This window comes from Leguminivora glycinivorella, chromosome 5 (assembly GCF_023078275.1).
Source record: "Leguminivora glycinivorella isolate SPB_JAAS2020 chromosome 5, LegGlyc_1.1, whole genome shotgun sequence".
Taxonomy (NCBI): Eukaryota; Metazoa; Arthropoda; class Insecta; order Lepidoptera; family Tortricidae; genus Leguminivora; species Leguminivora glycinivorella.
The window spans coordinates 10,196,359-10,327,341 of record NC_062975.1 but is presented as its reverse complement, the minus strand read 5'-3'; the positions used below and the strand labels follow the sequence as shown (position 1 = coordinate 10,327,341).

Here is a 130,983-nt window from a genome sequence, read left to right as displayed (position 1 = left end):
ATTGCCTCCCAGCTTACCAAAACATATGAGCCAGGTCAGTGATTCGGTCAAGTTGTGTTCGAATGTATGGGAAATTAAAAAAAAAATCCAGCAAAATTTTAATGTAGTATGGTACCTTAGGGTAAGGTGCTTTGCGTCCCTTACCGTCCCCTTGACGCAACACCCCCTTTTAGTACGTAATAGTTAGGTTCCTTTTTACGGTTTTTCTTCATTTTTGAGAAAAGTATCAGAGTTAGGAAAAAAGTGCCTATGAAAGAATTAATTCTTTTTAAATTTTAAACAACAAAGGATACATACATTTTTTTGTAGCACTACCATATACGTGCATTAGCTTGTTGAAGTTCGATATGCCTCAGTACTTAATGAAATAGTCATATGTTTATTAGTGGTTTAATTTCGGAATTTTGTCAAAGTTTATCAAGCTACTAATTTTTGCCCTTCTGAAGTACCTTTTTACCAAGTTTCAGGCCTGAAGCTTGAAATAAAACCTTTTCCCCATACAAACTTCAGCCAACCTCATTTTAACTCCCTTAAAGGATAAAAATCCAAAAACGCTGAAATTTGTTTCTTTCCATTTTAATTTTACCTTTATAGTCTTTATACAAAGTTTCAAGCTCATATTCTCAAAATAAAGGTAGATCCTCATACGAACTTTGGACACCCATTTTCACCCCCTTAGGGGATGAATTTTGAAAATTCCTTCCTTAGCGGGTTCGTAGACCTTATAAGTAACCTATGTGCCAAATTTGGATTCTCTAGCACCAGCGGTTTGGGCTTTACCTTGATTTAAGTCAGTCGGTCACTCAGGACTTCGCCGTTTATACAATTATATACATATAGATAACATGAAAATAGTGCATGATATAAAAAATATTATATGACCTTTCTTATTGGGAATTTGAGCATTATTTCTTTCATTGACACCTTTTTTCTAAAAAGTACCTATACTTTCCCCAAAAATTAAAAAAAACTGAATTTTGGGACATATTTTAGGGTAAAAGGGGGGGTTGCGTCAGGTGCAGGGGAGGGGACGCTAGTGTGCGCAAAGCCCTTACCCTAAGGTATCAAACCGCATTTGTTTTTATTTGGATTTAAATTTTTTTTTCAAAAAACAGTTTGACCGAATCACAGGGGTAAAGCCTGTACAAAGTTCCAGGGAACCCGGCCAACGTCACAATCGCTTACGCGTATATTGTTATCGCGCCAATACGGAAGAGCGATAGAGAACGATAGCTAACTACGATAACGATATTATTAGCGTAAGCGATTGCAACGTTGCCTATTAGGTACCATGAAATATGGAAACTGATTATATCGAGTAAAATTAATACATTTATATAATTGCGCCCATACAACCATTTCAGTCGCAAAATCTTCAAATCAGTAACTAACTGTCAAATGTGACATAACGCGTGGTAACGGCGTGCAAACAATGCGACCGTATTGATACAATAACAAAATGTAGTCGCCGTGTGCACTCGTTACGGTAACAAAATGTGTACGAATTTGTGGCTGTCAATGTCACTGTCAGAATGACTTTTAACGACACTTTATTAGTCGACGTTTGCACACATAACGGTAACAACATGTGGACGAATTTGTGGCTGTCATTGTCACTGTCAGAACGGTTTCTGACAGTGACATTGACAGAATTTGTACACACATGTGTAGGTCTGATTACCGAACTGCTCCTAAACCACTGTATCCGCAAATGACAATCTGAAATACGAAGGTTTCTCAAACTGTCTTGTGAAGTTGTGGACTGGTTGCTTTGAATCATTTAAATATGAGCGAATTAAATAATAATAAACGACGACGACCATTTAAGCACTCTTCGACATTTTATAGAAATGTGGGAAAGTTAAGAAAAGTGCAGAATGATAATACAAATAGATAAGCACTTTATAGTTACTTAATGTATTAAATATATAATTTTTAATTCTTATTGATAAAAATGAAGTGTAGTGTTGCTTTACACAATAAAAGTAGGAATCAAATGAAATAGAGTATTTACTGTGATATTAATAGAATTTCTGTTGCGCAATGATAGTTTTTTCAGTACAGATGCTGCTTTTTTTAACGCAGTAGTGCGAGCAAATCAAGCAATGATTCATTTCTTGTCTGGTCGAAACTCTTAGCTTAGATTTAGGTACTGAAAATCGTCGTACGATACACGTGCGAAAAGGACATTCACAACTCGTGTCGATTTAAAACACTCCCTTCGTTCGTGTATTAATTTATTGCTACTCGTATCGATTTTCCTCTTTTCCGCACTCGTATCTACAAGTATTTTGTTTGGGTTACAAAAAAAACACATTATTTACTCTACTACGTTTTATTTATGTCTCTTTAACATTACAAATTTGTAGACACTTATCTATACAAAAATCTTGACAAAAGAAGTACAGATCGCTGAAATGAATGTTGATAGTAATATTAAAGAAGACTACTTCAACAAGTGTCAATTGTGAAATGCCGCACAATACTAGTTGCATAATAATATGATCCCCGATCCTTTACAACCCAGCAGCTCGGTACGCACGTTACAATTTTTTTTTAATCTTCTTTAGTGAGGGCAACTGAGTACGACGGCATATTTAATTGTTTATAAAGTTTGAGGATACCTGAAAAAAATGAATACAAGAAGCCATTCTGCTTTCGGTCACGCGTGTACGCTGCGACCATTTTGCGACCGTTTGTTGACCGTTTGGTGACCGTTTGGCGACTGTTTTTTACATGGAATATTACCGTCTTAATCCATATTTTAACAACTTTATTGGTTTTCTAGGCATTATTTTTATTATTTCAGTATAGTATATGCACCAGAGCACTAAAACTTCACCAATCAATATACATAACACGCAAACACCGAGTAGTCAATAATATTATTACTGGTTAAACTGAGGTAAATTGATGGCGCGTTGATAAATTTAGACTTATTTTATGAAATCACTCGAGCAATTTAATTGGCCATGGTAATTAGCCCACATTATATTACAAAAGCAAACAATATTTATCTTTAACAAATTCTTACGCCATTACATTTTAATGTCAAATGATTTTATTTCTTTTTTACTTTGACGTCTCTGACAGTCGCCATTTGAAAAGAATGAAATGAACGAATGATTTTGGGAAAGTAGTCGCCAAACGGTAACAATGTGTGCACGCGTAGTGCACACTTCTGTCACTTCTGTGACCATTTGTGCCTGTTACCAATCGTCCCCATTTGGGTCGCCGCGACTAAACGTCGACCGTACTGCGACTAAGCATTGAGACCCGAAGACCTGTGTGTACACAAAATAGGAGGATTTGCGTAGGAACGGCGACCGATTATGGTTATATGGGTGGGAATAAATTAAAACATTCAACAAAGTATGTAACTTCGTTTCTTCCCGAAGTTGGACAGATGGCAGCACCATCTGTTTTGCTATATCGGAAAATGGTAAGGGTAGTATAATATTTTTCACCTCACTAGCTCAGAAAGGACTTTTTTATTCTTTAAAAACAGATAGCAATCGCATTTTATCCACAAGAGTGCAAAGAATATTTGAAATACGAACGTGTCATTAGTTACTTTTTTAAATATAATTTCTTGTAAAGGCATGTCCCAGACGGGACAATTTTCTCCCTGTGCTTAAATTGTCTTAACAAATCATGTGATGTGAACGTAAAAATAATTTCATATCGAATTGTATCCGACTAAAAACACTAAATTCAAACAATTTTATAACATGATTTTACCATAAAACACTTGAAAACGTACAAAAAATTGTATTTTTGACTTTTCCACTGTACTTATTCAGAACGCACCTTAAGTAACATTGCAATCTCAAAACGCGTGAAACGGAACGCACCCAAATAGATTTTTCTTCTTGATTCTTAATTTGAAACTTTTGTGGTGTCGGTGGGTGCATAGTGGAAATTGTAATAAACGCAAATTGACTTATTTCTGTGCAATTATGTTCCAGTTATTTTTAACCCCCGACGCAAAAACGAAGGGGTGTTATAAGTTTGACGTGTCTGTCTGTGTGTATGTCTGTCTGTATGTCTGTTTGTCTGTCTGTCTGTCTGTGTGTGTGTGTGTGTGTGTGTCTGTCTGTCTGTGGCATTGTAGCTCTCGAACGGATGAACCGATTTTGATTTAGTTTTTTTGTCTGAAAGCTGAGTTAGTCGGGAGTGTTCTTAGCCATGTTTCATTAAAATCGGTCCACTATATCGCGGTCGGGGGTTTTTTCAAAATTTTAATTTTGTGGTTATATTGCGTGTTTCCTCGCTTTAGTGAGGTGGAAAGTTATGTGTTACACACGGGATGCAAAGTTATTTTACCTCGTGTGTATTGCAACACTCTCTAAGCTCAGGATTCTAATTTTGAACTACTCGCTTCGCTCAGGATTCTATTTTCGAACCACTCGCTTCGCTCGGTGTTCAACCGTAGAATCCATTCGCTAGCTCGTAATTCAACCCTAGAATCCATTCGCTAGTTCGTGTTGCAATTCCACACTCGGTTAAAATACAACTTTGCTCCCTTGTATAACAAATAACTATACACCTATACTGAGTTCAGTCAGTTGCACCAAACAGCCTGTCGCCGTTGAAATGTTCACTGAATTTTAGTAGGATTTTAGTGCATCGGAAATCCCATAATTCTCCAAGTGACGTTGGTCATTCAACAGCTTTATGGTCGCCAACTGGCCGTTAATCAGCTTGATGAAGTTTCAATCATTTCCAATTTTAATACAGTTGAATTAGTTTGCGGGTAAAATTCATCAAGCGAAACAAAATCAACTCTAATGTAACGTTGATTTCACAAACCAATTTTTCATTTGTACGGATGTAGGAACACGCACTTCTAAATACCTACTCTTAGTGGGTCAAATAAGTCCAGTTTTCCTAAACTTTTGTTGCATAAATATGACTGTTTCCATACCTTAAGTGACCTAACGCTTCAAGCTTCAAGTGCCCTTTTATCAGAAATTCCGCCCGAATAACGAATAATAGATGAGATTCAATGGCAAAAACCAAATATTGTAATAAACATGCAAAATGATCGATACTAAAAGTTGGCTAACTGGCAGCCGTGAGCTCGAGAGGCGACAATTTCCACATGAACTTTGCCGGCAAGGCTGCTATAATCTGCATAGCTGCAGATGATTATTAGGTTCTTGAGAAACATATAATGTGGCCGTTTACTTGACCGAGTCGCTGCTAAATTCCTATTTTGCATAGGTTAGTTTTGAACCTGTTCAGTTTAGGTATTTATTCATTGCCTATAATGATGTTTAGCATCGTCCTACCTAATAAATACCTACCTACCTAAATTAGGTCAATTTAATCAACTTCTTTAACCTGGAGGAGGAGGTTCTAATATTCGTGTTTCTTTCGATTACTCCAAAACCCGTAGTCCGATTTGAATATTCTTTTATTTTCAGTGTATGGCAAGTTATTAATATTTTTTTTTGTCCAGAAGGCAAATAATAAATAAGTAATGTTCAGAAATTTATACCTTTATATTAATACAGTTACCATATTATGGCAAGGACACTAAATCTTATACTATTAAACGAGCAATTCTTGTATATTTATTTATTTATTTATTTATTTATTTATTTATTTATTTATTTATATATACCGACGATCTCGGAAACCGCTCTAACGATTTCGCTGAAATTTGTTTTGTGGGGGTTTTCGGGGGTGAAAAATCGATCTAGCGTAGCCTTAGATCCCGGAAAACGCGAATTTTCGAGTTTTCATGAGTTTTTCTTTCGCATTTGTAAACGTAAAATATGGTCCTTAATTTCGCCGCGCGCGCATCGATTCCGCGTAGCTCAGTCGCACGAGGTCGGTCTAATGTACGCAGATAGATCGTAGGTGTCAGGGTTTCGAATCCCGGCCAGAAATTAAGTTTTTGTTTTTTGTCTTTTTTTTTGTTTTTGTATTTATAAGAGTTTTTTTTTTTATCTAAAGACGTGATATATTAAAATAGAACCGAGCGAAGCTCGGTCGCCCAGATATTACCTACTTAAATAGGTAGGGGTAAGTAGCAGTGGCGACGCGTGAAAATTTTTGTTGGTAAAGCCGGTTTTTGGGATCTGTTTTGTATGGACTTCTACAGATACTGCAGAATTTTAGGGAACTTACTGAGTAGCTTGAGTGAAACATACTTAAATGCGCCTTTGAATAAAATACGCGCAAAACCATATGACAGCGATGCGATCTCTTGGTAAGTGAACTATGCTGTCGTATTGAAGTCAGTACGTTGGGTGCAACAATAACCCAAGCGCGGATCCAGCTTCGTGCCCGGGGTCACGTGGTAAAGGCCCAGGCCCCCCGGGGGGGGGGGGGGGTCGCGTGGTCTATTTGTATGGCCAGGCTAGGCTCCAGGGGGGTCATGACCCCCCCATGACCCCCCCCCCCCCTGGATCCGCGCATGCAATAACCACAGAATGCACAACTAGGTTTCTAACAGCTGTTTCGGATCCCTTCAGGTGTTTCGGATGTCCACGGGCGGCGGTGATCGCTTACCATCAGGCGATCTGTCTTCTCGTTTGCCTTTATGAGATACCTTTAGAAAATATGTGCAACTTAAATGATTTTATTACTTCCTAATAAACAAATCTACGTGGCAAAGGGTGTATCCTCGCACATCACATTTCTGATGGAAATTGTTCAATATATAATTAGGTAGGTATTTACCATTTATGGTATACTTTGGGTAAAATGGATATTTCATACCGGTAATATTGGTAATTTAGCTTTACGATGCCCCGGGCAATCGTAGAATTAATATAATATTGGTACGTTTTGTGAAACTGATTTAACTTGATTATCTAATATCTTTCAATAAATTATTTAGCTTTAGCCCTATATGGTTCAAGAATTGGTGGAATGGTTGTGAATTGACTGTATGTAGGTACATGATATTGTGGTAGGTAACTACCTACGTCGTCGATAGCGTCATTCTTCGTATCTCTAAGTAATTAATAAAATTAGCGCACATGATACAATAACAAAACAAATAACTAACTACCTCATTTTATTATAAAAACAAGTAAAACCACTTCCCAATTCCATTCTTGGTACGTAAATTCTAATATTGGCTTCGTGCGAAGTGCATGGAGGGGGTAAGCAAAGCGATCGCAGTGCTTGCGGTGGTCAAAATCGACACTGATTGTGGTTGTCATCTATCAAAATTCATAAAATATAATACAATGTGTAATGTTTGATATGGGGCATCAATGTTGTTTCGTTGTTAATTGTAAAAATAATGGCATAAATAGTCGTTGCACGTTCTATGCGTTTCTTAGAGCACACTGGAAATTGGATCAAAGAACTAAATGGATAGCTACGGTGAAAAGAAAACGTAAGTGACATGTCAAAACAAAACATTATAATAAATTATATTTAAGCTTTGTTTACCTAATATTGTTCAATACGCTTAGTATTTTTCCTAGCGTAAAAGATTATGCTTAAAGATTCAGGCCTAGCCTGGGAATAGGCCCGTGTTGGATATTTCTGCGGCCGCGGACATGACTAGGTACTTACGTTTAGATTTGTTTTATATGGCATTAACGGGACGGAGGTTTAGCGAATACCATATCACTAGCTCGAAGAACTTGTACCATTACTCCTATGTTCTTCAAAATTCCTTATATGCCCTGCCAGCACCAATTTATTGACTCTTTCTGTAGTCTGGGGTTGGAAGTTTATACCGTGAGTAATGGCTTTGGAAACTGCTTTTTGGTATTATATCCATGTCTTTATAATTTATCTACCTAAATTATACTTGAAATAGTAGCTCTTGTTATTCAATGTATTTAAAATTAACTAAAAATCGTTAAAATATAATGTTTGTTTACACGTCATTTTTTGACATTTTCCACTTCAACTTCACGTGGTAGTGGGCGTAATTGTCGTGCACGTAGCCAATAGGTGAAATACAGTATACATACACTTATCATCACACGTCACATCACGGTGTCAAATGTGAACTGGTAAATAATTCGGGTAAGTATATGTACATACTTACACCAATCGAATATGCATACTTGATTTAATTCGAGTAGAAACCAAACATCACGTTGACGTCAAAGCTTATTTAAATTAATTTATTGGAACACTAACATGGATTTCTGAATGTTTTTCTATTTACGGGGTAGCCAAATGCACAAAAGTTTACTTATCTCCATCGCTTCTCCGTATTGGCGTGGCAAAGCCAAACTGCGTGTGTCGAGTGATTTCGATCGGCGTCAAGTCTAGCGTCAACGATTCATTTCGGCCAGGCCGGCTGGCTTTGCTACGCTTGACGATAATTACCTATATTATTAAACGTACATAATAGTATTTTTCAGTACAGATGGTGTTTTTTTACGCACTAGTGCGAGAAGTGGTTCATTATATGTCAGGTCGAAACTTCGGCGGGCATCTGTACTGAAAAGGTTACCTATCAAAAAGTCGAAAATTGTAATGTCGATTATTAGTAGCCCGAAAACGCTTCCCATTTTATTAATTGGCCCAAGTTTTGTTTGCCCGAAAGTACTTTTCTCCTATTATTATTTTCCCGATTCTTATGTCGCTGTAATTTTGTTTCGCTTATGATTCGAATCAACACTTATTAAAATTCCTAAGAATCATTTGACAACTACTTTTTGTCGCGTAAAGTTTTTATTCCGAAATATTATTTAACCGCTATATCAAAAGTTCGAAATTCGAATTAACACTTATTAAAATTCCTAAGTATCATTTGACAGCAATTTTGTATGGCGTATAGTTTTATAATTCGAAATATTATTAAGTACCTATATCAAAAGTTCAATAAATCCTTAATTTTCTAACAAAAGTTTGTTCCCGACCCTCACGGTCGCAGTTCTTACTTGACCTATGAGTCCTTGCCATAAGAGTTTGTGGCAAAGGTTTGTTTCTGTAGGGTCGCAGTTCTAACCTAACCTAACCCACTTTCTTACAAATGTTTGTTTCTGTGAGGGTCGCAGTTCTAACCTAACCTAACCCACTTTTCTAGCACAAGTTTGTTTCTGTAAGGTCGCAGTTCTAACCTAACCTAACCCACTTTTCTTGCAAATGTTTGTTTCCGTGAGGGTCGCAGTTCTAACCTAACCTAACCCACTTTTTTAGCAAATGTTTGCTTCTGTATGATCGCAGTTCTAACCTAACCTAACCCACTTTTCTAGCACAAGTTTGTTTCTGTATGGTCGCAGTTCTAACCTAATCTAACCCACTTTTCTAGCACAAGTTTGTGCCTGAATGGTCGCAGTTCTAACCTAACCTAACCTACTTTTCTTGCTAATGTTTGTTTTTGTGAGGGTCGCAGTTCTAACCTAACCTAACCCACTTCTCTAGCACAAGTTTGTTTCTGTATGGTCGCAGTTCTAACCTAACCTAACCCACTTTTCTTAGCAAGTTTGTTTCCGTGGGGGTCGCATTTCTAACCTAACCTATTTTTTTGTAATGTTTCTATAAAATTATATTAGGGAAAACGACATTTCGATGTCGCGTAGCATCGAATTTATGAAAAGGTATTAACGAAACGGTTGTCAAATGATAAGATTGGCAACCGTTCTTCTGGTTATTGAGTTTCTATAAAATGATATTAAGGAAAATGACATTTCGATGTCACGTAGCATCGGATTTATGAAAAGGTGGTTAACAAATTGGTTGTCAAATGATAAAGTTGGCAACCGTTCTTCTGGTTATAGAGTTTCGGGAAAACGATAATGTGGCATAGCAAACTAGCGACATTTTAAAAATATGGTAAACAATGTATTTGGATTATAAAAATTCTGTCAACCGTTTTCGGACAAGTGATAATCGGACAAAGGATTTTCGAAACATCGATAGGTTACCGTACTGAAAAACGTCGTACGATACACGTGCGAAAAGGAAATTCGTAACTCGTGTCTATTTAAAACACTCCCTTCGGTCGTGTTTTAATTTATCGCCACTCGTTTCGAACTTCCTTTTTTACGCACTTGTATCGTAACATATACTATTGTGCTGGCGTTTAAGTGAGGTCAAAAAAGACGAGTGACGTGAATATTTGAGGCGAAGCCGAAAATTGTTAATAAAGACGCCATGAGTATTTTTTGACTCAGTTAAACACCGTTGCATATTAGTACATTACGATACAAGTGCGTAAAAAAGGAAGTTCGAAACGAGTGGCGATAAATTAAAACTCCCTTCGGTCGTGTTTTAATGTATCGCCACTCATCTCGAACTTCCTTTTTTACGCACTTGTATCGTAATGTGTAATGTACTATTTTCTACGACCATGCACTTACTTTAGAATAGTTGTCTAGAATAACTTTCGTGAAATTCGCACTGTTTCCTGTATTTTGACGCGTCGGCCTCCCCTCTGTTCCTGCAGTCACCCTGTCGCTCGCACTCCCAATAGTTATTTGTTATACAAGGGGGCAAAGTTGTATTTTAACGCCGAGTGTGGAATTGAAAAACGAGCAAGTGAAAGGATTCTATAGTTGAACTATAAGTAAGTAGTGGTTCGAGAATAGAATCCTGAACTTGCGAGAAGTAACATTTGCACCCGAGTGTAACACAAAACTTTTCCCCTCAACAGGTGGTAAATCATCTTTATTACTAGATTCACCTACTTTTATCAATTTTAAAGCAGTTAATTTGACTTTATTCAAGGTCAAAGTACTTTACCCACTAGTGGATAAAATGCGTTTTTACCCGCTGGTATTAAAGGACAAAACACGTGTTTCCGAGCTAGTGAGGGGAAAAATAAATATAAAAGTAAACTTATACCTGAACACCTCACCTATTTTTCCTTTTCTAAAGTCTGTAAAACGCAGGTAGAGACCAATAGGTACCAACCAGTTAATGAGTTAACCAACCGTATCAAAAATAATCTTTACTCGTCGAATTTATACTTAAGTAAATGTATTTTTAATAACATTCGAATAAACAACAAAATTGTAACAGCCGTTAGATTAAGTTTTTTTTTAAATCCCTATTAACCTATTATGATCTAGGTGCCTCATACACTTACTTAAGTAAATTTTTTTAGGGTTCCGTACCAAAAAGGTACAAAAGGAACCCTTATGGTGCCGCTCTGTCCGTCTGTCTGTCGGTCCGTCTGTCACATTCCTAAATACTTATCTCGAGAACTACTTATGCTATCGATTTGAAATTTGGAATAGTTATGAACATTGCTAACCTCTACAAATGGGAAGTAAAATTTGTATTTATTTATTAATATTAATTATAGAAAATGGCCAAAATGATAGGGGGGCAAGCTGTAAATGTCAAGATAATCCAATCTAGGTCAAGTGGGGTTTTTATATTTTTTTGTTGTGAAAAAAAATTTTTTTAAGGAAATTGTAAAAAAAAAAATACCGCTTCCCCCCCCCCTTATCTCCGAAGTTTAACAACCAAAAATTATGAAAATTTTACGAAGCATTGGTTTTATCCTAATTAATACAGGAAAAATAAAATCATGTCTGTATCTTGAAAACTTTTCAGATTTTAACTTTCAATTCAACCACCCTTGCGGCTTATGAAAAACAAAGAGGATCGAGTATTATAGAGAGTTACTGTCGAAGTAAAATGTGTAATCACACATAGACTGCCATCTCTTAATTGACACAGGCTTAGAACTTTTAAACCTCAGTTTTGACAATTTGGCCCATATTCTTCGCCTGATATGTGTTAAAATGGCAAATATTAATATTAGCGCCATCTGCTGAGCGTACCCCAAAGGTAATGCCATCTAGGCCACCGTATCTTTTTCTGTATGGTACTGAGATACATTTTTTTCTACACTTTATCTGTCTATACGGAGTTATATATGTCTTTGTAAAGAATTATCCCTGAAAACCAGATTTAGTACCTATATTAGGGTTATATGAGAAACATGAGATTGGTTTAACTATTGAAAGTTTTTACGGATACGGAACCCTCGGTGGACGAGTCCGACTCGCACTTGGCCGGTTTTTTTAATACTAATATAGTCATATAAAATAAAACTCAATAGTTCGATACCTACATATTTTAAAATAACGATACCGATAGAACAAAACGTACCTAAACATCTCTAATTTTTAACCGCCTTCCAAATCTCAAGGGAAGGGGTTCTCAATTCGTCTGTATTATTTTTTTTATGTTTGTTCCTCGATATCTCCGTCGTTACTGGACCAATTTTGAAAAAAATTTTTTGAACGTATATGCATACAGATTGGTCCCAGAAAAGTTCATTAGTTACAGTCGTTGATATCATATCTATAAGTAATGACAACGCGCATCACCTACCACGACAGTTCTCCGTGTTAGTACCTAAATACCGGTTATGTTAACATTTAACGACCATACAGCCAGTTCCTATACTAAATTGATCATTAGATTATAAGCTGTGACGCAAATTGAATGGAAATTTATCATGTCGTATTGGCTACATATTGAATAGTTGTATGTAAATTATTTTATTGCTGAAATATATTATTCTACCTATAATACATTCATAGTGGAGTAAGTCAGTGTAACATGTTGTCTGGTCATTGTACGACTACTTATAGAGAAATCAAACAACAACATATAAGTACGGTCCAATCTTTGTTCCTCTCAGCAGAAAAATAACCACAGAAAAAGGTTTCCATCGTATTTTTCCGGATACGTTCGTATTTGTCATGCTAGTTCAGTCAATGTCAATACATCTTGTACTGAGACTGACTGAAATAGCATTTCATTTCGTACGTTTCTGTAACAATACGAAGACCAATCTTTTCGCACTACATAGATCTGTATCTATTCTAGATTCAAAACCATTTTAGCTGACTGTCCTTACAAATAGCATATTGCGCTAAACCAATAGGAAGAGAAGTGCATGACAGGCCATGACTTTGGCTTCAACTTGACATTCCGTCACATGCGACATACAACGTGGAATAAACTCAACAAACACTACACCTCGCCAATGAGCGTAACCTTTGCATGCGTAGATGTGTCAATAGTGGTCGGCTAATATTTGACTAACCATTATAACTTACAGCAATAAACATAGGTGCTATATATAGTAAATATGGACGTTGCACAGTGGTCCGGATTTCCTTGAGAAGGAATTTTAGTTCGGACAATAATTACCTACTAATGGTTTTTGTTTTTCAAAAACTTCAAGATGTAAGTAGAATGTCATTGTAGAAAACCAGCCCAATAGTTTTGATTGATGAAGGAGATAAATTTATGTCCTAGGTATTGAACTTAAAAGTAAACTTAAAAAGTAAGTACAACCATACATCCATTTATGTTTTAATAAATATAGATTTTTTACTTATAAAAAAATACAAAATTCTGAGATGTAGCTAGTGTACGGTACGTATTTTTAGTATGTCACATTACATTTCATTCAGATTTAGTAAATATTTCGTTAGTTGATATCAATAATCGATCCATTCATGAAATACTAATTCATCGATATCAAAAACACATATTTCCGGTAAATCTTGGCCATCTTGGGTAAAGCATGCATCTTTGACGAAAATGCTAATGCCCAGGGTCAAGGGAATGTCCTCAAACCTAAAAAATCGGCTAGTCTAAATAATCATCACACCTTTGGCAAGGCATATATTTTGATGTAGATGACCCGAAGGTTTCTTTTCCGCAGTCCACTATTTGGCGGTCAAAACGCCCTGCTCACCTTGACTGTTAGACTAATCAATTACTTATTTATCTAACAATGCCCACTCAAAATAATGTGCCACTTCCACCAACAGTGGGTTTTATACATGAAACTATTTCGTTCTCCGTGTAGGTGACTACGTTAAGTATATTTTTTTTACTTGGACACTCGACAGTGCTGAGTTTTGAAATTAAGGTGTTAGATTTTTTTAGGGTCAATGATTATAACAAGGGTCATAAACGTAGATGTGATTGTTCAAAATCTCCCCTCTCAAATCTTAAATCAAAAATCCATTTCTCAAATCCATAATTAGGTCAGTATGTTTTGAGTATTTTGACCTACACAAGACAATGTTTGACTATATGTACTTGGTTTTCAAAATGTTTCTTTTTAAATCAACGCTAATAAGTAATAACGTATATTTTGAGACAAACCTTATTGTGATACTTTTGTAAATTATATAAATTTGTTTTATAATTGTAAAAAATAAAATACAATAAACTTTAGGTAAACAAAATAACTTCGATACTTCAAATCCCATCCTGTTACGGTTCCGTCTGCGAAGTTAATGACTAAAATAACTATAACAGCAACTTCCCAATGACGATACGGTAATTAGTTTATCTGCAACAAATAAACTTTAATATAAAATACATTAAACGGTTACACAGTATAATATGCGCATAATATTTATCTACTCAGTCAAGTTTGGCTTGACTCATTGTTTGAAAATAGTAGTATCGAGCTATTGACGACATTCTACTAATAATTTTCCTTGTACGATGTTCTCAATTCATATTTCATAGAATATTAAAGAACGGTTCATACTTAAAGGTGTATTGGGATTATTCCGGCAGACTTTTGGGCGAATTGAGATTAATGATTTAATAACCGACTTTAGACGCGGAAAACACAAGGCATGAATCACGAGTTACGAAGTATAATTGTTGAGATTTATTTATCTGTTTAATGAAAGCTTGATAAAAAAATGCCAGGTTTAATTTAGTCACAGTAAAAATTACTTTTTTTTTTTCATTTCTTGCTTTTATCTTATGGGGCCCATGTCATAAATGTCTAAAATAAGTGTAAATAACATAATTACCGTTTAAAATTAATCTATGCACACTTTACTAATAAAGCTAGCCTGAAAATTATGACGTCATCAGCAGAGGGCGGAATTGCTCATGGCAAAAATCAAACGTCAATAGAGTTGGAATGGTAAATTTTATCGACATTTTCAGCTATCGATAAATTCAGTCTCCTTTTACATTTCTGACTTTAAACCTCTTTGATTAGCTATTCGACCATTTGATTTTGACCTCTTGGATTAGATTAAAAGTAAATTGTATTGTCTTACAATTACCATTTCTGTCACTAGTCCTTTTGAAACTAATTCAAGTTTGAAAAAAATGGTTAATCCAAAACGAAAAACAGTCAACAAATGGATAAAGAAGTATCCTTGTCGTACTTACGTCGAAAACAACTCAACAATATACTGATAATTTCAGTGTAATCGATAGTCGATAGAATTTAACGTTCCAACTCTATTGACGTTTGAGTTTTGCCATGAGCAATTCCGCCCTCTGGTCATCAGCACGGGAAGCATGGTCGCGCGATAGACGATAAAATATCAGGCCATCCCTATCGCACTTACAAATAGTGCGATAGGGACGGCCTGCTATTTTATCGTCTATCGCGCGACCATGCTTCCCGTGCTGGATTGACAAAGTTAAAGAAGGTCAATGCAAACATTAGGAAACGTGTAGGTAAACTGAATGCATACCTGTTATGGAATTATAAAGAATAAAACAATAATAAATGTATTTTCTTAACAAGCCCATTATTATTATTATTATTTATTTTAGGTAATTACAAACATAAATCTCTAATTAATTTACATAGTATCGTTAAACCAATAAGGTTTGTCTCGATACCTATTCCATTCCGCGGTAGATGTTATACAATGCAACAATCCCTAGGTCCCTATAATCATGTTGTGCATAAGTTCAGTTAATAGTCGTGTGTACCACAACACGTATAATAAAGTAATTTACTCAGTGAGCAAGGCAAATAATCGCCTGTGAAGTGATTCTCCTTACACTATGCTTAATTATAAGGATGTCTACACGTTCGACGTAATCTTTATTTAAGTACAGTTAATGATGATTCCTGTACTTAATGCCTACTTACTACAAATTATAACATTCTTTCAAAGTTAGTACTTACAGATCGATTGTATCGGCAGTGACACTGATTTTCACCTATACCTAATCTTATGGACATGACCAACAGTAATGCAAGCGACAGCCTTTGGAACTAATTGGATTCCATAAGATAGTATCTAGATACAAAATGAGGGCAGCACCAGTCGTGCACATAGCGAATAGACACTGGGAACTCCTTATGCTCGATGAAGCTCGTCTACTGGGTACTAAGGAAAGGTATTTTTGAGATTACTGCTTACTAGCTTTTCCCATCTCCATCGCACGTGTGATATACATGTTACGTAGAAGCATCCATTACTCTTCAAGAACGTGCGATGGAGCACTGTGTAGTGCTAAATTAACAAAATGAATATCCCAGGATTAGAAGAACACAGACAGACCAAAACTTTTTTATTTTGACAGTAACTCTCTATACCTAATACTTGATCCTCTTTGGTTGTAGACAGGGTCACTAACCGACTAGGTTAAGAGTTCATTCGTATAAGACCCTAATAATACCTTCATGCACCCACTGGACTATCAAAAGGCAAATTACTACGAAGGAACAATGAAGCTAGTTTTGCTAATGTATGGTGATTTAAAATGCTACCTGGGATCCCAAATAAGGTTTAGTCATTTTAGCACAAAGGTATTAACGTAAAGACGTAGATGTAGATATTCACGTCATTGTTTTTCCCAGACCCAGTGTTTGGTGCCACTTTAATTGTCAATTTGTTATTATAATAGGTTCTAGGGAAGTTGTAGGTACCTAAAATTTAACCTTTTTTACAGAAACGTCTGCGAGCGATAGACGCAAAATATCACACTGCTGTTTTATAATTAGTATTATTTGGAGCCTGTAGTGTCCCACTGCTGGGCAAAGGCCCTCAATTTTTTAACTTATCTCTATTCAAAGCCTTGTCTTGGCCATTCCTTAAAAAAGGGGTCGTTCAGCCATCGCTGACAGGGTCTGCCAGATCCCCGATTTGATTTTTCGGGCTTACACTCCGTGGTGAATCTGCCCTACAACTCATTAAGCATCCGGCAGACGTGACCATCGATAATTTTCGTCTCGGAGCGCATAGATAGATGACAATAAATAATTAGACAATGACTTTAATACTTTATTCGTTTAACATATAGGTACGTTGCAAGATGTTCAATAATGACTACATTGATGACAATGTTTAACTAGGAGAATACATAACTGTATTGTGATACATGAACTCGGCATCAAAACGATGACATAATTCACAATAATAATATTCCCATAATATCCTGACCTGAAATATGTGACTACGCACCATGTTGCGGAATTTCATTAGAACTGTTTTCTTCATACCATGCACCTGGTAACATTGTATCTGTCAAGCTTATGTCAATTTAGTTAGGGCGCGACTTACGCGACTGTAATTTAAATCCTTTAGCTGTACGTTCCCAAAAAATAGCGTGAATCCTGTTTCGTAGCAGAGACTGCTACGGAGTGCTACGAAAATGCGTTACGTGGGGGATGAGCTACGAGCCGTGTATCTTGGATAAGTAAGATTACGTTTAGTTAGATTAGAGTATATTTAACTTTAAACTAAGGTCAGTGTCGGGAAGACCGTCTACCCAGAAAGACCGTCTAGAAAGAAAGAAAGAAAGAAAAAGACATTTATTCAGTACAGCACACATACACAGGACAAAATGGTGAAATTAAAAAAGAAAGAAACAGATAGTAAAAACAAATACACAAAAACATTCGAAGAAAAATTATATACACACAAAACAGAAAATTACACTTGTGTGTCCAGCAATGTGTGCAGTAGGGAAAAGGCTTTGACTCAGCATGTTGTTGCAAGACGCCGGCGAGGCGAATCGCAACGCTGTTATTCTGCCAAGGCCTGAGGGAGTGACTATTTTAATTAAATAAAGTAAACTTAACTAATCTAAACTAAGAAATAAACAAATAGTAAACGTGTAAAAAGAAACATAAATATTTAATTAAGTGATATATGCAAACAAGAGAATAAATAAAGCATTATAAGTGGGCAATGATACTATTATTGTAATATGAATGTGAAATATAAGGGCAACCATTTAAAATCTAAATTAAAAAATTAAAAAATGAGACAACTACTGTGCAGCGAGTCCAGGTTATAATTGAGTGCCTAAAAGTATTTGACGCAGTTTCTGTTTGAAACCAAATTTAGAACCGCAATTTCTAATTGGAGGGGGTAAGTCATTCCAACATTTGGTAGCCTGGAACCGGAAACTACCGCGGAAAGCAGCACATTTATATTTCGGCGCCATGAGCGGCTTCAGGTTAGCTGTACTACGTTCGATTCGCTTTTGTTGTCGCCAAATTAACTTCTCTGACAGATAAGACGGCTTGCCGTGTTTAATTACACCAAACAGAAGAGAAGCTAAGTGGAGGTGTTGCCTTTGTTCCATCTTAAGCAGCCTTGCACTGGACAGGTAAGGTGAAACCGATGTCCGTGGGGGAATGTTAAAACAATAACGGGCACAAGCGTTTTGTACCTTTTGAATTAACTTTTGGGTTTTCTTATACAAGCACGGACCGATAACGGTATCACAGTAGTTAAATTTTGACAAAACGAGGGCTTCGCAGAGTTTAACCCTCATGTCCACTGAAACAAAATGACGTAACCCGTAAAGCAATTTCAACCTATAAAAACAGTTACGAACCGTGTTAATGACATGTTTCTCGAAACGTAGGTGACAGTCCATTAATATACCTAGATTCCGAGCTTCATATACTCGCTCAATTGGGATACCAGCAATATGGAGATTAACGTCACACTCTGTAAACCCTGAAGTTTGTTTTTTACTCCCCAGCACGAGGAATTTGGACTTGGCTGGGTTCAGGACGAGCGAGTTTTCCTTAGACCACTTAGCTATGTTTGAGAGATCTTCATTCATATGTTGGATTGCTTCTTTGACTGCATGTTTATGAAAAGGGACCATTAACTGCAAATCGTCAGCGTATAAATGATATTGGCAATTTTTAATACTGTGTATAATATCGGCTGAGTATAATATAAATAACAAAGGGCCAAGAATAGACCCTTGGGGCACTCCTCTTGTGACAGGCTGGGAGTCGGAAAATGTGACCAAACCATTAGACTTCCTTATCTCAACAAGTTGCCTGCGGTTAGAGTCTACTGAATATAACTTTTGTACCTCCGAAGGTATACCAGTTTTTCATCCTCAATCCATTGGTCTTCAATGACTTCAATAGATATCCCTAGGACGAACACTAGTTAACAAAAAACTTGATTCGTGTTTCGAACTTGACCATCGAGTTCAACAAGGTTACGCAAAAAATTAAAATAAAATAGAAGCAGTTGGAATATGTTAATAGCAGTTGGTGCATGTAACGTGTTAATTTAGTAATCGTTTTTCCTGTCTAGTACAATTAATGCTCTTAAAACGCGTTCAATTTATTGTTTTGTGTCCTGAAATATGTAACTTCGAAATAATAAATGTAGTCGGAAAGACCGGCATATAAGAGTAAGGCACCTTTTTTAGGCTTTATGGGAAATAAGTCGAGTTTAAACGGGTGTTGTAGCACGTTGTAGGTTAATTTTAATAATAAGTTTCGGCTTTGCTTTTGTCTGGACCTGAAAAAAGAAGGTTATCAACGTCATTTACGGGATATATGACGGTCTTGTCTTATAAATAGAAAAATGCTGATATGTTGAAAATATCAACGGTATTTGTTTTAATATCTATGACATTACTCCCTGTTATTAGATAATATAACAATGAACATGATTTAACTAAAAAACTCCCGTGAGACTCATACATATTTAAAAATATTTTAAGCGGGTTACTCACGTATTAATACACGGGTATGCGTCGCACTCTCGACATGTAAAGGCGGGGTCGCTACTCTTGAGAAAGGTCCTCGAAATTGGATCGAAACATGTCGAACGCTATATCGACTTAATACGTGAGTAACCCGCTTAAAATATTTTTAAATTAACATGATTTTGATACTTATTTCCATATGAACTTACGCGACAACGAGCACTAGACGGTCTTTCCGTACTCAGCGCGAGGGGACGGTCAACCCGCCGAGCCTTAGAAAAAGTGATATTTATCACATAAGTTTACTTTAATTCACCAAAGTATTATAAAAGCTGTGTAGAATATAAAATTTGCTAGCCCATAGGACCATGCGGATCATTCCAGACTACTTTAATAGTTTAATTTTATTCACTCAAACCACCTCAAACTTTATTTCAAATAAAGTATGCCGGTCTTGCCCGTACTGACCTTATTGACAACGCAACGCAAGGATCAAGAATTGAACACATATTGTAATGATATTTTAGTACACAGCCGCTCAAACAAAAAAAAAGACTTACATTACAAAACTACTACTTATTATTTCAACCAAACCTCGTGTTAATTCACTTATAAAATATTAATTGTCTACAAGTATACGCCATACGCTTAAATAAATAAATTCACCTAATATAAAGAAGGTAGTTTGTTATTAAAGTATTGGCATACTCTGCGCCTATAGGAATAAAAGCAATAACAGCATAGGACCCAGCCAAAAACACCTGAAATAAAAAAAAAACATTAATTAGTGTACCAACATTTGTCAGTTTGCCAATGGTTGACGGTACGATAGTACTCTTTATTGTACTGTGATCTGTAGTGCGAAAAGGGTTTCCTTCGTATTTTTCCAGAAATGATCGTATTTTTCATGCTAGTTCAGTCAATGTCAGTACATTATGTACCGAGACTGACTGAAATAGCATGACACTTTCGTACGTTTCCGTAACAATACGAAGGCAAACTGTAATGCTGTGTTACTTTTTTAAATAAATAAATAAATAAATTTTAGGTACATTTGTACAAAATTCCTTCTGACACTGAGTGCGCCATCGTACTCCTCATACATCTTTTAATAAAGTTTAAATAAATAAATAAATAGGAATTTCATTCGATTCACACAAAATAAATATACGTCAACATACTACGTAATTTCGAATACAATTTCAAGCTCCATGCAAATCGATGACATTTGTTATAACATATTACATAGGTGTAATAAAACTTAAGTTACTTTGTTGTCAATACTTAGTACTTTACGTACCTACATACGCACGTGGATCGGCACGCTTAAAGTTGCTTTCAGATGCAGCGAATGAACCGCGTAAGCTCAGCATGTTTGCTATAAGCTGCGCGACTAAATAGCGAAACTCGTACGTGGCTCGCAAAAAGCGCGCAATGAATATCAAACATGCGAAACTCTCGCAGTGGACTAGCTAAGATAAAGACCCACCTATGCACAGTGAACGAACGATGCAGAATGCTGTTTTCGATCAACATTATTATAATGAAACGTGCTATGTTGATATTAAACTGCTATGAATATGATTTAATTATTAATGTATGGTTAGAAGTACATACCTACCTACGCAATACTAGTCAATAATCGCAAATACAGGCGTATATATGCCATGTAAAGACGTTAGATTAGAAATGAGGAATTTAGAACAACACGCATATTAATCGTATACCTTTAAACGAGCAATTCTTGTATGTTTATTTATATATATATGTCGCAGGGAAATGGCCAAAACAGAGATTTCATCAAATCACTAAGGGATATAATCAAATCACGCAGGATCTCAAAATGGCGAATCCATTTTATCATTTCAGTCATTTGACTAAATCTCTTACTCTGTTTAGTGAAATCACAAAATCTACCAATAGACACGCCACGTTTTGTCATTTCACTAGATTTGTTTAGAAATTTGATAAAATCCCTGAACCATGTCAGTAAGTTGACGAAACGCGCTTATAAAGTAAACTAGTTTTATCATTTCGCTAAACAAGTTCAGTGAGAAGACAAAATGCTTTACTTCACTTATTCTATTTTTTTTTCTTATTTATAGAAAACAAAAACTCTTAAAAACGGATTCAATTTTACCATTTCACTAATCTAGTTAAGGATTCAATCAAATCAAGTGACAAAGGCAAGAGTCTAATAAATCTAATTGGATATAAGTATTAGATTCTTGGCTTTGTCATTTCATGAAACCAGTTCAGACATTTGATCAAATCGCCAGTTGAGATTTTATCATTTCCCTAAATTTGTTTAGGGAGGAGGTAGGGTAGGGCAGTAGGAGGTAGGGCATAGCGAATGATATTCCGCTTTGTGTGGTAGGGCACAGCACAGCGGATATCGTCTCGTTCGAATCTAGAGCAGAGCCCAACTGGGGTAGTACCTCCGCCTTACAGAAGACAGCAGCCAAATAGCACTAGACCCTACTCATAGTGTTGTGTTCCTGTCGGTGAGTAAGGTTGCCAGAGCTCAACGAGGGTGCGGTGTGCTGATGACGGGAGGACTTACAGAACTAACTTGTTCCGTTTATTGTCCTTTGAGTCGTCGGCAACCCGAACCCTCCATGGAACTTGTACACTCCTTTTTGCTGTGTACTTAACACAGCAAAAGGGAATGTACAAGTTTCTAATGGGGTGGCAACGCGCATGTGACACTGTTTGAGTTGCAGGCGTCCATAGGTTACGGTGACCGCTTTACATCAGGCGGGCCGTATACTTGTTTGCCACCGACGTAGTATAAAAAAAAAAAGGGAAATGTTAAAACTAGTTGATTTGTGAGTTCGTTTCGTCAACTCACTGTTGCGGTTCAGGGATTTTATCAAATCCCTAAACAAATCTAGTCAAATGACAAAACGTGGCGTGTCTATTGGCTGATTTTGTGATCTCACTAAACAGAGTCAGGGATTTAGTCAAATGACTGAAATTTTCTAGAGAAATGATGAAATGGATTCGCCATTTTGACATCCTGCGTGATTTAATCAAATCCCTTAGAGATTTGACGTGTCAAATTTAACGGAAAACAAAAAAAAACACGACGTAAGTATATTAAATTTTATGGTTTATGGTTACTATATTTTATGGTTTAAACGGAAAAGAAATTCCCGCTACACTACATGGCATCTAACGCGGTTTACTCGGTAATTTTCCAGATTATTTTGAAGTTGCGATTATAGCCAGGTGTCCGCCAAGAAGCAAACCCGGGGTCACTTGACCAGTGACACAAACGCGGCAGGTATGCGCGGCTACCGTTTACTTATATATTACTTTGTAAGGACGTGGCAAACGGGTGTTACCAACACATATACACCATAGATCAAGCAAACGCGTCTACTTAGCGTGCCACTGCCAAGTGAACTCAGTCAAAACGACTAGACTACTCACAGTTTGCAGCTTTAGCGCGTCGTTTTATTAAATTATAAAAAATGCCTTGTTACGTGATTATGAACACTGAAAGAAAACTGTTTCCTATCATCTTCTATCTAAAAAAAAAAATTAACTTATTTCTTCTATCAAAATAATTATAGTTCTGTGGTTAACAATGAGCCAGTACAGAGGTGTTCTGACCAAGTTCTGATTCACGATAAAATTGTTCACGAATAGTAGCCAATGCAGCCTATGCTGCCAAGTACCTCCAAGACGCGTCAAACGGGAATGACACATACATATGTATTACATACATCACGTCTATGCCAGAGGGGTAGGCAGAGATCACGGGTTTCAATTTCCTACACACCTGACAAACCACTTCAACTTCACTCACTTTAATAACGTTTCTCATAACATGTTTGCCAGTTTCGGGTACTACTGACCTGGGTACAGAGCCAAATGCACAAACGCATACTATTATTTTATGCTACCTCTAACGCTCTTCCATATTGGCGCGCAGAGCCAGACTGCATTTCGATCGTCTGGTATCTACGATGGTCTAGACCGGCTGGCCTTTTTGAAAACGACTGCGAATTCAGTCGAAATTATATGAATTGTCTTATCTTTACTTTTGAAATCATTGACGTCTACGTAAATGACGGACGGGTTTTTGTGGGTTTGCATTAATTCGCCGGTCTGTCCGTGGTCGCGTGTTCGAAACCGTGTAAAAACATTTTTATTGCACGTGCTTTAGAGCAGCTTTTCGGATATGTGTGAAGAAGGCTTATTTTCGTAGAACACAAACACTAGGTAAGTGTATAAAACGCCTACTTGGATAGTTTTCTCAATTTCCCGAGAGATGTCGCTTTTCCTTCTGGAAACTAGCGAACGGTAGTGCATCGAAGTTTGTTAAGATATTTTTATTATTTTGTATTCAGTGTGATTTGTGTGGATTAAACATACTTTTGTTTATTATTAAACTGGGTGTTTAATTTGAAGCTCTTCCTTTTCGAGGCCAATGTCCAAGTTAAACAATAAACATGGTCCTCCGAATCGGATAATAGAGCAGTTTTTGAAGTAGTGTTAAAGTGCGGCGGAGCCTTTCTTCGTCCAAAGAAGGAGAAGTTCAGTGAAGCAGCGCACAGTGGCGCCACCTAGCGGCGTCCAGGCTGAGTCACCGGCGGTGCGACAAGAGCGCATGCGCCAAGAGAAGGTCAACGAAGAAGGAGCTTTACGTCATCAGTGTCAGTGTTGTCAGGGTTTACCCTTGAATCGCCGACAGACACTTGTTCGAATATTATTTCAAAGACAACGTTTCAAATAATTTCATTTCATCGACAGTTCATATCATAGAACAATCGACACAAGTAAAATCAAACCGTAGACTTTTATTTCGTAGATAACTTACTCCGAGTATACTTTACATCGTGGTATTTCATTTCGTGTTTTTTCATTTCATTTTGTTTTACATTAAATACAATTCATTACGCATAATATTATTTCAATTATGATTCTTTCTAAAATTGTACAATTTGTAAACTGTTTGTTTGGTCACAGTTCTAACCTAACCCAAACCTACTCGGTAAGCTGGTCGTTTTTGTGTGTGGTCACAGTTCTAACCTAACCTAAACCTAATTTAAAAGCCATTGGTTGTAGTGTAGGTCGCAGTTCTAACCTAACCTAAACCTACTCTGTAAGCTGGTCGTTTTTGTGTGTGGTCACAGTTCTAACCTAACCTAAACCTAATTTAAAAGCCATTGGTTGTAGTGTAGGTCGCAGTTCTAACCTAACCTAAACCTACTCGGTAAGCCGTTTGTTTCTGTGTGATCACAGTTCTAACCTAACCTAAACCTACTCTGTAAGCCGGTCGTTTTTGTGTGTGGCCACAGTTATAACCTAACCTAAACCTACTCTAGGATTTAAGCCAATGGTCATAGTTTAATTATGGACGTAGGTAAATATGTGATGTGCCACGATAAAATCGACAATTTGAAGTTTCCTAGAATAGAAACATCTATTAACGTGTAGTACGACAAATGAGAAAGTATTGTAATAATCTAATAATACGTCGAATAAATGAATTGCGATGTTTTGTAGTTCTGCTATTTGAAGTACTTTGAAACGAATCAGCGATGAAACAATATTCGTTGAATAGTATTTATAATAACTAAGAAAATTTCAAATAAATAGTAGTTGAAACAAAATTACTCGAAACAACTTTACTCGAACTAAACTTTCGATGATTTGTTGTCGATGAAATGATATTCGATGAAAAGTTTGTCGGCGAAACAAGGGTACACCCATCAGTGTCAGTGTTGTCACGTTGTCAGTTCAGTGAGTGTGTCAAGTGCAAACTATAAGTACATTTATTTAATTTTCAAGCAATTTTCAACCTTGTGTAAAAGAATTTATTTTGCTACGGAATTTTGAACTTTATTAACAAGAAGAAATTTACTTTGAAAAAATTCGGTTATTTACATGGACATAGAAAAAATTCGGATATAGTTTGTATGCAAATTAGACTTAGAATAATTAGCTAGATTAGTAACTTAGAACAATTCGCAAAATCCTGTTGGAACGGGGAATCCATGCCCGATTTTGCTAAGTGTTTAAAAAGTTCAAAGACTTGTAAAATTTTTCAAAATGTAAAATGTCAAAGACTTGTAAAATAATTCAAAATTTTTTTATATATTGATTTAGACTAACACGATTTGCACTCATAATTTTAGAACAAAACGGGACTTAATCGCGTAAACACTTACATTTATATTAGGCCCGACGTTTCGAACATCACATTATGTTCGTGGTCACGGGTAGACTGGCGAGACCGTCTACCCGTGACCACGAACATAATGTGATGTTCGAAACGTCGGGCCTAATATAAATGTAAGTGTTTACGCGATTAAGTCCCGTTTTGTTCTAAAATTATGAGTGCAAATCGTTTTGTTCTAAAATTTTTTTATGTCAAAGACTTGTATACAAAATTTTCCAAAATGTTATAATGAATTTTTTATTTTATAGGTAGTATTTTTAAAGAACATATTTAACTTAATAGTTAAATTCAACTCTGTTTTGTCGGAAAGTTAACGAAATTCTAACATCATGGATGCGTTACTAAATTATCAACTTGACTTGTCAAGTCGAATAACCAAGGCGCGAGTAAATTTCAAAAAGTCTCCGAAGTCACGTATAACTGAGAATTATTTAGAAAGCAGACTAGAAACACTAGAACAGAATTGGTCTTAGTTCAGACAAGGCCACAAGGAGTTAATGCGTACTTATGATTTAGAGCTTTTGAAAACAAAAAGTTACGTTATACAAGATACTTACGACCAAACAGAAGATGAATATACGAATTACCGATGTGAACTTAAAGATGGTTTGGCCGAATTTGTTACCTTTCATTCATGTCAATCAAAGGCCACCACAGAAGAAAGTGTGCCGGCTAGAGCAAATTCTGTCAAACTTCCTAAATTAAGCATTCCTAGATTTTCTGGGAAGTATCAAGAGTGGATGACATTCAAAGACTTATTCGTGTCTATGATTCACAACAATAGTGCTTTAGATAGTGTACAAAAGCTACAATATCTTAAGAGTTACCTCACAGGAGAGGCAGAACAATTGCTGCGCAACATTCCGGTTTCCGATTCAAATTATGCTCGGTGTTGGAATCAATTGGAACAACGGTACGATAATAAAAAATACTTATCGCATTGCATTTTAAAGCGTTTGCTAAGCCAAAGAAACGCAACTTCTGAATCTCCTGCCTTTTTAAAGGATTTGTTAGATACTTCAACCGATTGTTTAAGCGCACTATCTAACTTAGGGATTGATGTTTCTACGTGGGACATTATAGTTATATACTTGCTGACACTCAAACTGGACCCAGAATCTCGCAAGCAATGGGAGCTAAACGTAGCAACCAACTCAGCTTCTGATGCTTTGCCTACTTTCGACCAATTCAAAGATTTAACAAGCCGCTATAGAGCTTTAGAATTCGTCGAGCCCAAAAGCTTTAATAAATCTCCCAATGCTTACGGAAAACCTGGTGATAGTTATTTGAATAAACCAAATGCGCTTCATGTTGCCAACACGTCCTCGTCATCCTCTTTACCATGTGAGTTTTGTTCTGAACCTCACAAACTATGCTTTTGTAAAAAATTTGCAAACGAAGATTTTGACAAAAGACACGATTTTGTAACCAACAATCGACTTTGTTACAACTGTTTAGGTAGTAACCATGCGGTTAAGTTTTGTCAAAAAGCCACAAGTTGCAGACTTTGTGGAAGGAAGCATCATTCTTTGTTGCACCGAAAAGATTTCTCATCTTCCACTGCCCATTCACAGAAGGTAGGTCAGGCAGCGGAAGAGGCCTCAAAGGAAGCCACACATATCGCGACAGTAAACACACAAAGTGAGTCCACACCGATAGTCAATTGTTTTGCGACAGAGATAGTGAAAGAAGTTTTATTAGCCACAGCCCTTGTAAAGGCTGAGTCCAGAACAGGCGATTGTCAGGTGATTCGTGCATTCATAGACCCAGGCGCACAGTCTTCATTTGTTACTGAAGCTGTGGTTCAAGCTTTAGGTTTAAAGAAAGTTCCCATCAAAAAATCGATTACGGGGTTAGGGGGCGAACCTACTTCTGCTGTGCCTAAATACACAGTAAATTTAAAAATACATTCGCTCACCGATCCAACATTCAATCTTGTAGTAGAGGCATATGTTTTGAACAAGGTCACTAATTACCTTCCAGGCAAACAAGTAGCGTTCCCGGAATGGTTGAAAAGGAAACAGCTGACGTTGGCCGATCCGACTTACAACATACCGAACAAAATTGACGTCCTTTTGGGAGGAGAAGTCTACTGCAGGATAATTGAAGATGGAGTACTTAAAGGTCTAAACGGTTTTCCACTATTACAGTGCACCACATTCGGGTGGATTATATCTGGTACAGACGGTTCAACGAGTTCAAACGAAAATGTGACAGTTTTACATACACAAGTTAATGATGATGATATGTTGAAAAAGTTCTGGGAAATGGAATCAGAACCAAAAGATCACTCCAAACTGCTTACAACAGAAGAACAAAGGTGTGAAGACTTCTTTGCATCTACAACAGTGAGAGATGAAGAAGGCAGATATGTCGTAAAACTGCCACTTCGCGACGATAAGATCTGTAAAGGAAATTCAAAGGATATAGCAATTAAACGATTACACAGTTTAGAGAGAAAATTTGAAAAGGACAATACACTTAAAGCTAGATATACGGAAGTGATAAAGGAGTATGAGCAACTAGGTCATATGGTACCTGTAACGGAACCTGGCCCCGTAGCCGAATGGCATTTCTCCGACGCCAAACGAAAGCGATACGCCGCTGGCTCTGTCGCGCCAATACGCAAGCGCGATAGAGATAGATATCTACTAGCGCTTCGTTTCGTGAGCGTTTCGTGAGCGTTTGTGCCATTCGGCTAGCCACCCTGATCACAAACTTAAGGACGCTATATACTTACCTCACCATGCTGTCATTCGCGAAAATAGAACAACTACGAAGGTTAGAGTCGTGTTTGACGCTTCATGTAAAGACGACAAGGGTATTTCGCTGAATGACATACTCATGACAGGACCTACGTTGCAGCCAGATTTACGACACCTAGTTATGTGTTGGAGACAGTATCCCGTCTGTTTAGTTGCGGACATTGTAAAAATGTACCGCATGGTGCGGGTGGCTGAAGATGATACTGACTTCCAACGTATAGTGTGGCGAGAAGATTCTGAAAATAAGATCAAAGATTACAAGTTGCTAACAGTAACATTTGGCACGTCCTCAGCTCCATACTTGGCAGTAAAGGCACTGAATCAAGTAGCCTGTGATCATAAGGACAAATATCCCATGGCTGCACCTAGAGTTCACAAAGAGTTTTATATGGATAATCTAATGACCGGCAGTGAAACAATAGAAGAAGGGTTACAGATTTACAAAGAAATGAAATCCTTATTGAACGAAGGAGGATTTATTTTACAAAAATGGGCTAGTAATAAACAGGAATTGTTAGATCAAATAAATAAAACAGAAAACAAACAGGTAGCAAATGAAGGAGAAAAGAACAGCCTGGAATTAAAAACGGACAATATAACAAAAATCTTAGGACTTACCTGGAACAGAGATGAAGATGTGTTTCAGTACTCAGTAAATTTACCGCCGCTTTCACCACCTGCAACTAAAAGAAAAATTATTTCGGATGTGTCGCGTTTATTTGACCCGTTGGGATGGTTGGCCCCGTGTGTCATAGTAGCAAAGATTTTTATACAGCGATTGTGGATAGCAGGAATTGGATGGGACGAGGAGCCACCAACAGATATATTAAAAGATTGGATAACTTACCGTGAACAGCTAACCAGTCTTGAAGATTTCCGTATTCCCAGATGGAATAACATGAATGTTAGCGACACATTAGTAGAGTTGCACGGCTTTAGCGATGCCGCTACTGCTGCATACGCAGCTGTTGTATATCTACGGGTAGTAAAGGCTTCAGGTGAGATTCGTGTTGCTTTAGTTGCTGCTAAAACCAGAGTATCTCCTGTAAAACAGGTCTGTATACCGAGACTGGAACTATGTGGCGCAGTACTCCTCGCTAAACTTCTGAAGGAAGTTGCTACTGTCATGAACATACCCAAACACAATGTGAAGGCATGGACAGATTCTACAGTAGTTCTTGCCTGGATAAACAAGCATCCGAGTAATTGGAAAACTTTTGTGGCGAATAGGGTTTCGGAAATACTTACCACTATGGACTCATCGCAATGAACTTAATGAGCATAACTTGTGGAAATTTGGCCCCAAGTTTTTATACAATGAAGTGATCAGTTACTCAAAACTCAAGGACAACGAAACTAACCTGGAAAAATCTACAAAGGTCCATTTAGGGGTTGTAGAAGAACCTATTTGGGACAAATATTCATCGCTGAATAAACTTATTCGAGTTGTAGCATACTGTAGACGTTTTCTTACTAAACGTGGATTGTACAGAAACCGAGAACACACTAAACATCTACAAAAATGGGAATTAGACGAAGCTTTTACAAACTGTGTCAAATTGTGCCAATTAAAACGCAGAATTCAAAAATGAGATAGCAGAGATCAACGAAAACGGTTGTGTATCTACGAAGACATCGAAAATTCGTTCTTTGTCACCATTTCTCGAAAACGGTATTTTACGAGTTGGAGGTCGACTAGAGAATACATCAGATTCTGAAGAAACCAAACATCCGATGATCTTACCGTATGATTCACACTTGACAAAATTGATTGTAGCTGACGCACATATGCGCACCCTTCACGGAGAACAGAGAGTTGTGTTAAATTATTTGAGGACAGCTTATTGGATAATAAGAGCAAAAGATTTGGTGAGACAATATATTCGTAAGTGCGTTCGCTACATCCGTTACAAAGCCAGAATTCAAACACAGATGATGGGAAACTTGCCTGCATCAAGAGTTACTCCAGATAGGGCATTTATTCGTAGTGGTGTCGACTATGCAGGACCCATTAATCTAAGGACATCAAAAGGTAGAGGACACCGTTCATATAAAGGATACATTTGCTTATTTGTGTGTATGGTCACGAAAGCTATACATTTAGAAGTCGTAAGTGAGTTGACATCGCGTGGATTTCTAGAAGCTTTCAAGCGTTTTATCTCTAGACGCGGTCGGTGTTTAGAAATGTATAGTGACAACGGGACAAATTTTGTCGGCGCCGCAAGGGAGTTAAAGGATTTATTTAACTCTGAAAAATCTAATATGGTTCAAGAGATAGCCGAAGTTTTGGCTTCAGACGGTACTACTTGGCATTCCATACCGCCTAAAAGTCCAAACTTTGGTGGGTTATGGGAAGCTGGTATTAAATCAACAAAATACCATATTAAAAGGGTTATTGGTGATTCTACACTAACTTACGAAGAAATGTCAACGGTACTCAGCCAAATTGAAGCTTGTTTAAATTCGCGTCCTATTTCAGTGCTGTCTAATGACCCAAATGAGCCAAGTCCGTTGACACCTGGCCATTTTTTAATAGGTGAGCCATTAGTAACAGTGCCGGAAAGGAACTTTGAAAGTTCGAATATTGTTAGCTTAAAACGATGGCAATTGACTCAGCATATGTTGCAAAACTTTTGGCGTCGGTGGTCTAATGAATATTTGACCTACTATTTACATCGTTATAAGTGGTCACATCAGGTTCAGGAACCATCAGTTGGAGATGTCGTTTTGGTAAAGGAAGATGACCTTCCTCCTTCAAAGTGGCTTTTTGGTAAAATTATACAAAAACACCCGGGTAAAGATTCATTAACCAGAGTAGTAACCATAAAATGTAAGAATACTTTAATAAAACGACCGACTTCAAAAGTCATTATACTGCCAGTGACGGAATAGATATGTATTGTTAATATCCATACTATCCATCCATCCATACTATCCATACTATCCATACTATCCATACTAATATTATAAATGCGAAAGTAACTCTGTCTGTCTGTCTGTTACGCTTTCCCGCTTAAACCACGCAACCGATTTTGATGAAATTTGGAACAGACAATCTTTAGACCCTGAGACAGAACATAGGCTACTTTTTATTTCGAAAAAAAAGGGATGAAGGGGTTGAAAAAGAGGTTGAAAGTTTGTATGGGATTTCTTAATTTTAAAAGATAAAACCTATAACTAAGACTTTATATTTTAGCACTTGATAAGAAATCATTAAACATCTTGATAAGGTCGAACGCGATTAATTAACATTATTTTTACCTTTTTTTTTTTTTTTTTTTGTGTGTCGTGCGGTGAGAAATAAACATTTACTAAAAGCGGGTAGATTATATTTATTTGTCTACCCCGAACATTTATATAAATTAATATCGGGTAGTTTTGTGTTGTTTACATCTCCGGTGACATTTTGCTGGGACGTCAGTCTTCCGCGACCACGGCCAGTGCAACCTGGCCGAAACGTTGGGAAAAAAGGTAAAAATAATGTTAATTAATCGCGTCCGACCTGTATGTGACTTTTTAAATATATGTACAAAGCGCGAGAACTTAAAGTGTTATCTTGATAAGGGATAGGGATAGGGATAGGGATAGGGATAGGGATAGGGATAGGGATAGCGATAGCAATAGGGATAGCGATAGGGATAGCGATAAGGATAGCTATAGGGATAGCGATAGGGACAGCGATAGCGATAGCGATAGGGATAGCGATAGGGATAGCGATAGCGATAGGGATAGCGATAGCGATAGGGATAGAGATAGGGATACGGATACGGATACGGATAATATGGGTATCGTTAGAGGGATACGGATAATCGGTCGGCGGTCTCTTACAATCAATGTGCTCTAAGACGATCGTTGTTTGCTTGCTTGAAGATTACATTTGCGATAAGTATAAGCAAAATGTAAAAAATTGTAAGGGATAATAGAAAAAAGTACTTTTTACCCACCGATCATAGTGTCGAAATACGGGCTATGTGGGATGTTTATAAAGGTTTCCCCAGCGTATATAGAATTACCTACGCTGTGGTTGATGTGTAATATTTCTACAATCATTGCAAGCAAAAGTATTATGTGCAATCGAAATAATCGCAGATAAATATACCTACAGAGAAACCTACGGATCCAAATGAAAATCTTAATGAATACTTTTATTACGCGGGCGAAGCCGCGGGTAAAAGCTAGTGTGCTTATATAAGAATGAAGAATTGTATGTTCAATTAAGAAGATTAAAGGTTTTAATGTTATGTTTTAAGTTAATGTTACTTAGAAAAACCGCACCACAATGTTAAGTAATTTAGTTGAATTTTTGTTAATTTAGTTATTTCAAGGTGGGCGGTCATAGTGAAGGACAAGTTGTCCTTGGTGGGCGGTATGTATAAAACGCCTACTTGGATAGTTTTCTCAATTTCCCGAGAGATGTCGCTTTTCCTTCTGGAAACTAGCGAACGGTAGTGCATCGAAGTTTGTTAAGATATTTTTATTATTTTGTATTCAGTGTGATTTGTGTGGATTAAACATACTTTTGTTTATTATTAAATTGGGTGTTTAATTTGAAGCTCTTCCTTTTCGAGGCCAATGTCCAAGTTAAACAGTAAGGGGTAAGGGTGATATTAATAGCCGTGTTACCTGAATTATTTAGCCATGAATCGTTTGTCACATTATCTGACATGTTGAATTATGTGTTTGTAAGAAACGGATAAAAACACGCTTTAACTGAATCAAACCGTTATTTTTTTATGAATTCAAAGTAGGAAAAACAATCGCCATTGCTTGGACCACGAGTTTATTTTAGTAAGGAAACCCTAAAGAGAGTTCTCATAATAAAACATAACTATCAACGCCTTACTTCCTTCTTTCTAGGTCATAGTATATAAAAAATGGGTAATAATATATAAAAAAACCAAGAGCGTGTCGGGCCACGCTCAGTGTAGGGTTCCGTAGTTTTCCGTATTTTTCTCAAAAACTACTGAACCTATCAAGTTCAAAATAATTTTCCTAGAAAGTCTTTATAAAGTTCTACTTTTGTGATTTTTTTCATATTTTTTAAACATATGGTTCAAAAGTTAGTGAGGGGGGCGCACTTTTTCTTCCTTTAGGAGCGATTATTTCCGAAAATATTAATATTATCAAAAAACGATCTTAGTAAACCCTTATTCATTTTTAAATACCTATCCAACAATATATCACACATTGGGGTCGGAATGAAAAAAAAAATCAGCCCCCACTTTACATGTAGGGGGAGTACCCTAATTAAACATTTTTTTCCATTTTTTATTTTTGCACTTTGTTGGCGTAATTGATATACATATTGGTACCAAATTTCAGCTTTCTAGTGCTAACGGTTACTGAGATTATCCGCGGACGGACGGACGGACAGACAGACATGGCGAAACTATAAGGCCGTTTTCACATTATCCGATCCGATATCGGATGTAGGAAGGATGTAAAATGTAAGATTTATGCGCTTCCAGGTCTTTATTTATGTATTTGATAGATCATTATTACTAAAAAAACGATATAAAACGCAAAAATTGCGGATTTAATCCAGATGGCACTATCCTACGACAGTTTTTGTCCGAGGCACCATCGAACTGCCGATATCGGCAGGACGCTTCCGACATTTTTGGCATGCCGGACCCCCCGCCAGCTGTCGGCCGATAATATTTGTATGTGTGCGTATATAATGTAGGTATATTACGTTTGTAGTAGTGTGCGTGACAAAAATGGCGTCTATTAAACAGTTGTTAATGATGAATTTCTGTTGAAAAAAAAAGATTGGTATTCATCGGTCCGAATTGCGGATACTATATTTTTCATCTTTTAGTAGATATAGTTAAATGTAAAATTATTTATTTTAGCTGCCACTTTTGAGTATTTTTATGATCGTTTTTTAAATTTTACAATAAAATAATTATTTAAAATGTAGTGCGTATAATTATTAAATATAAAAAAAATTTAAAATATTTTTTGATACAAAATCATACTTCATTGATTTGGAACAATGCGTTTTATCGGATCGACATCCGACACTATCGGAAGCGTTTATCGGGTGTAGGATGTCGGTCCTGTTGGAAATAGGTAGGATTCAAATTTGCTTTATGGTTAGTTACCGTGGTTATTCTAATAAACAAATATGTCACTATACAAATAAATATACAACAAAGAAGAAGTTACGTGTTTTTATTACAACGGTTATGGGCTTAAGTCTTAAAGATGGATAAGGAATTAATTGGCATTGGCATGCTACAGAAATTTAGTGCGGAAAACTATCTTCAATGGAAGTTTCAGTTAAAGTGTGCTTTAAAAGCAAAAGGATTAGGCCAGTATATAGAAAGTGAATCAAGTGCATCCGCTGGCACCAGTGCGAGTGCGAGCCCCGGCACCGGCGGCGGCACCGGGGAGCCCTCCGCGACCGCGGACCTGCGAGAGCGGCAAGACGCGGCCGCGATGTTCATCATCACATCGTCTCTGACATATGAACAGATGGTAATGATTGAAAACTGCACATCAGCCAGACAGATGATTGAAAAATTGGACACTGTTTATGCTCAAAAATCTGAATTTAACAAAATGTCTCTTCATGAACGATTCTATGCATATAAAATGAAAGATAACGATGGTGTTGCAGAACATATTGCAAAAGTTGAGTCATTGGCGAAGCAAATAAAAGAGGCCGGAGACACTTTAAGCGACACGGCAATTATGACAAAAATTATTGGCAGTCTTCCACGGAAATTCGGAAACGTTAGACAAGCATGGCTGTCAATGGATGCTTCAAAACAAACAATAGCGAATTTAACTGCTAGACTCCTGGATGAAGAAGCGAACATAAGCAATGACAATATCTCCGATCCTATTGCCTTGGCCACTGTTACAAAGAACTCTTATCCTGAGAGGAGATCTTTCGAAAGGTTGCCTATTTGTTATTTTTGTCAAAAGCCAGGACATATAGCTAAAGATTGTTATTCGCGAAAACGAAGTCTAAACAAATCGAACACTGGAGCAAATATGACGCACTCGGCATTTATGGTGAAAACATATGTAGAAGATCTACAAGCTGGAGATAACGACATCTGGTACTTAGACAGCGGAGCTTCCGCTCATATGACTAGTAGATTGGATTTTTTTCAAAAACTTTACGAGTTCCCAATAGGAACAGTGCGACTTGGAGACGAGTCTGAATTAAATGTACAAGGGGCGGGAACAGTCTACATCAAGAAGTTGCTCAATAATCAATGGCATGACTCTGAGATTAATGACGTACTGTATATACCACAACTAAAGAAAAGTTTAATCTCTGAAGGCGTTTTAACCGAAAAAGGCTACACCATTTATAAAGCAAAGTGGCATGTATATATAATGGATGCGAGAAAAAGGTTGGTAGCGTATGGGCAAAAACAACCCAATAATCTGTATCGCCTACTGTTTAAAACTGTTTTACATGAAACCCTGGCTGGTGATGTCAATGTTGTCACAGCTGACAGTAATTTAAAACTCTGGCATGACAGGCTATGTCATATAGAAACTGACTATTTAGAAATTTTGATGAACAATGGATTTTTACAAGGAATATCATTAAACAATTTAGAAGATTTATTTTGTGAATCATGTACCTATGGAAAGCAACATCGACCCTCACTTCACGGAAATCTAGACACAAACAGGAAGGTTTGCCTCCCTGGCGAAATCATGTATTTAGACGTGTGCGGGCCAATATCCGTAGCTTCGGTATCTGGTTATAAATATTTTATTTTAATTAAAGATGCATGTACCGATTACCGAATCGCATTCTTCATAAAACACAAAAATGATGTTTTTGAAAACTTTAAAGAGTTGTTACGACTGATTCAATACAGATTGTAGTGGACAATATTGCAATAATGAATTTAAAGCTTTTATAAGTAACTTTGGTATAACTTTGGAAACATCACAGGACCAAAAGCCGTCAGGCGCCTGCGACACACGCACTATTATGGAATTAGCGAAAACGATGCTCCAGAACTCTAAGCGTCCCAATCATCTTTGGGCAGAAGCTGTCAATTGTGCCATATATGTTCTAAACAGAACCCCTTCCAAACAAACGTCGAATTCAACCCCTTATCAGGAGTGGACAGGAGAGAAAACGTATGTAAATCATACAAAAGTTTTCGGTTGTGACGCATACATGTTGAGGCGAAGTCCTTTTTACTCGAAGAGCAGAAAATTAGTTTTTGTTGGTTATGACGGCAACTCTACCAATTACCGTCTCTATGATCCTGTTATGAAGAAGGTACACATCTCACATGATGTATTTTTCAATGAATCGTCATTTTCCGGCGAGCAAGAAGATCATACTATACCACTGGAATTTGTAACAGAAAACGATACTAACACTGGTCAAGTTTCGATGGAGGGAAATGGTAACCTGACAGATACCTTCTATGATGCTAACGAAACGTCAATCGTAGAAAACCTTGGTGTGACAAGAATGTTGAGACAGGAAGAAAATAACAAATCACCACGACGACATGAGGCCAATATTGTCTCTGAAAAATCAAGCACTTACGCAGAAGCAATGAAAACCCCTGATGCAGAAGAAAGGGAATCTATTAAATTAAAAGTTAAAAATGTACAGAAAAGAAACCGAAAGAAGCGGGTAATGTACGGCGGGTCTATTTTGACTGTTTGTCCTGGTAAAAAGAAAGAGATAAAGACAACAATTTTGCATCAAAATTTTGTTGAAGAAATATATAATAATATGTCGCCGCAAGGAATCAACAATGATGCAAAGAAAATGTATAAGTTTAAACGTTCTCTCCATGCACTCAAATTTATAAGATTTAAAAACAAAATATGAACAATTGAACGTTTGTATTAAGTGGGAGTCATTATGACCATTATTTTTATTTGAAATGTAATGATTGCAGTGGGAGTCACTGGTTCATCTCTTATGTTGATACTATACTGTTATGTTATTTTATATCCTACCTAAGTGGGAGTGTTGGAAATAGGTAGGATTCAAATTTGCTTTATGGTTAGTTACCGTGGTCAGGGCCGGATTAAGGGTAGAGCGAGTGGAGCGGCCGCTCTAGGCGCCGAATGGTAAGGGGGCGCCAAAATCATCATTGCGTGGGCGCACAAATAGCCCAGTATGGCGAGAGGAGCCGGAAATTAATTTTATTCAGCTATTGAAAATCTAGATTTGTGATTGTGATTCAGATTATCTGAAAAGTAGCACCATGTACAACATTCATAAGGTGCATGGGAGCTGTTACTAGGGCGCCGTGAAAGATGTTTCTAGCTCTAAGACGAACCATATTGTTGCGAGGCCGAACGACAAAGTCAAAGTTACGGCGCTATCCAAACACTCAGTATTTATCCACAATCCAAAGCAGAATTCCTCTTAAGATAATCGATAAGAATAGCTACTCGCCCAGCGGTGAGCTATTAATATCGCCGTGTCTCTTTTATTTGCACGGGAGTGCTTATCTTTTGTTCGTTTTTATAGCCGATAGCTCATAGCTTACTAGCTCGCGGTGGGACCAGTGCCTAAAGTCAAAGGCGCAAAACGTCTCAGAGAGGCACAATTTTGTATGAGTCAAAGGAGCGTAAGCGTGATGATGAACGAACTTCTAAGCACTAGGAAACCGAAGGGCACATAATGGCAAACCACCGATGCCCATTTTGGCATCCCGACGCTGACGAATGAGTTACTGTGGCCTAATTAACTCTTCATGTAATAAAACTAAAACTGATGACGAAATAAAAGGCCTAGAAGTCGAGAACGCCAGCACCCTGTGAAATCTAAATACCCCAAAATATGCCAAAGTTCTGCAATTAGAGTCGAACTTCTCAATGTCTGTCCAAGTTGGCCATTGCTTTTTCTCCCATGCCTTGCCGTGGCCCTAAACTGAAGCTCAAATCCGACTGTTATCAGTTCTTGGTCTGCCAGAGCTTGGTCTTTGGCCTCTTTTGTTTCATCACAGTAATTTGTTCTTGTCCTAATGAACTCCTTAATGAACACGCCGCGCAGGAAAGCTTTAACCTCGCGCACGTTTGGCCTACGAAAGACAGGGGCTTATATATAACACCCCCCCCCCCACCCCCTTAAATAATAGGAAAAAATTTCGCGCTCGCTTCGCTCGCGTTAACTGTTTTTATCTAATAAGAATACATATGATATATTTTACTTAAATACTTAGTCAAATGGTTGTGAGGTGTCAGACGGGCACATGGAATCTATAAGTATGGCGTTTTGGCTTCGGATTCGGACTCCAAAAAAATTTAAACAAGGGGGCGCCAAAACTATATCTCGCTCTACCCTGGTCGAGTGCGCGGGCCGGCGCTGACCGTGGTTATTCTAATAAACAAATATGTCACTATACAAATAAATATACAACAAAGAAGAAGTTACGTGTTTTTATTACAACAGGTCCGACACCCGATATCGGATCGGATAATGTGAAAACGGCCTAAGGGTTCCTAGTTCACTACGGAACCCTAAAAACTATCAAAGGAATGCTATTTTATATTATCTGATAAACAGATAGAAAAACTTCTTAAAAATAACAGTAAACTTATTGGTATAAATATTAATTCATACAATTTAATCTAAACTACATCTGACATACATATCTACTGCTCAACAAAGCTAATCTTAAGTATTTATTATAAATTATGTGTATAAACCTATTATATAATTAAATTTATGGCACGAAAATTTATCTAACGGATGCAAATAGGCAGTTAGTAGAGTTAATTAAACATGCCTGCTATTATTACCGCATAATTAACAACACGAAAATAACCGTTCCACGTTTAGATTGTACCACTCTTACGGTACATGTCAATAGAGGCGTGTAAACGATGAAAGTCATGATCAAGGTTTGGAAAAACGCCCTTCTTTTCATTTTTGAAGGATAGGCATAGGTAAAAAGGAATCTAATGTGACCAGGACAGGATATTTTTTTCTAAATAACTGACGATTTCTCGAACCCTGGCAATAATATTAATTATAATGTTTGCCATGATTTATTTATCATATATGGAGAAGTGTACCTAAATACCTACTTAGAACCGTGGTGAGATATGGAATACAGAACGGTGAGCTACAAAAGATACACGATAATTAGGTACGTATTATAAGGTGTAAGATGTAGATAATTAACATTACAGAATAGATACCTAGTTAGTTTGTAATATTTTGTACGTTTCGCGAACTTAAAGAATGGTGTAAAAATAAAATCAATTATGTGTTATATGACTCGGCATTGGCATACAAAAGTTATTTTACGGAACGTAAAAATGCCATAAATAATATTATATCGTATAAAATGCCAAATATAACATTTTATTACAAATATATTATTTCGTTTTAATGGGAAATAAAACTCAATTCATACCCTAAAATAGGTACCTACCTTCGCTCCTACGATTTGTTCGTTTTTAGTATTTATTTCCAGCAAGCACAAAAACTTGTTTTGATATTTAGGTACGTTTAGTTAACCCTTTAATTGGTAGCGGCAATATCATACTTAAAACAAAATCATCTGTACAATAAGAATTACAGTTCAAAATCAAATAACTAGAAAGAAACATCAAATGGTTAAAGGGTTAACCTTTGGCCGACTTTTTTTGGAAGTCATGTCGCCATGCCATGTGCTACATAAAATGAGACCGAGTATATAGTGGCGTTGCACGTTTACGCTCTGCAGGGTTTGCAACAGATCATGCTTTCGAAATTATGATACAAGTGTAAATTAGTACACCTACCTTGAAGCTCGTGCAATTTGGGGTAGAATTCGGAGTTACAGAAGCAACCAGCCGCGAAGAAAATTAATTAAATTTCAATAATTGGACAAAATGCGTAATTCATTTTATTTTTTGAATACCGGTCTGTTCTAGCGGTAGTGATTAGTGATCCTGCCTGCTAAGCCGAGGTCCAGGCTTCGAATCGCAGTAAGGGCGTTTATGTATTTCTCGTGTGTTAAAAAACTCGCAAGTTCAGGATTCTATTCTCGAACCACTCGCTTCGCTCGTGGTTCAACTATAGAATCCTTTCACTTGCTCGTTTTTCAATTCCACACTCGGCGTTAAAATACAACTTTGCCCCCTTGTATAACAAATAACTATTGGGTGATGAGCACAGATAAGGGTTCATGGATCTTTTCTATGTATACAGTCAACGCCGGCCCGTGCACTCGATCAGGGTAGAGCGAGTTTGAGTTTCGGCGTCCCTTGGTAAGGTTTCACTGAGGAGGAAAATAAATCGCGAGCTAGCGAGCGTGAAATTTTTTACATAGTAATTAAGTACCTAATTTGAAAATTACACTTACATTTTCACCAAAAGAGAACATATAAATAGTAAGCGCGAGCCAAGCGAGCGCGATTTTTTTTACTCGATTTATTAAGACTCAACCCGCCAGCGGGGTATCAGCGAACTTTCAAACTTTTATGTTCTGCAGAGCTGCGGTCTTTGACATACTCGTATTTTGGGGTATTTTGACTTCACAGGGCGCCTATGTTCCCGACTTTTAGGCCTTATATTTCGCCATCAGTATTATTTTTATAATACTAAGAGTTAATTAAGAGATTAACTGCGGACTCGATCGTCACCGTCAAGATGCCCATTTCGTTATTTTGCCACTTCAGATCACTGCTTTGAAGTTCGCTCACCATTGCTGGGACTCACAAAATAGCGCCTATCTGAAACGTTTTGCGCCTTTATGAGGAACTCCGCTTTGAACTATCGGGTAGACTCATATTTTTGCATTTGGATAGCGACGTAACTTTGTCGTTCGCCGCACAACAATGTGGTTTGTCAAGGGTAGAATCCGTAGAATACTCTTTTTACAGCGCCCTTATGAATGTTGGCAATGTGGTGCAACTTTCCAATTAATCTGAATTACAAATCTAGATTTTCAATAGTGGATTCATTTCCGACTCCTCTCGCCATTTTGTGATATGTGCGCGTGTGATACGCAACGTATAATTTTTTTGTATGGATTTTCCACATTCTCGATTTTAGCGCCCCCTTACCATGTGGCGCCTAGAGCGGCCGCTCCACTCGCTCTACCCTTAATCCGGCCCTGTATACAGTCATATAAGTATTTGTATATTATAAATATCGTAATCTGAGTACCCACAACCAACGAACACACAAGCCTTCTTGAGCCGTAGGACTCAGTCAATCTGTGTAAGAATGTTTATTTATTATTTTATTTTATTTTATATATATTTGGGGCATCAACAGCGATACAAACAAACAAATGCTTAACATATTAGAATACAATACAGTAAGCCAATGAAAGATATGTCCACAAGAAGATGTTCTATTATTTATTTCTAGTTACGCACTTTTTAACCGCCTTCCAAATCTCAAAGGAAGGGGTTCTCAATTCGTCTGTAGTTTTTTTTTTTAATGTTTGTTCCTCGATATCTCCGTCGTTACTGGACCGATTTTGATTTTTTTTTTATTGAATGTATATGCATACAGATTGGTCCCATTTTTCTCAGAACCCAGTTCTGATGATGGGATCCTGGAGAAATCGAAGGAACTCCTCAAATCTGAAAGGCATACATATGGTGATTTTTGTGTTTTTGAAGGAACAGCATGCATTTACGTACGGAACAGTGACATTTGGTGCAGTGGAACTCCAGTAGGCCTAGCACATGATGGCCGCGGGAGTATGTCGCCGCGAGATAGACTACCCGTCCTTATGTCATTAAATTACAGTTAGAAGAAGACGTGGCATCTATCTCGCGGCGACATAATCCCGCGGCCATCATGTGCTAGACCTACTGATGATGGTCAGAATGGAACTCCTCAAATCTGAACGGCACACTTATAGTGACTTTGGTATTTTTATAAGAACAGCATGCAGAACAGTGACATTTGGTGCAGTGGAACTGCTCATGATGGTCAGAACGGAACTCCTCAAATCTGAACGGCACACTTATAGTGACTTTGGTATTTTTATAAGAACAGCATGCACTTACGTCCAGAACAGTGACATTTGGTGCAGTGGAACTGCTGATGAAGAGTGAGCCGCCCCTGGTTAGAGTTCCGTTCTGATAATCATTCTCATCTGTAAGTACTTCAGAATCATCCAAATTTCAAAATTGGGTCAGAAATGACGGAGATATCGAATAAGAAACATTAAAATTATACTGTAGACGAATTGATAACATAATCCAACATTTGAAAGTATTTATCACCAGAACCATAAAGGAAGGCGGATTTTTTTTTCTTAAAAAGTATGTAGTAAAACTGTTAATTAAGTAACCTAGGTCAGGCTCACAACTCACAAGGCTGGTTGGTTAATTTCGGAAAAGTAGACTAAACTGCTTAAAATACAAACCACAGAACTAAATCAAGATAGAAGGAAAAAGTGTATCTACTTCGCGTGCGGAAAAGTTAAATAGCGAGCGACATTGTTCGCCGCGCAAGTCAGTCTGCTCCCGACCGCTGCCCGCGAGTGACATACAGTGAAAAATACAAAATGGGTCGGTATTCGATAATTAACTGTTCAAACACCACCAATAAAAGCAAGGGTGTTAAACAAAGTGTTTCCTATCATCGGTAGGTACCATTTGTCCTAAAATATTTTTTATTAAATAAAAAACTCGATTTTCCTATTTTTATCATCAAAACATTAGCTGACGTACGGCCGTCAAACTAGTTTTCCATTGCGGCTTTAATTTGACGAGTCCGACTTAGCGTGCGTTTAAAACAAGCGATATAAAAATAGGCTATTCAAACTGTCGAGACAAAGTGAAGGTAGATTTGTTATTTTGTTCGTCGAACTCACGTCGAACTTAAGAATAGTGGTGCACCACGGAACTATATCGTCATGTATGCTGCGATTTCCTTATTCGATTTAAATCGATTTTGCGAAGCAGTGGAAATTATAATTATGTTTTTATATTGTTATGAAACTATACATATAAAGTACGAGTGAAAAGTAAATTAAACTTTAAAATAGGTTACAGTTACGGTATTAACGTTGAATTTGTGGTCGGCAGAAAAACAAATACAAACATAATACGCTCTATATTTATTATGAATAAAAATAACTCTAAAAATGTGTTAATGGTTAATTATATTTATAAATTACTAAAAGTTGTAACAAATAACATGAGGATAATGCTGTGAGTACATGGTCGATTTTCTTAAAAATATTACGAAATATTAACTAGTATTAATACCTACCTACTAAAATCTTTGTTCCTGGCCTTAGGCAAATTATATACCTACTAGTGAATTGTTTGTCATCACATGAATACAGGTATATACTTACTTCATTTCACAACGAAGATGAACATCCGATATTTTTAACTTCGGCGGGCATCCCGCACGCAAACTCCACAATCGATCGAATGGGTTACGCGGCGACAACGTTCCCATCACTAAAGTACACTCGTGACGTCATAGGCTCGACACAAAACGTTACACGCTCGGTTTCGCTGTTAATCGCCGAGCATTTTCCTTCTATCTTGATTTAGTTCTGTGATACAAACGTACAATAGTAAATAAGTACTTACGAATTTCTAAATACCTACTTGATTTATCTAGGCTAGAAACCTAATTGTGAAATTTTCCTTGGCCTGTTATCTTCTGAAATGTTAATACCTAGTTAATATAGGTTATTCGCGGCCAATCGTTTATTGGAAAGGAGGCTAATGAGCCCTTTACTTCGTCACCCAAATGACTAATAAATTAATATAAATAGGTAGTATGCTAGTATGGTATTAATTAGTTTCTGATTAGTTCCGATTACAATTAAACGTTCATATTTTTGGTTTTCGTCAATGATTTATGGATCAGCGTACGTAGCCGAATGGCACAAACGCTCACGAAACGAAACATTCGTAGATATCTATCTCTATCGCTTTTGCGTATTGGTGCGACAGAGCCAGACTACTATCGCGGCGTTTCGTTTTCGTTTCGCGTCGCTGACCCTTCGGATACGGCACCAGCCCCTCTAGCACAACTTGCCTTGTCGCGCGCGCGATAAGGCAAGTTGTGCTAAAGTGTCTGAAGTACATTTCATTAGCTTTTATGTACAGGATGTATTTCTTTATGTAATAATTTTGTTTAACGAATAAAATTTTCCGTCGTGTGATATATGATAGGAATCATTGACCATTTTTATTTGCAGCTTAAGAACGGAAAACGGAAATATGTATACAGATATATACATGCATCAAAAATCTTTTAAATACAAATTAAGTTACATATACGTGCCACCTGGGGTACGGGTTTCTTGTAAATAATATGATAAATAATAAAAATGGAGCAATCATGTAAACACGACTAAAAAATGTAGGTACCTAAAATATTTCGTTACAATTTTTGTATGAACAATAGCTGTGTGTATCAGACACTTTTGACTTTTGACCCAGCTATTTGACTCTTAAATATTCAGCTAAATCAGTTATAGAAAAATATACTTAATTATACCTACGTATTACATAATAATAATATTATTCAAGTAACTTGTTAAATAGTTTATGCTTTTATCACTACTGGCGGTTTATTTACATGAATAAAATTAAGTTTATAATTTATACGCACACCTGAGTATATTTAGTATTATTATGTACATTTTAAACAATGACAGAAGTATTTGAATATTAATTGGTCCTATCTCCTGTCTGTGCGTTGTTGCGCACGTTTATTTAAAATATTAAAAAAAAATATCCAGTTTATTGTGATAAGTAGGTACATTGTTCATTCAGTATATTTGGGATATCGTACACAATTTATATGCTATTCCGTGACGAGGCTATCGGAACCATAGATATAGAACTATTAAACTAGATTGTGTAGTTAAGTCAAAAAGTATGTCCACATGAGAGGTCATTGTTTGGGCTGGTGTCCCTCTCGCACTTACTGACAATGTCAACAGTATTCTGGGACGTCATCACTGTCATACATTGGGGATACCAGTCAATTTTCAAAGTTACTACCAAATCTACTAATACCCATTTGAACGTATTATACAAATCTTTGATTTATTGGCATCAAAATAATTACATTATAATAATTTTTCAATTCTTTGAAATATATCGAATCCCTAGTTTGAATATAACACTAAAATAATATAAGAAGTTATAAAGTCATGTAATATACAGATAAAAATACTACTACTATGGTAACCTCATTAATACTGGCCACACGTGCGAGAGGGACACCAGCCCAAACAATGACCTCTCATGTGGACCATTTTCGCTAGTCTGATACGATCACCTTTCTGTCTCAGTGATAAGGTTCAATTTAGTATGGCAAAAAATGTGATTCCGCTGTCCCCTGTAAAGGTCTTTGATCGAAACGCAGTCTGGCTCTGCCGCGCCAGCGCCACTACCAGAAGATTAGCCGAGCTAGCTACGATACGCTAGGTGGACTTCCGAGCAAAGCGGCTCTATCACAATGGCCGCAGCGTCAGAGCCGCTGCTTCAGTGTCGCAGCGGTAACAGACGCAGGTTCGCTTCCGAGCGGCGCGACTCTGGCGACAGTCGCCATTGTTTTTCCATAGAATTTGGTCCAGGCATATAGACATGAAGCAATCTAGGATAATGAACTTTTGCTCCTTTACTAAGGATCATTATAGTATTTACGGATATAATATTTAGACTCTGAAGAATAATTAAAACCTTGAAAAATAATACATTTTGACGTGAACGATGGATATTTCAGAAACTTGTGCTGGTTAATTAGAAAAACTCAATTTGATATTATTTTATTACCGATTATTTGAAAATCTTGCTTCAAAAACATCAAGAAACTACGTGCTATCGCTGCGACAGAGCGACAGTGCTATGCCAGGCATACCACGGCCGCTATCGCCGGGCGATACTGACGCGGCGTCACTGTCGCTGCGTTAGTGACGCTGCGCTCGGAAGTAAGTACTATCGCTCTGTCGCCGCGTCAGTGTCGCAGCGTTAGTGATGCCGGAGCCGCTTCGCTCGGAAGTCCAGCTTTACTATACGCAACGCGAGCGATTGTGACGTTGGCTAGGAACTAGGAACCGAGCTGTGGTGCATTTCATCGTCGTGTTTTCAGCAAACGCACGAACGTGCTATGCTACGAGCGTTCAGCCTGTTTCAGTACAAGAAGTATCGACGTTTACTGAAGTAGCATGACAAATATGTATGAACGTTCCTGAGAAAATAACACAATTCAAAAATACACAATACAAGAATTCGAATAATATCTATAAATATTATATTTATTTCATTGTGTGTAATATTTAAAATATTTATTATAAATATCTACTTATGTAAAAGTATATGTAGTCTACCTATATAAATATAGTTTGCTTTTCTTCTTAGTATCACCTTTTTGTTTTCTCGCACCATTTGTATTGAATCTCTGTTTGGCCCTATGGTTGACTGATAGAGAATGCCTTTTGGTATTAAGTCCGCCATTACATTACATTTTTGTGTATTTTTGTGCAATAGAGTTTAAATAAATAAATAAAATACAGTGGAAGACTGTTATGCATTACATCTGTTTAGGTGCATCTTTTAAACAATGTAATAGACGTAGATGAAGAAGATGCCAGAAATACAACCTATTTACATATGATTTACATTTAGACAAACGTCAGCTGAAGTTTAAAGATCATTCCTAGACAATGGTAAAATTTTTGTGACCTAAAAAATACGGTTTATTTATTTACGAATACCTACACGCCGAAATTTCGAGCAATGCTATTGTTTACTAAATTAATAAATACTAACTGTACTCACTTTTTTCGCTGTTGCTCTAACATTGACAAATAGACACGAAATATTAACATATTTTTTATAGAAATCGGAACAGTCTGGCAAAAAAGAGTAAAAAATCAAGAAGTGGCATGACATGGAAAACACAATGCCTCCAAGATGATGACTTTTTAAATTTTACTCTATACACCTAGCTAAGTACTTAGCCTTACATAAGGTACCAAAATAATACCCTATTTAGATATCATCGACAGTTTCGATGATTCGATGACGATTAACGCCAGCTAAAATTTAAAATTAATTTTTACCTTGTCTAATAGGTAAAAATGATTTTGGCAATCATATTGTGTACTTAAAAGAAATACGGTAATTTATTTACATGCCGAAATTTCGAGCACTTCTATTGTTTACTAAATTAATAAACACCTAACTACACTTTTTTCGCTGTTATGCTTAGATGACAAATAGATACTAGTTTGTCTCTTGTTTTTTGTTCTAGATCGAAAGGGCTCGTGATTCTGAGTAGGAAAAACAGTGAATTTACCTATTTTAGAAAAAAAAGTTTTTGAATCTTTTTGCGCGAAAATGCTCATAATTGTTCAATTGTTCATATCAACAATAGTTGATTCATATCAAACGAATTTTACTTTTTTAGACAAGCAGTAACATCGAAAATCGATACCAGTAGGCTATTAAAAGTAGAAAATGTTTGCCTTAGGTGAGACTTGAACTCGCTATAGTATCGCACTGGTAAAGGCTTTCTTTGCTATTCGAAAACAGATAGCAAAATCGCATTTTATCCACAAGGGGGCAAAGTAATTTCATACAAATTTTAACTCGATTCTTAATTTCATTTTACCTATAAATGATGATTTTGAATCATAAATATTGAATAAATTGACGGATTTGATTTATTTTGATGTTTTATAGTCGGTATCTTGTTCGTGTTGGTGTGGTGAAAAATTTTGGTTTCACTGTAGTTTGTTTAACCTTCGTGCCTTGATACCTCGCAACGCTCAAGATTCCACTTTTTAACGTCAACCGTCGTATTGGCACGTGCCACTCTTTTTGTAAAACAAATAACTATTAACGTTCAAAGTTTCAAAGTTTGTATGCCAAACGTCAAGTAAGTTGCTAGGCCATCTAGATGTGGATTAATCTTTTTTGATAAATTCGATGATAGATAATGACGTCACGTCAGTACATCGTCAATTCGTCACTCAACAGTCAATGTGATAATCAGTTTCTTACTTGTATTTTAATGACAGATTAAGCGATATATCTACATGAAATGTAAGGTTCAGTTTGCTTAAAGAAACGAATTTTCATAATGTTAAATGCATTTTGAGTTATGCAGAGTGCAAAAGGAACATCAAAAATCGTGAAAGTATACCTAGTTTTTTTTTTAAATCTATGTTAACGGAAGTGTAAAGTTTATTTTTACCCACTGCTTGTGAGTATGCCCCAACTTGCCATGCCATATCTTGGCAAGGTCGGTGTTTAAAAGGCTCAGTATTTTACAGGGTAGGTACCTACACGAATTTGTAAAATGGCTTCATAAACGATTAAGTCGATTAAATAGTTGTTTCCATTGTTAATTCACAGGTACGTCAGGTACTCCTGTATTTGAAAGAAAGAAAATATATTTATCCATACTAATATTATAAATGGGAAAGTGTGTGTGTCTGTTTGTTTGTCCGTCCTTCACGGCAAAACGGAGCGACGAATTGTCGTGATTTTTTAAATGGAGATAGTTGAAGGGATGAAGAGTGACATAGTCTACTTTTTGTCTCTTTCTAACGCGAGCGAAGCCGCGGGCAAAAGCTAGATTGGTATAACAAACATACAACACCAAAAGGCAAAATCATTACCGGAATACCAAATAGGATGCCGGTCAGCGTAGACCTTGTCTAAGAGACACGGCACTGATTTTCAGGGCACCCATAATTCACATACAAATCCCTCAAGCATTGTTATGTTTCAGAGGAGCTGTAACGTCACGTCAGCTGGTCAGCATCGAGTCAAGTTGAAGACGCGAGCGCATGCGATGTGATAAAAGTGCGAGGGATCGGCGCGCGCGGCCAGTACCGAACTCACCTGCAGGCTGACCGCCGGCGCGCCGCGCCTCCATACCGCTCACTCCTCCGTTTCCGAACGTTCCGTCCCGTCACCACCCGGTAGTGCATGTGCTCCCCTCTGGAAGATTCACAAACACGACCAGTGCCGCAATCTACGAGCACGCGCAGGTAATTCATACACCGACGATTAATTATCTTCTAACATGCAGTGGCATTACCAGGTGGCCAAATCTGTGTTTGCTTTTATGGCAGTTTGTCCGACTATTGTGTGAAATTTATTGCGACACTAGATTGTTTGTAAACAGTAAATCCAGGTAAGTAATAGGATAATTAATTTTACTAATTATTCTCGCCTTGTATAGTGAAAGCATCAATTGTATAACAATTTCATTCAGACATCTTCAAGTAATCGATAAAAAAAATGTGATAAGATATCACAAAGTAGGTACTAGTCATCAGGCCCGGATACTTGCACCGGATAATAGCGATATACCTAGAGACAAATAGAACTTTAATCCACGCTATAAACCTAAAAGGCTAACGATACCATACTGCAGGTAGTTTGATAATTCTAGATAGGATACGATATCTACCTAACGTTACAGCCGTTTATTAACTCGAGTAGGTACCCCGGTGACCTCACCGAATGACCCAATCCAATATTCCTAGCTAAGTGTTAATGAGCGGTAGGTTTACCTACTCTTAGACGACATGGCACTGTCAAAGGTCCGCAAAGTAGATAAGTTTGAAGCGAGGCGAGACACGTATCATTGTTTTAAGCGGAATACGAAATTGCCGTCATCCAGGCGCATATGTCACTCGTAGACGCATCATGATTGCGAAATCCGGTCAATGTTGATTAAAGTTTGTCAACATGCAGTGTCGGCTCGAGGACATCCCGCGATTAATGCGCATCCACAGTTCCAACAACAGTGTTATGCTAATAATGGCGCTGGTTCTGATTACTAGAAAATACATCGTAGTGAGCGCAACAGTGCTAAGAAAGGAGCTCGGTTTTGAAGCCAAGGATCACCCAAGGCGTTCTGCTGGCGTTAGTATTCCCGCCGCGCGTGCGCGAAGCCGTGGGCGCGCAGCGTAAGGTCGCGCCGCTTGCCCATCGGACACTGACAGCACAGGATTATCATGTATACTACATACATACATGTACCGTGAACAATTTTATAATTATTTTACTATCATTGCACTTTATTACTATTACAAAGTAACGGATGACCTTAATTCATTGGCATTTGCCTAGAGTGATGAAGGTGACCAATTCAAGATCATCCTCATTTTTCCGCGTTATTAGTTTTGCATATTTGACAAATAAGTCGCACTTAAAGTTCCGTTTCCCTGTACATTAGTATTCTTAGAGAGATGATCACATGACCAATCAAGTATGTAATACGAAATACGTCTTAAATCGATTTGTTTTTCTTTTATTTAATCATTCTTTGATGTTTTACGAGTCATACTAATTACATTTTATATTAACTGAGTCCATTGGATTGCGGATGAAAATAGAAGAGCCCTTAATTGATCCCAAGATTAACTATACTTACGTCATATTGTAGGTACAATATGTACCTATCATAAGTATCTAAAAGGACAATACATTTTAGTACTTATGTCCCTAAGTATAAATCATACACAACTAAACTTACATCAAAAGGGGTAGACAGAACACATGAAACTGCTCAAGTTTCAGTAGTCCGGAATTCCTGAGTGTTACTTTAATTTACTTGATGTTGACCGCTTATATCCGTGTTTACGTCACCTGTTATCAATTCCTCTAAAACATAAACAAAGTTCTACACTTACCATCATAAACCTTCAAACTGTTTAAATATAAGCTATGTCACTGTAAAGCACTTTAACCTGTGTCACAGTAAACTTCAAATTGGACAGGTGAATTTGACAAGGTTGTAAAGGTACGAAATTTGACTTATGATAAACTTTGAAATTTATCTCGTAGCGGAAAAAATAATCGTCCAAGTAGTACGTACAATATGATATGCCAATGTTGTATTACGAATTTGTAGAATAAGTAAACAATAACTAATAATACAAATTAAAACAAAAAATATTACCCCCATCAAAATTAAATTTACTTATTCTGAACAAACAGTTTTCGCAATTTAACAAATTTAATTATTAGTACGACTAAGAAAATTAAATTTCTTATCGACTGCGACATTAATAGATAAGTATCAAATCAAAGTTGTTTCGAATTAACTAAAATAAAGTAAGTGAACACTTTATTGTACCAACAACAAGAAAAAGAAAAGGTACTTACAGCAGAAAGAACAGATTAAGTACCTATTACAAAGGCGAACCTATACCTAAGGGGGATTTCTTCCCATTAAGCTATACTATTTCTAAGGAGTTAATTAGTAGAATCATAACGTACGTAAATATTATTGCATACTATTTAAATACACGGTAAAATAAAAAGGACCGTTCAAACTTTGCATAGTGACATTTGAGGTCATAATGAACAACTTTTATTATGGGACCAATGCTGAAATCGTAAAAAAGAATTTGGCTGTTTTGTTTCATACATTTCCACTGTCATGATGCTGCTCATTTCCACGGAACAGCCAAATATTTTTTCGCGTGTTCTATTTCATTAATACCCAACAACTGATAGGTGCCTAAGGTGCCTAACTGACCTACTTACTTACACTATCAAGCAATTTTTTTAGAACTATCTACAGATCAACAAATTCATATCGTACAATATTAACTCGTATTGCATCTCTTTAAATATTAAATCATTATTAAACGGATTAAACCAATTAAAAAATATATTTGAAAGTAATGTTACTTACAATGCCAATTAATTTAAGTGACATATATATTAATTTGATCTCAATTTGATAACACTCTCACTGACGGAACATTTCTCTCGTATTTGTAGCACCTGTGGGTGTTGGTGTTGGAGCAACTGCCTTACGATCGTAATTTCAAATCACTATCGCTCTGATTTAGATGGGTTTATATGTAATTAAATAAAACTCATAAAAAAAAAAAAAAAAAAAAAAAACGTTTATATAATATTTAATTGCCATATTATACTGTTGTATTGTATTATTTACTAATATAATTTCGTATAACTGTAATATAATTATTATTGTAATACTTATCTGTAATTCTTAAGCTGTAATTGTTAATATTTTGTATGACATGTCAAAAGTGCTTATTTAATTAAGCCTACTTGAATAAATATTTGAAATTGAAAAAATTGAAATATTAATTAACAGTGTCAAATATTTCAAAACTTGTATAATTATGTTGTAACTTTTGTAAGCCCACAATTCGAAGCTATAGATTATATTGCGGCAGTGCCTTACAGTAATTTTAACAAGAGCTATAAAAACCGCTTAAAACTGAAGGTCATATTTGTCAATTGTGTTAAAGAATTGCGCTGCACCAAAATACCCCATGTTGTTGTATGTTAAATGGTAATGGAATGTTAGTTATCTAATTTAACCGGAGCGGAAAACCGGACATTGCGTCACTTTCACTTCGCTTGTAAATTCCGACTAGAACCGTAATGACGGGTACGGGTATCCTGAAGACCTACACGACTGAAGTACGGAAATTTGTCCATTGACTCAGATTGTCCGTAAATTATTTATATAAAATCAATTTCCAATGTCTCCAGAGCTTCCAAACTTTACATACCACCACTTTTTAGGGTTCCGTAGTCAACTAGGAACCCTTATAGTTTCGCCATGTCTGTCCGTCCGTCCGTCCGTCCGTCCCTCCGAGGATAATCTCAGTGACCGTTAGCACTAGAAAGCTGAAATTTGGTGCCTACCAATATGTATATCAATCACACCGACAAAGTGGTGTGGAAAACATACGGAAAACTACGGAACCCTACACTGAGCGTGGCCCGACACGCTCTTGGCTGTTTTTTAATACTGATAGAGTGCCACGTAATATAAGTACATTATGATACAAGTGCGTAAAAGAGGACATTGGAAACGAGTGGTGATCAAAATAAAACACGACCGAAAGTAGTAAATCAACACGAGCTACAAATTTCCTCTTCGAACGTGTATCGTACGACGTTTTTAGGGTTCCGTAGTCAACTAGGAACCCTTATAGTTTCGCCATGTCTGTCTGTCCGTCCGTCCGTCCGTCCGTCCGTCCGTCCGCGGATAATCTCAGTAACCGTAAGGACTAGAAAGCTGAAATTTGGTACCAATATGTATATCAATCACGCCAACAAAGTGCAAAAATAAAAAATGGAAAAAAATGTTTTATTAGGGTGCCCCCCCTACATGTAAAGTGGAGGCTGATATTTTTTTTTCATTCCAATCCCAACGTGTGATATATTGTTGGATAGGTATTTAAAAATGAATAAGGGTTTACTCAGATCGTTTTTTGATTATATTAATATTTTCGGAAATAATCGTTCCTAAAGGAAAAAAAAGTGCGTCCCCCCCCCTCTAACTTTTGAACCATAAGTTTAAAAAATATGAAAAAAATCACAAAAGTAGAACTTTATAAAGACTTTCTAGGAAAATTATTTTGAACTTGATAGGTTCAGCAGTTTTTGAGAAAAATACAGAAAACTACGGAACCCTACACTGAGCGTGGCCCGACACGCTCTTGGCCGGTTTTTAGGGTTCCGTAGCCAAAATGGCAAAAACGGAACCCTTATAGTTTCGTCATGTCCGTCTGTCCGTCTGTCCGTCTGTCCGTCTGTCCGTCTGTCACAGCTAGGGTGTGCAAACCGGTTAACCGGTTAACCGAAAAACCGGTTAACCGAGACTTTTAGGCCTCTGTTAAAAACCGGTTTTTATAGTCACTAACCGGTTAATAACCGAAACTGTATTTATTTCTCAAAATTTGGAAAATTAGGCATTAAAACGTTCAAAAATACGTAATTATTTAATGATTTGTAATAATAAAGATTTATTCATTACTTTTCATTGACATTATTATCTGTAATGATTTTATTTTAAAAATTAGTCCGTCTACTCAATTATACATTTTATACAATACAGTAGAGTCCGGTTAGTATATTACGACTCCGCATATAGACCTAACGTCCAACCTCTTACAACGACATAAGCACAGGTATTTATTTGGTTTTCGTATGTGATAGTATGAAAGTACATCCGTTTATTACGACTCCGATTTTAACGACCAGCCGCTTTTTACGACACATTTTACACAGAATCCGTCCGTCAAGTCCGGTTGCAACGACAAGCGACACAGTTTTTAGTTTTACTAGTAAATTGAGGAAACAAAGCTACTTCTACCCGAGCACGGCCCCCTGTCTTGCCTACAACAAGTAGCAAGATTACATTGTGGCCATGTAACTTTTTGGAGTATTGCTTTTAAAATTTTAACAATTTGTTCGCCTCGGGTCTAATCTTATAAGCTAAATAGAACCCAATTTGTATTTTTCGATTGCGTATAAACTAGCATTACTTACAAATGATGAGCAGCACGCATACTGACAAGGACTTTTCTAACTAAACAAGTCACAATAAAATAAGGTATTAATACTATGATTATAATACCCTGTAAATAAAACCTATTGATTGAAATGTTTTAGTAATAGAGATGTAGATATTACTTTTAATTAAAAGAAATGAAATTCGTTTTGTACGACATCCGATTAGTACGACGTAATATCAGCGGTCCCTTGAGCGTCGTTGTAACCGGAGTCTACCGTATATTTCAAACTATATTTTTTAAAAGAAAGGTAAAATGGAGATCTTGGTTTTCTTACATCAATTGCTTGTATTACTAGGGGCTCTGGGAGCTGTAGACCTTGCGACATGCTTAGAAAACGCAAAACTGACGAATCACATTCAAACCACACAATCCTTTTTTAGCAATTTCCGCATTTACCAATTTCCAAAATCGTGCAAGTAATACCTGCTACGATATCATCAACATCAGAATTCTTAAAGGTAATGGTAATTATTGCGTAGTACGGCCATTTACTAAAAATCCTCAAAACAGGTTAATAACCGGTTAACCGGTTTTGAAGGAAAAGTCTCGGTTATTAACCGGTTTTTTTAAGTTAACCGGTTTTTGCATACCCTAGTCACAGCCGATTTACTCGGAAACTATAAGTACTACAGTGATGAAATTTGATGGGAATATGTGTTGTATGAACCGCTACAAAATTATGACACTAAATAGTAAAAAAAAGAATTGGGGGTGGGGCCCCCATACATGTAACTGAGGGATGAAAATTTTTTTTCGATGTACATACCCGTGTGGGGTATCAATGGAAAGGTCTTTTAAAATGATATAAAGTTTTCTAAAAAACATTTTTCTTAAAGTGAACGGTTTTTGAGATATCAGCTCTCAAAGTCGTAAAAAGTATGTCCCCCCCCTCTATTTTTATAACTACGGGGTATAAAATTCTAAAAAAAATAGAGGTGATGCATGCTAATTAACTCTTTCAACGATTTTTGGTTTGATCAAAGTATCTCTTATAGTTTTTGAGATAGGTTGATTTAACTGTAATTTTGGTTAAGTTATTGGTTTATTATATTTGCTGCTACGGAACCCTTTGTGCGCGAGCCCGACTCGCACTTGGCCGGTTTTTTTTTTGTTTAATCTTTTACTCCTTTCTTCATTTAGTAACTGACAAGACGCACGCCGCAATACGTGAGACATGTTAGAAAATATATCTTATCGTATCTCACGTAGTGCCCTTCTTATCAGTTATCAATTTCAGAAAAATGTTGATAATGGATGGTATATTTTTTTACATCTTTATTTTTTTTAACTGCTCGCAGACGTGCCTTTTTGGTGAAAAGAAAATATTTGAGTCGAAGTTCGTAAGTTATACTTTCTTACGTATTTTTAAACACTACACATGTGCGTTCCGGATAATTATGACATGACGATTAACGATGCCTGACGAAGTGCAAAACTGCAAACATCGACATAATAATAAATAAACATAATCAGTTAAATATACTTACACATCATTGAGTTAAGTTTCGACTCACCGCATAAGGGTATCCTCAAACTTAAAGCAGAATCGGCTTTAGTGCGTTTTCACATTATTCGATCCGATATCGGATGTCTGACCGTTATCCCATACATTACAGGCGCCATCTTGGATTTTTTCTTTTTCATCCGATATCGGATCGGATAATGTGAAATCACTTCCGACATCCGATATCGGATCGGATGCGTTCAGCAAATGTTATACCAACGAGCGACTTTTGATCGGCTAGAGCCGATTCCGCGTCGAAAATCGGTCGTTAAAACAATTAATATACTAACTACAAAATTAAAATTTTGAAAAAACCCCCGACCGCGTAGTAGCGTTCATGAAACATGGCTAAGAACACTCCCGACTAATTCAGCTTTCAGACAAAAAGAACTATTTCTAAATCGGTTCATTCGTTCAGGAGCTTACGATGCCACAGACAGACACACACACACATACACACACACAGACAAACAAGACAGAAATTCAAAATTCAAAATATTTATTCAGCAAATAGGCCACAGGGGCACTTTTACACGTCACATACATTTTAACATAATTTTTATATTTGAATTTAAATTACACAATTGATACAATACTAATTTTTCAGTACAGATGGTGTTTTTTTTACGCACTAGTGTGAGAAGTGGTTCATTATATGGCAGGTCGAAACTTCGGAGGTCCATCTGTACTGAAAAACGTCGTTCGATACACGTGCGAAAACGGAATTCGTAACTCGTGTCGATTTAAAACACTCCCTTCGGTCGTGTTTTAATTTATCGCCACTCGTTTCGAACTTCCTCTTTTTCGCACTTGTATCGAAATGTACTATTTCAGTACAGATGGTCGTTTTTTTACGCACTAGTTCGAGAAGTGGTTCATTATATGCCAGGTCGAAACTTCGGAGGCTCATCAGGCCCCGTAGCCGAATGGCATTTCTCCGACGCCAAACGAAAGCGATACGCCGCTGGCTCTGTCGCGCCAATACGCAAGCGCGATAGAGATAGATATCTACTATACCCTGTACTTTTGGCACTTGAAAAAAGTGTAAACAAACCTGCAGGCCTAGCACATGATGGCCGCGGGAGTATGTCGCCGCGAGATAGACTACCTGTCCTTATGTCATTAATACAATTAGACAAAGACGTGTCATCTATCTCGCGGCGACATACTCCCGCGGCCATCATGTGCTAGGCCTACAGGGACTGTGGCATTCTACATACGGACTTTACAGTGGCGACGAATAAGGAACTAACTCGCGAGTGTGTAATTTTGTGGCGGGAGCGGTAAACAAGTGTTGCTAAAATGACTATGGCGCTCGGCAAAATCGGGCCGTTCGACTTAGATAAGGACAGTTGGGATTATTATATAGATCGCTTGGAACAATCTTTCATTGCAAACTCAGTGGAAGAAAAGGTTAAAGTGGCGACTTTGATTACAGTGATAGGCAGTGACGCGTATGCCTTAATGGCAAATTTGTGTATGCCAGCGAAACCTTCGACAAAGACTTTTAAAGAATTAGTGTCAATTATGAAGGAACATTTGCAGCCTAAGCCTAGTTTACTGGCAGAGCGATTTAAATTTAGGCGACGCATACAGAATAGTGATGAAAGTGTGGGGGAGTACGCGGCCGAGTTAAAGAAATTGTCAAAGGATTGTAAATTCCTTGGTGATAGTTTACAAGAAAACTTACGAGATCAGTTCGTATGTGGGTTAGCGCGAGACAGTATACGTCAGAGGTTATTTGCAGAAGATGATATTAAATTTGACATAGCATTCAAGCATCTATCTCGCGGCGACATACTCCCGCGGCCATCATGTGCTAGGCCTACAGGGACTGTGGCATTCTACATACGGACTTTACAGTGGCGACGAATAAGGAACTAACTCGCGAGTGTGTAATTTTGTGGCGGGAGCGGTAAACAAGTGTTGCTAAAATGACTATGGCGCTCGGCAAAATCGGGCCGTTCGACTTAGATAAGGACAGTTGGGATTATTATATAGATCGCTTGGAACAATCTTTCATTGCAAACTCAGTGGAAGAAAAGGTTAAAGTGGCGACTTTGATTACAGTGATAGGCAGTGACGCGTATGCCTTAATGGCAAATTTGTGTATGCCAGCGAAACCTTCGACAAAGACTTTTAAAGAATTAGTGTCAATTATGAAGGAACATTTGCAGCCTAAGCCTAGTTTACTGGCAGAGCGATTTAAATTTAGGCGACGCATACAGAATAGTGATGAAAGTGTGGGGAGTACGCGGCCGAGTTAAAGAAATTGTCAAAGGATTGTAAATTCCTTGGTGATAGTTTACAAGAAAACTTACGAGATCAGTTCGTATGTGGGTTAGCGCGAGACAGTATACGTCAGAGGTTATTTGCAGAAGATGATATTAAATTTGACATAGCATTCAAGCTTGCGGTGACGTTAGAAATGGCGGAGGCTGACGCAGCACTCGTGGAGCATCGGGGTAGCAGTCGAGGGGGCGATGCCGGAGAAGATACGGCGTCAGTGCATCTGATAAGAGACACGGGGCGAGGGCGCGCCAGCGGGCGCGCGCCAAGTCAAAGTACTTCACGTCACTCGTCGCACGGACCGCAAGGCGGCGCGGCTGGTCGCGGTGGCGGCGGCGGCAGCGGCGGCGGTGGTGGCGGCGGCGGTTGGAGCGGCAAACATACCGGCGGAGGTTGGCGAATTAAAAATGCACCTATAGGCACTGAGGGCCCTAAAGGTAGTTGCCGTGTGTGTGGAGGTCAGCACGCGGCAGAAAGCTGCAAGTTTAAAATGTATGTTTGTCGAGTCTGCAATAAAGAAGGTCATTTGAAACGCGTTTGCCCGAATGTGAAAAATAACGCAGCAGGGGTACACCATCTGGCAAGCAAGGAGTTCCATATGAACTCTTCCAGCGATAGTGACGAGGTAAATCATTATTCTATGGACGCTAATCGTTTAAAAAAATATAAACCGTACTTTATGAATGTTTGTGTAAATAGCAAGTCCTTACTAATGGAAGTTGATACGGGCACTGCTGCAACTTGTATAAGTTTGGAATGTTACAAGACATTATTTAGTAGTATACCGATGGAAAATTGTAATTTAAATTTAACATATTTTTCAGGTGAATTGGTTATGCCGGTAGGCAAAATTACACCTCTTGTGACGTATGAGAATATAAGTAAATACTTAACATTATATATTATACGCGATGGTAGGACAAGTTTGCTAGGACGGGAGTGGTTGGTGGAACTCGATATTTTACCTCCTTTCATACTGACACATTGTAATAATATTAAATGTGAGACATTCAATTTTGATGTTTTCAGTTCTAGTTACCGAGACGTGTTCGGCGATGGGCTGGGTCGGTTCACGGGCGGCACGGTGGGGTTCCGGCTGCGGCCGGACGCGCGGCCGGTGTTCCTGCGCGCGCGCCCTCTGGCGTACGCGCTGCGTGAGCCGGTGGAGCGCGCGCTTGAACAGCTGGTGCGCGACGGAGTACTCGAGCCCGTGCAAACGTCGGATTGGGCTACGCCGATCGTGCCGGTTATGAAGAAGGACGGCACCATTCGGGTATGCGGTGATTTTAAACTTACTTTAAATAAATGTCTCGAGGTTGATCGTTTTCCTTTGCCCCGTGTGGACGACTTGCTCACTAAATTACATGGGGGCCAAAAGTTCACCAAGTTAGACTTGTCGCAGGCGTATGCGCAGTTTGAGTTGGACGAGGAATCAAAAAAATATGCCGTAATTAATACACACAAGGGTTTATTTCGGTACAATAGATTGATTTACGGTCTGGCCTCTAGCCCAGGGATTTTTCAGCGTAAACTTGAACAGCTGTTTGCTGACATGCCACGGGTGGGGGTCTTTTTAGATGATGTCATCATTACGGGGGTTAATGACCAAGAACACTTAACGACTTTGATAGAAGTGTTTAAGCGGTTGCAAAAATATGGCTTAAAGGTTAAAAAAAGTAAATGTACGTTTTTTGCGGATTCCGTGACATATCTAGGCTTCGTGATAAGCAAGGAGGGCGTTCATACGTGTCCAGATAAACTAGAAGCAATCGAAAAAGTGCCCGCTCCGCGTAATACTACAGAGTTAAGATCATTTCTAGGATTAGTCATGTATTACGCGAAGTTTATACCAAACATAAGCTCATTACTGGCACCGTTATATAATCTTCTCAGAAAAGAGGTTAAATATTATTGGGACCAGTCATGTGAATATGCTTTTAAGACGCTACGATACCCCTCATTTCTCCATACAAACGCTCTCGCCTGTTTCCTCTCTGGTTTTTGAAGCTAGATCAATGGTTTTTTCAACACAGACTTTTATTATCAATATCTGTGTCGGACCGTTTTGCTTTTTTTGATATTTTTGTTTTAAAAGGAATTAGAGCCTCTCAAAGTTGGCCAAAACGGCTTAATTGAATTTGCCAGAAAGAAAGGCGTGGTATTCAAAACTGAGATCAATTATCCAAAAAAACGAAACGGTCCGACACAGATAATTTCCTTGTCATTCTGATTTCCAAATTTCGTATCGATTGGTTAAGTTTTGGAGGAGGAAACAGTCGAGAGCGGAACCTCGATTTTTGCAGTTTTTGCGCGGGGTTTCGCGCCTGAGCTGCAGTTGTCCCTATCGCACCAAATTTAGGGGCGGGGCTAAGTTTTTATATACGTACACTGAAATAAAGTGATGGGAAATACTCGACATCTAATGTCGATAATCTAGTGATGTGAAAAGTTATCGATATACTACGTCGAAATATCGACATACCGTGTTTGACGAACTTTTTAGTTAGAAATACGTACTATTATATGTTCATATTTAAAATTGGTGGTCCAAAAAAGACCAGTCTGCTCCGAGACCACGGGGACAATGCCGTCCTTGAAACGTCGGAGGTTAGTGTTTAAAACATAGTAAATACGCGATTAAGTCCCGTTTGCAATTTTAAATATGTGTAAAAATCGTGAAAGTTTGAATCTGTATTATATATTCTGTGGAAATACTAAGTCCATATTTTTATAAGTATAGGTACGTAACAATTGCATACAGGTATAGGTTTATTTTATACATGCATAACTTTTCTCGCCATTGGTTTACTAGTAACAATTATAAAGTTATGCTGTATTTTACGATAGATTCCACGAATATTAGGCAACTATTTGGTATTCGGTCTTTTCAGCCATTTTGCCGAAAATTTGGTATTCGGTCATCATTGTTTATTTATTACTATTCTGCCGAACACCAATTAGGTAAGTAGTTATATTAGTTATATTATATGTACTTATTTACACACAATAAAAACAGACATAATATTAATAATTTAAGTCATGTTTTAAAATATTTAAAAAAACGATGGGCCTTATTTAGTAATACATAGTTTGTTCAGGTTGGTACCAGTACCTGCCCTTAATAAGGCCCAGTGCTTATATTTCTTCTAAGTTTTATCAATCATGCCGTTTTGTATATTTTCTTCGCAGACATAGAATCAATACAAATAGTTACTTCTCTAAATAAGGCCCATCGCTCGCTTCTTAAGTTTTATAACTTTGTGTAAACATTGTGTTCATGAATTCAATCATCAATTTTTGTGATAAGTATTTATACTACGGTCTGTCGTCTAAAACACATTTATTCAGGACTATGCATTTAGGATGTGGCACTCTAAATTAGAGGGGTTCAAGTCTTAACAAGCAGTGCGTCAAGGTCAATGTGGTCAAGATAGGCGGACTTTATTTCATATTAAGTTTAAAGGGACAAAATTAGGTACTTAATTAAAGTAGTGTGGGGTAGCCTGCTGTCCTACGGGGCAATAAATATTATAATGTATTGTGTTTATGTGTATTGTGTATCATAAGTACTGGGCGTTTGCGGGGTCGCCTTCCACTCTGAGGCCACCACTCAAATACTGGCGCTGTTGATAGCTCATCTTTGAAGATTATATCCGATCCATCTCTATTTCCGCAGCGCTACTTCTTGGGTATCGAAGGTTGTGAACATGTGGACACATAGGCGGCGTGGGCCTTATTTCATACCTGCATCAAATAAGACCCATAGTTTTTCTGTTTAATAATACTTACTTTTTACTTTTTTACTTACTGCACGAAATTTTTGAACCATTTACACTTATCAAGTTATAAAATGTACATAACATTTCGAAACTTAATAGCCGGGCCTTGTTTGCATTGACATTACATATGCCCTTAGTAGGTAGATGAAATGAGTATTACCAACGTTTTAATTCTGCGGTAACAAAAATGCTTTGCCGAAAAGTATAAATAAGATCTAAATAATAAAAGTATATAAAGTATCTATACGTTTAAATAGCCTAGGTTTAAATATAGCTGGAAAATTAGTTAAGCATTTTTATGGTTGGTATGCATGTTGGTAACCACGAAAAAATGCACATTTTATTACATTATGATTATGGTAAGTAATTAAATAATTATATAAATATTGGGGACACCTTACACAGATCAACTTAGCCCCAAACTAAGCAAAGCTTGTACTATGGGTGCTAGGCGACGATATAGCGCAGGACACCATCGCGAGCGCAGACTTCTGGCCGAAAGGTGTGGTTTTTCGGCGAAGCCTACACCGGGACAAACGATGCAACGGAGCCACGCTGTTACGTCATCGCCCAAATAAATTGTTTAGTTTTAAACTTTATTGTTTGTTTTTTTTTTCATGTTCTTACTTACTGTTTTTTTTTCTTTTTTGTTATCTAAGTTTCGTGACGCATTGGTTTTACTGTAATGTCATGTAAACATGTTTTTACTAATAAATAAATAAATAAATAATACATACTTAAATAGATAACATACATACATACAATCACGCCTGTATCTGTATAAAGGGGTAGGCAGAACACATGAAACTACTAAAGCTTCAGTGCCACTCTTGGCAAATAAGGGGTTGAAAGAAAACGAAACTGTGACATTGCAGTGACAGGTTGCCAGCCTCTCGCCTACGCCACAATTTAACCCATATCCCATAGATAAATACAAAACCATACTTAAATAGATAAATACATACTTATATACATAGAAAACATCCATGACTCAGGAACAAATATCTGTGCTCATTACACAAATAAATACCCTTACCGGGATTCGACGAACGACGAACGACGACGGGAATCGAAGACAACATTAAAATTAGGTAGTTAATTAAAGTACTTTGAAGTAACCTGCTGTCCTACGGGATAATAGTACATTACGATACAAGTGCGTAAAAAAGGAAGTTCGAAACGAGTGGCGATAAATTAAAACACGACCAAAGGGAGTGTTTTAAATCGACACGAGTTACGAATTTCCTTTTCGCACGTGTATCGTACGACGTTTTTCAGTACAGATGAGCCTCCGAAGTTTCGACCTGCCATATAATGAACCACTTCTCGCACTAGTGCGTAAAAAACACCATCTGTACTGAAAATATTATAATATATATAGGTATCCATATATTTTTATTCTTTTCCTTCTGGCGACCGTCCTTTGTCACCCATGTTTCACAACTAAAGAGTAAGACGAAATTGACGAGTGAAGATGCTCTGACTGAAACAATTACTTTTCATATTATTAATGTTTACCATTACACACAGAGCACAATCTCATCGGTAAATATTGACAATTTTACTTTATTTCGACGTGCGTTTATCATAGCGCTCTTGAATAATACGATTTTGTAAAGAAAATATCTCCTAGATACATACTATCAATTGTGTCGCTTAGTTTCAAACTTGGGTACTTAAATCCATTCTGCTTTAAGATTGAATATATTAAATATATATTAACCTTGTAGCAGAATGGATTTATCCAGGTTTGAAGTTAAGCGACACAATTACGCTTAATTCGGTATGTAAGAAATACCTTATTTTTTGTTAAGTTACTGATGGGCCTTATTTCATACATGCAGCAATTTGAGAAAAGTGCACCTACTTAATGCACAATTGCACATGGACCCAATTTTTTGACCCATTTACACTTATCTAATTATAAAATGTACATAACATTTCGAGACTTTTAACCGGGCCTTATTTGTATGTAGATTACAGATGCCCTTAGTTGGTAGATGAAATGAGTGTTATATACGTTTTAATTCTCTGGTAACAGAAATGCTGATATGTAAGTATAAATAAGTTTTAAATAATAAAAATATCAAAAGTATCTATACGTTTAAGTACCGATACCTAGGTTTAAATTTAGCTGGCAAATTAGTTAGCATTTTTATGGTTGGTCTTGTTCTGTGCTAAGCCTTGTATTTCTAATGCTAGGTAGGTAATATGTATACACAACCATAGAAAATTTGAAATATAAGATGCATATGTAGCTTTCCATCTGAAAAAGGTCCTTATGCTTCATATGCAATAAGATTTTGTTTGGCAGATTTTTTGTTAGAATTCTGCTAAAAAGTTCTAATTACTTTGGAACATAATCCGGTGTCTGGTAATATAATAGGTACCAAATTGTTACCTAGTTAAATTTTCCTACGCTGTCACTTCTGTCAAACATGTGCAAAAAAAAGAATAAGATTCACATACATTTTTGGTAGGTAAGATACTGTCAACCAATTATGTAGAATCCTAGGCCACTCCAGAACCCTGTCGTATTGACACCGTCATTTATTTGCTACAGAAGTCAGTTTTACTTTTACTGTGAAAGGGTCTAGATTGGCCTATGACCTAGGATTCAGATTAATTGGTTGATTGTACGTACCTACTCCTATAATATGGCTTCTCTTTGAAATCGAAAAGGTTATAGCTTTTTACATACCGAATAACTTTATTTCGCTAACAATGTGACTCTTAAAAGAAATCATCTTTTAAGATAATCACATTATGTAATTGATAAGGAATTGTTTCTACCATTCCTTAAAACATTACAAATTTGCATTTTAGTCAAATCAGTACACTTAATATCTTCACGGAGTCCAAAACATTATGCGCATCAGAAGTCCGAAACTAGACAAATATACAGAGCGCTTGAGCGCGAGTAAGTACTTGTGCCGGCGGTGGACGCGGGTGTGTGCGTGCGCCACGCGCACGCACACAGGGCCTCTCTGTGGGTGCCGCCCCCGTCAGCGCGACGGCGATAAAGACCTAAAAATCTCAAATTTGAATTCGTGCTTCGGTATCGTATCCTCTTAACCGGGTGAAGGGTAAACTGATGTCTAGTGAGGTACTGGCGCACTATTCGCCGGATTTGCCGCTAGTTTTGACCTGCGACGCTAGTAGTGTAGGCGTAGGGGCGGTGATATCACATTTGACGCCAGACGGCAGCCCCGGGGACGGTGCGAAGGGGACGCAAGAACGTCCGATAGCGTATGCGTCGCGATCGCTTAATAAAGCAGAGCGCGGATATTCACAAATAGAAAAGGAGGCATTAGGCATAATTTTTGGAGTTAAGAAGTTCCATCAGTATCTTTTTGGAAGAAAATTTATATTGAGAACTGACCATAAACCGTTAGTAACTATTTTTGGTGATAAAGTAGGCATTCCAGTGATGGCCGCCAGCAGAATGCAACGTTGGGCGGTGCTTTTATCAGGTTACGATTACGATATTGAGTATGTGCGTAGTGATAGAAATGCCGCTGATGCCTTATCTCGATTACCAACAGGTGAAGAAGCAAGTGATAAGAAGGAAGTCACATACATAAATTTTATTCAAAACTTCTTGCCTATAACTAGAAAAATAGTTAAGGAAAATACGTTCAAGGACGAGGTACTCCAAAAAGTGGTATTGTATATACAATCAGGATGGCCAAATCATGATAATGATCACGTTTCTCTGAAACCATACAGTTCCCGTAAGACTGAGTTATATCTGGATAGAGGGTGTGTAGTCTGGGGTTATCGGCTAGTGATACCTAAAACATTACAAAATGCAATTTTGACAGAATTACATACTAGTCATATGGGAATAGTAAAAATGAAAAGTATCGCGCGCAGTTATGTATGGTGGCCGGGAATCGACACGGATATAGAACGTATTTGTCATGAGTGCGCGACATGCGCCGCGGAGGGGATGGCGCCGCCGCGCACCGCGCCGCAACCGTGGCCATACATATCTGAACCTTGGTCAAGATTGCATTTAGACTTTTTGGGTCCTCTCGGAGGAAAAACGTATCTTGTGCTTATAGACTCTAGTACTAAATGGATAGAAGCATTTACAATGCATAAGACCACCGCTTCGTCAGTCATTAAGGTATTGGAGGAAACGTTTGCCCGTTTTGGTTTACCTCTGGAGGTCGTATCAGACAACGGACCGCCGTTTACTAGTAGAGAGTATAGGCATTTTTTAGAACACAATGGAGTCAAAATTACGTATTCAGCGCCTTATCAGCCCTCGTCAAACGGTGCGGCCGAAGGTGCGGTTAAATTGTGTAAGCGAACAATAAAAAAAGCGGTAAGGGAAGGCCTTAACGTGGATTCCGCTTTACAGTCCTATTTAATGATGTATAGAAATGTTGAGCATAGCAGTACAGGTACTTCACCGGCCATGCTGCTACAGCACAGGATTTTGCGTACGAGACTCGAGTTATTGAAAGACGTGAGAGAAGTAGAACGCCGTGTGCGTGACGCGCAACAGCGGCAGGTACATAACTCGGGCGGGGCGGGCAGACATTTTAACGTGGGAGATAGGGTATGGACACGAGATTTTAGGGAAGGAAGGAATTGGATTAGTGGGCAAGTTGATCAACAACTAGGGTCACGTAATTACTTAATATCAAAGGAAAACGGTCCTCCTATGAAGCGACATGTTGACCAAATTAAAAGCAGATGGAATCCTTTATTGGATGTACCTTGCCCGAAGGAGCCGTCCACCGAGCCGAGTCTTGGCGCAGGCGGGATACCAACGTCTGTAGCAGGGGAACGAGGAACCGACCCACCTTCGCTAGAGTCTTCGGTGACTAGATCTAATTTGAGGCCACGTCCCATTAGACCACCGAATCGATATGGTTTTGAGTTTGATTAGTAACTTATTAGTACTGTATGCATTTCTATTAATGTAAGTTGTATAATAAACATTTAGTTTGTAATGCTCTTGCTTAATAAATCAATATCTTCATTTACTGTTGAGTAAAGTTAACATAATATAAACTACGGTATAGCTCCCAACTGTGCTTGAAATAAATAAGTCTTTCTGGAGTAATCGAAGGGACGCTTAGTGCTAGTTCAGTGAGAGGGTGTAATGTATGGGTAGTTTTAAGTTATTGTTAAAATAGGTGGAGGGTAGATATTTCATCGGCCTTGTCAAATAAATGGTTTTTCTGTACGGACGTGTTTAAATGTGCTCCTGAAATCCTGTAGCTTACAGGGACTGTGGCATTCTACATACGGACTTTACAGGAATCATCAACCAAAAAGTACCTAATTTTGCAGAGGTTTAAAACTCATGGTTGCATTTTAATCCGGGTGTAACTCCGGTTTCACATTATCCGATCCGATATCGGATGTCGGAAGGATTTCGATGGAAAAATCCCAGATTGGCGCCTGTAATGTATGGGATATCTGTTCTACATCCGATATCGGATCGGATAATGTGAAAACGTACTAATTGTACTAAAATATAAAGGTAGTACACCTTACGCGATTTTTAATTTTATCTGTCTGACATTTGCCATTACTTGTTATCAATCATCATCATCATCATCATCTGTTCCGAGTTCGATATTTGTGTTTTAGAGCTTCCGTTTCTCCGTATGAAATGATGATTGCTATATGATGTTTTTTATGGTTCCGTACCAAAAAGGTACAAAAGGAACCCTTATGGCGACGCTCTGTCCGTCTGTCTGTATGTCTGTCACATTTCTAAATATCTCGAGAACTACTTACGCTATCGATTTGAAATTTGGAACAGTTATGAATACTTTAAACCTCTACAAGCTGAAACTATTATTTTTAAAAATATATTAATATTAATTGTAGAAAACGGCCAAAATGGAAGGGGGGCAAACCGTAAATGTCAAGTTAAAAGGTCAAGTGGGGTATCGTTAGAAAGAGCTCAAATTGTACATATCAAAACTATTTTTCTAATGTTTTTGTAGTGGAAAATAAAAAGAATTATGAAGGAAAATGTAAAAAATAAAATACCATTCCCCCTTATCTCCCGAAGTTTACCAACGAAAAATTATGACTTTTTACGAAATATTGGTTTTAAGCTAAATTTTAAAGAAAAAGGTTTCTGGCCTTAAAAGGTTCACTATCCCTGGATCTGTCAAATTTGACGGCTCCGGTTTGTTTACACTTTTTTCAAGTGCCAAAAGTACAAAGTATAGCGCTTCGTTTCGTGAGCGTTTCGTGAGCGATTGTGCCATTCGGCTAGCCACCCTGTACTGAAAAACGTCGTACGATACACGTGCGAAAAGGAAATTCGTAACTCGTGTCGATTTAAAACACTCCCTTCGGTCGTGTTTTAATTTATCGCCACTCGTTTTGAACTTCCTTTTTTACGCACTTGTATCGTAATGTACTATGTACATATTACCTAATGTATAACGCTACTACAATTTATTAAGGTCTCTTCAAGTCGAATTACAACGAAAACTACACATAATATTAAAAAAAAAGTACAAACAGACATAAAAATCAAAGTCTAAAAATCTAAGTTTCAGACAGACTGAAAGACAGACAGACAGACACGTCAAACTTATAACACCCCGTCGTTTTTGCGTCGGGGGTTAAAAACTAGTATGTTTTTAATATTGTCTTCGGTTAGTATGTTTTTATTGATTATAGATACTACGTAAATTGAAATTCCGTTTAAATAAGTGTAGCGAAGAGAGAGAGAGAGAGAGAGAGAGAGAATAAGAGAAGCGGTAGTAAAAATGGAAAATACCTTTCTTAACTCATGTCATCTGTACCTATAATTTTAGGTTAATTTATCATACATAACAGTTTATCATTATGCGGAATAAACAATAGCCTTTAAATGTACCTACTTTTTATAGTATTAACATATATCGTGCGTAACCAATACTTAATTAATATTAATTAACTACAAAAACTATTAAATAGTCAACACTTTAATTGAGTGTTTCTATCTTGCGATATATTTCTTCGCGTGGATAGCTATCAAATGCGAACAAATAAAACAGTAAAGTGACAAGGATACAAACTGGTTTTTGCCTGATAATACCGGTTAAATGTAAGTTATTAGTAAAAGTTTCTATTCGTAGCTTCATTCATTTACATATATTTTTAGGGTTCCGTACCTCAAACGGAAAAAGACAGAACTATTGCAAGATCACTTTGGTCGACTGTTGGTCGTCTGTCTGTCTGTCACGATCTTTATTTATCTCGAGAATGCGCAGAGATATCGAGTCCAAATTGAAACCAATTGCTAAAAACATATATAGTCAGATCTTCGGCTCCTTAAAGAAATTTTAAAAAATCTAACTTTTTTTTTAAATGAAAAATGATAGATCCGTTTGTACTGCAAAAAAACGTTAAAAACGTATATACCTCTATATTTATAACTCTCAAAGGATACAAATTAATTGGGTACTTTTCGTAGACTTAGGACATTTGCTAAATTGTCTTTATCCCACAAACTATAATTTTTGAAATAATATACAATGTATAAAATTAAAATTAAGGTAAATTCTAACGGAACCCGAGACGGGTGGGTGAAAGCGCACTTGAACGGTTTATTTTATTATATAACTTGTCAATTTCAAGTTCAGCATAGACGGGCATGCGTGTTGTTGTCAAAAGTATAGTATGTAACATTAAAATATTTTCTAGTCATTTATTTTGATGGTAGGTAAGTAGGTAATCCATAGTAATATTATAAATGGGAAAGTGTGTGTGTCTGTTTGTTTGTCCGTCTTTCACGGCAAAACGAAACGACGAATTGACGTGATTTTTTTAAGTGGAAATAGTTGAAGGGATGGAAAGTGACATAGTCTACTTTTTGTCTCTTTCTAACGCGAGCGCGAAGCCGCGGGCAGAAGCTAGTATTTTTATAGTTCTTTACATTTGACATTTGACTGATTACAGAGAAAGGCAATGTCTGTAGTTTAATAAAAAGCAATCAGTTACTACCAACCAAAATAAGTATAAATAAAGCTATAAATTCTTTTGAACTATTAATTCCATGCTGCCCAATGGAATCCACTACAAACAGGTTTATTTACGTCAAACACTTTTTATGCAAATTCGCGAATACTAAGGCTAGTTTATAAAGAGGGACCATCTTGTATAAGGCCAGCATTAAACACCCACGCCGCTTATTAAGTAGGAAACAGGAAACCTATTCATTTGAAAACGAATATAAATTCTATAAAACAATGCAGATTTTGAAGGTTATGTTATTTACATTCGTCATTTTTCTATATGGTAAGCGACAAAATAGAACCTTTGACTGAACTTGGACACATATTTGTTAAATTTACTTCAGATTTTTTAAATAAATCGTTGGAACGTGTAGGTATATTATAATATATTGTCGTGGTCCACATGCTCGTGCCATGTGATATTAATTACATTCCAATTACCTACTTCTACGTAAGTTCTTCCGACGTAATAGCGCGTTGAACTCTTATTAAAGCAAATTAATTACAATACATCGGAACAACAAATCAAGTACAACATAATCGATTCACGTTGTAGTAAACACGTATTATCATTAGGATACAATCAACAAGTTTGTTTTGTGACTAGTCACGGCCAAGTCGCACCACCGGTTCTGTTACCTATGATTTTACATCTCAATTAAGTACTTATTTACCTGCATATATGATCAATCAATAGGAAATAGGTACTACGGTAATGAGACGGAAAACAAAACAAACCTCAATAAGTCGTAAGTAAATATAAATATTGTTGTAGGAACTATTGTATCGCATTATCACAATTTGAGCTTCTGTCAACCAGCAACTACCAAGAGTGGCTCTGAAACACAAGCAGCTTCAAGTGATCATGTGCTCTGCCTACCCCGTTTGAGAATAAAGGTGTGAGTTTATGAGTATACGTATAGTACTTAGAGTTTAAGCGGTTTTATGTAGTGGTTTAATGTGTGATTACTAAGAATTATTTTTGCATAAAATAGACCATGTAAAATGACATCATGGCAAACGCTATCTCCGTTTACTTTATTACGGAGTTTGCTGTTAATCATTGTATGGTTTTTCGTGATCATTTATAATTTATTTCAAGCACATTATCCTGTGGGATATGGGTTAAATTGTGGCGTAGGCGAGAGGCTGGCAACCTGTCACTGCAATGTCACAGTTTCGTTTTCTTTCAACCCCTTATTTGCCAAGAGTGGCACTGAAGCCTAAGTAGTTTCATGTGCTCTGCCTACCCCTTCGTGGGACACAGGCGTGATTGTATGTATGTATGTATGTACATTATCCTAAACTAATAAAAAAAATCGTTGAAGATGAGGATCCTATTTATTTCATAAGGAGATCTTATTTTATAATTTTATTGTTTATGGTTGTGTAGTTAAGTATTTTTCCCCTCACTAGCTCGGAAACACGTGTTTTGTCCTTTAATACCAGCGGGTAAAAACGCATTTTATCCACTAGTGGGTAAAGTAATTTGACCTTGAATAAAGTCAAATTAACTGCTTTAAAATTGATAAAAGTTGGTGTGAATCTAGTAATTAAGATGATTTACCACCTGTGAAACTACTGGAAGCAGTGATAATTTTCGCGTTGTAGTTTCCTCGCTATAGTGAGGGGAAAAGTTTTGTGTTACACTCGGGTGCAAATGTATTTTACTTCTCGTGTGTTAAAAAACTCGCAAGTTCAGGATTCTATTCTCGAACCACTCGCGTCGCTCGTGGTTCAACTATAGAATCCTTTCACTTGCTCGTTTTTCAATTCCACACTCGGCGTTAAAATACAACTTTGCCCCCTTGTATAACAAATAACTATTATATATTTTTTCTACTCCCGTACTGTTATTCGTGAGTTACAAGGTCGTACATAGAACTTTAAGACCCTACATAAAAGATGTCAGGACAAGTCTATCTAGTCTATACCCTGAAAACATTTAGTAGCAGTAGCACGATATAGCTGTTACAGTTCAGTAAATACATTGCTACCAACTTAACAAACCAATTCGCAGAGTCGAGACTTCTTCGTTTTCTGCTGCGTTCATTGGCGACGCGTCGAATCGCATTCAAATGTATGAGAACTCGATTCAACTCGGGTCGATTCGTCTTAGTGGCCAGGCTTCAAAGAACCATACCATAGACAGTTTTATTTTCATGTTTGCACTCAAACTGCATTATTCAAAATGGTAGGCGGTCCACCTAGATAACTAAGATGACTGAAAGTAGGTATTTGTTGAATTTATAATTTTTTTCAAAATAAGTGCTTGGTCGTAGAAAAAGTATTGTATGCAACGGTGTTTAACTGAGTCAAAAAATACTCGTGGCGTCTTTATTAACAATTTTCGGCTTCGCCTCAAATTGTTACCCACGCCACTCACCTCTTTTGACCTCTTTAACCACCAGTTGCATAAAATACTATTTTAATAACTACTATTAATCTAAAACAGTGCATAACTATTTCCGTATTGACTACGTAGATACTTGTAACATTTAAATAATTCCCAAACTTCAAACTGTAAAAATATTTCAAATCTATTTCTAATAAATAATGGTAACAAATAGAACGAAATAAAATACCAAAAACAAATTCAACTGAACTTAAAAACATAATATTTACTCGTAGTACCTATTTTTTTCATTTGAATGCGAGAATTGATTGAACTTCGACCAAACATGATAATATTTGTTTTTGTAAACATTTACAAAATCGTATAGAGCTCACATGATCAATGTACACGGAAATCACCAACATCACACCACACGTTAGACTTCTGAGCTGATTTATGATCTTTAATTTACCACCAAGTACTTATTAGTTCCAGATTTTTGTGATATCTGTGACTAATTAAATTAATAATGCTTAAAACTTTATTTATTGCATAAGTGTTAAGTAGCTGATGGTGCTAGGTTTTTTTTTGAACGTCCAGTCCAGAAATAACGCTTATTATAGTTATCAATTGAGCATGGCTAAAAGTTTCTGGAGTTAGTTAAGAACTGCCATCAGTGCCGTCTAACTAGAAATGGCGGCAAGGAACGCCATCGCCATAGGAATAATCTGAACAAATCCTCGAAGCACTTCCCATTATTCACCATATAGAAAATATAGAGGCACATTTTAGCTCTACATTTGTAGAGCCAAAAAGTCTATCTGAATGCTGGCAGCCCACAATTCAGTATCAGTTCATTCTGGAGCTGTGGCCCACAGAAGACGAGAAGAGAATTAAGCGAGATTGTGTTGCTGTTGATGTAATCGACGCCGTAACGTTGGCTAAAGCCTTTCGCCACCAGTCTAGCTTTCTTCTTCTCAGTCTTGTCGATATTTAACTTCGTCGTTAAAATATATCGGCAACCAACGACATTTCGGCCCATGGGTTTCTTGACGATATCAAAAGTGTCGTTTTTAATTAAACTTTTGACTTCTGACATTATTGCATCCTTCCATCCTTTTCGCTCGGTACCTGATAAGGCCTCTTTCAGACTAATCTCGGCAACTCCAACGAAATCTTCGCAGTCTCCATACTCCTCAGTTGACTCAAAGCCTTCTTCCGCAGAAACCTCTGGTTCTATGGCAACTTCTGGCTCTGCGACAATCTCTGGCTCTACGACAATCACTGGCTCTACGATAACAGGATCCGGTTCTACGATAACTGTGTTGTATATCTTCCGAGGACGCCCAACATGGCCTCTCTCCAGCCGCGGTCGCCCTGGACCTCTCTTCACTATCCTCCCCCCATCAACATGAACTTCATCTTGATGATGATCATGTTGAGATGGTTCTGCGACAGTACCTGGAACATCTGTCATTTGACGGGCTTCAACAGGAATATCCTCTTCTCTCTCGGGTTCAGGATCACGACCACTCGATGACCTTATGTTCACATCCTCGTGATCAGAGATCTGTTCTACCGGATTTCTACTAGTCTGAGTCGGATGGAACTCTACATCTACCGATAAAGGTTGATTTGTAGTATTTGTCGATCTTTTCTTATCGATTTCAAACCTTGATCCGTTTCTTTTCTTCACGTTTATCTTCACGTTATGTTTGATTTTTAACTTTTCATTGCATAGTCCATTCGAGCTAGAAAATGGTAACCTACTTATTTTTCCTTTTGCACAAATGTCACAATCATACAATTCAGTTACATCTGACGTCTTTAAATTCATGCCAGATTTATTTAAAACTCGGACAAGATCTTTCGCATTTAAATGGCCAAGACGTTCGTGCCACGACCATACGTCAACCTTTCGCTCAGAAATTGCTGACACTACACCACAATGTTCCTCGACGTAATATAAATTACCTTTACGATTTGCGACCAGTTTAGTATTACCATAGCTATCTTGAACCATAGCTATATTTTTATTGAACGTAATGCTATAACCTTGATCGGTAATTTTTGCTACTGAAATCAGGTTACATCGCAAATCCGGAACAAATAATGTATTTGGCAATTGCACTTCAGTTTTAGAACCATTATCACATGAAGAAAATCTAACTGTCCCCTTACCTTGTACGTCTGTGCTCGAATTCGTTGCTAAATTTAGCTTACCGGACAACGGTAGTAATGAAGTACCAAATTTATCTGCATCGTTACACAAATGTGACGTACACCCACTGTCAACGATCCAATTTCCATTCTCGTTCCCAACAGCATTAACATCTGAAACACAATTAAATGTTACAAAATTGGAATTAACATCATGTAAATCACTTGAGTTCGACACATACTTTGCACTGTCATTACGTTGTTCCTTCTTCTTTCGAGTACAATCCGAGGCTTTATGACCGTGTAAATGGCATTTGAAACATTTATAATTGAATTTCGACCTAGCCTGCTCTGGGGCATCACATGCGCGTTGACGTTGCTCTATGCCACTCTTTGGCTTAGAAGATCTGTTTCCTCTTACAAGAAGTGCCTTATCTACACATTCTTTCTGATTTCTGGAATGTTCCTCTTCTAAAATCTTCACTTTCAGTGCGTCTGGCTTTGGCAATGCATCTCTAGATTCTATTGCACATCTAAAATTGTCAAAACTGGACGGCAAGCTATAAAGAAGCATTATAGAAGTCAAATCGTCAGGCATTTCAATGTCCATGTCAGATAATTGGCTTATTATGTCAAAAAATCTCAAAACGTGTTCCCTCAAGTCGCCGTTTTCATCCAATTTACGCAGTAACAACTCTTTTAACAGTGTAGCCTTTTTCGCAGGTCCCTTGGAAGCATGAATATCCTTTAACTTTAACCATACGTCACGCGATGTTTTGCAACCTCTCAGGTGCCTCAATTCACTCGGAGTTATGGATAAAATTAGGTCAGACTTAGCTTTGGAATCTCCTGTCTCCCATTTCGCTACTTCGGCTTCTCCACTTTCTCCAGCTGGCTTCTTGATACTTCCATTAACGTATCCCCAGGCATCGTTTTTTATTAACACTGCTTCTACTTGGATCTTCCACGTCTCATAATTACTCTCGTTGAGTTGGTCAATTTTCACAGTACTACTCATTTCAGCTGAAAATTTATTCCTTTTACCGTTAACACAATTCTTGATTCGTACGAGGGACCATAACCACTGTGGGGGATATCCCACAGGTCTAACACTATATAGCAGAGATCTATAGCACAAGGAAACCAAGAAAGTGTACACCAGGAATTTATTCAATGTTTACATGAGGACTGTTATTGACCGACTGACTTACAAAACGTAAACAAACATATCAAAGAATCGGTTGCTATACCAAATACAAAATATGACAGTATTCCTTCAACAGCCAGTACTGTGGCCTCTTAGGCACAACTCGATTCTATCGAATTTTGTTACCTACTGTTTATTACGTAGGTATATGAAAAAAAACCTACCCTAATTTAATGCAAGGAAATAAATGAATAAATCAAAAGGCCTATGTGATTCTAGCATGAATAGCAATAGTCTGTTATACCAGATGAAAGGCAACAAACAAGGCAACAACATCGAGCGCGCTAAGATAGGTCTGTTATCGACTTATATGTCTGACATACGCACATTGTCGTTAAGATTCTAAGGATCAAATTGTACGACGACCTGTCTACTGAAGGCACGTTGAGGAGGCAAGCACGTCCGCGGCGGCCTCGGCAGCGCCCGCGCCTGCAAATGTTTACATTTGAACCGGCGACGCCCGCGCCCTACGGCGGTAGTTGCAAAATTATTGCGCCCGAATTGGGGTCAGGGTCGAGCGTGATGCCTCCGGGTCTTGCGTAAAATTATCGCGCACTCGCTGATCGATCTTTGCCAGATAGTGTGCGCTGAAGCGGGTCCCATTCATAAGTTCTGTGACTTGCATTTTTCTGTTTAGCTCTATTACTATTGGTTAGTTTAGTGATCGATCTTCGTCATAGAAATCTGTTGACTGAAATCGAAGGTTCAATTCAAGCATGGCATAATAGGCTAGTTTCCTACTAGTCAAATCAGCTTCTTTTTAAGAACTGTCAAAACGATTTGCTAATATGGAATTACTATGAAATACTGAGGAGTGACGTCACGGTCAATTCGTTTACTTTATATCTTTTTCTTTGACTTATTAAATAGAAATTATGTTTAAATATAACTACTGTCCATATTTTTCTTCTAATTATGTGGTACTTAATTTCGTGCACTGCATAAAATATTTTATTTTAAGTATAGGAAACAAGCCTATTAAGAACATAAACATTTTTGGGAACATGAATAAACTTTCCTGTTATGTTGTCACGGGGCAATTGAACATACCTACTTACATACCTAAACTGAATTCCTGAAGAATAATAATTGTCTTGTAGCTGCTAGACGGTGGTATGAAGATGAAAAAACTTTATGCATCGTCTGCTCACGAATATGAATACATCATCATAAACATACGTAGGGCTAAAATTACGTAACATTGCTAACATCGCTTATAAAGCCGAAAAAGTTCCCAAATTACAAAACAACACATACTTAATAGAAACTATTTCACATGATCAGTCTTTAGCAATCTCACTGCCATTCCATTTCGTTATCGTCTTCAAATCTAACATCATGTTGATTGTTCTATTTTTATTTTACAATGAACTGATTGCCCCATCGCACCCGCTGCCCTTGCGGACCCGCGACGCGACCAGTCAGCGAACATAGACGTCATTTTGAATCGTGACGTCAATTATCTTTAGAAGGTGCGAGATTCTGCAGATAGATATGGGCACAGTTATTGCATATGACTCATATTAAATAAAATAGAGTTCGTTACACCGGCTCTAAAAGATATTTCGATTCAATATACATACATATTTATCTTAACACTCTGTGTTCGTATTTACTGAGTAAACCCAAGGTGGTCTAGTGTTCAATGTGCTTGGAAACCTCATTTCGCTTCATCAATAAATGGCGTGATAACTACATTCTGTTCTGTCATCACGAATGCCCCTACTAGGAGAGTCTATAAATGAGCCGCCGGGGTCCGGAGGAGCATAACACTTCCGAGGTCAAGTGCAACTACTATTTGTAGACGATTGAACTCACTGTATCTGCTAAAATTGTGAGTCATATTGCAACCGAGCACATCGGCTCAATTAGTGGGAAGAATTCAAGGTCTACCTGTTATTTCGGCCATGCGTGGCCAAATCTTTACGTAATGTTTTGACCGAATATCAACCTAAGTAACATTTAAAAACACCGTTGCTGGGCAGGCCACCAGTTAACTTATTAATTTCAGTTTCATCACTGCAGTTTTTTAGGACAGTTTCGTGTTATAAGTTTTTACTTAAAAACATTTTACTTCGGCGATATGCAAAAAAACTCAATTATATCCTTACTCGGGCAATGCTTGTTTATCCATTTATAATAGCTTGCTTAGGAAACTGTTAATGTATATTTGTAACATATATGGAACAAGAACACCAAATTGCCTCATATCTAACTCTGCAAGTTATTAGGTTTAAGTATGAATAATGTTCAGTCAGATTACCTAGCCATCGTTGCGAAATAAATGTAATGAGCTACTAGGCTCGAAGCGACAAATGCTTTCACGGTCGCTCGTAGCGTACGGATGGATTTTCATTGAAAGTTATTACAATTACAAAAGTGAATTTTCGTGGAGTAATTGCGTGCAAGCATGCGCGTGCGCCGCCAGTGTCAATGCCGCGCGAAGACGCGCTGGCGCGCCGCACTGCCCCGGTTTGGCTACTTGCCTCATATCAACCGGGGCCGATTTTTTAATTTCGACCATTCAATTTCGTCAATAATAGATATCTCCATTACTAGCGATTTAAATATGCACTTCTAACGGTATCGAAAACGAATGGGCAATGGTCATTACTACTAGATTTACAATTAATTACTAGCCGTCCTTTTTCAAAAATAGCATTGCGTTGTTTTCCAGTTTTTCCACACATTTTCGAACGGCGAATCGGTCCGCTGTCTCTGTTTTGGTGTCAACATGTACATGCTTGCTTAATTTAATTTATTTTCATTGCTATGTTGCTTAATTAATTATTATTAAGAGAAAATGTTAATTGTATATGCAATATTCGTGCATTTGTAAGAAAATCTAATAAGTAAAAATACATTTTTGCAGCAATAGATATTCCTGAAGTAACAATATATACCTACCAAAGTTTTGAATAATAATATATGCGCAAGTCAAAATTAGCAGGCAATTATTATGGCAATATTAACTTAACGATTCGATCAAACGAGTTAGTCGATACACAAGTTGAGACAAACATCATAAATTTGCATATATATAGGTACTTACATTACAGAACCGTGTTAGAAAACAGTAAATAATGTAAAGCGGGCCTATTTAAATAAAAATAATATAATAGAATTGTTTCCGACCCATGCGACTCATGCGAGCTATTCTGAACGACAGAAATACTTTTTTAACAATTATATTACTGTATCAAAAAGTTAAAACGAGTTTCTTTGTCAATAAAATGGTGCAACACTTACTACAATTTACAATTTTACTGATTTATATCAAGGTCTGGTGGTTTTTGAAACACCAAACCAAACCCAATGGACAGGATAACTGACTCGACTGACTTTAACGAAACTCGTATTAACCTTTTTCATTTTGTACTAAACGTTTTATTAGAACTTACAATAAAAAAATATTTGAGCAATGTCCAAGAAATTTTAAGTGACACATTTAAGTGACATCGGAAATTTTCTAGCGATTTCGGTGCAACATTGTCACGTTAAAGGCATAAGTATAAGTAAGGTCAGTGTCGGGAAGACCGTCTACGCAGAAAGACCGTCTACTGAATATAACTTTTGTATTTATATATCTATCACTTCTTACACCTCCGAAGGTATACCAGTTTTTCATCCTTAATCCATTGGTCTTCAATAGATATCCCTAGGACGAACACTATAGTTAACAAAAAACTTGATTCGTGTTTCGAACTCGACCATCGAGTTCAACAAGGTTACGCAAAAAATTAAAATAAAACAGAAGCAGTTGGAATATTTGTGCATTATGTATGTAACGTGTTAATTTAATAATCGTTCTTCCTGTCTAGTACAATTAATGCTCTTAAAACGCGTTCAATTTGTTGTTTTATGTCCTGAAATATGTAACTTCGAAATTGTGCCTAGTCGGAAAGACCGGCACATAAGAGTAAGGCACCTTTTTTCGGCTCTTTGGGAAATAAGCCGAGTTTAAACGGGTGTTGTAGGTTAATTTTAATTATAAGTTTCGGCTTTGCTTTTGTCTGGACCTGAGAAAAGAAGGTTATCAACCTCATTTACGGGACATATGACGGTCTTGCCTTATAAATAGAAAAATGCTGATATGTTGAAAATATCAACGTTATTTGTTTTAATATCTATCACATTACTCCCTGTTATTACAGAATATAACAATGAACATTATTTTGATACTTATTTCCATGTGAAATTACCACAATTTCGCGACAACGAGCACTAGACGGTCTTTCCGTACTCAGCGCGTGGGGACGGTCAACCCGCCGAGCCTTAAAAAAAGTGATTTTTATCACATAAGTTTGCTTTAATTCAGCAAAGTATTATAAAAGCTGTGTAGAATATAAAATTTGCTAGCCCATAGGATCATGCGGATCACTCCAGACTACTTTAATAGTCTAGTTTTATCCACTCAAACTTTATTTCAAATAAAGTATGCCGGTCTTGCCCGCACTGACCTTATTGACAACGCAAGGATCAAGAATTGAACACATATTGTAATGATATTTTAGTACACAGCCGCTCAAACGAAAAAAAAAAGACTTACATTACAAAACTACTACCTAACTACCTATTGTTTCAACCAAACCTCGGGTTAATTCACTTATAATATTAATTGTCTACAAGTATACGCCATACGCTTAAATAAATAAATTCACTTAATATAAAGAAAGTAGTGTTTTGTCCTTTAATACCAGCGGGTAAAAACGCATTTTATCCACTAGTGGGTAAAGTAATTTGACCTTGAATAAAGTCAAATTAACTGCTTTAAAATTGATAAAAGTAGGTGAATCTAGTAATAAAGATGATTTACCACCTGTGGAACTACTGGAAGCAGTGATAAACGCATTTTTTGCGTTGTAGTTTCCTCGCTATAGTGAGGGGAAAAGTTTTGTGTTACACATGGGTGCAAATGTATTTTACTTCTCGTGTATTGAAAAACTCGCTAAGTTCAGGATTCTATTCTCGAACCACTCGCTTCGCTCGTGGTTCAACTATAGAATCCTTTCACTTGCTCGTTTTTCAATTTCACACTCGGCGTTAAAATACAACTTTGCCCCCTTGTATAACAAATAACTATTACTTCTCGTGTATTGAAAAACTCGCTAAGTTCAGGATTCTATTCTCGAACCACTCGCTTCGCTCGTGGTTCAACTATAGAATCCTTTCACTTGCTCGTTTTTCAATTCCACACTCGGCGTTAAAATACAACTTTGCCCCCTTGTATAACAAATAACTAATGTTTGTCCGAAATGTCCGAATCTAACTGTATAACAACTAAATAGTATAACAGTAAGAAAAACCTTAATTGATCATCTACTTATGTTTGTATGAACTCCTTTATTTCTCGATGTAGGGAACAAATCAAATTATTTTATTAAATATTTTTTGATTTGTTTTTATAAGTAGTAACACTACTATGTATATATAAAAATATAAACTGAAATTGATACCATACACTAAAGAAAAAGCGATTAAGCCCACTGGTGGCGAAGCCGGGTCCTTTATTTCTCTTATGCTGCATCGAAAATTCGCAATTGCTAGAAAGTTTACGATGTCTGATGGTCATAACTGTTACAGTAAATAAGTAAGTACTTATGCTTGAAAGAATCTGAACCCAAATAAGCTAGCAGTGATTTACCTTAAGTCTAAAAAAACTGTCTAATGAATTCCAAACAAAATCACGGATGTCGTGTAACTGATGGTGATGACCTCATAAAAAGCAAATAGCGTTATGGCTTACGTTGTTTAAGAGCAACGTTCAAGTACCGGCGTATTAGCACCCCCATGCTAAATATCGTGTGTAGTGTAGGTACAGTACAGATACGGTCAGATATATCGGAACGCCCAACGTGCTCAAAAATAACTGGACACGCTCTAACTCCTAGACCAGCCATTCTCAAAGTGTGCTCCGCGGACCCCTAGGGTTCCGCAAAGCCTCTCTGGGGGCTCCGTGTGAATTTTGGGTACCTGATATGCAACTTCAAGTCTCTTCCATAAAACCAATTGTTAAAAAATAAAAAACAGTTTCATAATACCTCACATTAGAATCTAGTGATTAGATTTTACTACCATGATTGCTTATTAAAATAAAGATTGCAATAAAAAAAATATTTAATTTAAGGGTTCCGTCAGATGTTTTACTTTCTAAAAGGGTTCCATGGGAAAATAAGTTTGAGAACCGCTGTCCTAGACGATGTAGGCGTATGCAGATATTTGTGATCACCATGGCCGTTCCGATATATCTGACGGCGACACGGCCTTTGGCCGACGTTTTATTATCAGTTAAGATTGCGAAGATGGAATTCTTTATTCCTTCCGCACATTAAAGAGGTGTAAGTCCCCGCACCATAAAAAAACAATTGCTTATTTAGTCGTTTTGTAAAAGGCAAGGTATGTTTGCTCTTAATCTTTTATTTATGCTCGGTGACGAGGCGGGCATAGAGCACGAAGGCAGAATGTCAATAACACGGGCCTCCCCGCTGCTTACTTACCAGTTACAGTAAATGGTCATTTTTGCATTAATATGCCACAAGACTTACTGGTGCGCAAGCTTTGAGCATGCAAATTTTGAGGAGCACTTACTTGAATGATTGCATGCTAGTTTAGTGATTCACTGATTTGACAAGGAATATTTAAGCATTAAGGACTTTTTCCCCTCACTAGCTCGGAAACATGTGTTTTGTCCTTCAATACCAGCGGGTAAAAACGCATTTTATCCACTAGTGGGTAAAGTAATTTGACCTTGAATAAAGTCAAATTAACAGCTCTAAAATTGATAAAAGTAGGTGAATCTAGTAATAAAGATGATTTACCACCTGTGGAATTACTGGAAGCAGTAATAAGCACATTTTTTGCGTTGTAGTTTCCTCGCTATAGTGAGGGGAAAAGTTTTGTGTTACACTCGGGTGCAAATGTATTTTACTTCTCGTGTGTTAAAAAACTCGCAAGTTCAGGATTCTATTCTCGAACCACTCGCTTCGCTCGTGGTTCAACTATAGAATCCTTTCACTTGCTCGTTTTTCAATTCCACACTCGGCGTTAAAATACAACTTTGCCCCCTTGTATAACAAATAACTATTTTTACAAATACTTAGGTCACAGGTACAGTTTAGGTGTTAGGTGGCTAGCGGTTAAAACGTTACGTAAATTACGTAAAATATGCATCAAATATTATTTGTCAATGAATTATCGGAAATTGAAAAGTTTACTGTAGGGTTTGATTGCAGCATGTGCGTCAACAATTATAAATAATGATCTTCGTTGATAGAAAAAACTCATCGTATGAGTCGAGTCGTTCATTCTAGTAATTTATTTTGCGTGTAGTTGTAATGACTTGATCCGTGCCCTCTTTGTTCGTGTAAACGTGTAAAAACAGTCAGCAATTAATGACATAGGTACATATATATAAAGCATTGTATATAATCATTAAATGGGAGTAAATGACGAAACCGTACCTACTAAAAGCTGTACCTACATTATATTATAATACATATATATATACATATATATATATTATATTACATTATATTGTAATGGTAGGTAGGTAGGTAGGTAGGTAGGTAGGTAGGCAGGTAGGTACCTAGGGTTAATTCACCAATCGTAGATTCTAGCCAACCGCTCCGTAACGTAAAGTAACATATCGGCTCCACATTTACAGCATTTCATTTCGTCATTTACTCCCAACCCGTTGACGTGTCAAAGTCACACTGGTATAAATCCAATCTGATAGTTCGCGGACACAGATGCCTATGCACGCTTATTTTATATTTAACGTTTAACACAAAACAACTCGACATAAAAAACAAAATTTATTCACTAGGCGGGGCTAGTAACCGGACAGATTTTCCTTATAGTCTCTTTGTCACTTGCCATCTACATTTTCTTTGCTTCTTGAAGGCTGTTAAAACTACATTAAACGTTGCGACCGCGGTACAAGTTAGGAATATAAATATGTAATTCCAAGTACACTGTATTCCCACGAGAGGACAGTACAGTGGTGCGAACCGAAGAGTCACAGTAAGGCTTGCCTGTTCATTGTTAACAGTGGAAATATCATGATTGACGTGATACGTAATTATAATATGTAGACTTTTTGTTATACTTCAATAAACCGTATTCACATTTTTTTATGTTACTTTATTAATGTGCAGCTAAGTCAGAATAGGGATTTCGGATACATCCAGTCTGTATCAATAGAAATAATGACCATAGGTCAAAATTTTTTTAATCATTACTAGAGCTAGGCGAAAACTAGTACAATAAACCTACAATATTATATGATTAACAATTTCAAAAACCATTTTCAACAGTGATATATCTCGTCAAGAACATACGTAATACCTACGTAAATCGCCGATAACATAGTGGCGTTTTTATTGCCATCTCCGCCAATACGCAAGCGCGATAGAGATAGATATCTACTAGCGCTTCTAGTCATAGGGCTTACGGAAAAAAACTGCATTTTATGCAGAAAGCAAGCCACTTTGCACAGTGATACTAGGGACCAATACAAATGATTTCATCCGAGGAAACACGATTTTCATCCACTAGAATTCAAGATGGCGGACATTTTCCAAAATGGCGGCCGCATATTTTTAAAAATTTATAGAATCGTAACGGCTGCACCGATTTTGATGGTTGGGATGTCTATCGTATCGTATTGAAGCGTTTATTAATATAAAAATTAAAGTCATAAAAAAAATTTAAGATGGCGGCCGAATAATAAGAAAAATATGAAAATATCAAACTTTTTTTTTCATTCTCGTGCAATTTACCAATAAATTTTCTATGATATGGCTACATTTATATGTATTTAAATTAAACCTGATAATATTATCTACATAATAAAATAAAAATCATGAAAATCCGTTGAGTAGTTTTTGAACTATACCCATTTCAAATGGAGCGCGCGGATTTGAAAGACGTTTTCGCACGTGATGTAAACAATTTTGGAATCATAACGGCTGCACCGATTTTAATGGTTCGGGTAGCTATCAGTTTGTATTAAAACATTTATTTATATAAAAATTAAAATCATTTAAAAAATAAAGATGGCGGCCGAATAATAAAAAAAATATGAAATTTTAAATTTTTTTTTTATTCTTACGAAATTTACAAATAGTTTTTCTACCATATGGACACATTTTTATTTATTTAAATAAAATCTGATATTAATATCTGCAAAATAAAACAAAAAACATTAAAATCCGTTCAGTAGTTTTTGAACTATACGCATTGAAAATGAAGCGCGCGGGTTTGAAAGGCGTCTTTGCACTTGATATGTGATGCATCGTATCGTTTGGTACCGCTATACAGGCAAGACTGATTATTTATTTTGGTCACAACTTACTATATTACTATTCAGAATCAATGTTTTTAGTATTTATATACATTATTCGTTTTTTATTCCGAGTTTAGGTATATTTAGATAACCCCCGTAAACTTGATCATCACATAATTTTTATTTTAATATGTAAAAGAACTTAAATGCACATAACATAACATCTGTATTAATAGCAATTGTCCTTTCCGAGGACTCCAGAGATAATTTTCGACAACTTCTGTAGGGGGCTACAGAAATATCTATGTATAAAATAACTTGTTTTCTGCGACAAGGAGCGTATGTTTTTGTAGTGCTGGCGATGTTGGTGGAATGCTGGTTATTAATTTTGGTTGGAAACAGTTCCTTGCGCACCAAGTTAACCGATAAATTTTGAGTCTGCGGATCAACTTTTCAAGCTTGGCCATTATTCCTCCAGGAAGACACTGTTCAGTATGACAACCAACAAGACTTTTTCCAGAAACTGTAGCCTGTTGATGTTATAAGTGTGGTGACTTTTTTTTTCTAAACCATTTACTTCCTCAGAGAACATTTAACTACTCCGCTATTTCAGGGTAAACCATAGGAACGTAACCGGAAGAAGCTGATAGCCTCATTGTACCTCACGCAAAAGATATAGCGGAACAGGGACTCACGCGTATCATCACATCTTCCGATACAGATGTCTTGGTATTTAAATAAAAACCACTGGAGTCTTCGGGTGAAGGATAGACGTAAAGTCAGTGGCCAGATTCGGGTTTGGACCTAGCTTAGAGCCTCGAAAGGTCTTTGCCTCATGAGAGGCCTCGAGTGAGTTCAGGGTGGTAACGGATGCTAGAGTGTCCCATGCCCTTCGTTGAGTTTATCTCGCAGTTTGTAGCCGTGGAGGCTTTCAGGGCGTTACGTGCGAGATCGGACGTGATGTAAATGGAGGCAGGAATTTCAGCAAAACGACACTTTACGAGTGCCTAAGCCGCCAAACTATACCGGTAAACAGGCCTGAGTCCATGCTTGCTCACTAAAATATGTGTTAAGAACGGTCCCAATTTGGCATTTAAGCATGTGATCTATGGAGCTAATTATATTGGGAAATTTCCAATTCTTATCTAGTATATTTTCTTAATACTTCAAATGAGAATAACCTACCGGAGTATAAGTTATAAAGTAGCTAACACTTTGGATCTTAGAAGACCGACTGCTATTCATGGTTTTTACACTTTTTACGCCTTTACGTCTGACACCACTTCTTTTTTCAATACAAAAGGAAAAAATCATGTTCTAAAACATTGCTTGCACACACACTGAAGTTATACCAGCTTTGATAGAAACATCGCAGTAACTACAAAGTCATCCTGGAGGAATAATCGCCATGCTTGAAAAGTTCACCTGAACTTGGTGAGCAAGAAACTGTTTACCACCAAAAATTTATTAGTACCTCTACCTAACCAACATCGGCAGCACTCCGTGTCGTATAACAACGCCCCATATTCTGGATATTACTTCTGTGCCTATGCCATCATCCTGGGGTTGGAAGACGTACAATGATAGTTGGGTACTGCAGTGGTCTGAAAACAGGGAGATATGGTATGAATATGTATACTTGGACAATTGCGGTTGTGAAAAAGGCTGCGAAACAATACGCTGTACGTGTTGTGGGTCTACCCTGCGCGGCGCAATTCAAATAATGCAATGTATTAATAATGTTATATTTGCAAAGGCATCTGCCAAAATAAAAACTATTTTGCAAATATTATGTTATTATGTTATCATTATTTCCTTGTATTTTGATATTATTTTGTATGACTCTTTTATCTTTCAGTATAACCTAGACGAGAAGCAAAAAGTATGTTTTGTATTAATATATGTTTCCGTAGCCCCCTACAGAAGTTGTCGAAAATTATTTCTTGAGTCTTCGGAAAGGACAATTGCTATTAATACAAATGTTATGATTGTTATGTTATGTGCATTTAAGTTATTTTACGTATTAAAATCAAAATTATGTGATGGTCAAGTTAACGGGGGTTATCTAAATATACCTAAACTCGGAATAAAAAACGAATAATGTATATAAATACTAAAAACATTGATTCTGAATAGTAATATAGTAAGTTGTGACCAAAATAAATAATCAGTCTTGCCTGTATAGCGGTACCAAACGATACGATGCATCACATATCAAGTGCAAAGACGTCTTTCAAACCCGCGCGCTTCATTTTCAATGCGTATAGTTCAAAAACTACTGAACGGATTTTAATGTTTTTTGCTTTATTTTGCAGATGTTAATATAAGATTTTATTTAAATAAATAAAAATGTGTCCATATGGTAGAAAAACTATTTGTAAATTTCGTGAGAATAAAAAAAAATTGATATTTTTTTATTATTCGGCCGCCATCTTTATTTTTTAAATGATTTTAATTTTTATATAAATAAATGTTTTAATACAAACTGATAGCTACCCCAACCATTAAAATCGGTGCAGCCGTTATGATTCCAAAATTGTTTACATCACGTGCGAAAATGTCTTTCAAATCCGCGCGCTCCATTTGAAATGGGTATAGTTCAAAAACTACTCAATAGATTTTCATGATTTTTATTTTATTATGTAGATAATATTATCAGGTTTAATTTAAGCACATAAAAATGTGGCCATATCATAGAAAATTTATTGGTAAATTGCACGAGAATGAAAAAAAAAGTTTGATATTTTCATATTTTTCTTATTATTCGGCCGCCATCTTAAATTTTTTTATGACTTAAATTTTAATATTAATAAACGCTTCAGTACGATACGATAGACACACCAACCATCAAAATCGGTGCAGCCGTTACGATTCTATAAATTTTTAAAAATATGCGGCCGCCATTTTGGAAAATGTCCGCCATCTTGAATTCTAGTGGATGAAAATCGTGTTTCCTCGGATGAAAACGTTTGTATTGGTCCCTAGTATCACTGTGCAAAGTGGCTTGCTTTCTGCATAAAGTGCAGCTTTTGACCATAATTTCGCCGTAAGCCCTATGACTATTCGTTTCGTGAGCGTTTCGTGAGCGATTGTGCCATTCGGCTAGCCACCCTGAACCAAACACGTTGACCTCGCCTAATCTATATATCAAGTATTAGGTAACATTTTCGCAACATGAGTATTTATAGAATAAATATTAGGTGGCCAGCCTATCTAGTTATATTGACCTTTAATGCTTGTGAACTTGAACTGTCACTTGTCCCGTGAGTGAACCTTTGGAATTAGATTTTAGGCAAGCAGGCATGACTTCCCGCAATTTTGATTAAATTTTGTTTCAAACTTATTTACTTATAAAATGAGATTTATTAATTAAATACAAACTTAGTTGTTTTTTATGTACTTATTATACATATATTTAAATATATTATGTAACTCATGTAACTAATATAATACGTTTAATAACCTCGTGGATCCCTGGCAAATGTTTGTGCTTTTGAATTTAAAACTTTTATTTTTATTTTTGTAAAAGTTCAAACCTTACGTAGGTCCTGTACTTACTCGTACGAGGGCACCAGGGCCCAGGAGGATAATATTAGGTACATAGGTAGTTCTTTTACTCGAGTTATTAGGATATTAAGTAGGCATAAGACACATACATGCTATTGGTGTTAATATTATATTTAGGACATGTGATTTCAATAATTTATTTGGTGTCCAAATACCAGAAAGCCTTATGTTTTACCAAGGATTGATTTCGCATACATTTCGAACGGTGAAGGTGGATAGCTTTACTGGCTTTTTTGGTCATTAAATCGTACAAGATTGCGTCTACAGATATACGTAGTCACTGTATTAATCTTACAACTGCTATCAATATCTAAACTACGCTTTCTATGTATAATCAAAGATGATGGAGTATTATGAGAGTTACTGTCAAAGTAAAATGTGTAATCACAGTGCATAGACTGGCATCTCTCGACACAAGCTTAAAACTTTTGAACCTCAGTTTTGACAATTTGGCCCATATTGGTAGCATGATATGTGTTAAAATGTCAAATATTAATATTAGCGCCATCTAGCCGAGCGTTCCCCAAAGGTGTAACGCCATCTAGGCCACCGTACTTTTTTCTCTAGGGCTTTGAGGTACGTTTTTTTCTTAGGGCCGGTTGCATCAAACCGTCTGTCACCGTTAAAGCGTTCGTTAAATGTTATTGTATGGGAAGTTCCATAGACGTCTGCTGCGTGACGATGACGTGTCTGTCAAATGTGGTTGATGCAACTGGCCCTTAGACTTTATCCGTCTATACGGAGTTACATTATGTCTTTGGTATAATAATGCCGATTGATGTGTTCATTCTGTCTCATAGCAATAATTCAAATTTAAAATATGTTGATTATACTGCCGAATCTGCATAAAAAACGTATATATTTTACTATTTCCTACTATAGTTGCCTTTTTTATATTAAAGGAAAAAATATAAAAATTTACGCTTCCGGCGGGACTGATGCGGGTTCAAGTCCCGCCGGAAGCGTAAATTTTTGTTAAAAATAAATATAGTTGCCTTTTTAGGTCGTGACTGACTTTTAGTGAAATGTATAACAATGGCTCGTATAGAAGTTAATTTAGTTGTTAAGGTAAATGTGTCGAAAAGCGAGTGTCATTGTGCGTTGCGTTGCGCGGGAGCGGGCTGCTGCGGCCGCGGCGCGGCGCGGGCGCCGAGTCAGCGGTTACATAACTCTACGTGCAGCCAATGACCCACTTGATTCAATACAACTAATCACAAAAACAAAGCCTTATTATCTTAACACTATATTTACATACTCCCTATACAGACTTGGACAAGTGCTTACTTGTGATCTTACTGAGGCGGCTGTAGGCTTTATTTTATAATGCACCTAAGTATTCCGAATACCGATACATTAAGATAATTATAGCTTGGTAGTGGTAGTTGCGATAGTAAAAGTGATGGATGTTGTTCGACTTGTGCGAGTGGGTTATGGGTATTCGATTAAGATAGCGGTTCATAATAATGCTTATTAAAATAACACGAAAAAAAGAACAGATAAGTTCTATCTATAACTGGGATGGGACGCAGTAAAGTAACCAGTGTGATCTTATGGATGTCGAGTTTCGGCCTTCGCAGGGCATTCTGCTCATCTAATTATGTTTACTTTTGCAAGATTTTGACCATTATGTCATGTCCGATTTTAGCTACATATACATGCAGACATTATTTAGCCTCGCACGAACCCAAGTTAATATGGCTAAATTTTTTGAACTCATAAGTTCTGCCTGTCATAAGCGTCAATATATATGCATATTACACCTTCAGCCTGCACAAGATTACACCGCCTACTTGATTTTAGTTTTATATGCATTGTCTAAAATTAAATAGGTACAAGACTTTATGTTATGAATCAAACTAACAAGACTTAGCTTACCTTAATTAGTTTCCTAAATTCTAAATTAAAACAGCTAAATATTTTTAATTTGAATTTTTACCTATTGATATCTAAAGTATTATTTGTGCGTTACATCATCGATACGACGCGATTATCGCTCAAGGCATTAAGAAGATAGATCAGTTATACTTACACACTATTGCCTGATAAGAGTAACATTAATTGGTTATTATAACGTTATCTGATGTCAGTCACATGTGAGATAAGCCGTGTAGTCGTTATCCGAGTGATAATTCCGTGCTGACGAGAGAAACGTGTCAGTTCGCCGTTTGCATCACAACTGTCACGAGAATCCCAAAACACGTCGCGGTGATAACGAAACCTCATTGATGCTTCTGTACATAGTTTCAATGTAACTCCGTTTCGCGGAAGTACCGACGTCTCGTTATAACAAAATATTAAACTACGTAAACATTTTGCAAGTACTCGTATCAGTCGTGATTTTGGATATCAGTGGAGTGCGGGCAGATTGTGAAACTGTAATTTGGTCAGCAAGTTTTAAAAGGCTAAATTACATTGCCGCTGAGACCACTGAGACCTTGACCAGAACTGGAGTAAGTGCTGTAAAGTAATAAGTACCCTTATCTTATCAATACATATTAAAAGGTATCTAAAATATACCAAATTCAAGGTACATACCCACGGACAAAATCGTACCTACATAATTTCTCTGTACCTGACACAATATCATTGTCCTGAAGAATTCCGTGGGAAATTGCCCGCATAGCATTTTCCATTGTGATACACATTTCAGTGTGAGTTGAAAATGAAACCTGTTTATTAAGTTATATATATATATACTTACCTACTTACATTTTTTTGGCACGTAATGAAAAGTAGATCATTTTTCTGATAATAGTGACAATGGTTGAATGGAACGTTGGCGTTGTATTAACTAACCTAATCACAAAGTTAAAATTTTGAAAAAACCCCCGACTGCGACATACTATACCTAGACCGAATTTCATGAAACATGGCAAAGAACACTCCTGACTTACTCAGCTTTCAGACAAAAAAACGAAATCTAAATCGGTTCATCCGTTCGGGAGCTACGGTGCCACAGACAGACACACACACAGACAGACAGACAGACAAACAGACAGACACGTCAAACTTTTATAACACCCCGTCGTTTTTGCGTCGGGGGTTAAAAATGGAGCGTACGTAGGGACTGTCATTTTCAATTTTGGAGTTTTTTTTTTCATAACCTAGCTCATAATTATACGAATATTACGCGGATACTTAATAAGTTACGATATTGTTAATACTTTATTAATTAATGAACCTATTTAAAACTATTGTATTTTCCTTAAATTTAACATGTCATCAAGGAAATTATTCTTATTTAATAAAGCAATCATTTATCTAGGTGATATTTTATTTACGTACTTACTCTCAATATTTTTCTAGTCAGTAGGTTAAGGTACAATGTTATTTTTAATTGTACCTACACCACGGAAATACATGCGGAAACGTTGGTAATAGTTATTATACCAGAATGTTTGTGTGGTTTTCCACTGAAGCGTGTAAAACTTTAAAATAATCGAATAACCGAATTTGGTAAATGAGGTGTTTAATCGCTTCGTTTTTATGACGCTTGTAACTTCGTAAACTTCGACTGTCAGTTGAATTAGGTACTCAAGATTTTACTTGGATTACAAATAGATATTTAAAAAATATTACTTTTATTTTTTTTATTGTATTTACCATAGTTAATAGTCAATATCATAGGCGAAACGATCGCTGGTGGTCACTAACTTTAGAATAGGAAACGATCGGGCTGTCAAGAGAGCGTTCTTGAGTCGACCGACTGGTGGCGTGGTGGCTGACCGGCGGGTCGACCAAGGTATCGCTGGGAGGACAGTGCGTCGGCGTATCTGCGGAAGCTTCAAGTCAGTGACTGGCAGGAGGCTGCGCAGGATCGAGACATTCGAGACAGGTGGCGAATAGTTACTTAGTTTAGTTAAGAAAATTACAAGATTTTAATTCCTATATAATTTTGTGAAGTTCTCATTATCAGTAGCATAGCATACTGATGTGATAAGAGTAACAATGATATGTAGACTCTCGATAAGGCATTGCCTGCAGACGCTACCCGAACTAGGTCATACCTTAATCAGAGAACATAAGCACTTGACAACCTTAGTGCGTTGCCACATCATCCGATCCGATCTCAAAAGAAATGTGTTCGCGCTATTTGTAGTGCTGTGTAGTGTTGTAGTGTGGACACAGGGAAAGCTGCAGGCAACACTTCAAAACATTAAACATTTTGCCTCTAGCTTGCATATATAAAGGGAAATCTGTATTTTTGTAAAACAAAACTTGCAATTATTTAAATTACAATCTCAGGTCTCAAATCGTTCTTATAGGTATACTTATAAACTCGCAGCACCCTTTTATCGCCTAGTATGTAGCCAAAAAAATGTATATTATATGTGCATTAGAATTTATAATAATCTACCGTTTGAATTTAAAGAACACTGTTTCCATGTCTTTAAAAAGAAAGTCACAGAATGGTTTCAGCAAAATTGCTTCTACAGCCTTAAGGAATATTTTAATTGTAACGCAATGTAATTATTTAATATTTAATTTAATATTGTATCATGTTTCAATCTTAATCTAAATTTGTACATTAGTATATCCAGACATTAATAATTGACTTGTGTAGTAAATAATAATTCTTAATTTTGCAATACTTAAAATTCTGAAATCATGATAATATCTAGACATGTGTGTAATAATAGTGTAACAATCTTTTACTTGTTAGGACCTTGTATATTTGTATATTTATTAAGTTAGATTAAGCACACCTTCTTTGCATGCTTTGATAAGCAGAATGTACTATGGGACATAATGTATACTGTAAGAACTTGTTTTGTGTACTACATTCTTGCAAATGAATAAATGATTATTGATTATTATTATTGATTATTGATATCGGATGTCGGATCGTTATCCCATACACTACAGGCGCCATCTTGGATTTTTCCCATTGGAATCCTTCCGACATTCGATATCGGATCGGATAATGTGAAAACGCCCTAGGTTGACTACATGACGTAGGCGATTGGTAAATAAAATACCCTGCGTTGTGGAAGAACACCTTTTGGTAACCCAATGGACTCACATTTTTGAGCCTGATTTTGATTAGATTACCTACAAAGTTTTACGTTCATTTATAATACATATAAAATTAAATACTACCTATCCAAAACTATTTAAACATTGATAACTGATACGATACCTATATGTCAGTGATCAATTATGTATATTGAAACCTATTGTTATGTTGTTTGTGTACAGTCAAGTAAACTTTTTAACCTTACATCAGCTGGTGGCTAAAAAATCAGTTCTAAACTTAAAATGTACGGCTTTTTAAGAGGAGTAAAAATGCATACATTTTGGGAGCATTCCATGAAAACATCTGCCGTTAATTACATTAAGTAGTAATTTTTTTTCCCCTCACTAGCTCGGAAACACGTGTTTTGTCCTTTAATACCAGCGGGTAAAAACGTATTTTATCCACTAGTGGGTAAAGTAATTTGACCTTGAATAAAGTCAAATGAACTGCTTTAAAATTGATAAAAATAGGTGAATCTAGTAATAAAGATGATTTACCACCTGTGGTACTACTGGAAGCAGTGATAAACGCATTTTTTGCGTTGTAGTTTCCTCGCTATAGTGAGGGGAAAAGTTTTGTGTTACACTCGGGTGCAAATATATTTTACTTCTCGTGTGTTAAAAAACTCGCAAGTTCAGGATTCTATTCTCGAACCACTCGCTTCGCTCGTGGTTCAACTATAGAATCCTTTCACTTGCTCGTTTTTCAATTCCACACTCGGCGTTAAAATACAACTTTGCCCCCTTGTATAACAAATAACTATTTGTAAGGTAATGTGCACATTGATTTATTCTGCACATTATGTGAAACGATCTGACGACTCTTACATCAGCCAATTTGCAGAAGATTTGCGTTTGTACGCGGGACAACGGATTCAACGGTAGACTGTACGGGACAGCCCCTGGAATGTTCTCATTAATTATATCAAAAAACTTTATACATTATTGTGTTTGTTTAATCTTTAACAATTTTACTTATGCGACTTTTTATTAATTTAAAACATTAATCATCATGGCACTGTCGATTAAGACAATGCCTTTGTATATTAAGAGGCCATAAACGTACAGATTAAAAAAAATTACAAGAACGCTGTTTTTTTTTTCGAAGTTGTCTCCCATAGAAAAATATGTCTCGCTCTCTGATGCAATATACTACTAAGTACCTAACTACCCATTATGACATAAAGTAAATACTTAAATTCTAACTATGCTTTTCATTGCTTCTCCGGTGCCCAAAAAATAAAAATTTATAGGTACATAATTTTACCGTACAGTCAGCCAAAAAAGTGTTCTACCACTTTTCGACCTTTTGTGTTTAAAATAGAGTCGAAAAGTGGTAAACCACTTCCTTGGCTGACCGTACCTAAGCGAAATTTTATTTCTAACTCTTGATTTCGTGTGTGCTGCTAACATGTAAGTAGGTATTTCTTATAAAAGCCATTTCATTGTTTTGATATAGGTACCTACAGCCTTTTTTAGGGTTCCGTAGTCAACTAGGAACCCTTATAGTTTCGCCATGTCTGTCTGTCCGTCCGTCCGTCCGTCCGTCCGTCCGTCCGTCCGTCCGTCCGTCCGTCCGTCCGCGGATAATCTCAGTAACCGTTAGCACTAGAAAGTTGAAATTTGGTACCAATATGTATATGAATCACGCCGACAAAGTGCAAAAATAAAAAATGGAAAAAAATGTTTTATTAGGGTACCCCCCTACATGTAAAGTGGGAGCTGAAATTTTTTTCATTCCAACCCTAACGTGTGATATATTGTTGGATAGGTATTTAGAAATGAATAAGGGTTTGCTAAGATCGTTTTTTGATAATGTTTATATTTTCGGAAATAATCGCTCCTAAAGGAAAAAAAGGGCGTCCCCCCCCTCTAACTTTTGAACCGTATGTTTAAAAAATATGAAAAAAATTACAAAAGTAGAACTTTATAAAGACTTTCTAGGAAAATTGTTTTGAACTTGATAGGTTCAGTAGTTTTTGAGAAAAATACGGAAAACTACGGAACCCTACACTGAGCGTGGCCCGACACGCTCTTGGCCGGTTTTTTTTTCTTATTTTTACGTTGGGGAAATGCATTTACACATGCCATCCGGTCCGGGGGACCAGGGGCGCTGACGGACTAACCTGAATAGGACTACCGTCTAAAACCACCAACGAATTCCGTCTCCGTCTTGGGTGGAGTGTCGCAGGGTCACTATAAGCATTCCACCACGTACGATATACCTACAGCCTAGCTAGCAACAGTTTCTATCTAAAATTAATTGCAATTAGGTACACTGAACACATTAAAATGCGCAAATAGCTGTAAATAAGATACTTAATTCAAATTAACGCAACCCATAATTACATTTATTTGAATGTCCAGTTTAAGTATTATGACTAATTAATTTGGAATCATTATTAATCACGTGCTTAATATTTGTTACACAAAGAGTTACCGGCAGCAGACATATTTCATTATAATGAGTTAATTTCATGGCTGGGCATTAACTCGTTAATCCGTTAATCGTTAATTAACGAAGTTAACATTTCGATTAACGGATTAACTTTTAAGTTAACTTGAAAAAATGTTAACGGACTCGTTAACTTCCGTTAAATTTCTCCGAGTCCGTTAATCGTTAATCTAATAGGGCACAGGCGCCATCTGCGCTGCGAAAAACACCTTCTGAACGCTACTATAAAAGCCCGAAGTACGGAAAATCCTATGATTTACCGGTAAATCCTAGGTTTTACCGATGTCGATTGCTAAAAGTTCGAAATATTACCTAAAAAGGTTGGATTCTTCACGTGGATTTGCTTTTACTAACTTTGATTCGGTGAATCCTAAGCTTTACCATGGCGACTGTTGTAGTGATAGGGCAGCAAATTCGAGCCCTATTTACGACCACATTCGCTTCCCTAGCCTCTACCGCCCAAAGTGCCACAACAGTCCCGTCACCGCCAGCATCTCTCCTGACACAGCTCTTGGCAGTAGCTCAGGCGATCACTGCCTTCCACGATCCACGTGCAGCCTAGAGTTCAATAGGCTAGCTGTACTTCGGCCTTTTACAGAAATATAATACGTTATAGTGGATACTGATGCAACTAAATATTTAAAGAAAAGTTAATTTTTTTTACGTGTTAACGGATTAACGATTAACTTTAACTTACGTTAAATTTTTCGAAATGTATCGCTTTAACGATTAACGAAGTTAACTTTTTTAGTAACGGATTAGCGATTAACGAAGTTAACTACTTGATTAACGGTGCCCAGCTATGGTTAATTTAATGATTTGACAATAGTATCTCTGCGGCAATTATATGGGTGTAAGAGATGCATTGATTTATATCATACTTATGAAGTCTTACTTTTATATCACTATACACATACAGGTGTTAATAGTTTGTATTTGTTTGTCCACAGACACTAGTCGTGCCTGCCTGAGTGCAGTCGGTTTTGGAAGTTGCCTCGACAGTTTAATTATAAGGTGAGTAAATATTCTTATTTTAGTTACTTTGTAACCAGCAGGCCTAGCCAAAGTGACAATTGTTTGCGGTACGACAGCGAAACGCTCACTGTCTCTGTGTCACCTTCTGCGTTAATGCAATAGAGAGACATACATAGCATTCATTTCGCAAAGGTTTTTGTCATCTTGGTTAGGTCAAATGAATTTGTCACTAGAAAAAGACGCGAAATTCTAATTTTTACCATGGGACGATAAACGTTCGCGCCTAATTTTTTTAAGCATGCCGCTTTTTTCTAGTGACTTAAGTTGCTTAATAAACTTTAACTAAAGTAATATGCGGCGGCGCTGATGCAACAGTACAATTATTACATACATCAAAGTAAAATTTTAGAAAACTGTACTTTTTTGCTAGCATAGTAATATAAAATAAATGAATAAAAATAAAAAAGCCATTTATTCATCAATTTTTTTACATGTCTTGTGTTTGTTCTTGTCTGTATCTTCTTTCCTTCTGATGAACCCCTCATTGGGTGAAGGCCTCCTCCAGAGTTTCTAACATAATTATCCTACTTACTCTGATATTTTAAAAATTTCGAAAATAAATAGATAAATTATAGTTTCCTAAATGCGTGGTTTTGTGAAACTACGATTCAAATGTTTTTTTTTTCTAATTGTTTATTTTCGATTGAGTATTATATTCTTGGGCCTCCTCCATCTCTTTCCAAGTGTCCTTCATTTCATTTCATTTCATTTCATTTATTTAATTGCTTGTGTGTACAGTAGGTGTTATTACTAAATAATGTTTCAACACAACCCTGTAAAGGGCACTGCAATTTACTTACAATTATACCTCTATATACCATTTATCATGCATTTACAAATAATATCTGGGCAACCGAGCTTCGCTCGGTTCTGTTTCGTATCCTTGACATGTGTCGCCATCTAGTTCAAAAATGAATAGTACCTACATCGAGCGAAAGAATTCTCAGCCTTAACAACACAACTACTCCACACGAGATGGCGCGCATTTCGCCACAAAAACTCAAATAGTGTATTTTCTATTCGTTTTAGCCTTGACCTGTGTCGCCATCTAGTGTTTGTAATAAATTGTACTTACATCGACCGAAAGAATTCTGTCTTAACAGTACAACTACTGCACACGAGATGGCGCGCGAAGAAAAACGCATGAAAACTCGAAAATTCGCGTTTTCCGGGACCTAAGGATAAGTTAGACCGATTTTTCACCCCCAAAAACCCCCACATAACAAATTTCTGCGAAATCGTTAGAGCGGTTTCCGAGATCGTCAGTGTAAATAAATAAATATATAAATAAATAAATAAATAAATAAATATACAAGAATTGCTCGTTTAAAAGTATAAGATATAATAATATGTCACTTATCAACTACTTAATTACTTCATTTCAATATTATAATTCTTGTTTGTCCAATTTACGTCTACTAAATATAACACGAATAAAAGGGAATTTAGACATTACATTTACAGAGTAGAAAGGAAAGATAGAGAGATGCATGATTTTAATCCTTATTCTTTAAGTATTCGTCGACCGAGTAGTAGGCTTTTTCTGCGAGATATTGCTTTAAGACTTTTAGAAATTTATTTTGATTTTGTTCGTTTTTTATATGGTCTGGCAGTTTATTATAGATCTTTATCGACGAGGGATAAGGTCCGTTTTTGTGTATTGCTAACTTTGATGTTACTTGTATAAGATTATTATTATGACGTGATTCAAAGCGGCGGGGCACATCTCCGGTTCTGGTGTAGGTACAGTTCAGGGTGGTCTTTAATAAATTTACATGATTCTAGGATATATATGCAAGGCAATGTAAGGATACTAAGGTTTCTAAAATGCATTTGGCAACCCTCTGGACATCTGATATTTGACAGTCCTTATCTAGGGCTAGCGTCATCCACTGTTTCCCTGCGGCCTGGGTTACATCGTCAGCCCATCGTCTGTTTGGTCGACCTTCGCGCCGCTAGCATAGTATTTTTTAATAAATAAGCTTGTCCACATAAAAATGAAATGTGAGTATGTAGAATCTCATACAAAAATAGCAAATAATTACAATCATTTATAAATCAAATGACCACATTAACAACTTTAATGTCATCTTCAAACGACGATTTATAACCGGATTAATCGGTCGGTATTTCCCCGAGAACGCGCGCGAGACCGATAAACGTAAATACGAAACAGTTCCTTTCCATTAACAAAACCGATAAATCGTATTTTATCCATTTTTACTTTATATCGTACATGAGAGAAAATTGCTGCTTACTCGTACAGGGTTGCCAGCCGTTTGGGTTTCCCCGGGTGAATGTCCGACACTTTTGTGATGTGTCAACTGTCAAGTTCTCTTTATCAGACCCTTTAGCACAACTTGCCTTGTCGCGCGCGAGTCCATACGTGAAGTCACGCTTGATGTATGGATGGACTAGCGCGCGACAACGCAAGTTGTGCAAAGGGGCTGTTTTACTTAAAAATGCCTATATTCTTACAATAATACATCAGGAAAATATTTTACTAAAACTTCCGGGGGTTTTGAACTTTTGTCCAGTGTCAATGTCAAGTTGTCCACAACGGTAAATTGAATTTTATTTTACAACTACGCGATTAAGACCCGTTTTACGGGTTAATAATGATTTCCGTACATGTTTGAGAAAAAAATAGATCGATGACCTTTAGACCGTTTTCACATTATCCGATCCGATATCGGATGTCGGAAGGATTTCAATAGAAAAAATCCAAGGTGGCGCCTGTAATGTATGGGATATCGGTCCGACATCCGATATCGGATCGGATAATGTGAAAACGCACTTAGCCTTTAGGTAGCTGTAAAAGATATTTTTTGGTATAAAACCAGTACCTACATACATGTAAGTACACGTCATAGTCGTATTAAATTTTAGGACTCTTGGAGGCCCAAAATTTCGACGTCTTCTTTTTTGGCTCCATAAATAGAACTTTTGGTACGAGATCAAGTTTTTTTTTACTTTACTTAATCTCCTCTTTGTAAATTATAAACAACAGTGATTAATACATGCAATACCTAGTTCGAACATTTAGATTCGTTGCGCGTTATAGGCACATGGTAGGCACTTAGGTATATACAAAAAAATAATGAACTACCTACTTAGTCAATTATGTAGGTAGGTAGTAGTAGTAAGTAGTAAAACACTTTATTGTACCAGAAAATAATACAACACACAGGAAAAAGAGCTTATTATAAGTACAAAGGCGAACTTATCCCTTTAAGGGATCTCTTCCAGGTAGGTAGGTAATACTTAATAATCAACAATTGTTAGATAAAACCAAAGCAAACCTTCAGAGAATTAATAATAGAAGTTTGATAACCAGCTTTATCGCGACACGACTCGGACGTCCGATCGAAATCAGGGTGGCTAGCCGAATGGCACAATCGCTCACGAAACGCTCACGAAACGAAGCGCTAGTAGATATCTATCTCTATCGCGCTTGCGTATTGGCGCGACAGAGCCAGCGGCGTATCGCTTTCGTTTGGCGTCGGAGAAATGCCATTCGGCTACGGGGCCTGGCTCTGGATGTTTTGTTCCGTGCACACTGATAGGTCGCGGTCGCGGTCGTTTTACGACGGACGTCCGCGTAGTATGTTCCTAGCTTTACGCTCCAAAAATTCCGTACAAATTGTAATATCACAAAGGTTATTGACCTTTAACCACCCCCTGCGAGTGTATACTTGCAAGTGTATGTCGTATGTCGAGACGTTTAGGTATGTTTTAAAAATGGAGGCGCGAATGTTTAGCCCCGTAGAAAACTTGAATTTCGCGCCTTTTTCTAGTGACAAACTTGGCTGGCTGTAATTTAGCTACTAAAAAAATGCAATATTAAGGTGAGATTAAAGTCCGACCTCGACCGCGAAACTACAGGCACTTATAAATCCGATCCGATATCGGATGTAGTGGTAGGATCGATTTACGGAATCATAGTCGTCTCTCCACAAATTTCAAGTGTTTTGTCGTTCACAACTCTCAATGAACCGAAAATTCCGATCGTCTGGAGGATAACTGCCGGCGTATCCGAATGGCAATCGTCGACGCCAGACGCCGACAGAAATGCAGTCTGGCTCTGTCGCGTCAATAAGCAGGAGCGATAGAGATATAATGAGATAGTAGGACTACGTAACATATATTATTGTGAGTGTTTAAAATATAAATATAAATAAATATTGGGGGACACGGACACCTTACACAGATCAAACTAAGCAAAGCTTGTACTATGGATGCTAGACGACGATATACTTTTACTTATACAGATAAATACATACTTATATACGTATTACGTACACAGATAGAAAAGATATTTTAATTTAAGACGGAAAACTCTCTCAAACACTGTTATTTAAAAGGAATAATATAACTCTTCATCTAATAACATGGTCTTAACCTAAAGGGATATTCCTTTTTCAAAGAAGAATCAAAATTGTTCAGTCGTAACTTTATATACATTTGGTACAAATAGGACAGATTTGAATCAAAGAAGTATTTATTTGCAACAAAATATTACACCGTTTTAGTATGAATATGCTAGTTCTTAAAAAACGTCTTTGGTTCAAGTAACCTTTATCAAAGCAAAAATAAAAACCTGTTAAAAGAAGATTCACCACAATTTAACTACAAGAATTCTGCGTTTTTAATAGGAAATCATAATTTCTTAATTTAACTTTTACGTTCTACAGTCAAGACATAAAAGTTTAAATAAAAAAAATACACGGTTTTACGTCAAGATTTAGTTCAATCTTGGCTTGATTTTAATAGTTCTTGATTTGATGCTTTGCAACTCCATTCAAAGTTCCAGAATAACTTAAAACAAAAATAAACACAGATTTATGTCAAGATTTATTAAGTTCTTGGCTTTGTGTCACAAATTCTTGATTTAATGTCTACAAGCTCCATTTGAGAATCGACAAGTTCAAATCAAAAAATATCAAGGTTTTACTTCAAGATTTAGAACAATCTTGGCTTGATTATAATAATTCTTGGTTTGATGCTTATAGACTTCATTCATAATTCGAGCAGGTTTTAAATAAAAAATCAACACCGACTTAGGTCAAGATTTATTACATTCTTGGCTTCATATCACAAATTCTTGATTTAATGCCTACAAGTTCCATTTGAGAATCAACACGTTTAGATCGAAAAATAATAAAGTTTTGCTTCAAGATTTAGTTCGCGCGCCGAGCGGCGACACCGGTTTAGTTACCAAAAAACCCGCTAGATGGCGCTGACCCCAGCCCATAGAATTCGTACATCGCGGTGTTAAGATTTTTCCCGATTTGGTTAGGCTCGCCGGTTGGAACTTGATATGTATCGAATCATAGGAATACAAATTCCGACATAATAGCCCCTGCTTCCCTCTGGGAACTACGCGCTATTATTGAGGACTATCCTAAACGTGCTTCCGCTCCAGTCTCTCTCTCTCTCTAACTGGCTGGGGAACTCGAAATTATATATTTTAAATGAAATAAGATAAATTACATCCAAGAAGTAAGTATATTTGGTTTAAGATACTTACTGTTTCACCCCAAGAAACATTAAATCTAACTTCAAACATGTAAATCTTCATCTAATACCGTCAGAACTTTTAAAATGAAAAATGTATATATTTGGTGTAAGTAACTAATTGTTTCACCCCAAGAAACATTAACTTTTACTTTAATTATGCATAACTCTTAACCGAAAACCGTCATAACTCTTAATACAACAATTTTATTACTTAGAACCAAGAAATATTATACTTGTTTTTAAGAACTTGCTGATTTGCTTCTGAGTAATAATTATCACTGAACAAAACGTTTACGCTCTTGGAATAAATGATTAAGTTTTTAAAAAAAGATTGTTTTGCTAATCATGTTAAGATATAAAATGGTTAGTGCAAGTAATAAACATCGAGACATTTTATGTTTTATATCAAGTAATTAAAATCTTCCTGATATGGGAAACTGGATATCTCTTGGTTCAAATAGGTTTCTTTGGTTGAAGAGATATTTTCTATCTGTGTAGACTGCCGCACCTGTCAGTCAAATTGGACAAGAATTGACGGGCTGGGTCGTTCCAGCGATGTTTTTTATTAAAATTCCTTTAATTACATCCTGTTGTGCTAAATATTTGTATAGCTTTAATTAAACTGTTTAAGTTTTACGTGTATTATCCATGCAAAATAAGTTCAGTGTTCGAATTCAGTCAAGTTGTCCTAAAAAGGTACACTAACCTTACTTAACACTTTGTTGCATCGGCTCCGCCTACCTAAAAATCCCGGGTAAAATAAGTGACTATCAATACCTTGTGTTTTAATCATAGTCTTCTTTTGTTTTGCAGTAATCAACAAAATGGCGCTAGTTTTAGAGTATATAGACGGCATGCATAAATTTATGGATAAATATGGAGGTAAGTGAAAAAATTTCATAATTAAATAATTTTAGTATTAAGAATGCACAAATTATTTTAAAAGTTAAATTTATGTGTGAAATATTATTTACCAATTTATTTATTTTTTATTTGTATCAATTAAATATTAATTAAAATTCAGAGGTCTTAAATATATCAGAAACACCTAATAATTATATGTAAAGTATAACACTATTATGTGCATAACTTTGACACAATGCTTGACACTGCTCCTAAAATTAACAGTTCAGTGTGTCAAGACAGATTCTATTTACAGCTGACCCATTAAAACCCCACCGGTGGCCCTTCTGCAGTTTCATATTAAAACAGACATATTTGTTTCATTCAGTTTACAAAAGTTTGACAGTTTAAATTCTTGTTACATTGAAACACAAATCCTCTGATGAAAGTACTAATCAGTGCTTTAACTTTTACCTGCATTGATACACAAAATCTGCATTGCAATGTTTGAAATCAATTACATTGTTGATAAAGCACAAACTTTATTTTGTGCTTTTTATTTTAAAAAAATATTGATATTGTGCGTACCTACCATAATACCTATGCATAATTGCATGTAATTTTATAAGCTCAATGTTAACATACTTAACCCCCCGAATGCCTTGTCTGGACTGTAATTTACAAATCAAAGGTTATTAATTCAGTAGCAATTTTTTTACATCGGCGTTCCAGGGGTTAGGGTGCCCACAAAATACCAGTGTCCTAACTGACAACACTTGGCAAAATCAAAATGATAGTCTGTGGGACTGAGTTCCTTTATGAGAGATAAATAGATAAAAACTTTATTTGAATACTGAAATATGACACAATTTTCAAATATGAAAAAAAACCGAAACATACAACAGACTTAAAATTATGTCCATAATGTAAAAATAGCAGTTGTTACACTGATGCATTGCAACCGAATAAAACAAAAGACAGATGGATTATTGATAGTTGAACATGATGATTGACTTGAATCCTCTAAGACCTGTTATTTCTTTATTCCATATTAAACAGGATTTTGTTGTCCTAAATCAAAATAAAGATATGTTTTTGGACCTCATAAGGTCATAAATGTCAGAATCCTGATGTTGCACAAGTATAAATGTAATTCAAGTGTTGTATTTTGTATTCTAATAAATAAAAGGTTTTAATTTGAAAATCAACAAATTGCTGGTTCTTATGGCATTCAAATAAGCATAAGTTTACCTGCAATAAGTAGCCGGATAATCTGTAGGCACTCAAAAATACCGTCTGATTTGTGACGATACTAGAGTTATAGTTAAATGTCAATGATATATTTGTTTTGGTGTTCATTACATGAACCTGAAGGTGACCATTTCATTTATTATGAATATTTTATATAACTAAAATCTGTAATGGACTTTATTTTTTTTACAGATTCCCGGACAAATCCATGGTTCCTGATGAGTTCCCCATTACCTACATTAATATTATGTTTAACCTATGTTTATCTAGTCAAGGTACAGTACAAATATTTTAAAATTATTGTCTTTAGTTGTTTAATATTTACTTATTTACAATTTTAAATTAATTTCCATTTTTTATTTGCAGGTTCTAGGACCAAGGTTTATGGAAAACCGAAAACCATACAATTTAAAAAATATTTTAATAGGATACAATTTTTTACAAGTGTTGTTCAGTACATGGCTGTTCTATGAGGTAAGATCAAAGCTCAAATTTTGCATTTAGTTTAAGTACATACTTATATATTAATTTATTATATTTTTAATGTAAGTAAGTTATCTATAAGTTCTCTATTTATATAATGAGCCTTATACCTTGATTTCAATTTAAAGCTAAATTTTTATACATATATTCACGACAGTTTCCCAAATGGGTAGGCATAGGCAGAGACTACGAATTTTACAAGTATTTGCTATGATCCTGAGAAAGCATTGAAGTTACTTATATATATTATACTTAATAATTTTATTATACAAATGTATGATGGTATGATCAGGCTACTGTTCTCATATTGAGTTAATTGTCACTTGCTCAATGCTATTGTTCTGCGTAGGGAGGTCTAATTACTGGTTGAAACTTGTGACATTGTAATAGCACCTTAATGAGTGTGACGATGGCTGCATTATGACCGGAGCTGTCGTCAACAGCGGTTCTTATTAGCAGAAGGTGTGTGGTAGTTGCTATTCAACGACACACAACAGGAACTATGAGTTTACGTATTTTTTAATAGTGAAAAATCAACATACTTTATTCAGACATTTATTCCGTGAGAGGATACACAGACCATTGATAACTGGACTCGCCTTTCTAAAACTGACAACAACCTTGCTTGTGTTGTGCATCACCACACGCAAAATTCCATCCAATATTTTTTTCACCATGTTTAATTTTTAATTTAAAGTAGCTTTTAAATTTTGTTAAATCCGTATATTATTTTTGTAATTGACTTGTAAAAGTGCCCCTGTGGCCTACTTATTGAATATAATATTTTATTAAATAATGTGGCACAGTTTGCCGAAACTGTAATCAGTGTTCCACCACAGTAAACTCTGAAAAACAAATTTTATTATAGACGTAAAAATAAATTATCTTAAAAACAAACTCTATAATAAACATATCTTAATGGACATAAATACGTGTGCAGGGCATTGACGTGCACGTATCAGCTATAAGCTGCCAGTTCATTAATATAACTTTAATGCGTAATGATAAAAAACCACACTATGTTTTTTTTGTTTTCCGTTAATAATACACCGTGTTTTTTTTTGTTTTCCGTTAAATTCGACACGCTGTTAGGTTCGTTATCAGGAACCATCCTGTATATCACTTTCAGTTAAACTTCATTGTTTAGTTATTTTTTTCATAAAATTCATTGTTTTCATAAATGAATTAATCAGTGAGAGACCCTTAAGGATAAAATTCAAGTTAGTGTCAAGTCATTGACGGCACATGTCAAAACAAATATCATTAGGAAGTGGTAAAGGCTGTCACACACGTGTTCAGTAATTATTATTATTTTTTTAATAGGTAACTCGGTAACCGTAAGAGTTACGGCGCTATTATCTTAGAGAAATATAAATATATAAAAACCTTATCTTTAAGTTAACGGACTCAATAAAAACACGGTGTAAGAGGCTGTTCCAGTTGTAGGTGATCGTACCACCATCAACGGTAAATAAAATATGTACAAAAAACAAAAGACGCGCGCTGGCAGCGGCATCCATACCTGCCAGACTGCCAACTGTGCCAACACGCTCGCAGCACGGAGGTTGGTAGTTCTGTCGCCTACACGGCCTACACCAGGCAGGCAAGCACGGTCGCACGATAAATGATAAAACATCGGACTTACAAGTAGTGCGATAGGGACGCCTTTATACACATACATACAACATACATACAATCACGCCTGTATCCCATAAAGGGGTAGGCAGGACACATGAAACTTTTATCAGCTTCAGTCCACGTGGATAAGACATCTGTCAGAACACTGACAACTTGCCAAAGCAGTGACGGATGCTTTATCCACGTGGATACGTGATAAAATTGGCAGCATATCCCATAGTCGCATGGTCTACGATAAATGATAAAACATCAGGCCGTCCCTATCGAACTTACAAATAGTGCGATAGGGACGCCTTAATATTTTATCATTTATCGCACGACCATGCTTGTCTGCCAATTCTTGTTCTAAGGATGCAATAGGGGTAGCAATTTAGTTCGAGTATTAATTACTAGTGTAGGGTGAAATTGAAGGCAGAATCTAATTGATAATACTCGTAAACCTACTCATTATAAGGCACTGTCAAGTTCCAAACATCATCAATTTAGGTAGCTAATACAACTGGCCGCTTCGGTCTGAGAACGGGACCTCGCTATGTGAACTTGCATAGCTCGGTCTCGCTCGCACACCTGAGCGGACTGCGGATCCGCACCCGCGAGATAACCGCGTATTGTTATTTAAACAACAATACTAGCTTTTGTTTCTCATCACGTCATGGTCACGAAGAGGGCAATTAAATGACACCTTTTATTATATACTTGTTGCATTATTTTTATAAAATTACATATATTTATATACAGAATGACCGTGAATATGATGAATTCCGTAAGCTAAGAGAAATGCAGCAAAGACATAAAACCACACATAAAACTATACACGGTGTTGCCTCCAACGTAGATCTAACGAAAGCCAATCATCACGAACCTTATCAGCTACCTACCGATTTAAACTCAAAATTTAAAATTATCGTTCTGCGATAAGTACTTAATTACTGTTTTTTGCTGTACCTTGTTAACCTAACTACCTACTGAAAATCCATTAATATACGCCGAATACGTACAACGTAATGTATAAGTTGAAGGAAACAGCTGTATATATATTGATAGCGTCCATCAGCAGTGAACGTCTTTTGGCTGACGATGATGATATATGGTGAATAAATCGGTAGCTCTTACGGTCTTCTATCATTGGTTTTCGTTAATCTCGTACTAAAAGATACACCTTGTTACCTACAAGGTAAGGTGTAGGTATTTAATTTATTTTTAAAATACACCTTAGCTGAATATTTTAATTTTTAACAATTATTAAACCCACCGTGTGTAAGTATTATCATAAATTTACCTTAATTTAAACCAAACTAGCGACTGATTACGTACCTGCATAATTTATCACTAGTTTGCAAGTTCAACTTTTAACGTATTAATCTAATTAACAAATCGAATCGATAATTTAATTTGAAATGCCCACGGCCAGTGTTTGATGGGGGGCTGGCTGCAGTATTACAGCTTAAGGTGCCAGCCAGTGGACTACTCCGACAACCCCCTGGCTACGAGAGTAAGTAGGCTACCGGGTAGCCGGGGACCAGGATGCGACGATACTAACCTCACTGTATATAATAATTTATATTTGCAGGAATTAGCTTGTAAATATAGGTAGTTTTAATGTAGCTAGGATTATCAAGCACTTATTTCAACAACTGATCTGCTAGCAGCTTGTTCTCGCACGTACACCATATATCTAGCGCGAATGAACTCGCGTGCGAGAACGCAAGTCGTGCTAGTCAGTCTGGTACACTATTTATACATAAGTAACTGTCAGGAGACTTCCGAAATCTTTAAAAAAAAAATCATTCTTTTTCTTTCGCATTCTACATTCAAAATGATTTGCCACGCCAGTTACGGTTGATATATGCATCGTGAAATTGACTATTTAGTTGCCTAAATGAATCTAATATTGGCTATTCGTCGCGCATTTCTGATTTATAAACGGCAAATTATTAACGTCAGATGATAAGTGACAAATTGTTGAAATAAAGGCTAGATGTAGTAATAAGACCACACCGTCTAGCATATTGAGGTAAATGATGTACCTATGAGGTCGCGCGAGTACCTACGCAACTTATGCCTGATTTAGACGGCGTGCGAACTCGCATGCGATTTTAGTTACGGTTGAGGTTACATCAAATTTTGCACAGCAATCAAAGTCCGCAATGTAATAAAACTCGTATATGCTAGTTCTCGTACCGTCTAAATGGGCCCTTATGCTAGCAAGCCAGTCGTTGATTCACTCTACTCATAAGCAGCGCGATTTATGTACTATCAGCCGCAAAAGTGCATGGCGAATTTATCAACGAATTCATTCATAACTTCTCCATGCAATTTTGCAGCTGATAGTACGTGATCAAACGATCACGTTTTTGCAATTTTCAAATCGAGCCGTCTGAATTAACGACTCAGTTGTGAAGTGAACCAAAGTCGTCAGTACAATGATAACCGTAAATTAAATACCGTGCTGATAACTGAGAGCTGCAGTTCATTGCTCAACTACAGGTGATAAGATGTAGAGACGCGTTTTAATGACGTGTGCTGACGCGATTACATGTCTAGGTAATTTATACTCGACGAGCTACGAGAAATTATGGTCACATGCTTCTATTATACCTACCTACTAGTTAAAATCACACGTTAATCCCGCGTTGAGTACCACGGAACAATAGTTCATTACTAGCTTCAGCATGCGTCATTCGGATTACGGGAAAGTTATCAAAGTTTACTGCACACTAACCTGTAACAGTTGATTATGAAGACGATATAGCATGCGGCTATTGTGCTAAGATTGTCGAAGATGTACATATACCAGTAACACAGGGCCAGGTGTCGGTGTATTGTTTCAGATCGGGTTCTCTGGATGGTTCACAGGCAGGTATAACTATCAATGTCAGCCCGTCGACTACTCCAAACATCCACAGACAATGAGGGTGATTTACCAATTCAACCTTTTATTATACTTTCCTGTCAGATTAGCCCCCTCCTTCTATGACTATTAGGTACTGTTCCCCTACTGTTTGTATCTTCCACGTCTCCGCACCTCTTTCCCTTTAAAACCTATACTTCAAGTATTTGACTGAGAGACCAGAGAGCAATATCTCAGTGTTTTGAACCCTTATTGTAACATAATTTTCCAATTAGATTCTTATAATTATTTACTGTAGAATTCTTAGCATGTGAACGCATGCATTTATGTGTAAAGGAAAAATGCCTATTAAGAAAGAGAATAAAATACCCAGAAGTCCTTAGTCGCGATTATTTACATCAGAAATCAATGCAATTGGAATGCAAGCAATTTCGAATTGTGGTTTTTTGCCCCATTTAGGTATATATGCAACATATTATGGAGCCAGAGACATAAAAACAAACAACGAAATTTAGATTTTTGCCTTTGTCACGTTTTATTAAAGAGACCGCAGAAAGTTTTATTTTACTAGAAAGCGATAATTTGATGTAGCTGTTTCTTTATTGGCATTTAAAACAAATACGTTCCTGAATAAATTGTTGTCAAGTCTATTTTTTTTTCGAAAATAACATGTTCAACCTCATGAAGCGCCGAACTGTTCAATTTCGGTTTGGTCATTGCTTAATTTTTTTTAAGGTAGAACATGTAAAACATACCGTCAACCGAAAAGGGTTGAAATATGCTAAATAGCCTAAAATGCTTTATTGGGTAGCGTAATTATTTATGAGCAATATTTCTTTATTATATTAAGTCCATTAAATATACTTGACAACAAATACTTGTAGATTCTCCTTTCTTAATTCCACAAATGCATGAATGACTGCACGCTCTCTTGCACCAAAACTCTAACATCCTTTTGTTTTTATTATTTTCTATGTCCTAATCATAACTACCTACCAACAATTTGAGTTAAGTATATCAACAATCGTTTTGATTTTCCTGTAATTTCTTCACGTATTATTCTCTCTTATTCACTTCTTTAAAAGCAACTTGCCTATTTGTTTAACTTTTAATTGAAATACAAAATATATTATCAATGCTAAAAATTCTGCGGTTCTAATAGATAATCACACATTTTCAGATGGTACACGCTTGCTGGTGGTACTACTTCTCAAAATTCACAGAATTTTTCGATACGGTGAGTGCATATTTTTACTATACTCCTCAATTTCTTATTTAGACAATGTAGTCTGTAAGAAGTATATAAATCTTTTGACCGCTGCTCGGATCGTCCCAATCAACAAACAAGACGTGTAGGAAAGTTTAGTTCAATTTCAGTTTCATGATAATTCATCAAATCTTTCAGATCATGATCTGACGCCACACTTTCAGTTCATACTGAAAAAAAAACTATCTGAATTACCTACACAAAGTCATTCAGTGTAATAGGTAATGTAGATAGTTCGTTGTTTTTCTCGACGTAATTAAGATATCAAAGACAACAACAATAATGATTTCTCTGCAAACGATCAATAACTTCAACAACATAATCAGTATATAATTAATCATACTGGATTGTCCTTAAATAGTAGGTACTTTTCACGTAGTACAGTCAAGGCATTCAATATAGATGCGAACAAAGTTCCAAGAATATGTATACAGAGTCGTGTATACATATGCGGTTTTCACCAACGAATAGAGTGATTTTTGAGGAAAGTTTAGGTACTTATATAATTTATAAAATATGACGATATTGGCTAATCAAGTCGGACAAAATTCCGCTGGCTGACAGCTTTAATCGAAAACGCTGCCCAAACCGTTTGAGCTATATCAAAACAATGTATGACAAAATTGTCTCTCTCATAGATCTACAAATCTCTCATAGATAACTCAAGTCCGCGATGGCATTTATGTTTCTTTTAGGTACGGATAATTTACTATAAACATTTTTTATGATAACGGGGCGTATTAGCCGGGGCGGGCCGATAGTTGCTTATAAGTTAAGGTTGTGGATACAATTTTTTGAGACCTTTTCCGTATCTATATTCAATATGTACATTAACTGTACATCTTCAGCGTGATGTAGTATGTAGTTACCTGCAATTAAATATATTTTATACATAAACTATTTAACAATTTTATAGCGTGACACTAAAATTAGTGCAATTAATCCTATTGCGAAAATGACTTGTCATTTCCGTTATTAAAAAAAAACCTAGACGTATTACCTTGTTACGTAAACAATGCTAGGATAGCTCAATTACAAGACCGTGGATTCTAAGGAAGGACACTAAGTTACCAGTTACCTACTTATTCTGAACAGATTCTTTACTACACACCATATCTCATGTTAAATTTTTAGTTATCGAAAGAAAATAATACAGAGTATACAATAGCCACACAATCCTTGATCAAGCGCGTTATGTGTTATTAAAGGCAGGGATGTAACGGAAGTGCTTTTAACGGAAGCGGAAGCAGTAGTTTAGAATTTAGTTTAACGGAAGCGGAAGCAGAAGTTTAGAATTTAGTTTAACGGAAGCAGAAGCGGAACCGGAACCAGAAGCGGAGCTTATAAGATGTTAAAAACGAAAAGAAAAATACCACATAGGTATTACATAAACCAAAAATAACTAAATTACCTAGAACTTTTAGGTGTTTATGAACTAAGAATTTAAGAGTTGGCTTGGAATATTACTTATACAATCCAAAAATTAAAATCACCTTAGTTGTTTACTCACTAAAAATCACATAAGAATAATCAACCTTTTTTATGCCGTAAAAGGTTTTAGAAACGGAAAGATTAGTTACCCGTTAGGTATAATACAATCCAAAACTAACCAGTTAAAAATATATGTAATTGCACACAATTAAATTTTTAAATTAAATGAAGTGATTCTAAAAGAAGTAGGTAGGTAAATTGTATTTAATAAACAAAAGCTTGGCAGCTTTATCTTCCTGCAGTCTGCATCTAAGGGGATCGTAGATATAAGCCCTGCACCACTGAATAGTTGTTCACTTGCTACAGAACTAGGTGGACAGGACAAAACATTGGCGCGAAAATCGAATGAAGCGATTGATATTTGGTATCGCAACACGTGGCAGCGGAGAGATGAGCGAATGATAGGTATAACTATAAACCTGTTGGTCTTTGATGTACGCCGCTCATGTCCCACCGTCGCGCTAGGTTTCGACATCCGCTATAACTTCCGTTTGAAAAATAACAGAACCGGAACCGAAGCGGATGTGTAAAACAAAACGGAAGTTCCGCAGAAACGGAAGCAGAAGCAGAGCTCCGTTACATCCCTGATTAAAGGTGAATCCAAACAAGTATGGAGACGGATAATATTCGTCATGCAATCTCTCGCTATCCAAAGGGAATTAAACGACGATCACGAATGTTCGCTGTATAGCCTATATGTGTGGATGCAGCATTAAAACAAAACCGAAGTGGTCCCATAGGCACTAGTCCCACTGCGAGCTATAAAAACGGCTATAAAAACGAACAAAAGATTAACTCCCGTGTAAATAAAAGAGACACTGCGATGTTTATAGTTGAGCCAGCGATGAGCTATCATAATTATATCAGCGAATAGCCGTGTCTCTATGTGCACGGGAGTGCTTATATTTTGTTCGTTTTTATAGCCGATAGCTCATAGCTTACTAGCTCGCGGTGGGACCAGTGCCATAGGAGCAACAAAGATTTGTACGGGCCTTTAAAAAAGAGAAAAACAAACGACTGAGGCCTACATACTTAAAATATTGTTTATCGTTCCAGATCTTCTTCGTATTAGCTAAGAAGTACGACCACGTATCCACCCTGCACGTGATCCACCACGGCGTGATGCCGATGTCCGTGTGGTTCGGCGTGAAGTTCACGCCCGGCGGCCACTCCACGTTTTTCGGGCTTCTTAACACATTCGTGCACATTGTCATGTACACGTACTATATGCTGTCGGCCATGGGACCCTCTGTGAGGAAGTACCTTTGGTGGAAGAAGTACCTCACTGGTCTGCAAATGGTAAGTGTTATATAAAGTTATACAAATGTAATAATCGGCGTAATATCACGCCCGGTGTTCACTCCTCATTTTTCGGGCTTCTTAATACTTTCGTGCACATCATTGTGTACAATTGTACACATACTAGATACGTTATCGGCTACGGGACCCTCTGTAACTGATTTTAGAGTAATATATAACTATTAGTACTAAATACTAACCTTAGCATAAAAGTTTGCTTTAATTCTAGCAACTTCCTTTCAAAAATCGACGGACATTCGCATCGCAATCTACTAATTATTTTTTAGCACAGTCATGGTACATTTCACACATATATTATAATGCTGATATAGCATAGCAATGTGAAGGCCAACCAAACCTGATGTACGGATACTTTCCAAACCATTTTAGTAAGGTTTACTTATTTACTGACAGTTTCTTTACCATTTTCGATTGCGTAGTTTCATCTGTTTGTTAGCGACTTTTTTCGTTCGATTATAAAATGTAATATTATCAACCATCTTTCATACACAAATTACACAATTGATTTCAAATTCAACTGCATTTGACTTGTATGATGCGCAGAAACAATTCTGTAGTAATTTATTTCTGAAGATGTCGCTCGACTGTTTTGCTCGGTAATAAGGACTGTATATCCGTGTAGTTTTCGTTTATCTAAACCCACAAGAAAAGCCTTGTGCTTCCAATATTTTATTATTGTAAAGGCACACCAAACCTGCAGTAGGCTGTCTTTAGTATTTTTAGTAACCATTGTGGCCTCGCCCCAGTTCATTCTAACCGATCGTAATTCACTATTGACAGACCATCTCCAAGAATTCAGGACGTCCAAAGCCACGGCCTCCGTCGGTTCTACATATTTATTGTTAACTAACTAAAATTGTACGTTCCAGGTCCAGTTCATCGGCATCATGGTGCACGCGTTCCAGCTCCTGTTCATCGAGTGCGACTACCCGCGCGCGTTCGTGTGGTGGATCGGCATGCACGCCGTCATGTTCTTCTTCCTCTTCAAGGACTTCTACAACCAGTCCTACAGCAATCGCAAGCCTAAGCAGAAGGTGAGCTTTCAAAAAGGCTCCAGGCCCGTAGCCGAATGGCATTTCTGCAATGCCGCAAATATCGAGGGTTTACTGGTGAAACCCGATAAATCGAGATAACAACATTGTGGAAATTACACATAGTTCGAATTTCAAAAACCAGTTTGCTCAACTTATCGGGTTTCACCAGTAAACCCTCGATATGAGTCTGGCTCTGTTGCGCCAATATGCAAGAGCGATAGAGATAGATAGCTACGAAAGAGATATTATCGTGAGCGTTTGTGCATTCGGCTACGCACCCAGCTCTAGTTCATCGTTCCAGCTTCTGGGGGGTGACCATGACGTTCTAAAGCCGTTCAGTTTAGGTTGAGAGAGAGGGACGGAGCTATGTAATTGGTATAGCTGTGTCCCTTTCTCTCAACCTAAACTGAACGTCTTTAGTACGTCATGGTAACCCCCCTGTTCACCGAGGGGATCGTCAATTCGACATGCACGCCGTCATGTTCTTCCTCTTTAAGGACTTCTATAATCAGTCCTACGGCAATCGCAGGCCTAAGCTAACGTTACAATCGTTTATGATCGTAGAAGAGCTAGTCCTATCGCTCTTCTGGGGGGTTACCATGACGTGCTAAAGCTGTTCAGATTAGGGCCGAGAGAGGGACGATAGTAACTGCTATAGCTGTGTCCCTTTCTCAACTAAACCAACGTCTTATTACGTCAATAAATAAATGTAATGGCGCGACGAAGCTGGACTGCGTTTCGATCGCCACGTAACGTCAACGATAGTCATTTCGGCTAGGCCGGCTGGTTGTCGAACAAAGCCAAAGCATTATTGCAATGTTTGTGTAAACTTTTTTTGTAATTGTTTGCCATACGATACAATCCAATGTGGATTTATAGAGTACATTGTACAAGTAAAATATTCCAAACGAGAGTATATTTAAATTACGTCAATTTGACAGAGCGATTAAAAATTCGAGTTTGCAAATATTCTAGAGCCCCAAGTTACACACAATGTTTTTTATGAAAACAAATTTTATTATCTCTGATTTTTACGAAGCTAATACTGTTCGCACCGCTCAGCGAATATGGCCTTATCCGTGTTATTGAACCATGTTCTGTCCGCACAGGTGGCGGCGAGCGCGAACGGCGCGGCGGGCGTGACGGAGCTGGAGCGCGAGCGCGAGCGGGAGCGGGAGCGGGAGCGGGCGCCGTACTCCAACGGGCTGAAGAGCGGGCTGCTCAACGGCACGCTGCGCGCGCGCACCGTGCTGCCCGCCGGCAACTGACCGGCGCGAGTGCACGAGCCGGGCCCCGGCTCCTAGTGTTAAATGTGATTTTTATCTAGTGTACATACTTAAGCGGTGTAAACGGTGTATATTTTATTCGTAAGATAACGTAAAGCTAGGTTTGTGATCGCGATTTTCCGCCGGCCGCCTCGGGTCCGCGTTTACCAGATGCTCGGTGCTTGCGTGAGATCCGTGACGTTTCATACGAATCGAGTACCTTGCCTATGTTAATTTTAATAGCACTGGCGACAGCAAAAAATATTATATTATAAAAACCTAGTTAAAATTTATTTAGATGATATGGTATTATGATAGATAAATTGATTTTATAAGAATTGATGTAGTTGCTATTGTTCAAATTTTATTATAATTGAGATCCCACATTGCACGTATTTTTACATTTTATAATTTCGAGTACAAAAAATAGTACTGTGTACGTCAAATGTTCAATGCGAATATGAGTTAATCGAAGCGAAGAAATGGTTGTGTTGGTTATTTATTGTTTTGTTTAATTTATGTTTTATTTAAGTTTACCAAAATTATTTGTACATAGATCAAATTCGTAACGGGTTTTATAGTTGTAGCTATCGATGATCTTCCTTTGATATCTTATTAGTCTTCCGTTGTGTTTTGTACTTACACTGAAATACCAGGTGCTCTTTGTTTGTCTGACCGTGTAATCAGCTGGAAACGAACTCGCCATCAGGGATGTAACGGAGCTCTGCTCCTGCTTCCGTTTCTGCGGAACTTCCGTTTTGTTTTACACATCCGCTTCGGTTCCGGTTCTGTTATTTTTCAAACGGAAGTTATAGCGGATGTCGAAACCTAGCGCGACGGTGGGACATGAGCGGCGTACATCAAAGACCAACAGGTTTATACCTGTCATTCGCTCATCTCTCCGCTGCCACGTGTTGCGATACTAAATATCAATCGCTTCATTCGATTTTCGCGCCAATGTTTTGTCCTGTCCACCTAGTTCTGTAGCAAGTGAACAACTATTCAGTGGTGCAGGGCTTATATCTACGATCCCCTTAGATGCAGACTGCAGGAAGATAAAGCTGCCAAGCTTTTGTTTATTAAATACAATTTACCTACCTACTTCTTTTAGAATCACTTCATTTAATTTAAAAATTTAATTGTGTGCAATTACATATATATTTTTAATTGGTTAGTTTTGGATTGTATTATACCTAACGGGTAACTTTTCTTTCCGTTTCTAAAACCTTTTACGGCATAAAAAAAGGTTGATTATTCTTATGTGATTTTTAGTGAGTAAACAACTAAGGTGATTTTAATTTTTGGATTGTATAATTAATATTCCAAGCCAACTCTTAAATTCTTAGTTCATAAACACCTAAAAGTTCTAGGTAATTTAGTTATTTTTGGTTTATGTAATACCTATGTGGTATTTTTCTTTTCGTTTTTAACATCTATAAGCTCCGCTTCTGGTTCCGGTTCCGCTTCTGCTTCCGTTAAACTAAATTCTAAACTTCTGCTTCCGCTTCCGTTAAACTAAATTCTAAACTACTGCTTCCGCTTCCGTTAAAAGCACTTCCGTTACATCCCTGCTCGCCATGTTAGTCAAATTGAATCAGTTATAAAATCATGTATGGAATCAGTTTTACCTGTTGTTCTTTTTTATACAAAGAATTCGCAAATAAATTGTAAGTAAAACTAATAAATTGTTTCCATTTATTACCTCCACACATTTCACATTAGACTATAATAGTCTATATATAATAGATAAACTAATTATCTCTTCGTCTGTGTTCGATATTGATAAGGATCTTAACATATGGCGTTGGACTTTAATAATAAAATTTATGTCAAAATTAATTATTCTATGTCAATTTTTTGACAGAAATAGACGACGGGTTAATCCTTTTCCAGGCATAGTACGAATCGACCACCGTGCTTATCATTCGCTCCAGTTTAAGGCTCAAATAAGTCCTATTTGGTCCTTCGAAGAAATGTGACATTCTTCTCACGATATCTTGGAATATATTTGGATTAAGTATTTCAGAAAATATTGTTAAGTTGTGCGTGAAAGGTCTACATAACTGCTAAACTAGGAGTCTAACAAATCGTCACTACTTTAAAAAAATCTCGTATCTCACACTGCTCCTCAAAGACAAAACGTAGTAAGTATATATGCATTCCATACATACTTAATACATTTTTCTCTTCATTTGCAGAAGAAGATACAAGTTTTTTTAAAAGTAGTGCCGAAATGTGACTGGCCCTATGGATACTGTCAAAAAGTTTTAGTAGCGCTAGCATGAGATTCTAGTTTCATTCGAATTTAGCTGAAATAAATGGCGTGATAAGTGGAGATAGTTGAAGGGATGGAGAGTAACATAGGCTACTTTTTGTCTCTTTTTAACCCCCCCCCCCCCCACTTCCCTTCCCTATAGTCTAAACATAAAGGCTTGTTAATAAAAGGCAAACTAAAGTTAACATTTTATTTTAATAAAAAAGTATGCTTATTGATAATATTCAAAATATCAAAACAATCACAATCCTTGGCAATGTGTAATATTTCGTTACTAGGTAAATTTGTAATTTACTAACAAATTAGTATGGTATATTTACATATACTGGCTGCAGGTATACTGAATACATATGACTATTAGGTAGTGATGTGCAAGTTGCGGAAACTTTCCAAAAAAATCTTAAATTTCTTGAAAATTTCACGAAAAATATAGGGAATTTAAATTTATGAAATAGAAAGTTTCCATCCATATACCTAATTGTAGTTTCCCTATGTGAAAATTTCAGAACTTTGGAAACTTTCCGTCGGCACATCAGTACTAGCATAACAATGAATCTGCATAATTGAAATTTGCATACTATTATTTCGTATAACTTTAATTATCCTAAAATGAATTGCCATACTTACTAACTGTATGAGGATCCTTATTGGGAGAAACTATTCATTTTATTATTTTCAATTCATAATGTAATTTTTGGCGATCATGATGAGAAGATAAACATAACTTTGGCATGTAACAAATTTATAGTGTAATTTTTATCATGAAATAAAGAAATCTAAATCTAAAATCTATGGAGAAAGCGATTGGATCAATCAGAGGCTGATTTTCCAATTTCGAGCGCTCGATTTTGAGTGTTTAATTTTATACTGTCTCACTTATTGAGCATGAAAAAAATAGGGGTAAGTAAGGTACAGCGGGGCAAATCTCGAGTGGGGGGCAAATGTAACTGGTCAATTTCTTCCATGTTTTACAATGTTTGCATTATTAAAAAAAACTGTTTATTTTTAAGAAACATACATGCATTTATGAACTTATCTGCTAATCTTAAATTAAAAGGATTATTTGAGTTAAGGAGTCTTTATTTTATTTATACATTACTTATTAAGTTTTTTCGTTTTTTATGAGTGTTTTTCAGAAAATAGAGTGTCTACCAGTTATGTAGTAAGCGTGTTCAGTGGGTACATGTAATAATGGAATAATGGAAATAGTGTAATAATGGAAAAAATGGATTAGTTACAATTGCCTTTTAGTCTAGATTTGCCCCGCTGTACCTTACTAAAGAAATTGAAAATGGATAGTATTTAAATAATATTATTTCATGGTTCAGATTTTCGCAGATCGCACGTGCCGATACTGATACCCGAGCAAGCGGAAGATTCCAATATTCAAAAATTGGAATCTTGGGCGTTGCGAGGGTTTCAAGGCACATTAACCTTCATACGGCACGTTAAACATTGCCACCGAGTTTGAAAACCAAATTTGTCACCACCCCAACACGAACAAAATACTGACTATAAAACATCAAATTAAATCAAATCCATCTATTTCTTCAATATTTATGATTCAAAATCATCATTTATGGGTAAAATTCTATTAAGTAGCTAGCTTAAGACATCAAGTTTAAATCTGTATGAAATTACTTTGAACTCTTGTGGATAAAATGCAATTTTGCTATCTATTTTCGAACAGAAAAGTAAGCCGTTACCCGTTAGTGTGGTGAAAATATAATTTTCTTGTATGCCATTTAAACATTCTACGAAACAAAGTTATGCTTATTATACTTATACCAATTCATCGTTATAACAATTTACATTATGCGCATTAGCATTATACGAAATCTGTTATGCGAAATAATGATATGCGTATTAAACATTATGCGTAATAAACGGTATGCCAATTCATATTAGGAGTATTCAGTTATGCGAATTAATATAGACCCGTGATTTTTAGGGTTCCGTAGTCAACTAGGAACCCTTATAGTTTCGCCATGTCTGTCTGTCCGTCCGTCCGTCCGTCCGCGGATAATCTCAGTAACCGTTAGCACTAGAAAGCTGAAATTTGGTACCAATATGTATATCAATCACGCCAACAAAGTGCAAAAATAACCAATTAGATATACATTTGATCGATAAAGTACATGGAAGACTTATAGACATACTTACTATGCTTAAGAAATAATGTGATAAAACTTGTCTTATTTTTGTATGTAGATAAAGAACCCCAGTTTCCGCTTTCAAATTTCAATGAGGACATTTTTCACTTGGGCTTTGATTGCGATATGTATTAAAGGAAACATTTTTGGTATCTTCAATTTGTAGAAGTAGTCTATAAAGAGATTGGCCCACTACAATGTTACACGTTACACCAATACAAAGACGGGGCATCTTTTACGACAAAGCTAAATTCCATTCATTGGCTATGTAAGATTCCCTTTCAATGCCAAGCCTTCTTAGCGCTACCTTAAAAAGTACCTATTTTAAGTGCAACCTTAAAATTGTGATCTTTCTTGGAATGCAGGAAGGAGAACTAACCATTACACTTATCGTGTGCGACGCGTCATCGTAAACCTAGTCGGCTTGCATTAAAGTTGACATTCGGTTGTAGGCGCGTGCTTCACACGTCGTAGCAGTGAAAGGGTTAAACTGACTTTGCACAGCGGAAGCCCAAGTTCCCTGCCGAGCTGTCGTCAGTGTTGTGAGAACGCGCAGAACATCTGTAGCGGTAGCAGTACGAGCGATGGCATAAGTATGACCCACCTTTCTTCACTTTTTCTTTTGGCTGTAAAGGAGAAGTGTCAGATGTTTAAAAAAAAACAGCACAAACATTTAGAATTATAGGTATCAACTCATCTGTCTTTTCGGCGCTCATTAATAGGGCACTTGACTGTATTTAAAATATTTTATACCATGCACCAAATAAAGCATCAGATAAATATAAGAAAACATGAATAGAAGTTATTTTTAAATCCAATTTCTATTTAATAACTAAGTCAGGTAGAAATATATAAAGTAACTGACTTGAACGTGACATCACTGAATTCGATTTCATATTAATTCTATATTAGCAAGACATTAAAATTCGTTTTGACAGTTCTTAAAAAGAAGCTGATTCGACTAGGAGACAAGTAGCCGATTTCCACAGGCTTGCCTAAAATTGATTACTAGTAAAGTACCTACCTAATATAAAGGTAGGTTTCTTTTTGCTCAGTGTTGCCTAGCAGAAATTTTCACCAGCCGCCACTGATACATACATATACATACCATGCAGCATAATGTTTGTTCCAAGAGCTACTAGTTTTATACTGTGGTACAAGTTATCCCACAAAAAAGACAGCTAAAATGTGTAATACATAATATAATTAATTTAATTTTATACCTTATCTTTAGACCAGGAGTCTTCAGTCCACTCCCAAACATTTCCAGCCATATTGTGAAGACCTAAGTCATTTTGCTCAAACATGTTCACAGGATTGTGCCAATGTAACCATCCTTTGCTGAGTTGTGATTAGGAAAAGTTCCCTGCCATATGTTAGCCCTGAAAACATTCAAAAAGTAATCTACCATAAAGTACTTATAAGGGAACAAAAGCTATGGTTTAGATTTGATCTATGAAACAATTACTAGAATATATAAGTCATCATCATCAAAAATTTAATCTGGTATCTTCAAGTAAATAATGTATTTTCATTACAGGAAGGTATTCTTAAAAAAATATGACTGGCCAAGTAATCATACAACAAATTACCAATGGAATTGAAACCTTTGATGTACAAAATAAAGTATTTTTTTTATTCAATTCAAAATATTTGGACATGTTAAATTAAAAACTAAAACATATACAAAAGGTTTGACTTAAAACTACAAAAATACAATGTATTTGTAAGTTTACTATGAAATGGTCCCTTCTTAGCATTTTGGTTTGGGTGAAAATATAACAAAACTAAACAAGTGCAATATCCAACTTAAATCTTATACTATTAAACGAGCAATTCTTGTATATTTATTTATTTATTTATTTATTTATTTATATATTTATTTATATATACCGACGATCTCGGAAACCGCTCTAACGATTTCGCTGAAATTTGTTTTGTGGGGGTTTTCGGGGGTGAAAAATCGATCTAGCGTAGCCTTAGATCCCGGAAAACGCGAATTTTCGAGTTTTCATGAGTTTTTCTTTCGCATTTGTAAACGTAAAATATGGTCCTTAATTTCGCCGCGCGCGCATCGATTCCGCTTAGCTCAGTCGCACGAGGTCGGTCTAATGTACGCAGATAGATCGTAGGTGTCAGGGTTTCGAATCCCGGCCAGAAATTAAGTTTTTGTTTTTTGTCTTTTTTTTTGTTTTTGTATTTATAAGAGTTTTTTTTATCTAAAGACGTGATATATTAAAATAGAACCGAGCGAAGCTCGGTCGCCCAGATATTATACTTACATATGTGTCCTATCAGGAAACAGCTTGTCTCCCCAAGGGTACTTGGTCCCACGCTTCCCACCGCGGCAAGCAGCCTCCCACTCCGCTTCAGTGGGCAGGCGAGCCCTTCTCCACTTGCAGTATGCTCGAGCATCTGCCCAGGACACATGGCTCACTGGATGATCCATTGAATCTGGAATTGGATGGAACAATGTTGTGACAAACAAAAATGAATGAAAACAGGTCTAAATACTGGTGAACTATTTAGCACAATTTTTTTTTTCCAGAGTTACAGAATAATATCAGATGTCATCTGATTCTAAATATGTATTTATTACTATTTATACATTTAAAAAAAAAATACCTTCAATATTTGAATCAGGACCATAAGGATGCTTCCAATTGGCCCCATCAACTTTATACCACCACTGAGCTTGAGCTACTCTGAATTCTTTCAATTTTTCTCTGAATGTTGCATTCAAAAACAATGTAAAAACAAAACTGTCTCCAAAACTTTCTGCTTCAGTCTTATAATTTGTAGATGAAACAAATTTCATAAAGTCCTTGTTTGAAACTTCATATTTGTCCATTAGGAATGTTTCTATCTTAACTATTCTTTGAGGGCCCTCATAATCAGCTGGGATCATGACGTCATCAGTTCCTACTTGGTATTCGCCCGCAGGTATAACCACCATTTCACTCGACTCATCTTCTACACTCGAGTCATTTTCAGATGGGCATTGATCAACTTCCGATTGGTGATTATCTAGGTATTTACTTTGAATGCCTCCTTGCGCCCGGTCTACATTACAGCCACATTTAGAGTTTTCATTGTAAACATACGAAATATTCAGCATACAAATAAGCAAGACCCTAAACATATTGTTGGAATTGAAACTCAATGTAAACAAAACTCTAATCATCATTTAACAGCCAGATAAACAAAAAGGCCTGATGACTATTTCCATAAAGAAATTTGATCATTACAATTTATTATCTAAAAATCATTACTTATTAAAAATCACAAGTAGCATTCAAATAAATAAGTAAACTTTTTCGCTATTATTTTAACACAAAAAGGTAAATTCGACAAGTGTTACTGTCATGTGTCACTTGTCATTGTCAAACGTCAGAAAGATGTCATTTCGAAATGAGCGTTCATAAAGGGCGCTACAGGGTACGTAGCCAAATGCACAAACGCTTACGATAATATCGTTAACGTAGTAACTATCTCTATCGCTCTTCAAATTAGCGTGACAGGTCCAGACTGCGTTTTGATCGGCGTCTAGCGTCAGCAATAGTCATTTGAAACAAATATTGATTTTGGCAGTGTGACCGGTTAGAACAAAATTTTGGTGAAACGAGTTGATGCCTAAATCCATACGAAAGGGTTCTTCTACATGTGATCGACCTTTAGGTATTTACGGTTATTAAAGGCAAGTCCGCAACATTTAGAAAACCGTATAAGATTTTTAGGAAGGTCTATAGAGCACCTTATGTTCTGCTGGGAATGCTTGTATTTAAGAACCTCGCTACGCTCACGATCCCAAAATAGTGTCCGCGTGCAGGAATAATATATTTCAATATATCCTCGCCATAAATATGTCATGTTGCTCCTTTGTTATACAATATACTTAGGTACTATTTTGAAGAAAAACTTCTCATTAGTGTTTGTAATCATTTATTATTACTTAGCTTAAATAATAATAACAAATTCAACGTTAAATTTCAAAAAAATCAGTAGGTGTACATGTATAAATTTGCCTCAACGGAGCCTAGCCAAATAACAGTCTATAGAAGAATGAAAACACCAGAAAATAAAACGTAAATTTGAGGCCATTCCAAAACAATACAGAATACAGCGGCGGTTGTGGGATCCTGAAAAGATTAAATAATTTTCATCACGCTTGCTCAGTAAGCGTGCAACTGCACACACGCGCAGCGGGAGTTAAGGAAAATTTAGCCTTTTAACTCCTTACGAGAGTTAATAAATTTCTATCCATAACTAACTTTTTTTTTATCTTTAAACAATTTTTTGCAAGTGTTATGAAAACCATCGTGCGTAATCACTATATCGGGAGAAACTGGAACTCGCGAGTCTGATTTACCAGCTTTGCCCGCCACCATTCCATTGATTGGTCGAGTTTTTCAACAGCACCTAGGCAGATATTGTGCTTATTCTCTACTATGTTTATAATAGAAAAACTAGTTCTCACCTTCATTATGAGATGCGTACCTTCGAGGTTAACATTTTGTGTAACTCAGTTGGGAATTTTCGTAATGAAATATATTTTCGAGTTGTCATTGAAATGAAATTATGTACTGAAAATAAGCAATCAAAATTAATCTCAGTCGTACATCTTTGAAAATAAATGAATTGCTGCTATAGTGTAAAAAATTGGTACAAATGACGGGAGATATATCTGAATGTCGCAAATAAGTAGGTTCCCTGATTAACTATAATAATGCTTAAACACAATTACATATTTTATAAATGTGGCAAAGCATGTACGACCGTGATCCTACGATGAGCTAAGATGATACCACGACCGTTTCATTAACTACAATACAATGAAAAATTTCGAGGTAACTAATGCTACCTGAAAACACTACTTTTAAAGTTTCCAGCACCATACCTTCTTAATCTTAACCAGGCGCAGTCACATAGCTGAAGGCTTCCACTCACCTTGCAACAAATTTAAATTCATTGCTGGCTAAGTACATGAAAATAATTCAATTATTCTATCAAAAGTCGCAATGTATCAGTGTATTGCGATTTGTTGCAAGACGAATAGTGACGGTCGGTAACAGATGTACCACCGAAAGCTTACCTAAGAAGTGGTATGATATCCTCCTGCCTCATATGGCCGTAGTACTTTATGATGCCATCAACATGGCCCATTCCTACGACGGCTAGCACCCTTGGAGTTTTAGCAACTGTAAATTGAGGAACGGTAGAAAAGAATCAATCACACCAGTGCAAAAACAAAGCCTAAGGAATATTCCATTTTGTTCTTGAATATTTTTTGGGCTTTTATTTGTAGTAGCTATTTTAGTTTCACATTTATACAAGTATAATTATTTGAAAATTCTTTACAACATGTGGCCTAGCGTTGGTCACGGCCCCCTGGCTTATTCCTAGTTTTGGACTACGCAATTTCAGGGCCTCATTCCTCAAACACCATGCGTCTCTCTACCCCTCGATGTATTGGTATTCCTATATTATTTTGAACAAAACCCTCCCCTAGATTAGTTAATCTAATAGGGTTCAACACGGGTTCAAGAAACAGTAGGTTATTAGGTATTAGTTTAAAATAAGTCAGGAGAGATCAGGGACGTTATATAGGTATAGGTACTCACCATTACGAACACACTCCTGTAACGAGTAGGCTAGACACCGGTCGCGTTCGTCTACGAACACGTGAAATATCTTTTTGAAAGCTGGCACGTCCCGAGTGATCTCCTCAAACTGAGCTGCCACGAAGTCTTTATCTTTGTATTTTTCCAGTGCGTGTTTGCTGTAAATATGTGCCAAAATTACATAAAAACATAAAATCAATTCAAAATACGAATAGTTACTGTCTGGTATGAGACTTGCACTCACGGTCCACGGTTCTGCCCACCGAACCACATCCATAGCAACCGGAATACCGGATAGCTGCCGTAGGAGCGTTATGCTTTTAAAAAAGTTAACATTCTAAATTCTTTGTTTAGTAGGTAAGTAACTAATTAGGTTCAGTTACCTGTACCGGTAATAACATTACACAAAAAGAAGTCCGTAGAAATATCTGACATCTTATTTCTAGAGCCATAGAGCGTATCAGATATTTATGCAGCCTTAGCCTTCTTTGTGTACGACGTTATTGCCGGTGACTGTCCTATGTCATAGACAGTGGCTATATTTTTAGTTAGGTACCATATAACATGGAGAAGACAAAATGAGCTAGCTACATATAAAAATACATACTCTAACGGTTTCGATTCGCTTGATGAAGTTAAATGATATAGCACTTGGCCGAGCTCAAAAACGCTCAACGACTGAAATGCTCTGGCTATCGTTATTTGGATTGGTCTATCACCAAGATATAATTTGCACCCTGGTATTTTCTGCATCTGAAAACGTTATGTTATTATAATATTTTCATCACACTCGCACACTAAATGTGATATTGCACGCAGGCGGAGCGTGAATTATAGAAATATCGTTCTCCCTAGGGAGTTAAAAAATTTCTAGTACTGTATTGAACTCTTTTTTACCTTTTTGCATATTTTTTATAATGCATGTGTGATGAAAAACATTGTGTGTAACTCGGGAAGTATGAATACAACTTCCTCCCCTTGTTGCACAATGTACTCGGGAAGTACGAATACAACTTCCTCCCCTTGTTGCATATTATACTACATAGGGCCAGTTGCATCAACCACATTTGACAGACACATCATCGTCACGCAGCAGACGTCTTTAGAACTTCCCATACAATAAAATTTTACGAACGCTTTAACGGTGACGGACGGTTTGATGCAACAGGCCCTTAGTTGAAGATAACTATAAATAAATGACAGATTATTACATCCGGAAGCAGCGTAGGAACTAGGAACCCTCAAACCAGATCATAGCCCTGTAGGAAGTCGCTAGGTAAGATCAGCGCGCGCACATTTGACAGAGTTATTACGGGATATCTGTCTCAAGCAGTTTTGAGGGTTAAGTAACTTACCTACTTAAATATCCTTTTTTTACTCCACCTAGAAAGGTGTTACCTACGCTACCACAGTATAATAGAGTACTATCGTACAGTATGGCCACTCCCGCTCCCCACTGAAAGTGCCGCCCACCCCCTATCGGTTACCTCACAGTTACCGCCTGTCAAAAACGCGAACAGTCGACCTGTCATATTTCACTCATACAAGCATAGTACGCGTTCACTTACACGAGCTTAGACTGTGTGCTAGGAACGCGCCTCTTTCATATATTTGATCGCGTATCCGAGGTGTGACGATACTGGGCAAGCCTCTTCTCTATTGCAGTATCCCGTTTGCGTTGCGCTCCGTGGCTAGTCATTAGTTACTTCATAGAAAATAATACATATAAAGAGGCGTACTTCATGGTAGGCCCTGCGGAATTCACCGCCTGGCGCCACTCCCAGTTCCTTGGCTATGTCGGCGTATGTCTTGAGCAACATTCCATGCAGCATACCGGACACAACGTTTTGACCCTTCATGGCTTGTCTGAAGGAAAATTATTATCGTTACCAGCTTTGACTTCAGAAGCGAAGGTTATTCGTATTTATAACCTGCAAACTAGTCTTTATACTCTTTCTTTATATCTGTTTCTGTAGATAGATCCGGATATAATATAAATAAATTACAATTACTAAATTACACAGCATGTTACGCCAGCCACTGAAAATCTCTTCACAATCTTCACATACGTAACGGTAAAGGCAACTTTTACTATGGGACCAATGCAGGAACCGCGAAAAAATGACTAGGTATCCCATACAAAATGCCAAGATCGCAGATTCAAAAAGTCCAAAATGTATGAAACATTTTGCGGTTTGGGTTTATAGTAAGTTTCTGAATATGACACACCAGTTACACCTATGGTGTGTACCTATGAGGTTTTCAGTAGCTGGTGTACATAACACTGAATAGTCATAACATAAATCTTATAATACCTAGCAGTGGCGGCTGGTGAAAATTTCTGCTAGACAACACCAAAGCAAAAAGAAACCAACCACAACCAACCATAACATTAGGTACTTTACTAGTAATCAATATTAGGCAAGCCGGTGGGAATCGGCTTGTATGGACCAACCGCTGCTGATACCTAGTCAATATGTGCGTTATCTGGGTAAAATTGTCGGTAGCGCTTACGTCCCGCGGCGTCGTATTTGCATACGAACATCGCTCATAACGCCGTAAGCGCCATCGGCAATAAGGTCCCTTTACCCAGATAACGTCACAACATAAATTCTAAAGTTTTAGACTATAGCAGTAGAATTAGATAGGTATAAACTTACTTCATTTTGGCTGCGTCGAATTTTTTGGCTTCCTCTATGAACTTTTTCTCGTCTAGCTCCAACAACGAAACTCTTTGCCGGCACAATTCCACCAAAATTCCGTTTGGATTTAAAACTTTAACTATCTGAGAAAGTAAAAATTGTCTTTTGAATCGTTTTAAATGTTTAAGCCAAAGGAGTGAAATCGAAAATCTAATCGGCATTATTGACTTCGCCGTAGGTAGGCCTAGGTAGGGTGTAGGTTTTCTAGGCTTTCTGAGTGAAATAAGTCGGAAGCCCATTAAAAAGTACCTATGCAGTTATGTTCTGTATTGGGAAGTCATGATTCAATAAGTCGACGTAGAGAAAAAAATATCTTGGTTTTATGCCAGCCATGAATAAGATAAAAAGTTAACAATAATATACCTCGGAAACATCCTCCACGGAATTTTTGCTAAAGTGCACGGTGCCGAGCAACACGACCGTCGCCTTTTCGTCATTTTGCAACAGAGTCGCGGCGGTCGGGAGTTTCAGGGAAGCGTGGCTAAACTTTCTGCTCGCTAGTGAACAAGGGGCCGATACTGTAACACACGCACACATTCTTCTTTCTGGATTTATTTTATGATATAGGCAGCAAACGAGCCGCCTGATGAGAAGCAGTCATTGCCACCCATCGTCATAAGCAACAGGGAGCCACTTATGTGTTGCCGACCTTTGAGAACCCTAAATACCTACCTTCTTCTTTTTATGGGTTTTCACATAATCGTGCAAACCACCTTGGCTCGCCCAGAATATCATAACGTAATTACATGTATAGGTGATATATTTTTACAATAGCAACGTGCTCTAAATCAGAAGTTCAATATTTATTAGGTCCTAGGTTTGAATAGAGAATGCTTGAGAAACCAAATGTTCGGCTGGAAATTATTCAAATGATATTTACTTACAATGACTTTTTCGCTGAAGGATATTGCTCAGCGAAAGATTTTCAGTCAAATGCCACCACAGTTTGCCGGTGTGTGTCCATATTTGATACCGCATCTCATAATTTTATTGGTTCAAGAATTAGTTACACAATAATTTTGGCATCGTCTAAAAGTATAAGGAGAGTTATTTAGAGCCTAAATATAAATTTTAGTTTCGTCCATACTTGTTAATTTTACGCAACTAACGTCATTTGAATGTTACTGAAATGTCACATTGATATTCGTATTTAAAACTTTAGTCTTCATTTCATGCCAGTAATAAAGTGCTGAAAAGAGGCCACATTATCTATGTAAAAGGCCGTAAAATGTTATTGGGCTCCCTTTATCCACGACTCATCTTTTTCGACACTTCTAGAATTTTTAAAATCGAAAATAATATTTTATCACGAAGTGGCTACCTTCCGTACCCAGAATGAAATCAGCTCAGTATTTACTAACGTAGCATCTAATGAAAAGTGAATGGGGTCAGAATTTGATTTGGCTATTTGGTAAAAAAATTAAAAATGTTCAGTTAAATTCAAGTCTCTTTAATTTCTTTTTACATTAATATAATAACAATAGTAAAGCGGCTATGTTTACTCACTCTATCAACAACTAAATTTGCTGCAAAAGCTATGCAGTGCTTTTTAAAGATCAGTTCTTAATCGTATAAGTGCAGTTTTAAGAAATACATCCCGGTTCGTTCCTGTGTTCAAAACACATGCGAAAATTGAATATGTTCAAACATATGAAAAGTCCCGTCTTGGTTGTAAATGTAGATACAGAGCAGAAGTAATTAAAACATAAACTCGCTGTCCAAGGCTCTAAATCACGCGGCCCCGGTAGCCCAAAGAAGCGCTGGCTGGAC

The 130,983-nt window shown here is 36.8% G+C and overlaps 5 protein-coding genes across 23 annotated transcripts; 3 read left to right on the top strand and 2 right to left on the bottom strand.

Annotated features, from left to right (window-relative positions):
• Positions 1-15,994: 15,994 nt before the first annotated feature.
• LOC125226503 lies at positions 15,995-29,887 on the top strand. Its single transcript, XM_048130485.1, has 5 exons — positions 15,995-16,083; positions 24,196-24,323; positions 26,906-27,196; positions 27,836-28,386; positions 28,718-29,887. The coding sequence occupies exons 1-5, from the start codon at positions 15,995-15,997 to the stop codon at positions 29,885-29,887; spliced, it is 2,229 nt and encodes a 742-aa protein (XP_047986442.1).
• A 19,506-nt stretch (positions 29,888-49,393) lies between these two features.
• LOC125225959 (elongation of very long chain fatty acids protein AAEL008004-like) lies at positions 49,394-118,143 on the top strand. 4 transcript variants are annotated; one of them, XM_048129773.1, is made up of 10 exons: positions 49,394-49,568; positions 97,415-97,478; positions 103,833-103,901; positions 105,306-105,388; positions 105,480-105,587; positions 108,646-108,726; positions 111,266-111,322; positions 113,900-114,142; positions 115,033-115,197; positions 116,307-118,143. In XM_048129773.1, the coding sequence occupies exons 3-10, from the start codon at positions 103,844-103,846 to the stop codon at positions 116,463-116,465; spliced, it is 954 nt and encodes a 317-aa protein (XP_047985730.1). In that variant the 5' UTR covers positions 49,394-49,568; positions 97,415-97,478; positions 103,833-103,843; the 3' UTR covers positions 116,466-118,143. The 4 variants fall into 4 exon arrangements, with proteins under 4 accessions (XP_047985730.1, XP_047985727.1, XP_047985728.1 ...); XM_048129770.1 differs by lacking the exon at positions 108,646-108,726 and adding an exon at positions 110,066-110,149 and having other exon boundaries at positions 49,397-49,568; XM_048129771.1 differs by lacking the exons at positions 49,394-49,568; positions 108,646-108,726 and adding exons at positions 91,328-91,443; positions 110,066-110,149.
• LOC125225960 (cold shock protein 2-like) lies at positions 58,814-59,749 on the top strand. Its single transcript, XM_048129774.1, has 2 exons — positions 58,814-59,299; positions 59,704-59,749. The coding sequence occupies exons 1-2, from the start codon at positions 58,814-58,816 to the stop codon at positions 59,707-59,709; spliced, it is 492 nt and encodes a 163-aa protein (XP_047985731.1). The 3' UTR covers positions 59,710-59,749.
• A 2,720-nt stretch (positions 118,144-120,863) lies between the features above and the next one.
• LOC125226332 (formylglycine-generating enzyme) lies at positions 120,864-124,245 on the bottom strand. The gene is given in 5 exon segments (XM_048130289.1): positions 120,864-121,516; positions 122,114-122,211; positions 122,214-122,272; positions 123,173-123,344; positions 123,516-124,245. Coding segments are annotated over 5 exon segments (1,032 nt in total). The 5' UTR covers positions 124,078-124,245; the 3' UTR covers positions 120,864-121,375.
• A 570-nt stretch (positions 124,246-124,815) lies between these two features.
• Positions 124,816-130,297, bottom strand: LOC125226601 (traB domain-containing protein-like). Of its 16 annotated transcripts, none has more exons than XM_048130622.1 (10): positions 130,098-130,297; positions 129,577-129,731; positions 129,172-129,296; positions 128,251-128,377; positions 127,119-127,264; positions 126,512-126,669; positions 125,983-126,088; positions 125,788-125,865; positions 125,368-125,473; positions 124,816-125,029 (listed from the first exon to the last, which is right to left on the bottom strand). In XM_048130622.1, the coding sequence occupies exons 1-8, from the start codon at positions 130,189-130,191 to the stop codon at positions 125,856-125,858; spliced, it is 921 nt and encodes a 306-aa protein (XP_047986579.1). In that variant the 5' UTR covers positions 130,192-130,297; the 3' UTR covers positions 124,816-125,029; positions 125,368-125,473; positions 125,788-125,855. The 16 variants fall into 16 exon arrangements, with proteins under 16 accessions (XP_047986579.1, XP_047986573.1, XP_047986574.1 ...); XM_048130616.1 differs by having other exon boundaries at positions 125,788-125,861; XM_048130617.1 differs by having other exon boundaries at positions 125,388-125,473; positions 125,788-125,861.
• Positions 130,298-130,983: the final 686 nt, after the last annotated feature.

Excerpts from the sequence above, each read along its gene's own strand:
- LOC125225959 (XM_048129770.1), top strand. The coding sequence starts at position 103,844 with ATGGCGCTAGTTTTAGAGTATATAGACGGCATGCATAAATTTATGGAT. Across the intron at positions 105,588-110,065 it reads GTACATGGCTGTTCTATGAG|ATCGGGTTCTCTGGATGGTT; the intron begins GTAAGATCAAAG and ends GTATTGTTTCAG. Across the intron at positions 111,323-113,899 it reads TCACAGAATTTTTCGATACG|ATCTTCTTCGTATTAGCTAA; the intron begins GTGAGTGCATAT and ends TTATCGTTCCAG.
- LOC125226601 (XM_048130614.1), bottom strand. The coding sequence starts at position 130,191 with ATGCGGTATCAAATATGGACACACACCGGCAAACTGTGGTGGCATTTG. Across the intron at positions 128,378-129,171 it reads TTCGACGCAGCCAAAATGAA|ACAAGCCATGAAGGGTCAAA; the intron begins GTAAGTTTATAC and ends ATTTTCCTTCAG. Across the intron at positions 127,265-128,250 it reads TCCGCAGGGCCTACCATGAA|ATGCAGAAAATACCAGGGTG; the intron begins GTACGCCTCTTT and ends TAACGTTTTCAG.
- LOC125226503 (XM_048130485.1), top strand. The coding sequence starts at position 15,995 with ATGAGGGCAGCACCAGTCGTGCACATAGCGAATAGACACTGGGAACTC. Across the intron at positions 16,084-24,195 it reads CTACTGGGTACTAAGGAAAG|AAGGAGAAGTTCAGTGAAGC; the intron begins GTATTTTTGAGA and ends CTTCGTCCAAAG. Across the intron at positions 24,324-26,905 it reads AGGAGCTTTACGTCATCAGT|GGATTGATGTTTCTACGTGG; the intron begins GTCAGTGTTGTC and ends TATCTAACTTAG.
- LOC125225960 (XM_048129774.1), top strand. The coding sequence starts at position 58,814 with ATGGCGGAGGCTGACGCAGCACTCGTGGAGCATCGGGGTAGCAGTCGA.